At 41.7% G+C, this 112848-nt stretch overlaps 1 protein-coding gene across 2 annotated transcripts; it reads left to right on the top strand.

Moving 5' to 3' along the window:
• Positions 1–28396: 28396 nt before the first annotated feature.
• rassf5 (Ras association domain family member 5) lies at positions 28397–111122 on the top strand. Of its 2 annotated transcripts, none has more exons than XM_041196266.1 (5): positions 28397–28915; positions 89660–89767; positions 96041–96338; positions 102539–102654; positions 106950–111122. In XM_041196266.1, exons 1-5 carry the CDS (start codon positions 28766–28768, stop codon positions 107097–107099), a joined length of 822 nt encoding a protein of 273 aa, XP_041052200.1. In that variant the 5' UTR covers positions 28397–28765; the 3' UTR covers positions 107100–111122. The 2 variants fall into 2 exon arrangements, with proteins under 2 accessions (XP_041052200.1, XP_041052201.1); XM_041196267.1 differs by lacking the exon at positions 106950–111122 and adding an exon at positions 106404–106529.
• Positions 111123–112848: the final 1726 nt, after the last annotated feature.

Genomic DNA, 112848 nt, shown 5'->3' on the forward strand with positions numbered 1-112848 from the left:
ACCCCCCCCCTCTCTCTCCCTCTTCCCCCTCTCTCTCCCTCTTCCCCCTCTCTCTCCCTCTTCCCCCTCTCTCTCTCTCTCTCTTCCCCCCTCTCTCTCTCCCTCTTCCGCCCATCTCTCTCTCCCTCTTCCCCCCCCTCTCTCTCTCCCTCTTCCCCCCCTCTCTCTCTCCCTCTTCCCCCCCTCTCTCTCCCCCTCTTCCCCCCTCTCTCTCCCCCTCTTCCCCCCCCTCTCTCTCCTCCCCCTCTCTCTACCCCCTCTCTCTCTTCCCCCTCTCTCTCTCTCTCTCTCTTCCCCCTCTCTCTCTCTCCCTCTTCCCCCTCTCTCCCTACCCCCTCTCTCTCTTCCCCCCCTCCCTCTACCCCCTCTCTCTCTCTCTTCCCCCTCTCTCTCTCTCTCTCCCTCTTCCCCTCTCTCTCTCCCTCTTCCCCCTCTCTCTCTCCCTCTTTTCCCCTCACTCCCTCTCTCTCTCTCTCTCTCTCTTCTCTCTCTCTCTCTCTCTCTCTCTCTCTCTCTCCTCTTCTCTCTCTCTCTCTCTCTCCCTCTTCCCCCTCTCTCTCTCCCTCTTCCCCCTCTCTCTCTCCTCTCTCTCTCTCTTCCCCCCTCTCTCTCTCTCTTCCCCCCTCTCTCTCTCTCTTCCCCCCTCTCTCTCTCTCTTCCCCCCTCTCTCTCTCTCTTCCCCCCCTCTCTCTCTCTTCCCCCCTCTCTCTCTTACCACCCTCTCTCTCTTTTCCCCCTCTCTCTCCCTCTAGCCCCCCCCCCCCCCCCTTTCTATATCAGAGTGCTCACATGAGGTCTACACAATTTAATATAATGCTTCTCCTGGCCTCGCAAGAAACCTTGGGGGTCTCCTAGGCCTCACAAGGAAAGCTTGGGACTTCCCCACGCTGAATTGGGATTCCACCCAAGTCTTGCCTCTCCATGCTAACTGGTGTGACTTTAATGGCTAGGCACCAGGGTGCTGCCTACTCCCCAGATGATGTGATGTGAAAATCTGCAAGACTCCTGCAAATGAGGCCCAATCATTATAATCTCAGCTTTCCTGATGTAACTCCTGGATGTGCTGGCGCCCCACTTTTCTGCTCAGAAGTAAAAATCAATACCCTGGTGGAGGCTTGGAATTCAATGACTCTTTCACCCCAGCAGGACTACTACACATTCATAGACACAATTGAGTTTGAAATTTGACCTCATTTTACCTGTTTTCTTTTGAGGACGAACATTCTGTACCAAAGTTGGGATTGCCCTTTTTTTGGGCATTTGTGGTAACTGCCAAAACTGGTTAGCCTACTCATTAACATCTCCAACAGGAGATAATCCAACCATTGCCCCTTGATGTTCAATGGTATTGCCATTCAATCCCCCATTATCAATACCCTGGGAGTTACCATTGACCAGAAACTGAACTTGACTAGCTATATAAATACTGTGGCTACAAGTGCAGGTCAGAAGCTAGGAATCATGTGGTGAGTAACTCACCTCCTGACTCCCCAAAGCCTGTCCACCATCTACAAGGCACAAGTAAGGAGTGTGATGGAATACTCCCCATTTGCCTATATGAGTGCAGCACTCAAGAAGCATGACACCATCCAGGATAAAACAGCCCGCTTGATTGGCACCACATCCTCAAACATTCACTTCCTCCACCACCAGCGTACAGTGGCAGCAGTGTGTACCATCTACAAGATGCACTGCAGGAATTCACCAAGGCTCCTTCGACAGCACCTTCCAAACCCATGACCGCTACCACCTAGAAGGACAAGGGCAGCAGATAGATGGGAACACCACCGCCTAGAAGTTCCCCTCCAAGTCACTCACCACCCTGACATGAAATATATCACTGTTCCTTCACTGTTGTTGGGTCAAAATCCTGGAACTCCCTTCCTAACAGCAGTGTGGGTGTAGCTACACCACATGGACTGCAGCGGTTCAAGAAGGTAGCTCACCACCACCTTCTGGAGGGCAACTAGGGATGGGCAATAAATGCTGGACCAGCCAGCAAAGCCCATATCTTGTGAATGAACTTTTTTAAAAAAACAAACATGAATGAGGCCTAATATTGATTTTTTAAAAATTATATATGATTCCTTGTGGAAATTGTGCAGCCCAAATGGACCTTTTCTAGTGCTGGATGCATCCTAGCCTGTGACCACATAAAAAGGCAAGTTTAGTTCTGCAGCAATTCTGCAGCACCAATTCCGCATCTTCTGCTTTCCTTGCCCCTCTCTCCACTCCCCTCAGCACAAAGCTGAGAGCTGGCAAGTGAAGATGCCCAAAATTTGTTATGTCAGTCGAGTGAGCGACCTCTAGAGGCTTGCTTGGTAGATGTCAGCAACTCACTGTTTCTAATGTTGATGCTCAAGAACTTCCTATGCGCCCCTGAAACTTGACCTAAATAAATTTCTGAAACAACATTTTCAGTGCTGAGTTCTGTCTAAAATCCAGCGAGATCTTTAAAGCCTGAGATTCTTCAGGGCATCCAGACATTCAAATGACCCAAATGGGCTGAATGATTATAATTGCCATCCATAAGCTAGTAATGGCTCTATACATTTGACAGTTTAAACATGTCATGGTTTAAAATAAATCTTATAGAGCATGCATCTTATTTTAGATGGAATTTTAACCTAGAAGTTGATTTGTCTGGAAGACATAGAATGCTCTTGTACCTAATAAACAGGAATTATACTATGGAAACTTGGAATACAATGAAAAGGTTTCCCTCTGGGATTTTTGCCTTCTGTATTCTGGAAAATCAATTAAAATGTTTTATTCAAAAGACTTTAACAGATTTACATTCATCCCAACAGAATAGATGTATGTAAAATACAAAGGTTGTGTCCAGGATTATGGCGATTTTGAGCCCTGCGACTATAGCCATGTTTGCTATACCAGATCCACCAAACTTAGTATTATTAATTAGTATTTAGTATTCTAAATTTTCTTATTGCAGTATAATAACAAATGTAAGTAATTTAATGAAACACCAGGGAAGTATGGTGGTTTGAATATGGACAATAAAAAAAAAACAGGTTGAGGTCAATAATAGAATCAGTCTGTAGCAGAATGCAAACCACAAGGCCAGTTTCTTTCCCACCACCCCCTCAATATCTCTGGATTCTGTGGCCCAGAAATTTGATGCTGCACCCATTTTGCAGGCATGAAGCAAGTGCCCAAGCACCTATTCAATGTGATGAGTATGTTTTATTATTCGGGACTCTTTCTTCCTTAAATCGTGATGTCCTGAATGTAGCATTATCCTTAATACTCTAGACCAGGTTAACCAAGTCTGCATGTTATCTAACTAGCAGTGCCGATGAGCTGCGGGCTCAGATATCTGCAACTTTCTGGCTTAATTTAAATGAAGCCTATGGCCTAATTTCAATTCCATCTCTATCCAACCTGTTCTGTGCCGTAGGTCCATGCTATCTAATTTCAGCCTTTATGGATCAGAGGTGAATCGTGTTTGTAAGGGCATGGACAGACTCCATAATGACTTTCCCCTTCAAGCACTCGGACTGGGGAACTGTTAACTTGGACAAAGTTGCAAGTCGGCATGGTTTGCAGCTAGCTGGCATCAGGGCCTTGTGGCTGCTAAGGGGAGTGGCAGAAGGCTCAGAGCTCTGAAAATTGTTCTGGGGGATGAGTGAAGTTGAGCAAAAATATTGCATCTCATTTTTTTCTTCATGGTGCTCTCAGGACTTGTGCAGATCCTTCAGTCTTCAGCATGTCCAGCCATAAACTTCAGGGTATTGTATTGGTTCAAGAAATTGTTATTTTCATGCTTCATGGATTGAAGAGATTAGGGCCAGAAAATTTCTCAGGCTAACTAACTGGGTTGGGTTTTTTAGGTGTGATGAAGCTACTTGGGTTCAGAAACAAGTACTCAGGAGCAGCTTCCTTGCCTCATTATAATGTTATTTTGGGTAAGCCCCAAAATTTTTGAGGCAGTGGTGTGGTGTCAGTGAGCTGACGCAATGGGTTTACTTTCCCATTTCCTCTTAGCTGCTCTTAGCTGCGCATGGGAACTGGGTTGGGGGTTGGGGGAGGGGTGTGGGTGGTTGGTTTAGTTACAAGGTTAGGTTGGAAAGGCTGCGCTCCTTGGAGCAAAGGAAATTGAGGGGGAGATTTGATAGAGGTGTACAAGATTATGATAGACTTGAATAAGGTAGACAAGGAAAAACTCTTCTGGTTAGCTGATGGTACAAGGACTAGTGCCACAGTTTCAAGATTTTGGGCACGAGCTGCAGGGGGAATGTGTGGAAGAACTTTTTATGCAACAAGTCCCAACGATTTGGAACTTGCTGCCCATGAGAATGGTGGAAGCACTATCAATCATTTCCAAAGGAAATTGGATGGGCACTTGAAATTAAACTTGGATGGCTACATGGGATTGTGCAGCGAAGTGGGACTGACCGGATTGCTGCACAGGGAGCTGACATGGACTTGATGGACCGAATGGCCTCCTTTGGTGCTATAAATAACTCTGACTGATAAGGGAGGAGAATTGCCCTTTAATTTACAAATAAAATTCTAATTGAACAACTGCCCCTTTTCTCACCATAAAAAATGACATTTGAAACATTCCAACATATTTCCTATTTAGAAGAGAAGATTTTAAATCAGAAATTGATTTATATTTTGACAAAGCCAGGGATGGTTTATGAATTGTAGCTGTGTACACTACATTGCAGTTAAATTTAACTACGGGTAAACCCAAGTGTCATGTGACTTCACACCCAAAAAAACTCCTAATGAGTCATCAGTTAGTGAGCAAAAGAAATTTCCCAGCCCGACATACCAAACTGAATAAGGATGCTATTTATTGTGTGTTTTAAATACACTTGGCAATATTGCTAACAGTTTAACCCATAACAAAAGATTGATTTGGTGTAAGTGTTGATTTAGTATTCTGACCAGTTGTCTCCTTAAACTGAAAATGGTATATCTGAAGAATAAATAGCTCCATTTTGAACTGGTGAAGTTGCAGCAACATCAAAGCTGAAGGATCAAGTTGACTGATTTCAGCTCCTGAAAATATAATTCAATTTAAAATCTTTTCATGCAGTAATGTAGCAGCTGCTTCAATTGTATTTAAAGTTGTTTGGTTTTTCATCTGACAGAGTTGGCTGTGTTCCTAAGTTGAAGTGATTTATGTTTCAAATTTCTAAGAAAATGGAGCCTTTATCAACAGGAATCCAGGAAGAAAGGGGAAGGGAATATTGACAGACTTATAGAAGTCTCTCTCTCCCCCTCATGCTGCCCACCATCCCACCCCCATCTCAAATTTGACATTTAAACACTTATGTGAGGATTCCAAACAATGATTGACTTTTTAACTTAAAGGTTGATGTGATTCTGCCAGCGTTGAAGGTGATGTTTGGGAGGAAACCAAGAAACATGGCAAAAATAAAAATCTAGTGGGAGAGAGCAGTACCCAAGATAAATTTCTTGAGTCATGGAACATTTTCTCAAATACCACTACCGTCGTTTTTAACTTGTTTGCTGTTTTACATTACTATTACAATTGGAAATGGTAAATGCCTTTTCAATGCTTTTAAAACCTGTTTGTTTGCATAATAACAGTGCTGATACTGAAAACAGGAATCAATTAACTGTAATGCACTTGGTATTTCCTGAAGATATTAAAATTGCCACATAAATGCATAACGTTTGTTAAAATTAGAGTTTTGTTGAAGATTTTGGTAAATAAAGTTTTAACTAATTACATCCCCTCATACATGTTGCTGTAGTATGAGGAAGCTTCAGAGAAAGGAGTTCCTATGACTTTGGTATCTACAATGAGATTTGGAGTTCAAATAGTCCAAATAGATGGGGAGAGTAAGGAATTATTAGTGGCTTCCAAAATCTGATAGAGTTGGTGGTGATTTTTCTAAATTGTTTGCATATATTTTGCATATATACTTCACATTACACCATAACATCTAAACATCTTTTAACATACTGCACAGAGTGATTTTCCTTGATTTAAATGCTAGTTAAAACATCTGAGTAAATTGTTGAAGTCATTAACATAATAAAGGGCAATCTATAGAATTTTAATAGATCCATGTTGCTTTGTACTCCAAAAATAAATGGGGAATGTTAAAGCGCTCAATTCTCAATTGGGAGGAGTTCCAATTCCAATTTGCTGACCCCCCCATACAAGGGGCAAGTCTGTTTTCATTCCTCATCTGAGGAGGGAAGAGAATGGAATTCTTTCCTGCAGTACTTTAGCCACTGCTGCACCCTCTAGTGGGTAGATCATAGAAAAGCATGGTTGACAAGCCATGGCCTGGACTTTCCCTTTTCATTTGAGGAACACATTTGATGCTGTGTTTTATCTAGAGGAAGGGGAAGATGGAAGGGTAGGGGAAACACAGAGAATTCTGTGTTTATTCTTACAGTTGTTCAATTGCATTTACCTCACTCACTGTCCTCCCCCCCACTCACAACCCCACCACAGCCTTTGATTCCTTGCTAAGGTACAATTCCTCAGATGGTGGTACCCCACCAATTCTTTATCAGATGAAAGTACTTTTTCCTAAACCTAAACCCATACAGAACCTACAAAGGGATTTAGATAGGTTAAGCGGATGGGCAAAAGATTTGTTGGGTGGAGTATAACGTGGGAAAATGTAAACGTGTTGATTTTAGCAGGAAGAATAGAAAAGCAGATTGTTACTTGAGTGGACAGAGACTGCAGAACTCTATGGTACAGAGGGATCTAGTTGTCCTGGTACGTGAATCACAAAGTTAGATTGCAGGTACAGCAAATGATTAGGAAGGCATATGGTTTATTGCAAGGGGATTGGAATGTAAAAGTAAGAAAGTGTTGCTACAGCTGTACAGGGCCTTAGTTCCACCACATCTGTACACAGGAGCACTGTTTACAATATTGGTCTCCTTAAGAAAGGATATAATTGTATTGGAAGCAGTTCAGGGAAGGTTCACTTGGCTGATTCCTGGGATGAAGGGGTTATCTAATGAGCAGGTTGGGTCTATATCCATTGGAGCTTAGAAGAATGAGAGGTGATCTTGTTGAAATTTATAGCTCCTGAGGGGACTTGTAGAGTCCCCTTGCGGGGGAATCTTGAACCAGGGGACACCATTTAAAAGTTAGGATCTCCCACTTAAAACTGAGATGAGATTTTTTTTCTCTGAGGATTGTTAATCTGGCATTCTCTTCTCTAGAGAGTAGTGGAGGCTGGGCCATTGAATATATTCAAGGCTGAGTTCGATGTTTGATCGACAGGGAGTCGAGGGGAATCATACAAGAAAGTGGAGTTGAGGCCACAATTAGATTAGCCTTGATCATATCGAATGGCGGAGCAGATCAAAGGGCCTACACCTAATTCTTGTGTTCTTGCGTCACTCTTTTTCATCAAACTTTTTATCCACTTCAATTAATCATATTACAGTTAACCCTGAGTTCCTGCTGTTATGAATACATATCTCCAATAACTTTTTTTAATTGGAAGGGCATTGAATTATTTGGACACTTAACTTGAGAACTGATCTGGGCTTTTTAAAAAAGGGTTATAAGTTCACTTTGGACTGTGAGCAAACTGCCTTTTCCACAAAGTCACATGACTTCAGCTAAATGACCAGCAAGTCTTGGCGATAAGAACTTTTTTGTTTGTTTGTTTGAACTTCAGTTGCTGAAGAAAAAAACCTTCTGCTTTCAGAAGCTGTGATACCCTAATAATTTTCTGGAAACCACCTGACTGAGATGAGTTTTTGTTTTGAGTCTTTGGGACTCCTTTTGGGAATAAACCGAAAAGGCAAAGGTTGCCCAACTCATGCTCTCCCTGTCTCATCTGAAATTCAGTGTAGTTATCAGTATCCAGCTAGAAATCCTCATCTCAGTATAACTCATCTGTATTTGGAAACCTGCAAAGCTGAGACGAGAGATCCCAAGGACATTGATCCTGCTCTGTTCTCTTCTACACCAAAGCTCCTTTGGATAGAACTTCCAGACAGCTACAGTGACCAGCGATCCGTCGTCCCATGCAGGAACACCAGATTGATAGCGACAAAACCCTTCAAGCTTTATCCTTTTTCATACCTTTTGGCCAATGGGAAAACTGTTTCTTTCCTTTAATGCCAATCTCTGCAGAGACCCCACTTGGGTGGTAGGTGTGTGTGTGTGTGTCAATAGTGGGTGTGTGTGTGTCAATAGTGAATGTTACACTTATGGTGCAACCTGTGGAGTACTGGGGCTAGAGAATGAGTACAGACACAATCAGAATTACTCAATATACTTTCCATGGCGCTTACCGTTCCTGAATTCTTTATCAATAACTATGTTGCTGTAATTAATTTAAAGTCTGAAACTTTAATTCAAGAGCCCCGATGTCTGCTGTTCTGTGCTGAGTGAGTTGTACAAAATTGTCTTCATCCTGCCAAAAATACCAGATGATAGAAAATCTCTCATTTGGATTCAAAATTGGAACCATTTGATTTGCCTCTGCAGATTTACCCCATCATATCTCCACACATCTACTGCCCTGTCAAGCTATTTTATCCTGTCTTCAAGAATAGAACCAGAGGTCACAGCCTCACTTGAAGGAGAGGGTAAATTCAGATGGACCTTGACCTTTTTGGCTAGCAATTTCTATGTTTCTTAGCTATTGCAAAGTAATTTTTTATTAGCCCATTTTGCTATACTTCTTGCTGTTGTTTTAACATTGTATACAAAACCTGCATTGTAAAGCAGAATTCCATTTGGTTTTAATAATTTATTCCTCTACCTATTACAGATTGCAATTACACCACTCATCAAGAATGTAGGAACTTCATCAAACTTGACTGCCAGCAAGGGGAACAGCTTTCAGAGGAAAAAATCTGTCCTGAAGACACAATGGTCCAGCCTGGAAATGAGGTATTGATTCTTAACATTTTAACTTGCTCAGAATAATGAGAAAGAAGTCATTTTTAATTCTGTCCTGTAACATTGCAGTTTATGTTTTCGGTCAAGAATTTACGAGCGAGCCACTTGGTGGATGTCAGAAGATCAGTGACTTTTCTTTTATTCATTGAGCAATGCTTCCAAAGGGAACTCCTCGCAGTGATAAATATTCCTTTGCAGAGCATTACCCTTTCTTTTTTCTGTCTCCACTCCATTTAGTAATGACTAACCTGTATTTACATGGCATTTTTTTTTTGTTAATAATTTGGGTAAATCACAAGAATACAAATCCTACAACCTAATTAAGAAAGCTAGTCTCATGGGGAGGAGGGATGAACTTTGCTCTTCTAAAATCTGATTTATAGTTTCAATTTTGCTACCTTAACTAAGGTTTCGCATAATGATCTACCAAAAGTGGAAAAAAAAATGAAAATTTGTTAAGATAATTAGCCTGGAATTAGTCACTAAGAAATGTGGGTTTCAGTGACCCAGAGCATTCAGATTAGCCTGTCAAGAATTGTGAAATTAAATTCAATAAATGTGTTAATTTGTGGGCTGGCACCAGGAAAGTCGCCAGATTATTTTTAAAAACTCACTTGTTCACTATTGCCTTTCACGAAAGGGAGCCTGCCACTCATTCCCTGTCAGGCCTACATTTGACTCTGGCCCCGTGCTATGTAGATGACTTAATGCCATATAGGCAATAAAAATTGCCTTTTGTCGCTGTTACTCACATCCTAAGAAGAAATATAGAAAAAGCAACACCATCCACATATTCCCCAAAAGAGAACATGTTTATTTATGAAACAGAAGCAATATGTATATTGGTCACTGTATTAAAAGATATTGGAAATTATATGTAAATCTGCTGCTGTTGTTTGTATCTACTCCTACCAGAACATCTGCTGTCATGGTATATGAAATAGGAGCAGAAGTAGGCCATTCAGCCCTTAGAGCCTGCTCCATCATTCAGTAAGATCATAGCTGATCTCTGTGTGTTTTGAATTCCAAATTTCCATCTACCCCCGATAACCTTAGACTCTTTTCAGGCAAGGGAATAAATCTACCTCTGTCTTAAAAATATTCAAAGACCCTGCCTCCACCACCTTCTGAGACAAAGTTCCAAAGTTGCACAGCCTTCAGAAAAAAATTCTTCTCATCTCTGTTCTTGGAGGGCAATCCCTAAGTTTGAAACAGTGCACCCTAGTTCTGGATTCACCCACAAGAGGGACATTCTTTTCATGTCGACCTTGTCAGGATCTTATATACTTCAATCAAGTCACCCCTCACTCTTCTAAACTGCAGTGGAAACAAGCCCAGCCTGTCCAATCTCATAAGACAACCTGCTCATTCGCGATATCAATCTACTAAACTGCCTCTGAACCTCCCCCAATGCATTTACATCCTTCCTTAAATCAAGAGACCAAAACTGCATGCAGTATTCAAGACGTGGTCTCACCAATGCCCTGTATAACTGAAGGATGGCATCCTTTATGTTCAATTCCACTCGTGATAAAGGATAGCATTCCATTATCCATCCTAATTACATACTTAAGGGAAGGAAATCTGCTGTACTTACCTGGACTGACCTACACATGACTCCAGATCCACAGCGTTGTGGTTCACTCTTAATTGCCCTTTGAAATGGCCTAGCAAGCCACTCAGTTGTAATAAAACTGCTAGTAAGCCAATAAAAAGGAATGAAATTGGTCAGGCCATGCTGAACCGACTTAGGTACCGGAAACGATAACTACAAGTTCGACCCTGCAAAGTCCTCCCTACTAACATCTGGGAGCTGTCTCACAGACTAGTCAAGCAACAGCCTGACATAGTCATACTCATGGAATCATACCTTACAGATAATGTCCCAGACACCATCATCACCATCCCTGGTATGTCCCATTGTACCAGAAGGACAGACCCAGCAGAGCTGACAACAATGGTATACATTCAGGATGGTATTGCCCTTGGAGTCCCTCAACATCAACTCTGTACCCCATGAAGTCTCATGGCATCAAGTCAAACATGGGCAAGGAAACCTCCTGCTGATTATCACGTACTGCCCCCTCTCTGCTGATGATTCAGCCCCCCTCCATGTTGAACGCCACTTGGAGCACTGAGGGTGGTAAGGGTGCAGAATGTACTCTGGCACAGGACTACTTGTGTGCCAAACAGCATAAGCAGCAAGCGATAAACAGCTAAGTGATTCCACAACCAACAATCAGATCTAAGCTCTGCAGTCCTACCACGTTTAGTCATGAATGTTGGTGGACAATTAAACAACTCTCTAGAGGAGGAGACTCCACAAATATCCCCATCCTCAATGATGGGGGAAACCCAGCACATCAGTGTAAAAGATAAGGCTGAAGCATTTGCAGCAATCTTCAGCCAGTATGGCCGACTGGATGATCCACCTCGGCCTCCTCCTCCGGAGGCCTCCAGCATTACAGATGGCCACTCTTCAGCCAATTCAATTCACTCCACATGATGTCAAGAAATGGCTGAACACACTGGATATTGCAAATGGCTATGGGCCCTGACAATATCCCTAATTAGTACTGAAGACTTGTGCTCCAGAACTTGCTGTGCCTCTAACCAAGCTGTTCCAGCACAGCTGTAACACTGGCATCTAGCTCGCTATATGGAAAATTACCCAGGTACGTTCTGTACACAAAAAGCAGGATAAATCCAAGCCGGCCAATTACTCTCTCCACACACACACACACACACACACACACACACACACACACACACACACACACACACACACACACACACACACACACACACACACACACACACCACACACCCCCCCCCCCCCCCCCCCCCCCCCCCCCCCCCCCCCCACCCCAAATCCGTCTATTCTCGATCATCAGTAAAGTAATGGAAGGAATCATCAACAGTGCTATCAAGTGGCACTTGTTTAGCAATAAACTGCTCACTGATGCTCAGCTTGGGCACTGCCAAGGCCACAGGGCTCCTGACCTCATTACAGCCTTGGTTTGAACATGGATAAAAGAGCTGAACCCCAAGGGTGAGGTGTGAATGACTGCCTTTGACATCAAGGCTGTATTTGACCAAGTGTGACATCAAGGAACCCTAGCAAAACTGCAGTCGGTGAGAATCCGGAGAAAAACTCTCTGCTGGTTGGAGTCATACTGAACACAAAGGAAAATGGATGTAGTTGTTGGAGGTCAGTCATCTCAGTTCCAGGACATCATTGCAGTAGTTCCTCAGGGTAGTGTCCTAGTCCCAGCCTGCTTCAGTTGCTTCACCAATGACCTTCCTTCCATCAGGTCAGAATTGGGGATATTCGTTGTTGATTGCACAATATTCACCATTTGCAACTCCTCACATACAGAAGCAATTCATATCCAAATACAGCAAGACCTGGACAGTATCCAGGCTTGAGCTGACAAGTGGCAAGTAACATTCGCGCCACACAAGTGCCAGGCAATGACCATCGCTCCTTGATGTTCAATGGCATTACCATCACTGAATCCCCCATTGTCAACATCCTGGGGGTTACCATTGACCAGAGACTGAACTGGACTAGCCATACAAATGCTGTGGCTACAGAAGCAGGTCAGAGGCTAGGAATCCTGTGGCGAGTAGCTCACCTTCCTGACTCCCCAAAGCCTGTCCACCATCTACAAGGCACAAGTCAGGAGTGTGATGGAATACTCTGCACTTGCCTGTGTGATTGCAGCTCCAACAACACTTGAAGCTTGATACCATCCAGGACAAATCAGCCTACTTGATTGGCACCCTATCCACAAACATTCACTCCCTCCACCACCAAGACACAATAGTAGCACTGTGTACAATCTACAAGATGCACCGCAGAAATTCACCAAGGCTCCTTAGACAGCACCTTCCAAACCCACAACCGCTACCATCCAGAAGGACACGGGTAGCAAACACATGGGAATACCACCATCTGGATGATCCCCTCCAAACCACTCACCATCCTGACTTGAAATGTATTGCCATTCTTCACTGTTGCAGGGTCAAAATCCTGGAACTCCCTCCCTAATTACTGTGGGTATACCTACACCATATGGACCGCAGTGGTTCAAGAAGGCAGCTCACCACCTTTTCAAGGGCAATTAGGGATGGGCAATAAATGCTGGCCTATCCAGCGATGCCCACATCCCATGAATACATTTTTAAAAACTAGGAAGTTCTTCTCTTCTTTCCACCTTCTGATTTTATAACTATTACTGCAATGTTTCTATAGTGAAGATAGAAACAAAATATTTGTTCTTTTCGTCTGCCATCTCCTTATTATCTACTATTAACTCTCCATTGCCGCTCTTACTCATTTTACTTACTCTCTTCCTTTTTAAATACCTATAAGAAACTCTTGCTATCCGTTTTTGCATTTCAAGCTAGCTTCGTCTTATACTGTAATTTCTTGCTCCTAATTAACCTTTTAGTCATCCTCTGCCATTCTTTATATTCTGACCAATCATCGATGTCATGCTTATCTATCTTGCGCCATCCTCACACGTTTGTTGTAGTTCACTGCAACCACTCTGACATCTGTCATCCAACTCTTTTTCTGCTGCGCTTCACTTTGCCCTCTGGAAGAGATCTCTGTAGATTTTCAGCTCTGATCAAATGGCTGGAATACAGGCATTTTCTTTTCTGGATTTCATTTTTAAGGAGTTATTTTTCTTGCAATTTCAGGCACCTTTTCATTGATCCTGTGATCTGTATGTGGAACTTTAACCGTACCTCTTAGCATCCACATTTCAAAGGCCTCTATTTTCTTCTTATTTGTTTATTGTCCAGGTTTCCTTCTGTATTCCTTCTGACAACCATAGTTTTTGTATTTTTGGTGTTCACGTTCAGTCAATAGAACCATAGAAAAGTTATGGCACAGAAAGAGGCCACTCAGCCCTGTTTGCACTGGCTGAAGAGGAAAAAATAAACTAGCTTCCCATTCTAATCCCACCTTCCAGGTTACAGCACTTTAGGTGCAGATCCAGGTACTTTTTTAAAAATGAGTCGAGTGTTCCTGCCTCCACCAACAAACCAGACAGTGAATTCCAAACACCCACCACTCTCTGGGTAACGAAGTTTTTCACATCCTCTTTAATCCTTCTACCAATCACCTTAAATGTGTGCCCCCTGATAATTGATCTCTCTGCTAGGGGAAACATCCCTGTATACTCTATCTCGGCCCCTCATAATCTTGTACACTGCAATCAGGTCATCCCTCAGCCTCTTCGGTTCTAAGGAAAACAACTCTGGCCTATCCAATCTTTCCTCGTAGCTGCAATTTTCAAGCCCTGGCAAAATTCTTGTGAATCTCCTCTGTACTCTTTCCAGAGCAATTGTGTCTTTCCTGGTAACCAGAACTGTACACAAATTGCAGCTCTGGCCTAACCAGCATTTTATATCATATACATCCCTGCTTTTGTATTCAGTACCTCGTCCAATAAAGGAAGTATTTCATATGCTTTCTTTACCACCTAATCCACCTGTTCTGCCACCTTCAGGGACCTGTGGACATGCACTCCAAGGTCTCTCACTTCCTCTACCCCTCCCAATGTTCTCCCAATTATTGTGTATTTCCTAGCTTTGTTTGCCCTCCCCAAATGCATTACCTCACACCTCTCTGGATTGAATTCCATCTGCCACTTCGCTGCCCACTCAACCAAACCATTCATATCATTGTGGAGTCAACAGCTATCCTCTTCACCATCAACTACATGGCTTATTTTTGTGTCAACTGCAAATTTCCCAATCATGCCACCCACATTCAAGTCCAAATCATTGATAGTTACAACATACAGCGAGGGATCCAACATTGAGCCCTGTGGAATGTCACTGGAAGCTATTTTCCATTTGCAAAAACATCCATCAACCATTACCCTATGCTTCCTGTAGCTGAGCCAATTTGGATGCAACTCACCACATTCCCCTGTATCCCATGGGCTTTTACTTTTCTGACCAGTCTGCCATGTGGGACCTTGTCAATGCCTTTCTAAAATCCATGTAGACAATATCCACTGCACTACCCTCCATCATCAATCTTCCTTGTTACTTCCTCAAAAAATTTGATAAAATTAGTAAGACATGACCTTCCCCCTAACAAAACCATGATGCCTATCTCTGATTTAATCTGTTCCTTTCTAAGTAACGGTGTATCCTTTGTCTCAGAACTGATTCTAATAATTTGCCCACCGCTGAAGTCAGACTGACCAGCCTATAATTATTTGGCCTAACCCTCGCACCATTTTCAAGTAATGGTACAATGTTTGCAGATCTTCAATCCGGTGGTAGCTTGCCTGTGTCTAGTGAGGATTGGAAAATGATCCTCCCAGCATTTGCTATTCCCTCCCTGGCTTCCCCCATATTCTAAACTTCTAGATTTTACTTAATCTATGATTTTGTAGGGCCTCTAATGATTCTGCAAGTAGCATTGTCATCATGCCGCAAGTTTATATTCTTACCCCCGAAAGTACATCTAATTCTTTGAATATTTGTTCTGTATACTGATTGAATAATTTGACAACAGTGCGCAACCTTGTTGTACTCTTCTTTTCTCTTGAAACCTACCTGATTGTAACCTGATGCTCATTGTTTGGTCCCAATACAGGCTCTGGATAAACCTCATCTTTACTAATCAACATCACATTTTAACAGCATGTCCATTAGCTTTTGATTTAAATATTTATTGAAGATTTTTCTTAGGTTAAATATTCCCTCTCTTTCTATGCCAGGTCAAAATCCAAATTACGTTTCACCTATTTCTGTATCAACTATGTTGTTATTTCTTTCTATGATTTTTAAGATCAGTTTAATGAGATGATTTGTTAAGCTTGTAGTTCTAAATTGATTGCACTGCATATATAAATCTAAATGAAGAAAAATTGGGTGGATTGCTTTGCAGGCATATCCCTGATTGTCCTATGTTTTTTCCTGAGGAAGGCGAAGTGGCCTGGCAAATCTCATCTAATGTGTTTTTTATATTTTGTTCTGATGTTTAATGCCATTAACTTGGAGCAGAGTGCTAAAAATTGTAAATTTTTATGCCATGGCACCTGTTATGTTTTTGCAGAAAAATAATTAGTTGCGTTCTGTTCAGTTTTTTTTGCATTGGCACCAGTGGGTTTTCTCTTTGACATTGGATCATCGTGATGCCAATATAATTTTACACCATTTCTGGACTGGGTGTTTTCTTATTTTTAGAAAAATAAAGGACGATTCTCAGGTTTCAGATATTGTGCTGTCATGCAGTCTGGGACTTACCGCTCTTGGTACATTTCCTTCTGGAGTATTTTACATGCTGAAAATTTTTTTTCTACCAGCATTCTACTTAATTTCTATTGAGACATAATTAGACTGTGCTCACATGATGTTTTCATCTTGCACCATTCAAATATCCTCTCACTATTTGACCCAACTTGGAAACATGGAGTGGTCTCAAAGTGCTTTCCAGCCAATGAGGTATAAAAGGTTTTGTGGCTTCTGGTTCTCGACTAACCAGAATTTCTGAAGTTCCCAAATAGGAATCTTCACTTTACTACTGGAAGCAGTTACAAAGTAACCTGTATTATTTTATACTTCAATTAATATTTTAATGTAAAGTGAAAAGAATACTGTTTTTTACTTTGAATACTTGCATATTAGTTCAGGCTACAAGCATTGTGTTGTATTCCATTGGTAAATAAAACTCTCCATTAACTGGTATCTCCCATTCTCCATGCATGCCAGAAAAATTAAGATTTGACTGTACTTTGAAATTAGGAATGGCTGCTAAGGGGACAAGAACTATGCCTGAATGTATGATGTATGATGCCTTTATGTAACCTAAGCACCTGCTCACCAAGAAGGGATGCAATCCAAGCCATATTGAACACACAAACTGTTTGAGTAATGTTTTTAGTGCCTGGATCGTTCTGGCAGCTCTCTGCAGTACAGCCCAGAGAGAGTGTCCTGCAAGGATGTTTGCACAATCATTCTGTGTCATGTTAAATAGAGAAAGGACAGTGAGAGGACTTTCCACTTCTGACCTGGATAAAGTTGAGAAAGGAACAGAGGTGAAAGGGTAATCCAGAGATATTTGGGACCGGTTGATTGCTCAGTGTTTTGTCTGAATTTAATCATTCACCTCAAACCACCTATCTCCGTATTTCCCACCTTCAAGAGGCAGCTCTTTCACCTACAGAAAAGAACCTGCAACCTCTGGGCCAACTTCATTTATACAATACTTGATATTGCAGATTTGGTTCCTGCTATGAAAATACACTGCAGACAAAACTGATAAGTTTTCTTAAAAATAGCATTAATGGCTCTTGCAACGTTTGTCATTTATGTGTCAACTTGTAGCGTTTTTCATGAATGTTTTCTTAATTGCCCTACCCGTCCAAGCAGGTGCCGTCCAGGTTTTTTTCTTTATTCTTTCATGGGCATCACTGGCAAGGCCAATGTTTGTTGCCCTTGGATTGAGTGGATTGCTAGACCAGTGCAGAGGACAGTTGAGAATTAATCACATTGTTGTGGGTCTGGAGTCACATGCAGGCCAGACCACATAAGGATGGTAGATTTCCTTTCCGAAAGGACATAAGTGTACCAGATGGGGTTTTTACAACAATTGATGATAGTTGTCATGGTCACTTTTAAAGAAACAAGCTTTCAGAGTTATTAATTGAATTTCAATTCTACCAGCTGCCATGGTAGGATTTGAACCTGTGTCCCAGAGCATTAGCCTGGACCTCTGGATTATTAGTCCACTACACCACCATCTCTGCCTAACTAAAGGGTTAGTGAACTAGTGAACCTCAGTGGGTTCAACAAAACTAGTGGCAGGCTGCAAATGCTCCATTGAGGACCCTTGAGATTGTAGGAGATTACTTACGTGATTGAACCCTCCGTTGACATGGTTCACCAGCCTTTCCCTGGTGGTGCAGAACCTGCATGGTGCAAATTTGAGCTTGTTTCAAATGGCAGATTCTTGGGGCCAGGTTTTCAGAACAGAGGTGGGATGGCGAAAAAAGGGTGCTGGTCTGCCATCTCAATTCCCAACTCTTTGAGAATTGGTTGGTGGGGGGGGGGGAGGCTGCCATGTGCAGGCAAGTGGCCACCTCGTTAATTGGGCGGCTTAAAGTCATTAGGGAGCTTGTTAAGAGCTCACCTTCTGATGTCTTGAGATCTTCATGACGGTGCAAGTGTTTTAGAAGATCTCTGAAGTTGTCTAGCTGCAAACTGGCGTGGGGGTGGGTGGCTGTTAGAAGATCTCCAAATCTGTCCAGCACAAAAGTCAAGGCTGACACTCCATTGCTGCACTGTCAGAGATGCAGTCTTTTGGAAGAAACATTGAGCTGAGGCCTGTCTGCCCCCTCAAGTGGACATAATAGATCCCTTGGCACTATTTGAAAAAAGAAGAAGCGAATTATCCTGGCTAATATCATAGATGCAGATTATTTTGTCATTATCACATTGCACAGCAAGCTCTCACAAACAAAACAAACTGGCTGCTGCATTTCTTACATTTCAACAGTGACTATCCATCAAAAGTACATTGTTAGCTGCAAGACACTTTGAGATGTCCAGTGGTTGTGAAAGGTGCTATTTAAATGCAAGCCTTCTTCAAGGCCAGTATGTCTATTTTCTGCAGCAGGGCAGAAATCAAGTTAAGATGTTCTAAATGAACACAGTATTGATATGTTAATTGCTCTTTAAAAAAATATTTTTAGAGGTACTGGAAATGGCATTCAAAGATATTACATTTGTCTGAAATCTTTGTCGGTGTTGATGCCCTACATGTGGGCTTGAACTATTGCAGTAGCATAGCTTAGCCAGAGGAGGGAAGTGAGCTTTTGTGCATGTGCTGTACAGTATCAGGCGAAGTGAATTCCAGTAAGCCAAAAGCATGTGATTTTACTTGGTTAAGTAGATTAACAATATTTTCGTCCAAAATATTTAATTGAAATGAAGCAAATCATTCCGGCAGATGCCCCTCAAATGTTAGTTAAATCAAAGCTGTCATTTGGAATAATATCTGCAGTAGGCATTCAGCTATTCTGGCCAGCTATATTGCAAATGGCCTTGTAAGATAAAATGAAATGAAGCTCCAGTGCAAACAAGTCTACTTGTGTTCCTGGTTGTACTTTTTCAGTTCAGCAAGTGATATAATGGTTTGTAATTTTAAAACATTAAGCTGAACAAAGTGAGTGAGTTTTGCGCAATAGGAACACAAATTACAGCAACAGTTAACTGGGGCTTACTGTGCTGAAGTTAGATCTGTTCTTTTTCATCCTTTTTAGATGAGAATTTATGCAGCTTCCTATTTTTCCTTTCCATCTTCACCTTCCACCTATGCTTATTTTTTTAAGGTAGTTATAAATCTGTTCTGAAGTACTATTCAATATTGCCTGTTGTAAATTGATCTATAAAATGCAGCTGAACTAGAATTTCAATAAATATTCTACAACCACAGAACGGGAAGTAGCAAAAGCCTTTATCTGGAGGCAACCCAATCTTGTTTATGCCTTGTTTTACACATGTGAATGAAAATCTAGATAATCTTGTTCATGAGGTACATTATGTATAAAACTGGACATTTAAACTCTAGACTGTCTCTGCAAAAGCATGCAGTTAAAGTGAATACACACTGCCATAAGATGGAAACAATAATGCAGATGCAAAAGTATAGAAAGAAACTGAAAACCCACTTCCTCTCCAAGTTAACATTCTAGGTAGCCTTTTTGAGAATTCAAAAGGAGAATAATGTGTGGTATTTAGCAGTTTCCTTCCTGTATTCTTTTTACACAATTTTCAGTAATAATGTAAAGTCCATGGAATGGTAGATTCCTGATTTACTTGACATTCTTACTCTATTGAAACTTTATCTTGTAGTATTGTTTGATGTTGACATATTTTTGTTGCCATAAACTGTCAATTAACATATTCAGTGACATGTTCAGATTCCAGACTAACTGAGTAACACCATGGAATATCAGCTAGAAATATTTTTTAATGTATTGTTCTGACTGGTCTGTTATGAATCTAATTATAATTATTGCGCTGCAGCAGCTTGACTTTAGTTCAAACTCACAATATGAACATCAATCACCAGCAGACCTGAGTTATCTCTTGCCACCAGCAGCACCTTTTCTTTCCTCCCCCACCCCCCCAACTGCCCTTTTCTTCTGATAAGTCATCATTTGACTGCCTTTGAAGCCTATACTCTGTTCATGCAGATTTTGGCAGATAATAGATGAGGCAAAAAGTTTGCTAATATCACAGCTACAGATGTACATACATATTCTGACTGAGTGTAGGACCATTTAAGTAAAAGATGGAGATTTCATTTTATTTAAAATGCTTGCAGATCACAACTTGTATATTCACCGGATGTGAATTTTCTAATGGGAAACATTTATTAGCTTCCTTGATGGTTTAATGGGTACTATGGTGCACAAATTGGAGGATTCTGGGCTTGCTCAATATTGGGCCTCTGGCCTCATCAGAGTGAGAGTCGTGTAGACTTCAAATTTTTGGCTGTTACATCACTAGAAGTTGCCCCCTAAATGCTTAAATGCGAGAGGAGGACCAATCAGGTGGTGAATGGGACTGGGGACACTGAGACGGGTTGACCTGCCATTTGGTATGGGGCTGAGCAGTGGGTTTGGGAAGAGTACACTTGCTGCTGCCTTCACATTTGATAAACTTTTTCCTCCAGAGACAGCTTTTTGTGGATGGCCAACAACAATCACTTTAAGGGTTGTTGATTAGGGCACATAATAGTGTTGCACATAAAACCTGAAACAAATGTTGAGTCTCTTATTTGCATGCACTCTGCAGCACTGTGTTTTCGCAGTTGGCTTGTTTTCTGCCCGCTTCGCGCAGGCATTTATTGTCAAACTTTGTGTCATTACGGCTACATTACGGTAATGAAAAGGAATTAAAATCTCCACACAGGATAAATGTGAAAGGAATAATTTAGATATTAATTATATTGATTTACCCCAGAGCGTGGTTTGCTTAGCATCTTTTTTTCTCTGGTGGTAAATGTAGTTTCTGTGCCTCACAAAGAGTCAATGATCATGACCTTTCAGCATAATGCTACTTTAGTAGAAATAAGCTCTCTAATGGATGATGGCCATTAGTTGACCCCCGACTGTACTTAAAGACCTTGTTCATGAGTCTTTTGAGGTTATTACAGATGGAGGGGCTTTGTTGTTAAAACATTTTCCCAACTCCTTTTTAGCAACAAATGTCTTACAGCAAGAATGATCAGCACATTAACACTGTAATCCCCTGAAAACAATTTACAATGTCTGACCTTAAAAACATACTGTTGTTCCCATTGAATGTAGGAAACAGCCGAACGTTGTCTATAATGTGCGCTTAAGACTAAAATGAATTTAGTGGAGCTTATCGCATATTTTAATATATTGGAAAGACAAAGCATCAGCTTGGCTATTAACTCCAGAAATTCTATATAATCTTGAAAACAATAGGGTCTCAAGATCAACTAGAAGATTATTTATTGTGAGTTGTATGGCTATAGACAGTAAAGTAACTTTGTAAATCTATTCATATGCAGTCTATATAAAAAAAAACAGGATTTTCAATCATCTGTGGTCGTGAGTTCAGGTGCATATGTGCTCTGAAAATAGTGCGCTCAGGTGGTGTCACCCCTGATGTGCTGGAATTTTTAAAGGGAGGGTGGGAAGGGGAGCCAGTAACCCGTGCTTCTCCAATTATCTTGCTGTAAAGATCATTGCAGAGCTTGTTGGCAGACTGGAGGGACAGAATCAAATTTCAATTAACTGGCTAATTAGCAACCAGTTTCTACCCTGCTGGTATTTTGTCAGTGTGGGACAGGTCCCTGTCATGTAGGGAGGCAGCCAGGTAGATTGAGGTGTCTTCCCAGTGGGTTCTGTTATGGCTGCCCTGTGGCCCTTGAAGGGGGCCCCATGGCCACCACTATAGCTCAGCTGCTGCTGGAAGATTCACCCTTCCATTCGCTGGGGCCTGCTTGCCTGGTCCTGCCACCTTTTTAAAATAAAAACCTACCTGCCTTTTGAAGATTCCTCAACATGATGGTGCCCTTTTCCTCCTGCAGTCTCAGCAATAGCCACCTCTATCGGCAGTGCAACAAAGCTGTCAGCCCTCTGTTTGGGCCAGCAGCTCCAAAAGATATTGCCGTCCTTAATTGAGCAGCAGTCTAAGTAGCGACCTCTCAATTGACAGCTGCCAATATGATTCCCCCCAGGGTTCCACTGACTGCTTATGTTGCACTTGGATTTTGCAATCCTTTATGTTATGGCTCTTTAAAGCTTATTGTTTGTGGTTTTGTTTTTTTAGGGAGCTTTTAATCACTTTTATTGCACTTTTTAGTAATATAATTTCATTGATTCTGGCATCAAAACAAAAAGTAAAAATCCAGAACGAAAAGCTCTTAACTTTTTTAAGATTTTATTTACTCTCACAATGTGGACCTCACTAGCAAGGCCAGCATTTATAGCTGGGTGGTGAGCTGCCCTCTTGAACTGCTGCAGTTTGTGTGGGTATTTCCATAATATTCTTGGGTAGGGAGTTTTTACCCAGAAGTGCTGAAGGGACAGTGATATATTTCCAAGTTGGGATGGTATGTAATCCAAAGGTGGGCTTGGTGGTGGTGTCCCCATGCACCTGCTGCCCTCATTCTTGGTGAGGCAGTGTGCAAATTTGGGAGGCGAGGAAGCTGAATTCAACCAGGACAGCAGTGATTTGGCCTGATTGTCCCTATTTATTGAGGCCAAAGATTATATTTAGCTGTGATGCTCTGACCTCCAATATAACATCTAAGAATGGCCACTGGGGAAGTACTGAAGAATGGCTCACAACAATGGAACTGTACTCCAAAATGAGAGCAGCATCTTCAGCGGAGGAGAGGGAGAAGAGAAGATGGGGGAGGTTAAATATGAGCACAAGCTCCACTTTCTAACAAAAGATGAGCCTGTGGTTAATAGTGTTTGAACTTGTGTAAAATTAATATATTTGGAATAATATCCTTTTGTGATACATTGTCCTTGACCCATTTGAATTAGTTAGAGTAGGCAAGCTGCAGTCACTATATCTAAATTGGTTGTGTCAGCAGAATTATTTCTTTTTTTTGAAAGATTGTTCTATCTGCATTGGTTTTCATTTTCTTTGAAGTAATTCAGAGCAGCATACATACCAACCTAGGTAATTTTTGTCAAACAATTTTCTGGCACTGAAAGCTAATTTTTACAGTGAGGGGTCTCATTCTCTCACATTTTATTTATTGGAGATTTAAAACATTTTTTACTTGTACCTTTTTTCTTTCTCAATTCCATCATTCTTCCCCTTTTCTCTTGCTTTTTGTACCTGGTTTAACATTGAATTAAATAGTCCAACTGACACTTCCTGGTTCAGACTCACGAACAATTCTTAAATCTGGATAAGAAGACTCACACACACACACACACACACAGTTGTTTACCCTGTTCACACAGCTCCCAGATCCCCTGTAGAGGGCTCCACATCATTTTGGCTCTAATTACAGAAAGTTTCAGTGCAAAAAATCCTACAAAGTCTATGGGCAAGCTAGAGTCTCAGGATTGTCTAGTGCTGTTTGTTTGCCAGCCACTGAAAGCAAAATTCAGCCTATTGTATTATGCATGTTCCCAATATGTTCAGCACATTGCCATTTGTGGGGTGTTGTATGTCACAATGTATAATGCACTTGTTCCCACTCACCAAGGCTCCTTCAACAGCACTTTCCAAACCCGAGACCTCTATCACCTAGAAGGACCTAATGCAGATGCATGGAAACACCACCATCTGCAAGTTCCCCTCCATGCCACACATCATCCTGATTTGGAACTGTATCGCTGTTCCTTTACTGTCACTGGGTCAAAATCCTGTAACTCCCTTCCCAGCAGCATTGTAGGTGTAGCTACGCCACATGGACTGCAGCAGTTCAAGAAGGTAGCTCACCACCACCTTCAGGAGGGCAATTAGGGATGGGCAATAAATACTGAGATAAAAGCAAAACACTGCAGATGCTGGAAACCTGAAACAAAAATCAAAAATTGCTGGAAAAACTCAGCAAGTCTGACAGCATCTGTGGAGAGGAAGACAGAGTTAACGCTTCGAGTCTGTATGACTCTTCATCAGAGCTGAGTTTTTCCAGCAATTTTTGTTTTTGTGGCAATAAATACTGGCCTAGCCAGTGACATCCACGTCCAGTGAAAGAATGAAAAAAACCTTTTTTTAGCCAATTTCTCCAACTTTCTTGAAGCCTTTGGCTCCATACAGGGATACAGTTCCATATTCACCAAGTTCCATGTTTACCCAAGTAGCAATTAAATGATGTTGTGTCTCAATAGTGTGTGGCATCAGGCTACGTGATCTCGCAAATGAGCCTGATCCTATCCTTGCCCATTGTGGTGAATTCTTCTTTATTCCTCACTAACCCAAGGCTATGAAGTGAAAAAGAAGCATTAATACCAACGACAACTGAAATCTGATAACTTAACAGCGAATGAGGATAGCACCCATGATATTTTTGGCCTGAATAGATGAACTGCTCAGCTGCGAAACTTGAGCCATTGGGAGGCAGCAGTATTCCTATGCCTAATAATAGGTCCATAGTTATTGTAAAGATGTTGAAGTGTTTCCCCTTCTTTAATAGCAAGTTGTTTATATGTTTTAGCTTTAATTCGGAGATATTTAATTGTGGAGTTAAGATTAAAGACATTGCTGCAGCTTCTGTTATCTTGTTTTGTTGCTAAATAAGTTTTGGCTGTAAAGAACATTAAACATCATCCAAATCAATCCAGTTAAATGAAATTTTTTTTAAAAATTGATTAAAATTTCCTTTGAATACAATTACTCAACTTAGAATGAGTAGGGACAATGAATGTGGATATTATCAGTACTCCAGTTAATCATTTACGATTTTAAAAACAGTGATTTGTATACTTTCAAAAAATGTTTGCTTAGAATGTACTGAATTCTTGGTAAGGGGGTTGAGAGGGGAAGGAAAATAATTTTTAAAAATCTTTTATATTGAGTTTGCAAGATAACAGTGCAGAAACAAACAGTAAGTCATTCAGCCTGTTTAATTTGCATTGCAACAGTAGGACAATAAATTCTAAGTAAATTATTTACAACAAAATGCAGTGATGCATTGACATATCAATGAAATTTTTTTTTGTTAAACTGTATAACAAAATAAACGTGCAGCCAATTCCTCAATAGAGATACAGTATAATTAAGTAATAACTTAGAAAATTCTTGCAATATTCAATAAGTCAGGCAGCACCAGTGGAAAAAGAAGACTTAACACTTCAAGTTGAAGATATTATCAGAACAGTTTTTGTTTTTGATGCAGCCTAATTAGTTCCATTGAAATGGATATCTCATTTGTGAATATTTCTGATCAAGTACTTGGAACTTTTAAACCTAAACCATTTTTAACCACACCTAGTAAATATTTCTTAATCCTAGTTGGGAATTCCAAGTCAAAGCTATATTTCCCTACAACTAATTTAGTTAGAGGCAACAGTATTCACTAAAATAAATTGTTTCCAGGTATGAAATGCATTTTTATTTAAGATAAAAGAATAAAACATTTGTTAAATTGAATGTACAAAACCACTTCTTATTATGATGCAAACTTCAGTCCAATTTTTGAGTCAAGGTGCCTTTAGATATCCTAAAGGTTAGTCATACATAACACTGAATAATTTGTAAAGTCAGACTGGTGCTACCTTAAAATTGGTAAGCGTGGCCACTAATTGTATAGTAAGTTGTCTTGAAATATTAACAGTTTAGAAGAATTCCAGACTTTATTTAAATGCGATAATAGTCTTCAAAAATGTAAAATATATTCCTCCCCACACCCCCGCTTCCATTCATACCTGCATCCTACTTATACATCTACAAAAATAAAAGCAAAATACTGCAGATGCTGGAAATCTTAAACAAAAATAGCTGGAAAAACTCAGCAGGTCTGACAGCATCTGCGGAGAGGAATACAGTTAATGTTTCAAGTCCGTATGACTCTTCATCAGAACTAAGGAAAAATTGAAATGAAATGAAATATAAACTGGTTGAGGGGGGCCAGTGATAGGTGGAGGCAAAGGAGAGATTGCCAAAGATGTCATAGACAAAAGGACAAAGGGGTGTTGACGTTTGTGATATTAGCTATGGAATGTACTAATGGTGACATTAAGAGTAGAAAGCAGGACGAGCAAGTCAGATAGCCCGAGTGGGGAAGGGGGAAGGGCTATCTGTCACTTGCCCATCCTGCTTTCTACCCTTAATGTCACCATTAGTACATTCCATAGCTAATATCACCACCGTCAACACCCCTATGTCCTTTTGTCTATGATATCTTTGGCAATCTCTCCTTTGCCTCCACCTATCACTGGCCCTCTATCCAGCTCTACCTGTCCCCATCCCCCTCAACCAACTTATATTTCATCTCATTTCTATTTTTCCTTAGTTCTGATGAAGAGTCATACGGACTCAACGTTAACTGTATTCCTCTCCGCTGATGCTGTCAGACCTGCTGAGTATATCCAGCTATTTTTGTTTTTGTTTGTTACACATCTGCAAAGATTGATTTTAGCTCCCAGGTTGTTGCATTCTTTTTTTTCCTTGGGCATTTCCGACCCTCTGCTCTTCAAGTCATTGATTGCGTCCCTTGGTATGGTACTACAGTTGCCAGGCTTCCTTTGATAGCTCACCTAAGTGACATTCAATATGTATGAGCTAATCATCCATTAAATTGGTGACAACAAAGCTACATTCTCTATCATGAACTAAAATCCACATGTGCCCTGCCAGCAGAGGTAATTTTGCCCAGCTCCACCCTCCTTTGCCCAAGGATTTCAGGAATAATTATAGCATCTGTAACTCTGATGTCAGATAACTAGGAATGGACCTGGAGTCAAATATGGTTCAGATACCAGGTAGATAAACTCCTTGAGCCATTGGGTTATGTTGATTTGATTCAATATGTTTAATCTTCAGCTTACTGATTATCTGTTGATAGCTCTCACCTCTGACTTCTGTGGCATTCTTAAATAAATGTTATGGGTTCATGTCCCAGTAAGGATTTGATCATGTAATGTCTAGGCTGATATTTCAGTGCAGTAATAAGGGAGTGCTGTGCCATCAAAAGTGCTATCTTTTGGGTGAGGTGTTAAACTGAGTATGTCTTTGGTGAAAGTAAAAGGTCTTCTGATGTCCAAGCCAACATTTATCCCTCAAAGCGACTAAAATATTATCTAGTCACTTGTCCTTATTTGCTGTTTTATGAGCCCTTGCAGTACAATGGTGATTATCCTTGAAGCGCACTTCATTGGCTGTGAAGTACTTGGGACTTCCTGAGGACATGCAAGATGCTATATAAATGCATGCTTTTCTTGTTTCACTTAAAAACGCAATAAATTCGATGGTGGTCATTGCAGAAGTTCAAGAAGGCAGCTCACCACCATCTCAAGGGCAGTTAGGGTGGGCAGTAAATGCTGACCCAGCCAGTCATGACTCTATAATTAAGATATAACAAATAGGAGTGGGAGTAGGCCAAATAGCCACTTAAGCCTACTCTGCTGAAGGGTAGACTAGAGTTTTACTTTCACTACTGAATTAATTCTTAATTTATAAGAATTTAAGCTATTTAAGAAGGATTAACTATAACAAGATTTGCCAACAAAAGCATTTTCAGCAACTCCAAAAATAACTACTTTGAGGGTTTTTCATGTTCATACTTTCTGACTTTAAAATTGGAAGATACAAGGAAAGCACTATAACACTATGGAGATTTTGGAAAGTCAAGCTTCCTGGTATCATTTTATTACACTTCAAATACTACCCCGTGGGCTATATTTGCATAGCAATAGATGCAAAGTATATTTATACTTTTTAAAGATGTATCAAATATTCCTCTTGGTGTTGCAACATACATCATTGTGTCATATTTAGAAATTTTGCAAGGCATTTCATTCGAAGAGCCTATCTACCTACCCTTTAGTGTTTTGTTTTTATATGCCTGTGTAAGCTAGAATAAGCTTCTGCAATGAGGAAAATTCTGCAATTATGTGACAATCAAATTACATGTAAGATGTTGGGACATTAATGGGTGAGGTTTTTTGTGTTACTTAGGAAAGTATACATTGTTGGATTAATGAAATATTGCTGATAGTGTAATCTGGAACAACATTAAAACTAACAGAGTATGAGCATTTAACTGCTGTATGCATTCTTTAAGAATGTTATGGCTGCTTACAAATGCAATGCCATATGCATTCTTTGAGAATTTCAGAGCACAAAATGGCTGTAATAAATCAACATGTATGTGTGAACTTAGTATTTTAAATCTTGCAGCAGGAAGTGGCTTTGCTTTGTTGAAACACATCGAAGTAGAAGGCAGGAAGGAGCTGACCTCACTTAGCTCGTGTATGCATGCAGATAGCTGATTAGCCACAGATGGTGTGCAGCACAGCAGCCAACAGCTCGACGGCTAGGCTGTCAACTGCACCATGTTAGACCGGCTGCCAGCAGTGACTTTCTATATGGCAGTGAAAGATAGATACACAGCTCATGTGTAAATACAGTAATTTGGTGACAGAGGTGAAGACGTAAAAGCATAGAGGATTAAGTTGTTAAACATTAACAACAACCGAAGTAAAAGCAAACAGCTGCTGCTAATCCAGGAATAGTGAAGACTCTGCGTGTATGTGTTGTATGATGCCCTTTTCCTGCCTTATGCAAGGCAACTCCTGTCTGCATTGGGAAATCACAGTACAGTGGTCCTGTGTTTTAAGCTCTCAGGTTTATTAAATAGTGCACTAACTCCTCTAGGATATTCTAATGATTTTTGACCACCGAATTAAGTCATTGGATACGTGGAATACCAGTATGAGCAGTGGATATTGCAGCCTAGATGAAGACTTAGAGGACTGTTTCTTTACTGCTAAGACTTCATTCTTCAGGAAACCTCAGAACAAGCTTTTAGAAAAGGTAACTTTTTTGATAAACGATGGAATTTAGTGCTGTATTGACTATGAAGTCCACTCTTTGGTTGTTATAACTGAGAAAATCTTTTGAGGCAATTAAACTATTAAGTAAAATTGATAATATTGAAAGGTAGGAACCACCGCTGCTTGGCAGTAACTGGCTTCAGAAAGGGCACAGAAATTGGTCTGCTTTTACAAAATTGCATGGTGAAAATGCCAGATTTTTGAAATTCGAAGTGATGCTCTCTTCATTCAGCCAGAAAATCAACCTATTTATAACATAAGAATCTACAAGAGTGGCCAGTAGTGACAATTAAATTTCTAATAACAAGCATAGGTATGAATGTAAATTAACATACCTTTTTCAGGTGGAATTAATGTGTCAAATGAATATACTAAGAAATAGTTTGCATTGCAGTAGATGCAGTTATTTAAAAAAAACTTGCATTTATTTAATCCCTTTCACTGCCTCAGGATGTCCCACATGCATTAAAGCCAATGGAATACTTTTTGAAGTGCAGTGACTTATAATGTAGGAAACGCAGCAGCCAATTTACACTGAGCAAACTTCCACAAACAGCAGTCTGATAATGACCAACTAAATATTCTTTGTGATCTTGTGTGATAAATATTGACCAGGATATCAAGGGATAACTCCTCTGCTCTTCAAAATAATGCAATAGGATTTTTTATGTCAACCTGAAAAAGTAAACCAAGTCTTTATTTAATGTTTTATCCGAAAGTTGGCATCTCCAACTGTGCAACATGGTCTCTATATTGTACCGGAGTGTCATCCTAGACTTTTGCGCTCAAGTCTTTGAGTGGCACTTGAGCCTGCAACTTTCTGATTCGGGTGAGAATGCTACCATCTGAGCCATGATTGAATGTTTTTTTAAAAAAAATTGAGATTCATTAATAATTAAAACTTACAAAAACTATTTGAAGACTTAGCAATTTGATTAAAATACTGATTGCTTCCACTGCCTCCCATACCTGCACATTGAACTTGTATTTGTTTTTCACATGAATTATTTGGCTTTTAACAGGCCACTTTTTGCACATTTAGGAGTAAACGAATTTCAATATTGACTGTCAAATCTAATTTTACCCTTTTTTCTAAATAAGCAACGCAGAATATCAGGAAAATGTTATATGCAGCATCTTAGCTTTACTAATCCATTGATGTAACCATCTTAAAGTTAGATTTTTTAAAAATCCACTGCAAGGTGCTAAAACTTGAGGAAATTACCTTCAACTGTGAGAGAGGTTTGCTTAATTTTCCATAGTTCTTTCTCCAGACTATCAGTAAATTAAATTTGTTATACATCTTCAACCTAAAGAGAACGTAAAAGTAACAGTAGGACTGTCACTAGTTAATAAGGGATTACACAGTAATAATGTAAGATGAACAACACATTATGGATTGCGGCCCCCTGTGCCCAGTTTGATGTAAACTTGGACCTTGTACTACATATACTATTAACGTCTAGAAAAACACTTACCTTTATAGGTAACATATATTGTAAATTTTTGCCTTTTAAAAATCTGAGGTTTGTTTTGCTTTCTGCTCGCCGCCCCCCCCCCCCCCCCCCCCCCCCCCCCCCCCCCCCCCCCCCCCCCCCCCAACCCAATCCCCTTACTGAATCTCTAATGAGTTTAACAACATTTTTTTTGTGAGAAGAAACCCTACCTTGTGACTGGTCATTAGTGGATGTGAATATCCAGTGAATAAGGTTAACATATAAATGATGCTGAAAAGTCAAACCAGAATACAAATATTTGAGGCTTTTGAGTATAAGAATTTTTGAAAAATTCTTATATCTTTTGTAAAATAAATGATATTTGAACTCCCACAAACAGAGACACAAATAGCTCATACTCTTTAGGGGGAAGCAATGGCATAGTAGTATTGTCGCTGGAATAATAATCCAGAGACCCAGGGTAATGCCCTGGGAATTCAGGTTCAAATCCCACCAGATGGTGGAATTTGAAATCAATAAAAATCTGGAATTGAAGGTCTAATGATGACCATGAAACTATTGTCAATTGTTGTAAAAACACGTCTGGTTCACTAGGGAAGGAAATCTGCTGTCCTTACCTGGTCTGGCCTACATATGACTCCAGACCCACAGCAATGTGGTTGACTCAAAATGCCCTCTGAACTAGGGCAACTAGGGATGGATCATAACTGCTGGCCTGGCCAGTGGTGCCCACATCCCATGAACGAATGGAAAAAAAACTCTTCATGCTTTAATAGTGAGGTTAGTAGGTGGTATTTATGTAAATAGTCTATGTAAAATATGATTCGAGCATTACTACATATTTGGAAAGTTTAGTAGCCTTATCCTTCGTAGATATTTCAATTTTGGTAGACTCTTTTTGTTATACCATGAAGACATCTTCAATGTGGCCTGTGAAACCATGTGCTTTCCATGACAGATTAAATTTATTGAGTCCAAGTTGTATGTTCACTATCTGTCCAAGGAATGGGTTTAATGGACTGAGGAATCTTATTCATGATTTAAGAGTTGGTGGCACAAACATTTGGATTTTTTCAGATTTAGATTTTGACTGTTCTTCCTGCTTTTAAAATTTAGCTGGTTCTGATCAGACTTTGATGCTTTGTCGTCTTTGTTAGAACAGTGAACATAGAGTGGACTTCAGATTTGTGATATTGATTTTGTAGTTGGGCTTCAATGGGTGCTTGACACAACATCCTGCAATTGCTTTTGCCTAAAAGATGCCGTCAAAAATATCTAAATCATGCTTAATTCAGATTTAGAAATGATTTTAAAATACATCCCCAATAGTTACTCTAGTCTCTGGTATCTGGATCAAAAGTTTGTTAATCAAGTTAAATAGTACAAGCTGTTATGTCTGTGGTCTTGCTATATTGAGGTATTTTGGCAGACACTTTCCCAGGTTTATACAAACAGATGACTGAAGTGGGTCATCATAACAAAGTATTCAGCAATAAGAAAATTGCATTTTCTGTATTGAAACAGATATGGTTCAAACAGTACAACGCATCCACCATGCTAAAGCTAAGGTGCTGTTTTTGAATCAGAATGTTCTTGACAGGAACTGTGCCTGCCTGAAAACTCTGACCACACCCTTCTTTACAGTGTGCATCATGTTTGTGAGAAAAGAATTTTCTCTTTGTTTGAAGGTTTCTTCCTTCAATAGAAGTTTAAGAATGGAGCTGGCCTTTCTTATACCCACACACAAATGGCCACGTCTCTTCAGTGTACAATGGCCCAAATAGAATGAAAGAAATCAAAATAAATAAGATGCTATGGAACATGCACACATTTCTCAGCCATGGACTGATAATATGATAAAAGATCTTGCCTTTGTACAAATCTTGTTTGGTGGTTGAGCCAAATGAGACACATTTTGCTTGCAAATAATGCTTATGATTAGCATAAGATGAGCAAATTCGACTCTCAAAAGTATCATGCATTTAATAGTTGATGTTTGAGTGTTATAACTTCGATCATTTGGTGCAGAGAGGCTTTTATGTCTGAAATGCCACAATATTCTGTTCCATCAGAGCAGCATTCTATTTCTACATTCCAAATGTTTTTTGAAAGGTAGAACATTTTACTCTTATCTAATTAATGGAAAAAGAACAGCAGCCATAAAGGTCATGACAAGGTTTCATTTTAGTCACAAACATAGGCAAGGATAATTAACATTTTTATTGCATGTGGAGTTCTCTTTACACAGTGCAAAATATTCATAATCTGGGAAAAGGGTGCAAAGTAAAAGTCCATGATATCTTTGAAAATTGCAGCTCATATGAAAATTGACATTTTAAAAAATGAGAAAATGCATAGTTAGAAATTATAATAAGAGTTGTTAATGTTTTCAAGAAGTTAATGAGGATAGAATATTAATGAATACCTTTACTTATAAAAGTTATATGAATATTAGTCTATAATAAAGCTGTTCTTCAAACACCAGTAATAATTCAAGCTTGTATTCAATTGGAATAATTAATGTGCACAGGTTATTCGATGGCTTTATTGCTGCATTCATTTCATTTCACCTTGGTGTCAGCCTCTTCTAATTTTTGTAAACAATACAGGCTGCCATTGTATGATTGGCTGGCAGTAATCTTTTGAATTTGTTAGTGACAAACTATAAATCCTAAAGAATGTAAAAATTAATATTAAATAAACTGATTTCATTGTCCACTGTAACATTCATGTAAATCATTCATGAATTGTGATATCAGTGTTTAAAACAACCAAAGTAAATATCTCAATCATGAGTTTCACAGAATTCATTTTTATTAAAGGAAATAAAGTGAATAGTGCAGAGAGGGTAGTCATACCAAACATGCTGGTGTAAAATCAAAGAAAACGTTAGCACTTGGCCTCTGAAGCAAATCAGTCCAATTTTAATTGAGTACAGAATAGCTTTGTCTTTGAGCTTGAATGAAGATTATTTTCCTGCAAATACAGGGTACAAAGTATTGGGCGCTAAATCCATTCGTTCATGTGGTAGGCTGCACGTGCAATTTTGCAATGAGCTATAAGATGCGTATTTAATGATCTAACAATATTTCACACAATATTTGTGACTGTATTATCGCAGGAGAATATTCCTGATTTCCAGATAATTTGAATCATATGTTGGTACTGGTTGATGTACCCCAACAACCCATTCAATGACTGACGCTCGTATAACAGTTATTAAAACGCCAATTTTACAACAATGTGCAGTTAAGTAGGATAGGAAGTTAGTTTGTTCAAGATTCATATTTTCATTGTTTGACATAACTAGCGTGATTTGAGGTAATTAGTCCTGTCTAGTCTCCCTGATTTCTAGTAACAGTCATTTTTTGGGATAAATGTAGCACTTCTGTCTATCTCACTGTTTTTAAAGAACAAGTTAATTTTAACAGATAACAATTTCACCTCTTGGAGCAAAAAAATCTGCTATGTATTTTAAGCATTTATGATAATTGCACAGAATGCTGGTATCCATTGATTACAGACCATTGAATGATTTAACTATTTCAAATAAAAACCATGTACATTGGACAGAATTTTACATTTGGCATGCGGGTTGAGCCTGACACACCAGAACGTAAAATAACGCACAATGACATTGGGTGTGCATCCCGATACCATTGCGCTGTCTTGCGATATTTCGTTCGGTGGGCGCGTGCTGGAGGCGGCTGCGCACCCGCCAAGAATTGAATGGCCTATTAAGGCCATTAACGAACTAATTAATTTCACATTTACACTGCCCGTCCAACCTAATGGTCAATGGGCAGGCGAAAAGGCTAAGTGACCTTTACATTTTTTTAGGAAACCTCATCCACAAACAGGATGAGGTTTCCTAAAACTTTTACAACTTAAATAAAAAGTTTCTTTGAAAAATAAAACATGTCCCATCTCATGTGACAGTCACATGAGACATTTCATTAAATTTTTAATGTTTTCAGTTTTCTTAACAATTGCTTCAATTTCCCTTGAGCAGCTCAGGGACATGGAAGTGCTCTTTCGCGCATTAGACTCTCCCTCTGCCCTCCCCCCCTCCCCGCCCCAACAGGTAGCGCTCAGCACTATCACCTGCGTTCCACTCTGGGCGGGCCTTAATTTGCCCACCCGCATGAAATTGCGGTGCAGAGCCAACCACGGGTGGCAGCTGGCTCTGCAACCGCTGAGCCTGCCCAACCAATGAAAAATCCCAGCCATTAAGATATATTATGGGTCCTAATCTCCTCTTATCCTGATATAGTCTGAGATTATGCTTAATCACCAGGAAGCAAAATGGAAGTAAGGTTAATTGGAGTGGAATGACACTTCACTTTTATAACTGTAGCTTGGAATATGTCCAGAGAATGTTACTGTTCACACATGGGGCAACATTTTCCCCCCCCATTGGGGGGGATGTGCAGGAGTGGGCACGAGTGGATGAGTTCCTGATCGGCGCCCCCAGTTTGGGGCGTACCACCATTTTACATGGGCAGGCTAATTAAGGCCCGCCCAGCGTGACGTCTGCCAGGAAGCGCTATGCGCTCCCTGTATGGGCGGGGTGGGATTCTCTGAGCCAGGAGTGCACGCTCTCATGCATGTGCGCAAAAGAGCGCGCGGATCTCCTTGAGGCAAATTGCTGCCTCAGGGAGATCGGCTCAGATTTGAAACATTGAATAAAGATTAGAAAAAAAATATTGACATGTCCCCTCATGTGCCACTGTCACTTGAGCTGGGACATGTCAATTTCTTTTATTTAGACATCTAATACAAATTTTAATACCCTCATGAAACCTCATGAGATTGTTTGGCAATCTCCCCCAGAAACACCTCACAATAACTGTTATGAGTAATTGAAAAATAACACATTAATGCATTTGGAATTGCCCTCGAGTTTAGAGATAATAGAAATTGTTGGAACATAATTTGGCATTGACTAAAACTTCTGAATATTATGATGCACCTTACTTGGGAGTGCTTGAAGCTGACATTGATAGTAAAATGTTCAATTTTTCAGCACTAATGGTACATTCACACTCCAAATTTATCTTGGTTGAAAAGGAACTGGCTTTGCAAGAACATTAAACTTGCAGTGTAAATCAAATATGAAGATTCAAAACATTTCCAAAGTAAGTGAATCATGTATGGCTTAATCCTGACATCGGGTTGCCTTTACACAAGAAGTAAAAAGCAAAATGCTCCTAGATGATGGAAATCTGAAATAAAAGCAAAATGGCTGAAACATGCAGCAGATTAAGTCCATTTGTGGAGAGAACAGACAAGTTAACGTTTTCATGTATCTTAAGATTCTTTCACCATAATTAATACAATTCAGGAAAAAGAATTTTGAGTCTTGTGTCAAATCACCAAACACTAAGTGGTCAGTCATTTCCTTGGTGATGTTGACTAAGTGCACTGTAGTAATAAAATAAAAAAGGTTGGTGTGAAAACAACAGACTCAGGTTGGGGCATATTTCATTTGATCTCCTCGTAACTAATCTGCAATTAGTTTACTGAGATGTAGGTGTAATGTTGTATAAGTATTGGTTGCTTTATATATATTAGTTATTCATTGACAGCCTTTCACCTCAAAGTTGATCCACATTATTGATACCTCTGCTTATGAAGTACCACTGTTGAGCTCAGTTTTCAGAAATACCGAAAATTATAAATGTTATCAATCAGCCAATTGTTTGTTGCTAATGCTTTTGTTGCTCATCTGGACAAACCTAATTGTTATGGACTTGGTGTTACACTTAGATCTGTATTTTTGTTGTAGAAAGAATTGCTATTGTGAGAATTTTTTGTTTACAAAACCATTATGTCTTTCCTTAGAATTGAAGTGAGAATTATCAATAAAAGTTTTAATATAGTTCTGTTTTTGTTAATTTTAATTTTGTAAAGTCATTTGAAAATTTGAGCATCCTTTTGAGGTTCTCCCATATCTTTTTACCATTTTCAAGCAGATGGAAAGCAACATACTCCCAGCTCTGTCCATGCTGCTCATAAACCAACATTAGGAAATGCATGTTATTAGACACCTGTTCACCACCCGAACCCAATAATAGCCCTACTGAAAGTGGGAGGTACTTTATGAGAAACAGTAGCAGAAACCTATTGTATCACTGGACAGTGCCATGTTACACCGTTTTGTTTAGTCATTGAATTATGTTTTCCTTTAACCTAGTGCTTGGGTATTTGCTGTAATATTGTACTACATGGTATTGTGCAGTCATCTTGTATGAGTGCTTACATCAGCAATCCAAAATTGATATACACACATATTGCTATACACACATCACACTATTATTGTAAGAAATATTCATTACAATAATTATTAGCATGTCCATTATTGTAGCCTATGTACAAGATTTTTTTTATTTACTCATGAGAATCTGAAAAGCTTTTGCAGCTATACTTTCTTTCTACATCAATGAAAATTTGCAATAGAAACTTTCTGACCCATGTTTTGCTGTTAACCTGTATAGCATGGGGCAGTTTGATAGAGAACAAGTTTAAAAAGTCAGTGCAATGAAATACAAGGAAGTACTGTATATTCAGTCATTTACGTAGCAGATTGTAATGTATTGTTCATTTTGCTAATTCCGTATTTCTTTGCAACATAGCATGATTTGCATAGCATTACTTGGAATATACAGCACAGAAGCAGGCCATTCGGCCTAACCAGTCCATGCTGGTGTTTATGCTCCACTCGAGCCTCGTTCCATCTTTTCTCATCTAAATTTACCATTGTAACCATCTATTCCCTTCTCCTTCATATGTTTGTCTAGTTTCCCTTCAATGCATCTGTGCTATTTGCTTCAACCGTTCCCTGTGGCAGTGAGTTCCACATTCTCACCACTCTGCATGAAGAAGCTAGCTTTGATTTTAAGATTGTTCCCCTTTGTTCTGGATTCCCTCACCAGAGGAAACAGTTTGTATCTAGTTTATCAAATCTATTGATCATTTTAAACACCTCAAATTAGATCACTCCTTGATCTTCTAAACTCAAGAGAATACAAACCAAGCCTATTTGAAAGTATAAGCGTGTTCTCAGTTTCAATGAGATTTCAGAGTCTGGACTTGAGAGAGCTGTTCTCTGGAATTTGAGAGCCTTATAAACTTGGAGAACAGTTGCTGACTGCCCTAAGCAACTCTGTAGTTTCCAAAAATATAGATGTGCTATATGTAGTCCCTGCATCAACAGCAGTACTGTACAGTAATTCAGTTTAGGAATAAAAGTCATTTTGCTATCCTTCTAAAGATTAAAACTATTTTTTGGTGAAGAAAGCTATTGATAACAGTGGAGGAGAAGAACTTCTATTTTATAAATGTTTTTGCACTATTGAGTAGATTTCTCCATTTTTATTTTGTCAACTCATGGTGAATAGGAAATGACTGAAATGAGTATAGCTAGCACTTCCACAGTACATCTTTGCTAATTTGGCTTCCTCTTTAAACTGTTTTTGTGACATTTTGCGGTATTTTATTGCAGACATTAGAATCATAGAATCTTACAGCACTGAAGGAGGAAATTCAGCCGATCGTACCTGTGCTGGCTCTTTGAAAGTACTACTCAATTAATCCCACTCTCCTGGGCTTTCCCCATAGCACTGTGTTGTTCATAACTCTCTGCCTACTAATTAGGCAACTGCGGTCACAAAAGTAACAGAATTCATTGATTGCCAGTAATGCAATAATTAGTCAGTTGCAATTATACTGCCATTTTCAATCGCAGTAAAAGGTGCAGTTTAACCTTTTACCTTTGTGTATCAATCTGACTCCTGGAAGAGTCTACTTCAGCTTCACGCCACATAGAATATAACTGCAATGTAGTGTCAGTTTATTTTGAAGTTTGGTTAAATGGGATTTTTTAAAAATCCCAACCTAAACTTTACCAGCTACCAGGAGGGTTGCACTACATTTTTTGTATAGGTATGTAAGACAATTGATTGAGGTTTCGTACAGCAGCAACAACAGTATTATTCTAAACTGATTACTATTTATAAAATATTTTATTGTTGGAAATTTAAATCAATTAATTGCTTTGACAACATGTCACTGGTTATGAGCACAACAGATGTTTTGGCCCTTCAACCTGTACTGCAATTGTTGTGATGAGACACTAAATGTATTTTTGTCTGTTTACTAGCTTGATAACTAGATTTAATGGATTCAAAAATGAGAAGTATTCATATAGTACCTTTTTAATGTAGAAAAATATCCCAAGGCACTATGTAGAGGAAAAAGATAACAAGACAAGGCCACTGAGAGATTTGAACATCAATATAAGAGTTTTAAATTTAAGGTATTGTGGGGCTGGAAGTCAATGTAAGTCACTGAAGATTTGTATGATGGATGAACATGACTTTATGTAGGATAGGATATGAAGCATGATCTGACTGAGTTGGAGTTATTTAAGAAGGACACTAATATATCTCCTGATATGTGCTAACTAGACAATGCCTGAATTTTGCGCTCAGCGGGCCTGGGAGCACATGGGAAACTGTCCCTGATCTCAATTGGCCTCCGAATGTGATTTCATGCTGGCTGATCAATTAATGGCACGCCAGCATGAAACGTGCCTGGAGAAAGGCTCAACACTGTTGGTGGGGGCGGGAAGAGGGCAGGCGCCTACATCACTTTGGGTGCTGGTGAGCACTTCCACTGAGCTCCCTGAAGGCAGACGGATGCCCCGGGGAGCTGCAGACCTCCAAATAATAAAAGAGAACACAAAAATGTTGCAAAAAATATCCATGTAGCACAATCAAGCACCAGTAAGCATATCTGTTTTTTTTAAAAGTCCCCAGATATTTCTTTTTATTTTAAATCCTAACGGAGATTTCAACCCACCCTTGGATGAGGTTTCATCAAAAATGTAAAGCCCGCCTGGCCAGTTGGCCCGTCCGCCTACCATAAGGCTGGGCGGGCCACGAAAAATCGCTTACAATTGGGCCATTAATGACCTTAATTGTCAATAGGCACTCTTCCGACTTCATGCACCTGCCGAGTGAAATATCGCGCAAGTGCATGACGACGTTGGGATGCCTGCCGATGTCATCTCGTGCGATTTTACGCCTGTTTGGGTCAAGTGCACACCCACCCGCAGGATGTAATATTCTGGCCTTGGTGTATTTCCAGGACTTTGTTTTTTAATTTCCAATTTCCAGTATCTGCAGTACTTTGCTTTTGTTTCGTCAATGTATCTGCACAATGCAGAACACTGATTAACTGTGATTAATGTTTAATTTTTAAAAATAATTTATAGATTTAATACAAGATTCTATCAATATAATAAATGGTTGACAGTCTTGGAGTTGACAACTTTTGGTAGCTACTTTTAATTCTGATGTAAGCCTTTTCTGTGCTTTAGTTCCAATCTCATCAATTGTTTTTAATCATACACCTTGAAATCATCATTTAAAAGGCACCCTAAATTCTAAAAAAAAAAGTTTTAATTAAGTACCATTTTCAATGCGTTTGGAAAAAAATGGAAAGAGGAAGAATAGCCATGAATTTCTGTTTTCTGAGAGATTCAGCCACAAGAAAAAAAATGAAAATGACTCTTGCAGCTGATCAGATAATATTATTTATATTTAAGAATTAATGCTAACATTTTCCAGGTCAGACTGAAAAATGTAACAATTTTAAATGTGTATTTGCATGTATTTATCCTTTAGTGGCAAGGGATAATTAATGAAAAATTTTTCATTTGCGTTTAGCACAAATTCTACTGCATTGTTAGGCCATTACATTGAACTATATTTATATTAAATGCGTGCTGCAAGACAATGGCAAAATATGGATAACTGGTGCAAAGGCAATTGCCTTTTATTAGCCTTTAGTGGCTTGGAACATTTAGTTAAATTTTAGTTAAGATTGAGGTACAAAGAAATCTTTCTGACTTGTAGATATGCTAAGTTTTAACTGTGTTGTAACTGGAATGATGACTGCACAAAACTACCCAGACTAGACATTAAAATGGTGGTATTACTTAGCACGTGATTACAGCAAATAGGGAAATAGGAATGTAAAACTGGTGCAGCAAAGAATTATGCTGAACATGACATCTGACTTGGGAGAGTTGCTAGTTGCACAAAACTAAATCAGGTTCTCAGCATTAAAAAATACAGCTCAATTTTTAGATTAATATATTGCTTTGCAGGTTTTTTTCTTGCCACTTTTCTGTTTTGCATGTGGGTTTTGTGTTTTCCCCCGTACCCTTCTGTTACTTCAGTTGAGGCAACAGCGACTAGATCTACAAAGTAAATGTCTTTACAACAATGCTTGTGGGCCAGGATGAGCAGAAATGTTTCCTCCAGGCCCAGCAAGCTACATTTGCAAGCCTAAGTCCAAGGCACTCCCCCACGCCAACCCCCGAAATCATGATCTGATCTGTGCTGCCTCTCCTCTGCCCTGACTACCATATTGTCCCACACAACAGACTACAATGTACCCCATTTTCACCACCAGCACCTATCTGCTCCTCCAGTGCATCCTTCTACTCCACTTGATTGGCAGACAACCTGGAGGTAAAGACATCAAAATTGTGTCCTGAAGTTTTAAAAATGGGAAGTTGTTTAGGAAGCCCATACTTCCAGGTTTGCCGTTCATAATTCCTTACCACAAACCTCCCACCCCACTCCCCACCGGGCCACCCTGCTGTCCTGAAAGCACACCTTAGTAAATATTAGGGCCAACATTTTCAATCAACCAATAATCCAAACCAATGAGTTCAAACATGTGAATAAGTCAAATTCAGCTTTCATTGCAATGATTCAATAATACTTACTAGTAGAGAAATAAAAAAGACTTGAATTTATGTAGTGCTTTTGAAGACCACTGGCTGATTTGATGCTTTTGCAGACAATGAAGTACTTTTGAAGTGTAGTCACTACTGTAATGTAGAAAATGTCAGCTAATTTGCATACAGCAAATTCTAGCACGCAGCAATGTAATAATGACCAGATTGTATGTTTTTTTGTGATGGTGATTTGAGGGATAAATGTTGGCAATGACACTGGAGGTGCCACCCTAGTATTTTAGGGATCATTTTCCATGATGATCTGTTTAGTATTGGGGGAATTGATTTATAAATTTAACTAGCATTTATAGAGTACCTTGAATGTAGCAAACCATCCTAAGGCACTTAGTAAGAGCGACTGCAATAAAAACATTTTTTGACACTGAGCCATAGGAGGAGATTATCAGTACAAAAAGCTTGATCAGTGGTAGATTTTAAGGAATATCTTTAAAGGATAAGAAAGAAGTGGTGGCAGAGAGGTTTTGGGAGGCAATCCTAGAGCTTTGGGTCAAGATGGTTGAAAGCACAGCTGCCAGTGGTGACATGCAAGAGGCCAGAATTGGAGGAACACCAAGATCTTGCAGGACTGCAGAAGGTTGCAGAGATAGGGAGGGGTGAGAGCATGGAGGTATTTGAAAACCAGGATGAGAGCTTTGAAACCAAGGCATTAACAGACCAGGAGCCATTGTAGGCCAGCAAGCTCGGATGATAGATGAATAAGACTTGAATAAAAGAACAAGTTAAGATAGAGTTTTGGATGAGCGCAGGTTTATGAATGGTGGAAAATGGGAGGCTGGCCAGGAAAGCAGTGAAATAGTCCAGACTAGAGCTAACAAAGGCATGAATGAGAGTTTAACAGCAAATGAATTGAGCCAGGGCCAGAGTTGAGAGATATTATACAGGTAGCACCAGGCGGTCTCCATGATGGAACAGATGTGGTCAGAAGCTCATCTCTAGATCAAAAACAACATCAAGGCTGCAAAAGTTTGGCCAAGCTTTAGACAATTGCCAGAGATGAAAACATTGGCCAAGGAATGAGGTTTGTGTTGGGGATGAAAGATGATGGTTTCAGTCTTCCGAAGTTGGAGCTTCTCATCTAAAATTGGATGTTAGACTAAGTGTGATGATTAGAGACACTAGAAGGGTCCAGAGTGGTGTGATGAGATAGACCGGAGTGTCGGTGTACATGTGAAATCTGTTGTGTTCTTTGAATGGTATTGCCAAGTGGCAGCATGTAGATGAAAAATTGAGGAGGACCAAGGATAGACTCCATAGGATATGTAATCTATTACATAGGATGTAATAGGACTATGTAACGATTACATAGGATTACACAAACAGTGCTCTTCTCCACAAGAGGAAACATTCTGTATCTGCTCTTTGAAACCTTTCATCATTTTCAAGATCTCAATTAGGATCCTCGGGGCACTCCAGAAGTAAAGGTGTAGGAGTGGGAAGAGAAGCCAATGATTGTCTGGCTGTGATTCAATAGATGAGAGAACTGAACAGTTCCACCCAGCTGGATGATGGAGGTTAGGTGTTGGAAAAGGATTGTGTGGTCAACTATGTTGAAAGCTGCAGACAATTTGTCATTTTTGACTTTAATAAGGGACATTTCAGTATGGTGGCAGGTCTGGAAACCTAATTGGTGGAATTCCAACCTGGGATCGCAGGAAAGGTGTGCATTGATTTGGGAGGCAATAACACTTTCAAGGGTCTTGGTAGTTTGTAAGGACAGGTATCAAGTGTTTGTACTTTTGAGGAGAAGGGTGATGGTAGATTTTAAGTGGGGGAAGAGAATGTACCAGAGGAGGGGTGACTGTTAACAGTCACAGCTAATATGGGGCTTAGGAGGGGAAGATGGATGGTCAACAGTTTTGGTACAATAGGATTAGGAGAGCAGGAGGTGGGTCTTTATGAACAAGAGAAGCTGTGAGGGAGGGCAAGGCAGGAGATGGGGTAGAATCTAGAGGTAAACGTGAGTTCAGGACAAGAAGAATGGGAACATTAGGAGAAGTTTGGCCTGGTGAACCAGGAAGTGACAGTGACAGCTTAATGGATGGTCTCGATCTTTGTTACATTAAGAAAAAAGTTCAAGAGCACGTTGGACTTGTTGGAACAGAGGGTGGTTTAAGAAAACACTGGGTGGACTTGTTGGAGGGGAGGGTGGTTTAAGAAAACTTTATGGTGGAGAAGAGAAGCCAGGGATTATCTTTGCATTGCTAGATGATCTTTCAGTTGTGAAAGTGATGGATAGTAGGGCCCAATAATATTTTCTGGCTGAGTCAGATCTGGCAATGGAGGTTAAACTAGTTGTCTGCAAATTTCAAATCTGCATCCTGTGGACTTGAAGGAGCGGAGGTGAGAGATGATTTTCATAGGAACATGGGCATCAACAGTGGTGGAGAAGGTGTGTAATTGGAGAAATGTCATGATGAATTGTGGACCAATGGCTGGATAGTTGGGAAACGCAATGATAAGTAACTTGAGGGAGAGATTTTCTAGGGTTGGACAAAGAAGTAGAGTCAGGAGGAAGAAAGGGAATATGGGTAGAGGGCAAGAAAATGATCAGATTGTCTTATCGTGATATTTATGATAGAAATAGTGAGATTAGGTGAGATGGCAAGGTCAAAGGAGTGGCTTTGGAAATGAATAAGACAATTTATTGCGGGGGATGTTTTATAAAGTAAAAGACAGCAGTGAACTCGGGAGAGAGGTCAGAAGAGAGCTGGAGATTTGTGTGAACAAGAATCATAAATGAGAGTTGTGAGGAGTGGAACAAGGAGAGATGCTCAAAGGAGAAGTTGCCATGGAAGTTTGGGGACAGATCAAGGTGTGATTCTTAGATAAAGGTTGCTCCACCCCCATGGTGTTTTAAGCAGAGCAAGCAGTGGAAAATATAGCCAGATGGGGAAGCTTCCTTAAGGGGAAAGGTGTCATCACCTCCTGAGTCATGTCTTTTTTCAAGACCATGATATCAATATGATCATCCACAATATGCTTATGGATGGCAAAGGCCTTGTTCACATTCTGGAGGGAGACGTGGAAAAGTGTGTTGACAGCTAATCCACTGGCAGAGTCCACAAGTTTAGAGCTGGAATAGTGAGAGAGACTGGAAGGACGTTGGCAAGGTTAGCCCCTGTGATTATTGTGACTAAGTAAGTTAAATTCTGTTTTTGTATGAGATTCTGGAATAATCCAAAATTTTTGCTGGTATTTTGTGGATATTAATTTTTAATGAAAACTACAAGTCAGTAGTCTTGGCAGTGTTATACAACTATTTATGTCCATTTGAATAACAGAAGATTTGTCTGGGGCATTTAATGACTAGACTCCTAAACCAGGCTTTTCCAACCTTTTCACTCGGTGGGGGAGTGGGGTTTAAATTTCTTACGGAAGGGGCTGATGAGAAAATTTCCGAAAGATAAGGTTTGGCACAACAATAAACTGAATTTCAAAAATAAGTTGAGATTTTAAGGAAAGAAACAATTGCTGAGCAAAAGTACAGCAATGGCATAGCAATAAATTATTAATTTTAAAAGAGTAATTAATAAAAATGACCAGAATGTGAGAGGGTCAGAGCGTGTGTGTCCGGCTCACTCCCTGTCTCACAGTGAGTGAGGGCGTGTGTATGTGTTGGTGTATGGTGGTGAGAGTGAGGTGAGTGAGAAATCTGAAACTGGCCGCAAGGCAGACTTGCACACCTTCCCCACCCACACACCCAGTCTCACACTCTCACTCATACACACACTCTCTCACTCCCACATTCATACCACAACACTGTCTCCTCCACAAGCCCAATGTGACTTTGCCCTCCCTGGCTGCCAAAACTTTACCACCCCCATCCCCCACCCCCACCCCCAACAAGGTCCAATGTTCCCAAACAGAGAAACAAAAATACCTGGAAAAACTCAGCAGATCTGGCAGCATCTGCAGAGAGGAACACAGTTAACATTTCGAGTCCGAATGACCCTTCAACAGAACTAAGTAAAAATAGAAGAGAGGTGAAATATAAGCTGGTTTAAGGGGTGGGGGGTAAGTAGAGCTGGATAGAGGGCCAGTGATAGGTGGAGATAACCAAAAGATGTCACAGACAAAAGGACAAAGAGGTGTTGAAGGAGGTGATATTATCTGAGGAATGTGCTAATTAAGGGTAGAAAGCAGGACAAGCAAAGTACAGATAGCCCTAGTGGGGGTGGGGTGGGGTGAAGGAATGGAAAAAGGCTAAAAGGTAGAGATAAAACAATGGATGGAAATACATTTAAAAATAATGGAAATAGGTGGGAAAAGAAAAATCTGCATAAATTATTGGGGAAAAAAAGGGGGGGAATCGGAAAGCTGGTGGGGATGTTGGAGAGAGTTCATGATCTAAAATTGTTGAACTCAATATTCAGTCCGGAAGGCTGTAAAGTGCCTAGTCGGAAGATGAGGTGCTGTTCCTCCAGTTTGCGTTGAGCTTCACTGGAACAATGCAGCAGGCTAAGAACGGGCATGTGGGTATGAGAGCAGGGTGGACTGTTGAAATAGCAAGCGACAGGGAGGTCTGGGTAATGCTTGCGGACAGACCGAAGGTGCTTTGCAAAGCGGTCACCCAGTTTGAGTTTGGTGTCTCCAATGTAGAGGAAACCGCATTGGGAGCAACGAATGCAGTAGACTAAATTGAGGGAAGTGCAAGTGAAATGCTGCTTCACTTGAAAGGAGTGTTTGGGCCCTTGGACAGTGAGGAGAGGGGAAGTAAAGGGGCAGGTGTTGCACCTTCTGCGGTTGCATGAGAAGGTGCAGTGGGAGGGGGTTGAGGAGTCGGGGGTGATGTTGGAGTGGACCAGGGTATCCGGGAGGGAATGATCCCTGTGGAATGCCACTGGGGGGGTAAATGTTCCCAGCTCCCTGGGTTCCAGCCCCGACGTACCTTTGCTTCCCTCGGCTCAGCAGCCCTCATCACACACCATTTGCTGCTGTCAGCATCAACCACAGGAGAGAAACAGCCTCTGATTGGAGAAGCAGCTCCCTGCAGAATCTACATCAACCATAAGAAAGAAGGTTGCTAATGTGCTTGCAAAAGTTGAGCAAATGATTCCTGCCATGAAAATAGGCATATTTTGGTTTAAAGAATATTCCTAGATAAGCCCCTAAGTTGACATATTACTGTTAAGATGTATCAAAAATTGATTAATTACAAATTAAGTTCTTGTTGAAAAGTTATCATAAAATGACTGGTCTCTTTATCACTGTCAGGATTTTTGCTGTGCTTATGTTACTGGATCATAGAAAGTTGTCTGCCTAATCATGCACAGAATTTTTAGGTCTGCGTGCAGGTGCTCACCTGACACGTCCGACCGAGAAATGAAGCGCATTGATGTCAGCCCAGTACGCTGATGTCAATGTGCACCCTCGTGATATTTCACTAGGCGGGCGCACAATGAACACAAGAGGCGCACTGCCATTAATTAACTGGCCAGCTAAGGCCCTTGAGGCACCAATTTCTCGGAGTTTACATGGCCTGTGTGATTTTCAGGCCATCACATGGGCTAAACGGGCAGGCCATATTTTCAAAAACCTCATCCACGGGTGGGATAAGAGGGGTGAGTGTGTATGTTAATACAACCAGTTTCTACTTTAGCTTATAACTTGCTGCTGTTTGCTTGTGTGAACAATGCATATTCATTTCGCTTCAGAGCTGCTTTGGCAGAAATAAGAGGCTTCAGTCCCATACTCAGTGTTGTTCTCCAGACCCCCAGAGGACTCATACCACCCGGGGCCTTCCAGGTATCAGACAGCCTTACCTTACCCTGGGAATGGGGATTGGAGTCTCTGTAGGAAGCACCTCCTCTGAGGAGGAAAAGAGGGCCAGAAGGGGGAGAAGGCCAGGTGTCCCTGTTCAGCCTCTAGTGGCGCGACCTGTGGGAGGAGAGGTGCAGGCACAAGGGGCCAGCAGGTAGTCCAAGGCAGAAGGGGCCGCAGAAGACACCGTTATCCTGCTGTCAGGGTTTACAGGTGGTGATGTAGCTACCTCATATCTCTGAGGTGCAATGCCGAAGGAGGCTCTGCCTTTCAAGGGGGACAGTGACTTCCATCTGTCAGAGGATAGGCCCTGGGATCAGCTCCAACTGCTTGGGTGGACACCCAATGGCACTGAAGGTCACAGTGGCCCTCAACCTCTATGCCTCTGACTCTTTCCAGGGGTCAGTGGGTGATCTTTGTGGAGTCTCCCAATCAGCTGTCCACAGGTTGTGTCAAACTGGTGACAGACACTCTGTTCAGGCATGCATTGACTTTTATTCACTATCGTACAGACAAGGCCAGTCACGCAGAGCCAGCCAGAGGCTTTGCAGCGATTGCTGGGTTCCCTTGTGTCCAGGGTGCAATCGACTGCACACATGTAGCCATCAAGGCACCAGCAGGTGAGCCCAGTGCCTTCGTCAACAGGAAGGGCTTCCACTCCATGAACGTTCAGATAGTGTGTGACCACAGGATGCAGATTCTGCAAGTCTGTGCAAGGTACCCTGGCACTCCCATGACGCTTGCATACTGAGATACTCCCAGGTGCCGAGGCTCTTCAGTTTTCCAGCCCGACTGGATGGATGGCTGGACTTGGTGACATGGGCTAACCCCTCAGAATGTGGCCTGTCCGCCACCCAAGAACAGAGGCCGAGCAAAGGTACAACAGGAGCCATGGGTCCACAAGAGTGGTGATTGGGAAAGCCATAAGTCTTCTCAAGATGCGCTTCCAATGCCTGGACCGTCGAGGGGGCGCACTCCAATACCCTCCCAAATCGCGTGTCAGTGATGGTGGTTGCATGTTGCGCTCTCCACAATCTGGCATGAGACGCAGTGAAGGAAGAAGATCTTGACGCAGCTGCTCGGGCAACAGACGATGAGTCTAGTAGTGAGTCCAAGGAATAATACAGTCAGGATAACGCTGAGGATGTAGAAGCTGACCTGGGCAACCTCCAGGGAGACAGGGACACCCAGAACGCTTTGATCCAATGCTCCTTCAGCTGGCCTATCAAATAAGAACAATCACCACCACATGTCAGGGCTGCAGGTTCCATACCTGATCCCTGACAGGAACATTTGCTTGGTCAATATCATGCACTATGTGCCATTTTAATAAAGTTTAATGAGAAACGAGTCACTCATAACATCATGGGTTCCCTGCGCCTGCAGAACAAGTGAAGCACCCAGAGGCTTGTTGTACAAAAACACATTTAATGATATGGTGGCTGCCATAAAGTTAACAAATGAAATTCAGAGGCGTTCTCCATTACACCAATTAAGAATTAAATTAAAAGTGGGGAAAACAAATAGCATCCGTGCTCAGGCCATGTTGTGATTAAGGCGCTTTAAGTTTGTGCTTGCGGATGCTACATCTAGGTGCTTCTCCCTCGCTGGCACTGGCATTGGAGATGACCTGCTCACTGCTTTACTTTTGGCCTTGTTGACTTTGGCGGGCATCCTCTGGCTCGTGGAGCCTGTGCTGGCCCTGCCTGCGAAGGAGCAGCCTGTGCCACGGCTGGCTTCTCCCCAGTCTCTGCAGCTCATCGGATGCCACGGTCACTGGCAGAGGGGCGGAGGAGCGGCTGCCCTCATCTGGAGCACCCTGAGAGGAGCCCACAGAGAGAACAGGCAACTCGTGTGCCAACATGAGGTCGCTCTTGGACCTCCCTGCTCACCATTGATGGATGGGCACCTAGCTGGGATCTGGGCGTCCAATCCATTTCCCACACTGATGGTGACAACAGGTATGAGGACTTGTAGGTCCAAGCGCATCCCCAGGAACTCCTGATTCAGCTCCTGGAGGAGCCCCTTCATGAGATTCGCCACTCTCTACATGGAGGAGGCATTGTGCTCAGCCATGAAGGTCATTGCATTGCTCACGCTCCACAGGGACTCCTCCACAATGGAGAACATGCCATGCATTCCCTCATGTATCCCTGCCAGATCCTCCTGCACACCCTGCTGGATGTCCAGCACCTGCTGCCTCAGGGACTACTCCAGAGACTCATCATCAGCCACCGACTGAGCATTGTCCTGGTCCCCAGCACTCCAACTGCCGGTGCCCTGGCTGCATTGTACCTCCGCCTGCACCTCAAGCAAGTGTGAAGTACCCTCACCAATGTGCTCCGAGATACTAGCCGCTGATCTAATGTCTACCGAGGTGCTGGTATCTGCACTGGTGCCTGCTTGGCAGAGAGGGTGGATGCAGGTTCATTGTGTTGGGTGCTGTCCTCTGGGGTTAGTGGTGGGCCTTCAGGCTTCCCACCCCGATAAGCCTGAAAGGAAGCACAAGGACATGTCATTACACTGTTACTGTGCATGCCTGGCACCCGGATGAGACAGAGATATGCATCAAGGTGCCCTTGTCTTTCCATTATCAATGGGGATTACAGGTTCAAGGCTCACATCAATATAGAGGCTACAGTGGAATGGTTGCAATAACAGACATTCTGACCTCAGTGCATTGCACTGTTACCTCCCTCTAGCACCCCAACCTCACTGCAGCACATGGTGCCTCTCCAGCTCCATGGTCGCCGCTTCATATCAGGTCAAGGTGAGTAGGTGGGATGGTCCCTGCCAGTCCACAACCTCTCAGCATTGCTATTGGATGCTTTCTCCTGAAAGGATAGAGAAACATTGATTTGCCCACCCTGTACCTGCATTGCCATTGCAGCCTGGCCAACTCCACCTGAGGAATACCTTGCAGGGCTCAGCCGATTTGTGACCCTGGAGCCACAAGACACTCATTCCAAGCAGCCAGGGCTCAGCCCCTTGCCCAGATACTTACTCTTCCACATTTGCCACCCGCACCGTAAGACCTGTGAGGCCCAAGACGGGGGAGGTAAGAACCTTCCAGGGGCTGCCTGGGCCGCTTTTGAATCGGCAGCCGGGTTGCCATTGGACCCGGCGGGCGTTGAGCTCCCGCCCCTTCTTGCTGTTGCCGCTGCCATGTCTTACACTGGACGGGCTTTAATTGGCCCGCTCATGTAAAATCATGGTGCAGAGCTGATCACAGGCGGCGGTCGGGTTCCTGCCCACCTTCGCCAAGCCTGCCAGATGAATGAAAAATTCTGGCCCGTGAGTCCATTAATCCCTGATAGCTGCTATTTGCTTTCAGTTGATTTTCAGTATAAAACTAACCATATTGATGAGATGAAAGCACATTTCTTTTCACACATCCAGATGCCTTAGTAGAAATGGGTATGGAGTAATATCACCCCAGTTCCTACTGAGCCTATTTTGTAGCACAAAACTGCTGTTGATTGAGCAGTAATGGCATAAAATTAACATGTGTTTATAATGTGATTTTTACATCAGTAAAAGTCATTAAAATGAGATAAAAGTATTAATGTGAAGGAGTTAAACTATTTTTGATAGCTCAGTGAAACCCACTCCTAGGTGCCTTGATGCAGCACAGAGCTCCAGGCAAAGCCTGTTATGATGTTTTCATGTGTAGGGTTGTGTATGCACAGTGCCACTCCAAATTTTGAAACACAAATGATCAGAGAGTATAATAAGATTGTCAAAAAGATTGAAACATTGGTATTTGCTGAGCTAACTTTAAATTATAAGCTTTGTCACTGTCTCAGTTTTCACAAAAGAATGTTTTCAAAATGGTGGCTAAATTTAAGCATTCTGCCATTTTCGATCTGCATTTAAATTGCCTGAGTTGTAGTTGTTTAAATTGCCACATGAAAATTAACTATATGGACTTTAAAAGTCTGTGGTGTATCAGTGGGGTGCTTAAGTTATTAATGCTGGAATCTACAATGCAAGGAGACTGTACCATATCAAAAATTTACAAATCTGAGCACTCATTGATAAGAACCTTTGTCTAGATGTATTGTGTGAGTGAGGGGTCAAAGGGAGAGAATAATGGATACTTGGGAATGAGGTCATAATCTGATTCAGAGAACACTGCATACCACAAAACTAAAATTTAGCCAGGTTATAACTTGCCTAACCTGTAGGGTGAGATTATAGCCTGTGGCTTATAATGGGAATGAGTGTTGTGATTGCATTTGAATAAGTGTATCTTTGGTTTTGACAGTGGCAGCTACCTTTTATATACAGCTTATATTTCACAATTTAGATCTGCATTGTCTTACACTGCTGTTCTTAACCTTTGCAATCCATTGCTTAGTTGTTGCCTCTTTCTGTGCCAAGTCATTGAAAACGAACATCCCATCTTTTTATTGGAAATAATCTTTATTACCCTCAAAATAAACATTAACCTACTGGAATGTTTTTATAACAAATCTAAACAGCCTAGGAGCATGGCATGAGTAATTGGATGTGAGACATTGAAAGATTTGCAGCATTGAAGGAAACTCTTTGGCCCATCATGCCCATGCCAGCCTAAAGAATATCCAGCCTAATCCTGCCTGCCAGCTTTTTGTCCATGGCTTCTTAGGTCACAGCACCTCAGGTGCATATCCAAGTATTTTATTCTGCAAAAGCAAATTAGTGGGCCCTGGAAATATGAAATAAAAAAATAAAGTGCTGGAAAAACACAGCAGGCCTGGCGGAGAGAGGAATAAAGTACATGTTTCAGGTCTGTGATCTTCATCACAGTTGTGACAATGAAGAAAAATAAATGAAAGGGGGATAGATATGAAGAAGAGCCACAGGGAAGATCTCTGAGGAGGTGGAGGGCAGGAGAGATTAAATGATGGAAGATTGCTTTAGGACAACAGCTCTTCAGGGCCCTGCCATTTGCACCTCCTCTGGACATACCGTTTTGTTCCTTTAGTTGTCACTCTGCAACTCTGGCCTTGCACCATGAAACCTTTTGTCACCCTTCAAAAAAAAACTCTTTCCAAATATATTGGGTTTTTTTTTAAATCTAAAGTGGAAGGTAAGTTAATTTTTAAAAAACTACACTCTTTGACATTTGGTGATTGATTTTTTTTAGACAAATTCAAATTAGTCAGGTCAGGAAACTAGTCATCATTCTAGTCAGGGTTATTGGAAATTCTGAATTTTTGCATTAATAGTGTTGCATTCTGGTTCATTTTAAATAGTTTTAGACTTCATAAATAAATCTAAGAAAATCAGGAATAACAAGTGGCCTTTTATATTTTTAAAAGACCAACCAGACCATCACTTCCCTAAAAGTTACTTTCAGATTCACTCTTCCCCACCCCCATCCCCCACCGCTCACACAGTTCAGACACACTGGGTTCAATTCTAACTCTGCAAATCCAGCCCACCATCTCCTCCTATTCTATTCTGCTTTTAGACCATAAGGCGTTCGGCCTATCGAGTCTTCTCCGCCATTCAGTGAGATCATGGCTGATCTGATAATCCTCAATTCCACTTTCCTGGCTTTTTCCCCTTGGCCTTGATTCCCTTATTGATTAAAAAAATGTCTGTCTCAGCCTTGAATATACTTAATGACCCAGCCTCTACAGCCCTCTGTGGTAAAGAATTCCACAGATTCACTACCCTTTTCTACATGGAAGCTTTCCAACCCCTCCATATTAAGTTAACATAGACACTTTATCCTCTTCTAGATCCTAATGCAATCCTTCCAATTTTTGTTACCACTCTGCCCCCTTCCTTTCCCCCTCCTCAGTCAATGGCAGGACACATTCAGCCCTTCTACAGTTCATGCCAGCATTCTTCTCCCCCATCTCTGATACCGACAGTGATTCCTGGCTTTAAGTTCATGTGGTTATTCTCCTACAGTTTTGCTTCAGTTCCTGCTACTATTCTCCTCCCCTACCTTCATGTTGGGACTCTCCACTTTTCCCCTCTTAATAGGACTCCTCTTCCCCCAATGCCCTTACCCCTGTGCTGCTCCCAGTCCCTCTCATCGGTTGGTGTTACTGTTACCAAAGTGGTCAAAACCAACTGAATATTATAGGCAAGAATTTATGATTTTGTTATAATTCCTGTAGTATAAGGGCCTGGCGTACATTAGGACAATGTGGGACTGAGTATAGTACTGCCCACATAGTGATGTAAGAGATCACATGACCTGCACCTAGGGGTCAGTGTGTTGCTAGATAGAGCCACGTGCAGACCTAAGCATGGAGACAGCTCCTAGCTTGGACTCTTTACTGTATATTTGTAAATAGTGCTACTGGTTAAAGACTTGCAGTTAACCTGCTAAAGACTCCGAAGACTTCATCAAATCTACTGAGATGTAACCAACACGCCACAACAATCCCACCCACACAATGCAGTTATATGCAGTTGCTATGACGTGCAGCAACAGGACTTGGATACGAACTACACAGAGTGATGTGGGGAGGGAGGGGCAAAGTCTAAACAGATTTTTCTTTGCAAATGTAGAAACCCAGACTGGGTTTCCAAAATGCTAATCGTTTGTGTCATATGCGAATGAATGGGCCTTGTGAATTGGTGCCTTTGTAGGTTTGATTCAACCTTTGCCATCAACACAAAATCCTTACAGTGACATGGGTTGGAAAATTTTTAAAGTTTAACGGAAACTTTAGGTTACCCACCATACCCCATTTCAATTGTTATTGAATCAAATAACTGATTATCCTAATATGATTGGCAGAAACTTGGTCTGCTGGATTTATTTGCTTGTTATTGGCAGGCTGTTATTGGCAGCCAGATCACCTATCCTGTTCATGGTGGGAGTGGAAGGGATTGTTGGGATAAACACTAAGATTAGGTTGGCTTTAGCACCAACTAAAGCTATTAGGAAGAAAAACAAAATGTGGGAAAAACTCAGCAGGGCTGGCAGCATCTATGGAGAGAGAAACAGTCAAGTCCATATGACTCATCTTCAGAGCTTCCTCAGGGCTATTAGGAAACTGGCAATTGAGAGGTGACTGAGAAACACTCCTGCTGCTACTGGCTCCACAATAACGTGAGTTTAAAATAAAAATTGAATCCGAGGAGGGTGGGGTTGGTTAGAGTTTTCCAAAATTGGTTTTATTTGGTTTGAATTTGTGTGACAATGCTGAGCTTTATAGAATACAATTGCCGGAGCCTCTGTTCAAATGAGCAGCACAAGATGTGAAGCATGTTATTTGATCTAGATGAACAACTGTTGCCAGACTGAAAGCTAATGCTGCATGTTCACCAAGTTCCAGGCATGGCTCATTTTAGGAACATAACCATATTGTCTCATTTGATGCCTGATTTCATTGACAAAATCAGTTTTAGTTTGCACTTTAGAAAAGGGTGAAATTTTATTTGATACGTTTTTACAGTTTTTAGATCCTGTGGTGTCAAATGCAGTATATCAGAGAAAAGTGTACATTTTTATTGGATAAAACCAAATACGCATTAACAAACAATATTTCTTATGAAGCTGGAACAAATTATGTTAGATTTTAATAAGATTTAACCAATATTTACTAAACCATTTACAATTAATATTTTACATAAGATTGCACTGTTGGGCCTAATTGTATAGTTTTTACAGTCCAGTAGGATGAATTATTTTATTTTGTAATTGGATTATATTTAGCAATTTAAAATCCATGTGAAATTTTAGAGGATGTTGGTTCTAAATAATTCCATATGCAACTATTGAACTAAAAAAGTGTATTTACTATCAAAGATTTGGCATTGAATCATAATTAAGATAAAAGGGGAACTAGCAGTGTAAACAGCGATGTGGTACATTTGTCCTCCTGCGAATGTAGATTTTTCCCACAATTCCCTTACGATGATTTCCTGGTTTTGTCTAGTATGTAAGAGTAGGCACAAAACAAATTTGCATTTCCCTCAAAGGGAGGGAGGCCTGAAAGAAAATTTCAGAACTTGGCAAACAAGTTTTACAGTGGCAATAACAGGAACATATGAGCATTTCACCTTAACTAGTTTCTACACTTCAATTATATTTACAGATATTACAACAGACTTTACATGGTAGAAGAAAGAGGAAGTTGTGTCCACCAAATGACATGCAAGAAGTTTTGACCATATGCTAAGAACTTGACTGATGAGCTTGTTCTGAAGAATCAGATACTTGCTCTATTATTTTAAAAAGAATAGTATAGCTAGCTATTAAATAAAAATACCACATGAAATTAATCTAAATAGGATTCTGTATTTAATTTTTATATGACAATTTCTAAAAGACTTTTGGAAGCTAAACGGTGACAATCATCTTGGGTAGTAGCACAAAATGGGCTGTCGACTACAGATTCCCTATTTTTCATTCCATTATTTTCTTTTTCATTACATATACCTGTTTTATACTAACGGCCAAGACAAGTTTAACCCATAAATTTTGATTATTCTGATAAACATCTAGTAACAGCCTCAATATGCTCAACACTAAATTTTAATGGTTGATCATGAAAGAAATACATTGGATACTGTGAATGTCTTAAACCTAAGGAAGGTAACAAGCAATGTATAGATGTCAGCAGATTCTCGAGATTGAATTACAACATCTGTGGTATAATGTATAGAAACTCAAGACCCCATTTTAATCCTACCTGCTGAATGAGAATAGGGTGGGTAGTTAAAATGGCAGTAATGCACTTCCTGCTGGTTCATAAAGCACTCCTGCCCTTTTTCCATTGTAACCATGCAAGTTTTGGTTCTGGAAATGCACCCACAGTGGATGGGAGCTTTATCACTATGTAAAAGCTGTAGTACAGTTTGGACCCTAAGGCCTTTTCACCTCTAAATCATGAAAGTTCACACATTGTTGGAAACTCCAAAGAAGCAGGAGCAGAGCTCAGACATCCAGGGAAGTTTTTGTTAAAATATTTTTTAAAGTTTCTTTATGAACAGGAGTGTTCCTCCAAGCTCCACAAGGAAAACTGAGGCCTTCCTTGCGCAAGCTTCCCTGCACCTTCCCTGACCACAATCCTCTCTGGACTGAACTCCTGACCAATTAACATTTCCTCAGGTCTCGAGGAGCAGCCTTCTGTTGCCACAAATTTTCACCCACCAACCAGTTACTGATTGACACCTTGGTTCAGTAGGGAGATGAAATGAGGTCGAGAGTTAAAATCACTTGGTCCTCCTGCTGACTAAGTCATGAGTGCTTTCTGGCCACTTAATTCACTCTTAAGTTAAAATTCAGGATTAGGGCTTGACCCTGAAGAGTTAAATCTTTGCTTGATCTAGATGAACGAACTGAGGGCATCCTGGCTAAGCTTGCAGATGATACAAAGATAGGTGGAGGGACAGGTAGTATTGAGGAGGCGGGGAGGCTGCAGAAGGACTTGGACTGGTTAGGAGAATGGACAAAGAAGTGGCAGATGGAATACAACGTGGGGAAGTGTGAGGTCATGCACTTTGGTAGGAAGAATAGAGGCATAGACTATTTTCTAAATGGGGAGAGAATTCAGAAATCTGGAGTGCAAAGGGACTTGGGAGTCCTAGTCCAGGATTCTCTTAAGGTTAACTTGCAGGTTGAGTCGGTAGTTAAGAAGGCAAATGCAATGTTGGCATTTATTTCGAGGGGACTGGAATATAAAAGCAGGGATGTGCTGCTGAGGCTTTATAAGGCTCTGGTCAGACCACATTTAGAATATTGTGAGCAATTTTGGGCCCCATATCTCAGGAAGGATGTGCTGGCCCTGGAGAGAGTCCAGAGGAGGTTCATGAGAATGATCCCAGGAATGAAAGGCTTAACATATGAGGAACGTTTGAGGACTCTGTGTCTATACTCGATGGAGTTTAGAAGGATGAGGAGGATCTGATTGAAACTTACAGGATACTGAAATGTCTGGATAGAGTGGACGTGGGGAAGATGTTTCCATTAGTAAGAGAGGCTAGGACCCGAGGTCACAGCCTCAGAGTAAAGGGAAGACCTTTTTAGAACAGAGATGAGGAGAAACTTCTTTAGCCAGAGAGTGGTGAATCTATGGAATTCATTGCCACAGAAGGCTGTGGAGGCCAGGTCATTGAGTGTACTTAAGACCAAGATAGATAGGTTCTTGATTGGTAAGGGGATCAAAGGTTACAGGGAGAAGGCGGGAGAATGGGGTTGAGAAACTTATCAGCCGTGATTGAATGGCGAAGCAGACTCGATGGGCCGAATTGTCTAATTTCTGCTCCTATGTCTTATGGTCTCGTGAAATGGTCACAGTAGGATCCGTTTTCTAGGTGCGATTTCTATAGTGTATCTTCCTATCTAATAGGCTAATGTGTATTACATATTAAATAATGAATACTTAGTAGATTTCAGGCAGTAATCTAATGAAAGTGTTCAGGTCAGTGCTATTGCAGTTATGTTATTGATGTTTCAATTTAAGAGGTTAATTCAGTCTTTGTTGAAATTCTGGTAACAGCTGGCAGTGTAGGCAGCAACTCTTAGTGTACTTCATATGGAAAAATTCTGCATAGAGTATGGAACATAAGGGTTAACCAGCTAAAGAAAGGAAACTTTCACAGTATAATTTAAGGTTTCACAAGAATTTTAGTGTGCAACTATTAATTTTAGCTCTGTTCAGATTTATAATTTTTATGAAAATTGAGGCAGGCAATATTGCAATCTTTTAAGAGTTTGTGGGTTATTATTTAAATTGATATTCATACACTTATTCACATACACCAAAACAAGACTTAAACCACTTTATGCACTTCAGGGACCAGTCCCCTGGACTCGGGAAAACACAACTCGCACACTTTTGCGACTTACAAACTACACACCTGACCCATGTATGACTTCATATACCGTTGTCAGGTTCACAGTGCAGTTTGCAGGCTACAAACCATTGCAGGAGGAGTACAGGTGTGGAGACTGGCTAAATAAAAGCCCTTGGTTCTCCAACACGTATCCCAGCTCCCCAGTGTTTAAAAGCACCCTACCTACCCCACCCCCCCAAACCTTACCCCTCACTTCCCTTATATCACTCTATGCTCCCATGTAACTTACATGCACTCTTGGATCGCCCATGCCACCTCTGTTCCTCCCATGTATCCTCCATAGCCACTCATCCAGTATGCAGTATGTACAGTCCTCAGATTCCATGCAAAATCAGTGGAAAATATCTTGCATTCCTTGAGGAGGAAAATAAACCTCACACCATCTAATAAATGCCTCCATGTCATATTGAGGATAAATGCAATCTGCAATGTAAAAGAAACCTTGTTAAACTTGTAATCTTATAACCCTGTGTCAACAAACTAAAAAACATATGAAAGGGACAATCTGTTATTACATATTCTTGAAACCGTCATTTAATTTAGATGAATGGAACGCCTACTCTGCTGAAATGCAGTAGCATTTGAAACTCAGTCAGGCATTGCTCTCTTGGAAGTAGGGTGGTAGATAATTTTTGGGTTTTTTTCCCCCTAGTGGCAAAATCACATTTCATCAGTCTGAGCCATTTAAATCACAGTAGAAAAGATGACAGCACAGGCTGACAGGACATCTTATAACATTTTTCACTGCATTATGGTACTTTAATATTTGTGAACAAATGCACAGGCTGATCAATGTAAGGGTCAACCTACCTTTTAGAAGACAGATCCCTATGAGAATCATTGCATTAAAAATACATATACATTACAGTACAGCACCTAATAGTGCATTTGGAAGGTGTGGAAATACTTGCACTTGCCTCTTTAGAATATTCCAGACTCCTCAGCAGGCTTTCCATTTTCTTGACAAACTCTCAAACCTGCCCTGTTTTTAATGGGCTTCCAGAACCCCATACTACAAGGGAAAAGTGGTGTGCAGGAGGAAATCCAATTTTTGTCTCCCATTTAAAATGGAGAACTGACCTCGGCAGGTGGTGGGTGAGTGTGTGTTTTGTACACTAGGCACTCTCGGCCCGTCATATAGCTATAAGAAAATGGCGTGGGGTCAAAAATGCAGAGAAAGATCAGATTTCCTCCAAAAGCGTGGCCATCCTTGCACCGAAATGTGCCTTCGCACCCAGATAAAAATTTGGCCCCATATTTTCAAAATTATGTTAGGTCATTTATATCCATTTCTGAAATTCTTTTGTATTAACACACTTGAGGTCTAAAGATGAATTGAGAATAAAGTGCCCCAAAGTGCTGCATGAAGTGGAGGCACTTTCTGCCATGCTTGAAAAAACTCCAGTTCATATAGAAACTGAACTACATAGGCACAGCCAGACCAGGAGTCAAAATTTTAAAAATGTTATTTATGTTTTCAATTCCTTCCATGACCTCTCCCTCCGATTGCAGTAACCTTATCCAATAGAAAAATACACTGACCTTGGGCAGGATCTTCTGGTTGGCGAGCGGGGGGCAGGCCCCCCGCTGACGCATAAAATGACGCGGGGTGACGTCGGGCAAAACTCCTGATGTCATCCCGCATCATTTCCATTTTCAGGTCGGCAGGGGCTCAGCCAAATCAGCTGCGTGCCCGCCGACTTATCAACAACCTATTGAGGCCATTGAAAAACTAATTAAGGTCATTAATGGACCTTCCCATCTAACCTTAAGGTTGGCAGGCCGGCTGGGAGCCCTGACGGGCTTCGGAAAAGGCGGGATGAGGTTTCATGTGGGTATTCAAATTTTTAGTTAAGGTTTCAATAAAACTTATGGACACGTCCCAACTCGTGACATGGCAGGGAAATTTTTTTAACATATTTATTAAAAGTTTTAAATCGGAACTGATCTCCCTGAGGCAGTACTTAGTCTCAGGGAGATCTGTACGCTCTTTCGTGTGCATGCACGAAAGAACGCATTCCTGGCTGAGGGAATCTACCCCCCACCACCCCCCACCTGCCTGCACAGGGAGCGCATAGCGCTTTCAGGCGGATGTCACACTGGGCGGGCCTTAATTGTCCCACCCGCTTAAAATGGCGTGCCCCCGATTGGGGGGTTCCGATCGGAGGCGCGCCTACTCCTGCACTCTTTCTCTCCCCCCCCCCCACCCACTTGTGTCCCTCCATTTCAGACCCCTTGCACATCCTTAATTTTCATTGCCCTATCATTGGTGGCCACGTGTTTAGCTGTCTAAGCCCCTGCTGTAGGATTCCCTCCCTAAACTCCTCTACCTCTCTCCTCTTTTAAGATGCTCCTTCAAACCCCAAGTCTTTGTCCAAGCTTGTGGTGATCTCTTTGTGTAGTTTGGTGTCAAATTTTGTTTGATAAAGCTGTGAAGCACCTTGGGGCATTTTGCTATGTTAAAGATGCCATGTAAATGGAAGTTGCTGTTGTAAAAAGAGAACCACTTTGGCTTTTCTAGCCTCCTAACCTTAATCAGGTGTATTTTTATATTTCTTTTCAGTATTCCACCAATAATCCACTCCAGTATTCAATTTTGTGATTGTTATGCAGCTCTATGCGCTTCAAGGAGATGCAACTAACTCTTTTATAATAAACATTGCAGAGAAGATTAGGAATTCCTTTTGCATCGTGAATTATAAAGAACCTAACAGTCAGTGAAGTCTTGTCACCAGTCCACTATTTTGTAGGATCTTAGATGATTTTGAATCCTCATCTAATGGCAGCTTCATGCAAGGACTTGGAAAATCTCTTTTTTAAAGTTGAAATTTGAACTTTTCCTTGGACCTTCCATTTCAGATGTGTATCATTTAGTAAACTGCTACAATATTACAGCACCTGTGGTGAGGGTTACTCTCTGGTTACATTCTATAAAGGTTAAGAGGGGCAAGATGTAATTGTTTTAACAACCAAGCCCGTTATTGCAAATTCAATATTTTGGACTACTTTGACTCTATTTTCAAAAGAAGATAAATACATGGAAATATTTTTGCTGCATCGGATAGTGTGTGCAACAGTGCATATTTTTCCAGAAAATTTCTAAATAGATAATGCTTGTTCTGGTATTTAAGCTTGATTGAAATGTCCTCAGTATGACGGTTTTTTTTAAAAGAGGCATTAATTTTATCACCTGGCAGAAGAAAGGAAACCGCTTCTAGTCAGTTGTCATAATGCCATCTCTTCACTGCAAAATGGTGCAATGAGAAATTTCAATTCTACTTGTGCAATTATTTTTCCAAACAAACTGAAAAAGACTTTGGGTAAAAACACAGCTCCTGCACTCATCACTGCATGATTTTCCCTTCAATTAACTGAATCAGTGAAAAAATCCTCAATGGGGAGCACAAACAATTTCTACCCCTTTTTTTTAATGTCGTACATGGTAGATATGTTGGTCTAAAATAAAATGTAGACAGCCGTTCTAACCTTGCCAGTGTGGCTGTTAAGCATATGGTCAGTGTGATGTTGGACTTCCTTGCTTCTATCATCAAGCCTCTCAACAGCTGACTGAAAATCTGTCTTTGAGTGAGTTAACAACTGTCTTTTTTCAGTAATTCAAGCCACTGGAGCTCCACTGGCGTAAGATGGGAGACATTTACAAGTGAAACGTAACCAAAGATATTGAGGCTCTGCTTGGGTCATATGAACCTTCAGCTTATTACAGAGCAAAGGCAAATATGGAAATGCTGCTCACATTCCCTGACAGCAGATCTGACTGGCATAACCATATCACTAAGAAGGAAAGAATACACTTGGGGCAGAATTTTCAGCTTGGCAAGCGGGGTTGGGGTCTGCTCGCCGAGGCGTAAAATGACATGGGGTGACATCAGGGTGTGTCCTGACGTCATCACGTGTTATTTAGATTTTCAGTTTAGCGGGTGCGCAGCCGAGTCGGCTGCATACCCGTCGAACTGTCAAAGGCTTATTTAGGCTATTTAAATAGCAATTAAGGCAATCAGCTGAGCTGTCCGTCCAACCTTGAGGTTGGCGGGCAGGCAAAGAGCCCAGGCAGTCTTTGTATTTTTCATGGAACGTCATCCACAGGTGGGATGAGGTTTCATGACTGATTTAAAATGTTCAGAAAATTTTTTATTAAAATTAATTCATATGTCCCAGCTCATGTGACAGTTTCACATGAGGGGACATGTCATAAAAATTTTTACATTTTATTAGACTGTTTGGTGCCTCAAGGAGATTTCTGCGCTCTTTCGTATGCGTGAAAGAGCGTACTCCCGACCCAGGCAACCTCCCCCCCTGCCACCCGCACAGGGAGTGCTCAGTGATTCCCGTGCACACATCACGCTGGGTGGGCCTTAATTGGCCCGCCCATGTAAAATGGCAGCACCCAGCTGATTGGGGGCACCTATCAGCTCCACCTCTCTCCCCGCCCCCCACAACTGCCCCGACAGGGAGAAAATTCGCTCTTTGAAATTTCACATCCTTGGGACGTTGGAAGACACTTTACGACCAGCGAATTATTTTTAAGTTACTGTTATACAGGCAAATGTAGTGCCAATTTGAACGCAGTTCCTAAAACAGCATTGAGATAAATGATTAAATCTGCTTATGATGGTGAGCGCAGCTTAGTAAAACAAAAGCAGTTTCTTGAGATACAACAGACCACCAGTCATTATCAAGCCATGATTATGTTGCACTGGTGTTCTCAAATCGGCTACACTTCTGATCAATGTGAAGAATAATCTTCCTGGTGGAAGCAAAAAATCTGAATAATGAAGCAAATAATTGAAGGCTAGAGTGTTGGTTTTTTTTAAAAAAGACATGCTTTATGAATTTTGGCAAACCCGTATTTATTGCCTATCCCTAATTGCTCTGAGGATGATTACAGTCCTTGTTCCAATAGTGATGTTGAATACCTTGAGTGCAATTATTGCTACACCCTTCCAGGTGAGTGGTGAATATTCCATCACATTCCTGATAAGAACGTTGTAGATGCTAGAGAGGCTTTGAATCTCGGTGGTAAGCCATTATCAGAGTAGCCTGCTTTTGTATCCACAATGTTGATAAGGCTAGTCTACTTTAACCTCTGGTCATTGTTAGCCCCAAGGCTGATGATGCTGGGAGACTTGGTGATAGTGATACCACTGAAAGACAAGGTTAGGCAGCAGGCTTTCTCTTGTTTGAGATTGTCATCATGTGGCACTTGTGTATTGTGCATGTTACCTGTCACTTGTCTGCCTGATTTTGGATGTTATTTGGGTCCTGTATTTGATTGGCATTTTCAGATCGGGGGATTTGCAAAACGAGCTGAATGCTGTGGAGTTTCCAATGAACACCCTCGCTGTCTACTGTCTGATATAGATGGAGAAAGGTGATGGGATAATATTCCCTTTTTCTCACCTCCCAGCTGACTACAACAAAAGTTTTTTTTCTGAGAAGGTGTGCTTTAACCCTTTTGAGTGCTGTGATGTTGAAGAACAGACACAAACAGGTTCTTTTGATCTAAACTTCCAAGAAAAAGGATAAATGCTTATTTTTACAACACCTGAAGTGCAAATGCAACAGACACCCATTCTCCAAACGCATAGACACACATATATACACACACACAAGAAAAGATGTAACATGCACTTAGATTGCTAACAAAGTAATAAAAAACAAGTCACTTATTTTTAACCGGTCCTTTTAAGATGGAGGTTGGAAAGTACTGTAGGCCTGAATGATTCTCTCTTGATTCTTTGAAGACAAATGGAGGTTGGAAGCTTCTGGCCTTTACAGACGAAATTGTGGCTGAGCTCCTGTAAAGAAATATAATCCTGCTGTTAGAACAAATTATTCCCTTTTTCACTGTCTGAGATGAGCCTTTTTGAGGCAGGATCATTGTCTTTAGATGGGTGTGGTCTCTCCCACTTGGGTGTTGGTGCCAGACTGCTTTGCTGTTTCCCTTGTGGATAATATTGACCCGTCTCTAGTCAGTTATGGTCATGTGATGGCAATATCCATATGATGGATTGGAGTTGATGTGATTGATATCCCACTAATCTTCCAGGCATGATTAACTCACTGAAAGACTTTATTTGATATCCCATCTTCATTGGGCTGACATATCTGGTAGCCATTGTCTTTTAAATCTCTCCCATTGAAATGGTGAGGAGTGATCAGTTTGCACCCTGGGAGCCCATTTGCATTTTTAAATAACTTCCCAGACACATTGGACAGAATTTTCCATTTTGGAGTCTGAGTCCAGTGGCAGGCAGGAAAGTGATTCCCACTGAGCAGCAGAGCAGGTGCAACCTTTCACTTTTCAGCTCATTATGCATCCATGAGAAGCTCAGTGAATCTTGGGGTGGGCAGGAAGTCGCCTGCCCCACCGTTACCTCATGGGGTCCAAGGCCCTGGTGCCATCCTAAGGGGCACCTAGACATTCATACATTACAGGCCAGGAGCTCCTCCCTACACCTATGGCTGCAGCTCATACTGGGAAGCTGGCAGATGTGAGCAACCAGGACATACGAGAGCGCCCCTGGCATTGCCTTTCACCCATCCCTAGATAAGAGCACCATCAGCGATACACCCATGGTCGGGCAAATGCTCGCCAATGCAGCGTTCCGTGTTTGCCAGTCTCCTGACCTTGGAGGTCCTGCTGCCTTTTGTTTCTCATGCCCTTGCTCCTCCTGGCCCTCCTCATCTGGATGAGAGCTATTACCGAAGTAGGGTTGCCTGCAACCTGCATCATCAACATCTCATTGGATGTGTGAATGAATTGAAATGTTTTTTTTGCAAAAATATACTTTATTCATAAAATATCTTCAACCACATTCCAAACTATTCAAAATCACCATTACAAAGGTACAATCAGGTTCAACTTTTACAACGTGTATCACAAGGTGCATCAATACAAACAATGACTATTACAATCATTTGCAGACATTCATTTTGGGTTGTACAGCCCAAGGGGCTCTACACAGTTCCCAGTCCCTCGGTGCACTGTGGCAGAAAGGTCTTAGGCAGCGACCCTTCCTCATTGCGCCTTTGCGGCAGCTGCCCCAAGCTTTAGTGCGTCCCTCAGGACGTAGTCCTGGACTTTGGAATGTGCCAATCTGCAACACTCGGTCGGGGACAACTCTTTGTGCTGGAAGATCAACAGGTTTCGGGCAGACGAAAGAGCGTCTTTCACCGAGTTGATGATCCTACAGCTGCAGTTGATGTTTGTCTCGGTGTGTGTCCCTGGGAACAGCCTGTAGAGCACAAAGTCCTGTGTCACAGAACTGCTCGGGATGAACCTCGACAGAAACCACTGCATCTCTCTCCAGACCTTCTTTGCAAAGGTACAATCTACAAGGAGGTGCACAACGGTCTCTTCCCCACCACAGCCACCTCGAGGGTAGCGTGCTGAGGAGATGAGACTCCTGGCGTGTAGGAAGGGCCTTTCTCACCACCAGCCAAGCTACGTCTTGGTGCTTGTTGGAAAGCTCTGGCGATGAGGCATTCTGCCAAATGACCTTGACGGTCTGCTCGGGGAACCATCCCACAGGATCCATCCTCTCCTTTTCCCTTAGGGCCTCTAAGACGTTATGTGCCGACCACTGCTTGATGGACTTGTGGTCAAAGGTGTTTCTCTGCATAAATTTTTCCACGAGGGACAGGTGGTACGGCACAGTCCAACTACTTGGAGCGTTCCACGGCAGTGTGGCCAGACCCATCCTTCGCAACACTGGGGACAGGTAGAACCTCAGCACGTGGTGACATTTGGTGTTTGCGTACTGAGGGTATACGCACCGCTTGATGCAGCCCCACACAAAGGTGGCCATCAGTATGAGAGCGATGTTGGGCACGTTCTTCTCCCTTTATCTAGAGGTTTGTACATCACGTCCCTGCGGACACGATCCATTTTCGACCTCCAGATAAAGCGGAAGATGGCTCGGGTGATCGCTACCACGCAGGAGTGTGGAATGGGCTAGACCTGCGCCATGTACAGCAACAGCGAGAGTGCCTCACACCTGATGACCAGGTTCTTACCTGCAATGGAGAGGGAGCATCATTCCCACATGCCCAGTTTCCTTTTCACCATAGACACTTGCTCCTTCCAGTTTCTAACGTATGCCCTGGTCCCTCCGAACCATATCCCCAGCACCTTCGGGCCGTCAACCCTGACAGTGAAGGGGCCAAAGGATCGGTCAGCCCAGTTCCCAAAAAACATGGCCTCGCTCTTCCCACAATTTACCTTGGCTCCCAAGGCCAGTTCGAACTGGTCGCAGATGTGGATCCGTCTGCGCACCGACAGCGGATCTGAGCAGAAGACGGCGACATCGTCCATGTACTGGGAGGCTTTGATCTGAGTGCCTCAACTGCCTGGGATCGTCACTCCTCTTATGCCCGGATCCTTCCTGATGGACTCAGCAAAGGGTTCTGTGCAACACATGAAAAGAACAGTTGAGAGAGGACAGCCCTGCCTGACTCCAGATTTAATTGGAAAGCTATCTGATTCCTACCCATTGATTGAGACTGCACTGCTGATGTTAGTGTAGAGCAGTTGGATCCAATTGCGAATTCCCTCCCCAAACCCCATTTTGGAGAGCACATCCGTCATGTAGATGTGCGATATTCTGTCAAAGGCCTTCTCCTGATCCAGGCTGATGAGGCAGGTATCCACACCCCTGTCCTGTACATAGGCAATCGTATCCCTGAGCAGTACCCGGCACAGTGCAGATCTGGTCAGAATGGATCACCAATTCCAGAGCGGATTTGACCCGATTGGTGATGACCTTGGACAGAATCTTATAGTCCACATTCAACAGTGAAATGGGTCGCCAATTTCTAATTTTCTCCCTTCCCCCCTTGTGCTTATAGATGAGAGTGATAATGCCTTTCCTCATGGATTCTGACATACTGCCGGCCAGGAGCATACTCTCGTACACTTCTAGCAGGTCTGGGTCAATCCAGTCCCACAGAGCCGAATACAACTCCGCCGGCAAGCCATTGCTTCCGGGAGTTTTACTCTTCTCGAAGGAGTCAAGGGCCTTAGTCAGTTCATCCGGAGTTAGCGGTTTGTCCAGGCTCTCCCGTGTACTGTCGTCTAAGACCTCCATGATAGAGGACAGGAAGGACTGGGAGGCCATGCTATCTGTGGGCTTCACGTCATACAATCCGGCATAAAAGGATTTGCTGATCCTCAAAATGTCGGACTGTGATGACTTTACTGAGCTGTCTTCTTCCTTCAGGCTGCTGATCACAGAGCTCTCTCTGTGTACCTTTTGGAAGTAGAAACGTGAGCACGTCTCATCCTGCTCCACGGAGCGGACTCTGGAATGGAAGATGATCTTGGAGGCCTCCGAGACAAAGAACGAGGCTTGCTGGCTCTTCACCTCTTGGAGTTCCTCCTTGACATCGACCCCCATCGACTGCAGCCGGAGCAGATTCTGCATGTTTTTCTGGAGTCGGGATATTTTCCCTCTGTTCCTTTCTAGCTTTCTGGGTACCTTTGAGAATGAAAAACCTCTTGATGTTTCCCTTGATCGCTTCCCACCAGTGTGTCAGGGACTCAAAGAGGGGTTTCACGGTTCTCCAACCTTTGTGATCCCTCTTGAGCTCCTCAATGTTCTCTGGGGTCAGCAGTTGCACGTTTAGCTTCCATGCCCCCCTGCCCACCCTCTGGTCTTTCTCTAAGTGGCAGTCAGCCAGTAGGAGGCAGTGGTCAGAGAAAAACACCGGCTTGAAGTCGGTGGATCTGACTGCGAATTCACGGGACACAAACAGGAAGTCTATCCTGGAACGGGTGGACCCGTCTGGCCGCGACCAGGTGTATCTATGTTGTGCTCTGTCTTCAGGGTTGCTGAAGACGTTGTGCAGCTTGGCATCCTTAACTATTTTCATCAGGGATCTGGATGTAGCGTCCAATCTGCTGTCGGCCCTGCTGGATCGTCCAGCCGCATCGATGATGCAGTTGAAGTCACCACCCACAATGACTGCCTGGAGGTCGCTAGCAGCACTGGGAGCTGCTGAAAAACCTCCAGCTGCTCGGCCCCTTTTGACGGGGCGTACACGTTAATTAACCAGAACGGAGCGTTCTTGTACATTATGTCTGCTACGAGGAGGCGCCCGCCCACCACCTCCTTAACCTCGGAGACAGTGAAGCTGCCTCCCCGCAGCAAAATACCCAGGCCGGAGGAATGAGAGTCGTTTCCGCCCGACCAGATCGATGGCCTGTGGGACCACCATCGTGACCATTGCCTGTAGGAGCTGAGGTGCGGTATTGCACACTCCTGCAGAAACAACAGGTCAGCTTTGACCTTGGCAAGGTAGTCCAAGGTCACAACACATCGCATAATAGATTTAATACTACGCACATTTATGGATTCAATCTTTAAACCCATTTTAAAGCATTTATTCTCTTAACAAACCTGTTGTCTCTGAGAGTTCCAGATCTTTAGTCTGCTCCTTCATACCCTTAGTGTGCTCAAATTGCCTCACTTTGGATGGGCTGAGGAAACTGTCCTGAAACTCCCCATTGGCAGTGTTCTGCTCGGGTGGTATCTGGGAGTCCATGCAGAGAGCGGGGGTTGAAATGACCTTTGTTGGAGAAGCTTCTCCAATCCTCTTCCCCTCTGGGGCGTTGCTGCTCCCAGCTTCCCAGAGCTGGGGTGTGCTGAGCGTCTCACTGCTCCCAGATTCCTGGGGCTGTGGTGCACTGGCTCTTCGGGTTGTGGGCAAAGTTGGGGTGCGCTGGTTTCCTCATTGTCTCCAATGTTCTGGAGCTCGGGTGTCTCGTCCTCCAACTCCCTAGAGCTTTGCCGCTTCTTTTGTCGGTGCTGCCCTGGCACTTTTTCATCCAAAGAGCTGCTGCACTTGTCATCCGTGTCGGATGGGAGACGCCTCTTGCCACTTGTCTGGGAAGTGGCTTGGTTCCTTCTTAGCCCCTTCCTTTTGGCTCTCTTCACCATCTGCCACTCCCCCTGCTGCTTTTCCACTGCTGCCTCCTCCTCCTCCATTGATTTGCTCTCCTGAGGAGTGAGAGGTTCAGGGGGCAGTGCTGTTGATTGGCTGTCTGTTGCCTCAATCTTTTCCTCCACCTTGTCTCTCTCTGTGTCCTCCTTTGTCCCATTGTTCTCCCTGAGGGCCTTGGTGGTTGGAGTGACACGAAAAATTTCTTCTGCTTCCCCCTTATTGGCTTTGGCTGCCTGTGCATAAGTACGGCAACGTTTGGGGCATGTCCTGTAGATGTGACCTGCCTCGCCACACAGGTTGCAGCACTTAGCCTGTTTGCAGTCTTTTGTCTGGTGCCCTTCCTGTTTGCAGTTCTTGCAGAGGACAGCGCTGCAGTTGGCCCCCACATGACCAGCCTTGCCACATGAGCGACAAAGTTTGGACTGCCCAGCGAAGACAAGGTAGCCACAGCTGCCCCGATAGCAAATCTGGAAGGAGGGTGGAAGGTGGCTTCCTTACCGTCGGTCTTGAGCGTGACCTTAACCTGGCGTTTGCATGTCCAGATCCCCAAATCGCCTCTAACCTCGGTGCAGCTCCCAACCTTGTCGAAGTACCTGGTGAGGAAGGTGAGCATGTTGGCAACAGGGATGTAGGGGTTGTAAAGATGCACCGTCACCACCCGGTCCCGTTGCAACGGCAGAGCAAAGAGCGGCTCCACCATCAGGATCTTCATCTCCGGCAGGTCTCTCTTCTCCTCGAACACCTTCAGGAACTTGACACAGGCTGCCACTTGCTTGAACGTCACATCAGAATATCCAGCGCTGGGGAAGTCTTGTAGGCAGTAGATCTCCGCAGCTTCAAATCCACACGCCTTTAACAGGATCCTCTTGGTGAAGAAGGTGTTCCTCCTTCGCTGTCCTTCACCGTGACTCGGACGGTATTAGGTACCCCATGGTATGGGGTTTGATTGGTTATAGCATTTGCTTCACGACCTTGCCCTGGCAGAACCATGATCATGGTCGCTCCCCTGCCAGGTAAATATCTGATACATTAAGTCAGCATGTCCTTTACAGGCTTCCCTTCATCTCAAAGGCAGAAGGCAAGTGCTCAGCTCTTCACCTGGCCTCCGTCTAGTCATGGCATCCCCATTCCAGGTAAAGGACTCACTGGAGAACCAGATATAGATGTTCCTTCTGTTCATATATGCATACGTAAGGAGACATTGCTCTTTGACCAGGGTAATGAGAGCCATTTGCAAGAAGGACACTTTTCCACTTGTCTGCACTATCCTCCAAACTATAGAGAGACCTTGCCTTGGCAGCGTAGACTAACCGCATTATCCCTTATCAGCCACGACCATTTACATAGGAGGATGGAGACATGAATTGTCTGCCCTGTATCAGCTGAGCTCCTTGGAGGCAATCCACCTCCCTCCTTCCCTTCAACCCTGCCTCTGACTGCAGCTAATGGCAGGTAGTGTAGAATGAATGGACAACTCCAAATCTTGCTGAGATCACGATGTTACAAGACACATGAATTGGCACCAAACATGCTGCAGTGCAGGCTTAACCATAGAGCATCTAAGGTTAAAAATGAGCATCTTTTTGACATCCAGTTGCCTCCTAATTAGGGTGTCTCTTTTTAATCAGCCACATGTGCTGACCTTGAACTTCACCCACCTGAAAAGACCCTCCTCCCACCTCGAGGGATCTTGCTGCCTAACTGTGTCGCCAAGGTCAGTCTGGAAAAATGGTGCACAACACTTTCCAAACTTTCTCTACCATCTTGTACCCTCCCCTGTCAAACTTGCACACCCCTTCCCCACACCCCCCCTCCCCCCAGCTAATCCATCACCATTCCTCTCCCATTGGTCACCCTTGAACCCCACCCATTACACTGGACTCTGCCTTTCCTCCCCTCAGAGGTAGCATCTGCTTCTGTCCATATGCCCACCCTGTCCCTCCCATTTTCTGAGGCACGTGTCCTGTACCCCTCCATGATCTGCCGCACCCCCCGCCCCCCTGAGATCTACACCTAAAAGACTCAACCTGGACATGCTACCTTACCACAACCCATTCCCCCCCTCTGACTGACTGTTCCTCCTATCATCAGTACTCTGAACTCCCAGGGCCCCACCATCGACATCACTGACCCAGCCCTCTTAAGACACTCCCCTTCCTGGGCAGACTCCCCACCCTTCCCCCATAAGCCTTTTTTTTAAAACTCATTTGACGGGATGTGGGTGTCACTGGCTAGGCCAGTATTTATTGCCCATCCCTAATTGCCTTTGAGAAGGTGGTAGTGAGCTGCCTTTTTGAACCTCTGTAGTTCCTGTGTTGTAGGTACAACAACAATGCTGTTAGGGAAGAAGTTCCAGGATTTTGACCTGCCTCCTCTGTACAGCCTTCACTCCACCCTTTCACTCTAAACCATACACCCCCCACACCCTGCCCACCACCTCCAGCCTTCGCCTGCCTCCCTTATCCAACCTTGGCACAGCGCTTGCTAACGGCACTCAATATAAGAGTTCCTCAAGAAGGTGAAAGCAACACTTCTGGACCTCAGAGCTGTGGAAGAGGTGAAGCTCGCCAGATGCATGCCACTTGTATACAGTCATAAAATTAAACATTCTAAACTCTCACTGGCAGGGAACCTAATTTGGAGGGGGAGCTAAACTCTGGTGAGGTGGCCTTTTAATGAACATGCATGAGATGCTAATGCATGCAAATAGGATTCCCGATATTGTTTGTCAGGAATCTTGACCTGCCTTGAAAGATGGGAGACCAAAATTCCGAAAGTTTATCCCACCATCGGGGTACAGATTTTTGCCTGCTACCAAATTAAGTGCCCCCACCCAACACGATTCCCACTGCTGGTGGGAGTGAAAAATTCTGCCCATTATCTCTGTCTGTCCTGTCCAGAAACTGCAAACTAAAGTCGCCTGACTTTCCTGAATCCATTTTGTGAGGGTACATTGTCCATTATTTCACAACAAAAATAAAAATATCTGGAAAAACTCAGCAGGTCCTTTTGTCCATTATTTCATGTTGCTTTCTTTTTAAAAGTACAGTGTCCATTCCCAATTTTCTTTACGGGCATGATGTGAACATCACACTTATGATGCAAGGAATTGATGAAGCAGCTGATGATGGTTGGGCTGAGAACACGTTGATTTCCTGTTGCTGTGTTCACTAACCTTTGATAGCCACAACTGTCTTTGTTTGTGTCATGTATGACTCTAGCTATTGGAGGAATTTGCCTTTGACCCACCCCCCACAACCCAGCACCGCAGTTGACTTTTGCTTTCCTAGGTAAGATGCTACGCTCAATCAAATGCTGCCTTGATGTCTGGGCATCTCTCTGGCTTTTAGCTCTTACATCCATGTCTGCATCAAAACTGTGATGAGATGTGTTGCTGAGGGGTTTTGTGAGAACTGGAACTTTGCATCAGCAGGCAGGTAAATAGGTACTGCATGATGACTTGACAGATAACTCCTATCACTTTACTGATGATAGGACAGTAATAGGCTGGACTAGGTGCATCTTTTATGATGGGATTTAATCTGGACAATCTTCTACTTCCCTCTATACTCACTCCTTATGGAGGGGTGGTGCAGACAGGAAATTGGAGTTGAGACCATGATCTTATCCAATGGCAGAGCTGGCTAAAGGGCCTGATGGCCTGCTCCTGCTTCTAAGCCCTACGTTCCTCTGTTCCTCTGTTAGGATGAATATAGCATTGTGCTGTCCATCCCTTGTGCAATCCTCCTCTGGCACAATTGGGTTTAATTTCTTATGATCCCACACTGCTTTACATACTGATGTAAATGTTTTTCATGCTATTTTAATACAATTGTTAACTGGCTTGTTTGAACCTGCATTTAAAAAGCACAGAGGAATTTAACACGCTTACAGTAGGTACTGTGCTGCCAGAGGAAATTAAACCACAGATGTTAACGAACAGAAGAGCTAGACTACAAGATGACTGAAGATAAAAGCAAAAAACTGCGGATGCTGGAAATCCAAAACAAAAACAGAAACAGAAATACCTGGAAAAACTCAGCAGGTCTGGCAGCTTCGGCGGAGGAGAGCACAATTGACGTTTTGAGTCCTCATGACCCTTCAACGGAACTAAGTAAAAATAGGAAAGGGGTGAAATATAAGCTGGTTTTGGGGGGTGGGGGGTGGTGGTGGTGTTGGGACAAGTATTGGTGGACATAACCAAAAGATGTCACAGGCAAAAGAACAAAGAGATGTTGAAGGTGGTGATATTATCTAAAGGAATGTGCTAATTAAGAGTAGAAGGCAAGACAGATAAGGTACAGATAACTCTAGTGGGGGTGGGGGAATACTGAAAGCTAGAGATAAACAATGGGTGGAAATACATTTAAAAATAATGGAAACAGGTGGGAAAAGAAAAATCTATATAAATTATTGGAAAAAACAAAAAGGAGGGGGAAGAAACGGAAAGGGGGTGGGGATGGAGGAGAGGGTTCCAGATCTAAAATTGTTGAACTCAATATTCAGTCCGGAAGGCTGTAAAGTGCCTAGTCGGAAGATGAGGTGCTGTTCCTCCAGTTTGCGTTGAGCTTCACCGGAACAATGCAGCAAGCCAAGGATAGACATGTGGGCAAGAGAACAGGGTGGAGTGTTGAAATGGCAAGCAACAGGGAGGTCTGGATAATGCTTGCAGACAGACCGAAGGTGCTCTGCAAAGCGGTCACCCAGTCTGCGTTTGGCCTCTCCAATGTAGAGGAAACCGCATTGGGAGCAACAAATGCAGTAGACTAAATTGAGGGAAGTGCAAGTGAAATGCTGCTTCACTTGAACAGAGTGTTTGGGCCCTTTGACGGTGAGGAGAGGGGAAGTAAAGGGGCAGGTGTTGCGCCTTCTGCAGTTGCATGGGAAGGTGCTTGGGAGGGGGTTGAGGAGTTGGGGGTGCTGGAGGAGTGGACCAGGTGTCACAGAGGAAATGATCCCTACGGAATGCTGACAGGGTGAAGGGAAGATGTATTTGGTGGTGGCATCATGCTGGAGTTGGTGGAAATGGCGGAGGATGCTCCTTTGAATGCGGAGGCTGGTGAGGTGATAAGTGACTCTATCATTTTTCTGGGAGGGAGGAGAAGGCATGAGGGCGGATGCGCAGGAGATGGGCCGGACATGGTTGAGGGCTCTGTCAACCACCGTGGGCGGAAAACCTCGGTTAAGGAAGAAGGAGGACATGTCAGAGGAACTGTTTTTGAAAGTGGCATCATCAGAACAGAACAGACTGCCTACCGACTCCCACAGCTACCTCGACTACCGCTGCTCACACCCCGCTTCCTGTAAGGATTCCATCCCATTCTCTCAGTTCCTTCACCTCCGTCGCATCTGTTCTGATGATGCCACTTTCAAAAACAGTTCCTCTGACATGTCCTCCTCCTTCCTTAACCGAGGTTTTCCACCCACGGTGTTTGACAGGGCCCTCAACCGTGTCCGGCCCATCTCCCGTGCATCCGCCCTCACGCCTTCTTCTCCCTCCCAGAAACATGATAGGGTCCCCCTTGTCCTCACTTATCACCCCTAGAGCCTCCGCATTCAAAGGATCATCCTCCGCCATTTCTGCCAACTCCAGCATGATGCCACCACCAAACGCATCTTCCCTTCACCCCTCCGGCAGCATTCTGTAGGGATCGTTCCCTCTGTGACACCCTGGTCCACTCCTCCATTACCCCCGATTCCTCAACCCCTCCCACGGCACCTTCCCATGCGACTGCAGAAGATGCAACACCTGCCCCTTCACTTCCTCTGTCCTCAATGTCCAAGGGCCCAAACACTCCTTTCAAGTGAAGCAGCATTTCACTTGCACTTTCCTCAACTTAGTCTACAGCATTCGTTGCTCCCAATGCGGTTTCCTCTACATTGGAGAGAACAAACGCAGACTGGGTGACCGCTTTGCAGAACACCTTCGGTTTGTCCGCAAGCATTACCCAGACCTCCCAGTCGCTTGCCATTTCAACACTCCACCCTGTTCTCTTGCCCACATGTCTGTCCTTGGCATGCTGCATTGTTCCAGTGAAGCTCAACACAAACTGGAGGAACAGGACCTCATCTTCCGACTAGGCACTTTACAGCCTTCCAGACTGAATATTGAGTTCAACAATTTTAGATCTTGAACTCCCTCCTCCATCCCCCCCACTTTCCATTTCTTCCCCCTCCTTTTTGATTTTTCCAATAATTTATATAGATTTTTCTTTTCCCACCTATTTCCATTATTTTTAAATGTATTTCCATCCATTGTTTATCCCTAGCTTTTAGTATTCCCCCACCCCCACTAGAGCTATCTGTACCTTATCTATCTTGCCTTCTACTCTTAATTGGCACATTCCTTTAGATAATATCACTACCTTCAACACCTCTTTGTTCTTTTGTCTGTGACATCTTTTGGTTATCTCCACCGATTACTGGCTGCTTGTCCCAACACCACCACCCCCCCCCCCCCCCCACCCCCCCTCCAAACCAGTTTATATTTCACCCCTTTCCTATTTTTACTTAGTTCTGTTGAAGGGTCATGAGGACTCGAAACGTCAACTGTGCTCTCCTCCGCCGATGCTGCCAGACCTGCTGAGTTTTTTCAGGTATTTCTGTTTCTGAAGATAACTGAAGACTTGTAGTATACATCAAGATATATAGCTTGCCTATTAAATTGGAAACAAAATAGCACAGAAAATGCAAGCAACATTTCAGGAAAAATGAGTAACATTCAAATAAAGGTTACTGCAATAGATACTTCTTGAAAACAAGAAGTCGCCAGAATGTGTTAACTAAAAGAAGTACAAACTTTTCACGTGATTGGGCTTGCAACAAACTGTCAGGATCATCTGAAAATTACTTTCAATATAAAATACTGGCACTTTGCTGAATCTCTAAATTTGCTGAATGGTACTTCAAAACAAAAGGAATGGAAAGATTACTATTGTGTCACAGGGAAGTGCTGCACATATTTGACACAGCCTTTGTAATTCAATTATAGCTAATCATTGACAGGATTACACTCAGCGTCAAATCCAGTAAAAACTCGTTCTGGTGATAAAAGATAAGTTGCCAAATGTAGTCTGCTATAAAATGAACACTGCTCATTGTCTGGGAGATATTTGATTTAGGAAACTGGAGGGAGACGATTTTTAAAAAAAAGTTAAGCTATTAAATTGTACATATTTGTCTCATTTACATACCAGATTAGATCCTACTAAGTTTTATATTTTCTTCTGAAATACTTTTAATGTTAGACTATAGGGTACTTAGCTCAAAGGCAAAGCAAAAGGAAACAAATTGAGACAAGACTGGCAGTGATCTATTCCAAAAATAGACTTCTAGCAACACCCTGGGGATTCGGTGGTTTAGTTTGGATTGCAGGATCAGCGAATGAATGGAGCCATTTAGAATTGGTGTAAGCCTAGTATATAGGAAATAATTTTTACTCAGATCTTCCATAACAGATCATGTCTTTTTTTTCTGTGTTTAAAAGCAATTGACAATGTGTTAAATGAACTTTACTGTGACACAAGACTTCTAATTCTTAAGGAATTAATGTATTAGTTGTAAAACTGCCAATAGATGCTCCTGCACAAGCACAGTGGATTTTAAATACAAACACAAAGGGCAGGATTTTCCCATCGGCAAGCAGGGGTGGGGGGGCCGCTTGCCGACATGTAAAATGAGACGCAGTGATGTCGAGCGGAACTCCCGACGTCACCGCGCCCCATTTGAATTTCCCGGTAGGCGGGGGCAGAGCAAAATCAGCTGCACACCGCCGATCTGTCAATGGCCAATTGAGGCCATTGACAGAGTAATTAAACTAATTAGTGGACCTGCCCATCCAACCTTAAGGTTGGCGGACAGGCTTGGAGCCCCAGTGGGAATTAGAAAAAGCATGAAACCTCATCCATGGGTGGGATGAGGTTTCATGTAGGTTTTTAAAAATTTTAATAAAGCTTTTGTAAAAATTATGGACATGTCCCAACTTGTGTGACAGTGTCATATGAGGAGACATGTTAAGGAAATGTTATTTTTCTATTTTTAGGTCTTTTACATTTAGAGCTGATCTCCCTGAGACAGCACTTTGCCTCAGGGAGATGAATGTGCTCTTTTGTGCACATGCGTGAAAGAGCGCACTCTCGATTTTGGGATTCCCCCCCCCCCCCCCCCAGCGCAGAGAGCACATAGCGCTTTGGTGCGGACGTCACCCTGAGCGGGCCTTAATTGGCCTGCCCACATAAAACGGCACTGCACCCCCAATTGCTGGCACTAATCGGAGGTGTGCCTGTGCGCATGCACCGTTGAACTTCACCCCTGACGGGGGGAGGGGGAATCCTGCCCAAAAAAACTGTGGATGCTGGAAATCTGAAGTAAAAACATAATGTGCTGGAAATATACAGCAGATGAGACCGTCTCTGTAGAGAGAGAAACAAAGTTAGCATTTCAAGTCAATGAGCTTTCATAAAACCATTCATGTGCATTTTAAATATAGTGATTTATATTTACAATTTAAAATATTGTACATGTCTCATAGAGAAATATTGATGGTGCCGCTGGATTTTAGTCACATGTTCGGGTGGATTACTTGTGGGAATGGTAGTAATCCTATCCTTCTGCACTCTGACCATGTTTCTAGGACAATGTGCTATATGCCAACCAAAACAAAGGAATCATAAAACTTGTAACTCTCTATGCCTGCCCCTTGAGGAATAGTATAATATGGCAAAATGGCATTTTAAAAGATAATTCTGTACAGAAAGAAGTAACAGGTCCCAGTTGCTCAGGAGGTGAATTCACAGCCCACTCTGAAACTAAGCCATACAGATAAGGAAAACCTGAGATTTAATTGCTGATTTATCCTGAATTAGCAGATCTCACCAGTGAGACCACATTGGCTTATCATTGGCTTCAGAACATCTAGACAAGAGAAGAGAGGAAAAACTAGGACTGTCTTCGCTGCTAATTGCTATCCACTGATTCCTGCCTGTTATAAATTATGTAAACTATGGGTGAGAGTTTGTTTTGGGTTAATGGTGATGTCCCACCATTGAATATCATGCTGACATTCACAACCTTCATCTGGGCGAAGTGGCTGGAAAATGTCTGATGCTCTTTGGAACTGTGCTTCAGCAGGGGTAGGCACCTTTCCGGTCAAGGTCAAAAGAAAAAAAAGTGAAGGGAGAATTATTTTAAACCTTGTCAAATGCAACCATACCTTGTAATGAAATTCTAAAAAAAAACTTTTCCACAATTTGTTACATGTTGCATAGTCTCTTTAAAAATTATATTTATTACAGTAAACTTAGGTTGTAACATTGTTTGCCAACTATGTATATTTGAGAGTCAGCCAAAATCAGAGCTGTACAGTAAGCAGGTGACATTCTGGTGCACAAACACATCATGCTTTTATATATATTTATTATCAGTGTATCATTTAATACTCTGCCCTGGAATATCCACCAGCTGATTATGGCAGCTATAGTAAAAGTTTTGCCGTTTGAGTAACTTATGCAAGGTCCAGGAGGGATACATACTTTTGTGCAAAACCTCTTAGATTTCATTATGCATTGAACATTACAAATAACAAACCAGTACTGTGAGACTGAAGTCTGGTCTCAGACTATATTCTCCGGTCTCCAGCTATAGTACAATGTAGTTACCATTGTAAAGAAAAAGCAAAAAGCTACAAATGCTTAAAATCAAACACAGCAAACTACTTAGCTTTTGTGTAGAGTGTTGTTAAAGGATAGTGAAAATAGTGTTACGATGTGGCAGGTGATATGTGCCAGGCAGACCAAATCCACAAGGGAAACTTGGTCACGCTATCACTACAGTTTTGTAATTTGTATTTATTCTGAGAATATTTATGCACTGAATTCAGAAGTAATGAGCACACTAACACCTTTAGAAACTTAAAAAATTAAATTAAAACATTTATTAAATATAAAAATCACTTAAACACATACATAAGATTACAGTTAGTTGATATAACATCCTAAAATTCCTAATTAACCTGACTCCCAAGTATACATCTCCTTTAAGGCAACATTCCAAAATAGATTTTAAATTTAAATAAGCAATCCAACAAGATTACCACAGCACCCACTTGACATTCCAAAGTTTTCTAGCACAACTTTAGTTACTGGACACGGAAGACTTCTGCAGAGGTGGCTAGAGGCATTTCCCCAAGGCTGCTTTACACCTTTCAAGATGTTACACGACCACCTCACATGGCCTACCATCCCTCTTTTATATACATTTCTCTCTCTTTAATGTGTAAAATCCCATTGTTCTACATGTCTTCAGAAATTTACTTTTTCCATAATATAACGATCTTTCATGTTGTCAATATGGTCAGTACCTTTGGGGAAAAATAAACATACTTCTTGGCCTTGCTTACCTTGTTAGTTGTAAACATCTTACCATCCCTTTGAAAATCAAACAACTCCCCACTTATCTAAAAATGCAAATTTCATTCACACCTTCTCTGTGGAACCCTCATCCCTGCTTATCCACTTCCATTTCAAAAGTCTGTTTTACACCTACTGTTTTGATAATTTCAACCTTGCATTCTAAAAGACTCCAATTCAACTACAATAGTCACACAAAACCATCCATACTCACCCCCATAAGCCTACAATAATATTGTGAAAAATATTATAGTTTTGTGACAACAGCAATGGGTAAAATTGGGTTAGAACAAGAGGGACAGGAAATTGGTTGACATTCAAGAGTCTTTAAAGCTTACAATCCTTGTTACCTGAAATGAAGAAGAAATGTATTGTTTAAAGCACAACTAGTTAGAATTGGAATCAGAGATGCAACACATTTATTTGCACTCTTCTGCCACTTTTATATTCATGCTGGAGTACCAGGAGAATGACATTCATATGGATACATGATCTCTTACTGCTACTCACCAAATTTTTACCTGCACTGTTAAAGGTGTTGGGAAGATTTATAGGAAGCTGACCCATTGTTTTATGCTTTCGCCAACCACTCTTACAGCTCTTGGAAAAATCTGTTCTGGAAAGCATTGGTAGTGGATTTTCACCTTTAGTGCCAGGGCATAACGCATTGCCAGGAACAGTCCATAAGATCATAAGAAGTAGGAGCAGGAGTTGGCCTTTCAGCCCCTCAAGCCTGTTCAGCCATTCAATAAGATCATGGCTGATCTGATTGTGGCCTTAATCCACTTTCCTGCCTGCCCCACATAACCTGGGGGTCAACCCTTGTCGATCAAAAATTCGTCTAATTGCACTTTGAATATATTTAGTGACCCAGCCTCCACTGCTCTGTGGAAGAGAATTCCAAACACACACACCCCACCCTCCCCCCAACCCCACCAACTCCCCAGAAGAAATTCCTCCTCATGTCTATCTTAGATGGAAAGCCTCTTATTTTGAAATTGTGGTCCCTAGTTCTAGATAGTACCCCCCCCCCCCCTTCCACTGCCAAAGGGAAAAACATTCCTCAGTATCTACCTTGTTGAGCTCCCTCAGAATGTTATATGGTTCATTAAGATTACTGCTCATTCTTCTAAGCTCCAATGAGATATAGGTTCAACATTTTCTCATCAGATAATCCCTTCATTCCAGGAATTGGCCTAGTGAACCTTCTCTGAACTGCTTCCAATGACATCCTTCCTTAAGTCAGGAAATTAAAACTGTACATAGAAATATAGGTGTGATCTCACTAATGCCCTGAACAGTTGTAGTAAAACTTCCCTAATTTTATACTCCAAACCCCTTGCAATAAATACCAACATTCCATTTGCTTTCCTAATTACTTGCTGTATCTGCATGCTAAATTTTTGTGATTCTGGTAGGATACCCATATCCTTCTTTTCTGCAGCATGATGCAGTGTCTCTCCATTTAAATAATATTGTGCTTTTCTATTCTTCCTGCCAAAGTGGATTAACTCATATTTTACCACATTATACTCCATCTGCCAAATTTTTGCCCACTCAACTTATCTATCTATATCCCTTTACAAGACTCTGTCCCCTCCTCAAATCTTGCTTTCCTAACTATGTATCTTCAGCATATGTGGCTAAAATACAGACATTCCCTTTAACCAGATCATTAATATAGATTATAAATAGTTGAGGCCCCAGCACTGATCTCTATGGCACTCCACTTGTTACAGTTTACCAGCCTGAAAATAATCTGTTTATCAAGACTCTGTTTCCTGATAGTTAGCTAATCCATGCTAACATTACCCCCAATACCATGAGTTCTTATCTTGTTTGGTGACCTTTTATTTGACACCTAATCAATTGTCTTTTGGAAATCCAAATACATCTACTGGTTCCCCTTTTAAGAATCCTGCTGGTTACATCCTCAAAGAACTCCAATAAATTTGACAAAATCAATTTCCCTTTCACAAAACAATTGTTGACTCTGCCTGATCATATTATGATTTTCTAAAATGTCCTACTATCTCCTCAATAATGGATCTAGCATTTTCCAAATGACAGATGTTAGACCAACTGGCCTATAGTTTCCTGATTTCTGTCTCCCCTATTTCTTGAACAGTAGTGTTATATTTGCAGTTTTCCAATTGATTCCAGAATTGATGGAATTTTAGAAAACTACAATCAATGCATCCACTATCTCTGCAGCCACTTTTTGTAAGAACCTATGATGCAGGCCATCAGGTCCAGGGAACTTGTCAGCCTTTAGTCCTAATTGTTCTCATAGTACATTTTCTCTAGTGATCGTGATTGTTTTAAGTCCCTCCCTTTGCCCCCTGTTTTTCTACTATTCTTGGAATGCTTTTTCTTTTCCCTACTATGAAGAGAGGTACAAAATCCATGCCTTTTATTGTCTCTAGATTCAACTATGCTAATGTTCTCCTGGCTGGCCTTGAACCTTGCACCCTCCATAAACTTGAGCTTATCCAAAACCAGGCTGTCCATCTCCTAATTCACAAGTCCTGTTCACCCATCACCCAGGTGCTTGCCAACATACACAGCTCCTGATCTGGCAACATTTTAAATTTTAAAATTCTCATCCTTGTTTCAAAATTCTCGGTAGCCTTACCTATCTTTTTAATCTCAACTGGCCCTTCAACCCTCCAAGATTGTAAAAGAACAATACCATGGATGCTGGAAATCTGAAATAAAAACAGCAAATGATGGAAATACTCAGCAGGCTAAGCAGAATCTGTGAACCGAGAAAGAGTTAACATTTCAGGTTGATGACATTTCATCAAAACTGGAAGATGTTAGAAATTTAAGGTTTTAAGCAATTGCAAAGGCAGGGAAGAAGGGAAGGATGAAAGACCAAAAGGGAAACAAAGCACATGGGATAATAAAAGAAACAAAAGATGGGTCTAGAACTCTCAGATCTCTGCATTCCTCCAATTGTGACCTCTTGCATGTTCTTGATTTCTTTCACTGCACCAGTGGAGGCTGTGCCTTCAGCTGTTTTGGCCCTAATGCTACAATTCCCACCCTAAACCTCTCTGGCCTTTCTACCACACTTGTCCTTCAAGGCACACCTTAAAATCTACCTCTTTGACCAAGCTTTCAGTCATTTGTCCTAATATTGCCCTATCATGTTTTGTTTGATAATGTTCTTGTTATAAGCATCTTGTAACATTTCACTATGGCTGGGACTTTCTGGCCCCATCGTGGCAGGACCTGCCATGGTGGATGTGGCAAGCCAGCCAAAAGTCCGCTGACTTTTGGTGGGACTGAAAGATCCCGGTGGCCGCTGGGGGTGGAAAATCACGGCCTATGTTGAAGGTGCTGTATAAATACAAGCTGCTGCTGCATAGAGGAATATTGGATAGGGGGTGCTGTAAAACATTTACAAAGTCCGTCCAGTATTCTGTTCATTATGGAATAAAAATTGGGTGTGCATGCAGTCCTTTCTGTACAATTTTTCTGTTTTGTGTCCATATAGTGCCTCACACCCAGAAAAAGTCTACCCCATGGAGTTGGCCTTTTGTGTTACAGTATGCCAGCTGGAGTAGATAATAGACATGTGGTACAGTCAATACATTGTCATCAGTTTATCTGTGCTGAAACAATTGTTCTGTAAAACATCAAGGATATAAATGGAATACTAAATAAGAAATTATGGTTAGGAGGGTGAAAAGACAGCTACTAGGTTTCATTTAAAACATTTTACAATGAATGAATATAAAGTAGAAATTATTTGGAGTAAGTCATCAGTTCTTACTTTCCATGTTCTATTTTGGGGAACTCACTAGTTAGTGATCTGCATTGCCTTAAGTGCAGATAAACAGATGATGTGCATTGATTGCACCAGCTCACAGCTAAGTACTAACATTCTGCTTCCTGTATGCCATTGTGGTCTATTTCTAATCATTTTGTAAGAGAAATTTGCAAACATACCAAACTGTTTGCCCTGGTGCTAACATTTTTTTTGTTGGAAGTCCAAACCTTGTCTAGAAATGCTGCAGTGTTAAGTAAATAAACACTTTTCTTTTAAAAATCAAATTCTATTTTATCTCCCACAATGCATATTGGCAAGAATTGCCATGTTACCTTTGCCATAACTCAGCACATAATCAGGGTAAGCAACATTTTGTGACAGGAAAATGGGCAAGAGCTCTTTACATCAGCTTTCCATCACAATTGGTCCCCAGTTCCCCTTGCATGTTTTCCTTCACACAGTTCTGAGTGGACGTATTTTCATATATTATAGTGAGGGCCAGTGATGCTGTAGTTCTGAGTTTCCTATTTTTACACATGCAAAGTACTTGGTAACTTAGACTAAGAATTATATGGCATTGCAATTGTCAGCATTAGCTGAGATGAGCAGAAATGAGGAGTTTGAGCCTGAAGACTTGAGAGTTTCACTAGTGATTTCTGCAATTGTAGCCCACTTTTTGCAGCAATTATTTGCGGTTGTGTCTATACAGACTTGGGTCACTGATCACATAATACAAGCTTAAAAAAAAATCCGTATACTACTGATGCAAGAATTTTTATTTCTGTTACCAAGTTGATTTTATGGTAACCGGTTGCTCTAGTGAGGGACCTGCTTTCTGTAGAGGCACTATGATGCTTAAAATTTATCAATTTAGCTCTGAGGAATGTAGATACAGTTTGGGACGTCAGTTGAATAATTCATAAATTGTATAAACATTAATGGTATGAATAAAGATTTCTTCAGGATCATATTTCCTTGTTTAAAAATACAAATTGAGGTAAAAATTACACGTTTTGGTACATTTTCTGAAATAATTTGAATGTTTTGTTTTATAATAAAATCTACCTTCCAGTAGGTCATTTTAAATTGGCGGAAAATAATTAAGCAGACCTTCCTCTCAATGTTCCGATTACTGAAGAAATGTTAATTTAGTTCCTCTGTTCTGATTTGATAGCAAGTAATTTAACAGTACTGTTGATAAACATAAGAAGATGAAATTTCATCTTCTTGATTGTAATCAAGTGCTATCTTTCAAATGTCCATTTCTGCTTTCAGGTCATGAATGTGCAAATTGACCATAAGACGTAGGAGCAGAAGTAAACCATTTGGCCCATCGAGGCTACGCCACCATTCAATGAGATCATGGCTGATCTGATAATTCTCAACTCCACTTTCCTGTCTTTTCCCCATAATCCTTACTGATTAAAAATCTGTCTATCTCAGCTTTGAATATACTTAACGACCCAACCTCTACAGACCTCTGCTGTAAAGAATTCCCAGATTCACTACCCTATTGGAATTCTGAGAAAGATTAAATGTCAGAAACCTACTCTCTATGGTCTGTGGCACTGAAGTCTGATGTAGGTCAAAATAAATCCTCACAGATTACCCACATGCAGCTGTCTTTATTGTACAGTCAGCAGACTAGAGGATAAAAATGCCTTTGAGATGCTTTGATATATAATCTAGTTTCAGCTAACCAAATGAGGTACGCTGAGTAGAGAAAAAGTTGGGGGTAGGGAAAAGAAAGGAGGATTGGATAGAAATATGAGAACTGATATCTATTGCACAGTATTTTTCTACTTTCTTACATGGTGAGACTTCTGTTAAATACCTTACAATATGACAGTAAATTTAAAAAAACTAATCCACGTAGGAAGCCATTCAGAAGTGCACTAAGTGAAACAAAGATGGGAGACATTTCTCTGGGAAGCTCTATCAGTGCTTATTCAACTGTGGGTTTAAATGAATTAGGGAGTGTCTGTGAGTGCACTTGACCAAATAACAAATATGTGACTGGGTGAAACTTACAAGTTGGCATTCGCAGTACTGAATCTCACTTAACTACCAGGCGTATCAAACAACGGGGTGTGGTGTTCAGCAAGTCTTATTATCCACAGTCCTTCCTGTTTCTAGATATTGATTCTTAATGGGTCAAAACTTTAAGCATTAATAAATAAAATGGGAAGCTGTTGGACATTACCAGCAGTGCAGTTAGCACCTGAAAGTTAACATTTTGAGTGAAATGCTTTATCAGAGCCCATAAGAAACTGTTACTGTTCTAATAAGGGCATCAAAAACTGAAGGAGCCTTTATTTGGTTAGTACAGTTACAAATGTAGGAGGGAGGTCTGTAAATTGTTAGGTTAAGAAATTAAAAGAAAAAGATGAAGTCATCTAAGAAATAATTCCATATAATAAACTTTGTTTCCCATTAATGAGAACCAAAAACCTGCTATATGGGGCTATAAAGTTTGAGTTGATCTATAATTTGTCTTTTTTGAGAAAAGCTTAATAATTGCCCAGGACTGAGACAAATCAATCAGTAAAGGTTAATATGAACAAATTAAACAGCAGGCAAATCTTGCAGTTTTTAGGGTCAATACATCACTTGGTAAAGGTCTTTAATGCCTAATACACTTGCTATATTTGGATATTAATCTATTTTGGATGGTGCATAGCTTTAGAGCATTGTTAATAGGAAACAGCTGTTGTCTTGCTAAACATTACCAGATGATACCTTGGGTGAAAAAGAAATATGTAATTAATTTATTGCATGCTGTTTCAAATTAAAGGTGCAAGATGAAGGTTTATTAGCATAAATCATCCTGCTTAATATTTTTCTTTGAATCTCCAACTATTTTTTCTACCCCACCTGATAGTGAAAACCACTACTGGGACATGGTTCCTTGGGCTGTGCTTGCCATGTGGTTACTCTTCACAAGTGAGCTTAGATAGTGCCAATAAGCCATTTGACTGCACAGCCTTAACGAAACCAGTGCTGTTACTAGACAGATGCACATTTCTACTGAACGTAATGAGAAGTGGGATTTTCTTTTTGCCACCTTAAGAGCAGTGGAGGGCAATGATACACCATTGTAACCCTGGCTAACCTGGCACAAAAGAGAGACTGAACCTGAGACACACTCCTGTCTGTATAGTTAAACAATTCAGTGACTGTCATTCATATTATATAATCTTCCTAAAATGATTCGATCAAAGCCAGAGCAAGGCCTACTGAAGGTAATGTTTGCTGGTTATCAGCCTCCATGATTAATTTCTAATCTCACTTTTAATCTCACTTCTGATCTCAGCTGGGCTCATAATGGGGAGGAGGGGAAATATCTGAATTTGTCAACTTATGTTGCTACAGTTAGTTTCCTAGCATACAGTTACAAAGTGACGGTGCAAATTTAGATCAGATTAGATCTTCTAAAACTTAAAAAACACTATTTGGATGCCAAGACTAATTTTATTTTAAACTGGTTAATGCTTCTGCTAAAGGCAGAGAGGAAAGGAAGCAAATCCTGTACTGAGGGTCCCACTAAAATGTTGGATGCACTGCCGAATGTGTTCAAAGCTCTGCAGGTCAAGAATCAACCTGGTCAGTCACTTGAAGACCCAGTGCAGAAACTCACAACCCTGAGTAGACATCATCCTTGAATTGTGGGTCAGCTAACACAGATGATTCCGCTAACGGAGCAAAAAGAAAAGTTCTGGAAAATGTATTAGCATTTGTCTTCTGCTAGCCCATGACACAATTTCAGGACTGATAATAGAATATTTATCATTTCAAATGGACATTTATCCCATAATACTGGAATAAATAAATCAGGTGCAGCTTAAATACAAATGATTGGAATGGAGCCAGTGTGCTTGCAGTTATTTAATTGGGATTTTTGTCTGTTGACACAAAAGAAATTTTTAAAATTAGATCTTCATCCTGTGTCTGTACAAATTTACCGAATGCAGCAGTGTTATTCTGCTTTGAATTATTTATTAGGTGTATTTCCACACACTGCCTTGCTGAACCCAAATTAAATTGTCACCATCTGTGGTGTATCATAGGTAAAAACTCATCATTTTATTGATTAGTATGCAGCAAATTTAAGTTAAATTACCTGAATAAAATGTTTTGTGCTTTTTTTAAATATTTGCAGCAACAAAAACAGCAAAAATTTCAGATATTATGTCATTCATATTTTTGAAGGTATTTCTGTTTTTAAGAAACAAATATACTTGCAATTAAACAAAGGAATTATCTGCTGCAATTATGCATTGACAGACAGGAAAGCCTGAACCGTTTACTGTATTCATTTCAGCAGCAATAGAGATAAATCCAACAAGGACGAGCTTAATTACCAATCTAATGAAGAATCCCTCAGCATCATAGGAAGATTGATTCAGTGTGTAATTACTTAATCTTAAAGTCTTGCATTATTGATGAAAACAATTCCCTATTAGGTTTGCCATTTCAATGTATGAAAGCATTGACTGGAGAGCATTCATGCAAGACTGGGCAAGTGCTCCGTTATAATTAAAAGCAAAATACCGCGGATGCTGGAAATCTGAACTAAAACCAGAAAATGCTGGAAAAACTCAGCAGGTCTGGCAGCGTCTGTGGAGAGAGGAGCAAAATTAACATTTCGAGTCACATGGACTCACAACATTAATTTTGTTTCTCTCTCCAGAGATGTTGCCAGACCTGCTGAGCTTTTACAGCATTCTCTGTTTTTATTGCTCCATCATAATTACCAGAGATAAAAACAAGAATTGGATAGATCAGCTAGTAAAGTAGGCATACAACCGACTTAGAGTAACTAGAAGCTTCCAGGTTCACTGTTTGATCTGTGGTGGATTAGCTCAACTCAGCCAGGTAACATCAGCAATGCTTGAAAAAAGATGAAAATTAGCTAATGTTCCAGCTCCCTCCTCTGCAGTTGTATGAACATTGAGTGAGATCAGAACTGAACTCTGCCATGATTTAAGTAGTCTGTTCTCATATGAAGAACATATGAAGGTCTGTGAGTGCTTTTGGTGCTCTGTGCTTCAGAAGTCAATACTTTGAGGACCAAACAGGAGAGAAATAGGAAAAGAAAAATGCAAATAATGTACTCCAAAATAGAAGCAGAAAGTGCTGGAAATGCACACGCAGGCTGGTCAGCGTTTGCAAGACACTAGTTAAGAGGCAGGTTAAATTTAAGGGCTGCAAAGTTGGTTAAAACAGGCATGGGGATTGTGATACATGATTAACCCACAAGCACACAAATTTTGTACTGCCTGCTCATTTAAGTGGTTGCTGCATGCAGCCAGCATTACGCGTGCTGTTGAGTAGCCACATGCCTGAGCAGAAGGCTCAAAATTTGACAGATGAGCACCAGTTAAAGCCAGCCTGGGAATCTTAAAAAAAAAAGTGGGTACATTCTGGCTGGAGATAGAACTGGTTGTGGAACAAAGTGAGTCAATGGACTCCCAAGATGTTTTGAAGTTGCATTGGAGGTCTTGGTCAAAGGAGTGCAACGGAGAGATGTCATACATTTATAGGCGGCCCTTCAGACAAAAATTAAGAAGCAAGTTGGCGCAGACAATTGCAGCATCAATGTCAGGGTTGTAGCCCTGAGAACCTGGATGTAGTGTAGCAGGAAGTTCCTCCAGAGCAATGTAGCAGCAGAATCGTGGCTTAAGAACTCCAATGCTCTGACATTTTGTGTTGCAGCATGGCTTTCATTATATGCAGGCTGGCTGCTTGTGGTGAGTTGGGCATCAAGAATAATGAGCCAGATGGCCAGTGAATAGTCCTTATCACCCAGTAGCCAACTTTCTGGTTTGTCTACACTTCTGAAAACACTTTGAAGAGATTGGATCATAACCGCATCTTCCTTATGAACTCTGATCTAGAAATTCGTATGCATTACACCCATTTTCAGAATTAAAATGGCCACAAAGCATTCCATTTTAGCAGTGAGATAGCCCATACCCAATCTGCAAGCATCGGTCCCACTGCTAAGTTTGTCAGGTCCAATTTTTAGATGTTTTGAGCAGACGCCTAAAGTATCCATTAGGCCCTTGTATATGTTAGGAAGGGGTCAAACACCTATTTTGAGATCCTGTACCAAAATTGGGCTGCCCACAACACAGGCGTCAGCCTGGCTGCGTTCAGCCTACCCAGGTCCACATGCAGCCTAATTGACGATTCTTAAAGGAACTACTGGAGGCTGCAAACAAAAAATGTAGCTTTGTTTAAAAAAAATTCTTATTTAAAGATGGAGCCAGGAGAACCAGCATATGCAGTTATTACTTTTTGTACATGGGTACAACATCAGCAAAATTGTACCTAAGTTCGACTCTTGTGACTGTAATTCAAATTAGGATAAATTTGAGAATATTCAGCATGTTGGCTGCAATAAATCTTATTCTAGATTATTTCAAAGGTGCTCTCCAGATTGACATAACTGCCTTAACACTGCTGTGGCTTTGGATGTGGGAGGAATTGTAACTGCACTTTGTTTGATTTGTCATGTGACAATATTGGATATATTTGATTCTGGCAGATGTAAACTTTACACTGATGTTAGTATAAACATGGTTTTAAAATTTAAACTTCAAGTCATTTTAATTTTATGCAATCTTCTTTAGGATTTAAATAAGGATATACCTTGATAATTTAAGAAATAGCAAGTCCTTTCTAATTATGATTTTGTTTTGCGTTTTAGAATGTGGCAACAAAAGAAGAAAAGCCCAAGGTTCTCTCAGAAAAAGAGATTAAACAAAAAATTGACAAATACAATGGAAAGGCAAAAAATTGCTTGGGAATGCGTTTGGTGAGTATTCAATTTACTAGGTTTAAAATGAAATGTTATAGAAATCATAAATAATCCCCTTATACTATGATTTTCAAACCACAATGTTTAATTTCACATGAAAATTCTGATGTGAAGAAAAATTGCATTCCTAATTCAACTGCTTTCCCTGCAGTAACCATTACTTAAGGTGAGTCAGCACAACTAATACAGCACTGGCAATGGGGGCAAAGCAGCAACTATCACATACCTTAATGTCAAATGAACATTATCCTATCTATTTAACAACATGACGTTGAATTGCCATTCAAATTGGTAAATCTGTGTTATTGAGTAGGTATAACTGCAACAGAATTAAATAATACATACTGACTGGATCCTTTTAAAAAAATTCTTTCATGTGGACATCGCTGCAAGGCCTTTGTTGCCCATCCCTAATTTCCCTTGAGAAGGTGATGATGAGCCATTTTCTAGAACTTTTGGCACAACAAGAGCCAACCACATTGTGAGTCTGGAGTCACATTTAGGCCAGATTAGGCAGATCTCCTTCCCTAAAGGACATTAGTGAACCAGATGGGTTTTTATGACAATCAATTATAAGTTTTGTGGCACCATTACTGCGACTAGCTTGCAATTCTAGATTTTTCTTTTAGCCAGATTGTCTCCTTTGAGGGAAGGAAATCTGCCATGCTTACCTGGTCCTGGTCAGCACATGACTGCAGATCCACAGCAATGTGGTTGACTCTTAAATGGCCTAGCAAACCACTCATTTGTAACAAACTGTTACAGAAAATTGGATAAGGAATGAAACAGTCAGACCACCTGGCATCGATCTAGGCACCAGAAATGACATTGGCAAACTCAGCCATGTCGACCCTTCAAAGCCCTCCCTACTAACATCTGGGGGCTAGTGCCAAAATTTGGAGAGCTGTCTCACAGACTAATCAAGCAACAGCCTGACATAGTCATACTCACAGAATCATATCTTACAGACAATGTCCCAGACACTACCATCACTATCCCTGGCTATGTCCTGTCCCACCAGCAGGACAAAGCCAGCAGAGGTGGTGGTGGCACAGTGGTATACAGTCAGGAAGGAGTTGCCCTGGGAGCCCTCAGCATCAATTCCAGACTACATGGCATCAGGTCAAACAGGGCAAGAACACCTCCTGCTGACTACACGTATCACGTCCCCCACCCCCTTCTCAGGTAATGAATTAGTACCCCTCTGTTGAAGGAAACACTGAGGGTGGCAAGGGTGCAGAATGTATTCTGGGTGGGGACTTCAATGTCCATCACCAAGAATGGCTTGGTAGCACCACTACAGACCAGGCTGGCTGAGTTCTATAGGACATAGCTGGTCTGGATCTGCAGCAGTTGGTGACGGAACCAACAACAGGGAAAATCATACTTGACCTCATCCTCACCAACCTGCCTGTGCAGATGCATCTGTCCGTGATTAATATTGGTCAGAGTGACTACTGCACAGGAGACGAATTCCGATCTTCACAGTGAGGATACTCTCCATCGTATTGTGTGGCACTGCCACCGTGCTAAACGGGATAGATTTCAAACAGATCTAGCAACTCAAGACTGGGCATCCAGAGGCACAGTGAGCCATCAGCATCAGCAGAATTGTACTCCACTGTAACCTCATAGCCTGGCATATCCCCCACTCTACCATTGCCAACAAGCCAAGGGATTAAGTCTGGTTCAATGAAGAATGCAGGAGGGCATGCCAGAAGCAGCGTCAGGCAGGTGTCAACCTGGTTAAGCTACATCACAGGACTTCTTGCGTGCCAAACAACATAAGCAGCAAACGATAGACAGAGCTAAGTGATTCCACAACCAATGGATCAGATCTAAGCTCTGCAGTCCTGCCACATCCAGTCGTGAATGGTTTTGGACAATTAAACAACTCGCTGGAGGAGGAGGAGGCACCACAAATATCCCGATCCTCAATGATGGGGGAGCCCAGCCCATCAGTACAAAAGGTAAGGCTCAAGTATTTGTAACAATCTTCGGCCAGGAGTGCCAAGTGGATGATCCATTTCAGCCTTCTCCTTGGACCCCAGCACCACAGATGCCAGACTGCAGCCAATCTGATTTACTCCACGCAATATCAGGAAATGACTGAAGACACTGGATGCTGCAAAGGCTTTGGGCCCTGATAATATTCCAGCAATAGTACTGAAGACTTGTGCTCCAGACCTAGCCGTGTCCCTAGCCAAGCAATTCCAGTGCGGCTATAACATGGGCATCTACCTGGCAATGTGGAAAATTGCCCAGGTTTCTCCTGTCCAAACAAAGCAGGACAAATCCAACCCAGCAAATTACCGCCCCATCAGTCTACTCTCGATCATCAGTAAAGTGATGGAAGGTATCATCAATAGTGTTATCAAGTGGCATTTGCTTAGCAATAACCTGCTCACTGACACTCCGTTTGGGTTCCACCATGCTCACTCAGTTCCTGACCTCATTACATTTCAAACATGCCCAAAAGAGCTGAACTCCAGAAGTGAGGTGAAAGTGAATGCCCTTGACATCAAGGCAGCATTTGACTGAGTGTGGCATCAAGGAACCCTAGCAAAACCGGAGTTGATGGGAAAAAACTCTGCTGGCTGGACTCATACTTTTTTTTATTCGTTCCTGGGATGTGGTTGTTGCTAGCCAGGCCAGCATTTATTGCCCATCCCTTGCTCAGAGGGCATTTTAAGAGTCAATCACATTGCTGTGGGTCTGGAGTTACCTGTAGGCCAGACCATGCAAGGACAGCAGATTTCCTTCCCTAAAGGGCTTTGGTGAGGGCATTCGTACTCTGAGGAAAAGTCATATGGACTCAAATCATTAACTGTGTTTCGTTCTACACAGACGCTGCCAGACCTGCTAAGTTTTTTCCAGCATTTTATGTTTTTATCCCGGTCCACCATTTTTAAGGCACAGGTCAGGAGTGTGATGGAATTCTCGCCACTTGCATGGATAAGTGCAGCTCCAAAAACTCTCAAGAAGCTTGACACCATCCAGCCCGCTTGATTAGTACCCCATCCACAAATATTCACTCCCTCCACCACTGAGGCTCAGTGGCAGCAGTGTGTACCATCTACAAGATGCACTGCAGGAACTCACCTTGGCTCCTCAGACAGCACCTTCCAAACCCATGAACGCTATCATCTAGAAGGACAAGGGCAGCAGACACATGGGAACACCACCACCTGGAAGTTCCCCTCCAAGCCACTAACAATCCTGATTTGGGAATATATTGCTGTTCCTTCACTGTCACTGGTTCAAAATCCTGGAACTCCCTCCCTAACAGCACTGTGGGTGTACCTACACCATATGGACTACAGCAGTTCAAGAAGGCAGCTCATCACCACCACCTCAAGGGCAATTAGGGATGGGCAATAAATGCTGGCCTAGCTAGCAACACCCACATGCCCATGAATTAGTTTTAAAAATTCATTCAAAGCTCAAACATTTGTAGAGTTACACTTGGCAATCATGACTTACAAATATACACCTGTGCAATAGCATTTTATTAGGAACTGAAGCCCTACCATTTTGTGGAAAATTTAGCCAAGCTGGTGTATTAGTGTATTTCACACTCTTCTTTTAGTTCATTATGTAACAATGAATGATGTCTCACCACTGTTAGTACTCCAGCAAACCACATTGTTTCTCATTTCTACTTCTATCTTGTATCTACATAACATAATAAGTATGCTGGTAATACACAGTGAAAAAATGAGCTGCTCCCATTATGTGAAGCTGTTCCATTGAGGTAACCACACCAGAATAAGTGTCAAAGTGTAGTAAATTACAGCACAATTTATATAGTCCACAACTTCTACCTTAGTAATTTTTCTAAGCCTATATCATTTTTTCTTTTGCTCTTGTGTTTACAATTTGTTAAATAATTCTCCAGTTAATGCTGCATTATACAAAACTGCATTACAAATTAAACTCCCTTCATAATTAGGAAGGAACTGACGACATCTAACCCCAGAAGAATCAGAGGATAACATTTTAAAATGGCTTTTTACTGCTTGCCATACTGGAATTATAAAAATGTAACATTTTTCATGACCCATATAGTTTTTAACATTTGCATGAATTTTGAATATTAAAATATCTTAGATGATCACAAGCCTACCAATTTTTTGAATGTTGCCAATGTAGGTGTCCTTTATGCTATCTGCTGAAAAACATATTCTAGATGTAAGCTACTAGAAAATTGATTGAAGGTTAGGAGTTTGGCTGTGTGATTGGCAGGAACCCAGGGAAGTGAGTGTACTAAGGTTAACCCCAGAAAGTATTTATCATATTACGAAATTTCTGACATGTAGGACACAGGTAATTTCAAAGATCATTTTAGGTCCTATTGATGTCTCATTGAAGTCTGACACTTGTGCATTTTTGGCAGCTGGAGCTATACATGTTCATCTTAAAGCATTAATTTATTCCTATTGTATATGCTTTTTTGTGTTTTATACCATATGTGATTGACTAGTTTAACAAATGAGAATGATCCACCATTATAGCCATTGAAAAGCTTGCATAGTTTTGTTATATTTGTTAGTTGCTATAGTAACACATTTATGATACTTCGTTTAATAAAACAAGTTGTAAAGTTGCTAATTAATTTAATCTCAGATTAGAAACCCCGTATGCGTGCAAAGGTTATATCAATTCAGTTGTAAATAAGACCATGTCATTTAAGATGGAAAATATTATTAGCATTAACTACAAAATCTAACAGTATTGTTGTGATTTTACCTAAGATGTTAAATGCTGGTATTATTATGGTAGGTACGGTTTTACTGCTCTAATAGTAACAATGGTGCCAGTAGGATCATGGTATTTATTGTAATGATGTGAGTGACTAGATATTTTGTCATTTTTTTTAATGTTATTGTCTGAGATGTCCCCACTCAGTCTGTCCATCTATACGCTCCTTGCATCCCCAGTGTGTTGAAATCTAAATTTACTTCCCTGTAATGAAACTAACATTTTTTAATAATATTTTTCTGGTTTATTGTGAAGTAGGTTTATGGGGGTAAGTAGAGTTGGATCTTTGTGTGATTTAATTACATTTTGTAGTCAAGCAGACTGCAAGCTTCAAATCATCAAAAGAAGCTAGATGCTTGACATGCTAATGAGTAATCATGGATACTGGCTTAGCATGTAAGGTATGAAGGTAATTTGCATTTTTAGATAAATGAAGGGATATTTGGATTTCAAAGGGATCTTAGTCTGTTTACAACTAGCCAGATAAGCAAGGTTAAGGGATGTGTTTATTTTTCCCAAAGGTTACTGGCAATATTGGTACCATGAAAGTTTTTGTTATGAGGAAGATACAGTTTCAAAGACATATGGAACAATAGAATTTACATGTTATAAAGACAGAAACATATATAAAGGGGAATGAAAGGTTATCTGATAGAAGGACATTTTAGATCTAACAGGAATGTGGGAAGTCACCTTAATGAAGCCTGCAGCATTTGTGCATAAACTGAAGCTGGAGAAAAACCATTTGGAATTCCACTATCCAGGGTATTGTGTTAACCTGCTGAGTTTGTTTTGAATCTAAAATCTATTCCGGACCATTGCCTTAAGGGAGTGTAACTAGGAGTCAGGTTAATTAGGAATTTTAGGAGTTATTAAAGTAGTAATTGTAGTCTTATGTACGTGCTTGATATCTTTTATTTTGTTAATAAATATTTCAATTTAATTTTTAAAAATCTCTCGATGTCAGTGGACTTCAGTGCACGCATTTCGTAATTACTTAAATTGCAAAATCGTTGTGATAGCGTGACCAAGTTTCCCTTGTGGATTTGGTCCGCCTGGCACACATCATCTGCCACTTCATAACATTTCCACCCTTAACGTATTCTTTCTGAGGACTTGAAGCTTGTGGAATACCTTATTTAGCTCAGTCATTGGTTCCTCCGACAGTCTATGGGCTTTTAGTACCCAACCTAACCACTTCATTGCCTCTTTCCTTCCGACTTTTCAAATCTTCTTTGGGGGAGAAGATTTTGTCTGTTTCGCTACATACAGTGTTCCAGTGAAATCTTCCTGGTGTACCACATGATGGGATAAACAAAAGATTAAACCTTTTAATTTTGTCTTAAAAATATTAATTAGCTATAAAGGTTCTGTTGACTTACACGTAACATCACATGAACTAAGAGTTTAGAGAGCTCATGAAACACTTGCTGCACACTCTGAATATAATGTAGCAGTTTATGAAACAGCATATTCTTCAAAATTCTTAAAGTTAATGCTATTTTTCAGAATCCGGATGGCACATACACTGGATTCATCAAAGTTCATCTCAAACTACGTCGCCCTGTCACTGTCCCAGCAGGCATCCGCCCACAGTCAATCTACGATGTGCTGAAGGAAGTGAATCCAGCAGAAATCACCAACAAAAGAACATCATTTTACCTACCACAGGATGCAATTAAACAGCTTCACATCAGTAGTGTAACCACTGTTAATGAAGTGATCACAGGCCTGCTAAAAAAGTTCATGGTGATTGATAATCCTCAAAAATTTGCTCTCTTCTACCAGACAAAAAAAGGCAATGATGGTAATCTATGCTTCTTGATTTATTTTACATACTTTAAATTCTGTGCACTTTTGTGTAGGTGTGCGGGGGAAAGGGAGAATGTAGCTGAGAATTTCTCAACCTTATAAAAACGTGGCAGCTGCTCAATACTAAAGAAATATGGATCAAAGCATAACAGCCAAAAAAGTAGCCCTTATGTATGGAATCTTCTGGGTGCCACCAGCAGTGGGAAGCTAGCTGGGTAGGGGAACTTAAATTTGGTGTGAAGCCAAGAATTAGTTTCCGGATGGCAAGATGAACTTTTGAAATAATGTTCTCAGGACTTTGAAGCAAGACATGTTAGAATGGTAAGCATGTCACACATGTCTTAGTCTGTTCTAGTGCAGTAGAAGGCTACTCTGGGTAGTGAGTGTTGTAGAGAGATGTGTCTAAAGGATGTGGTCCATGAGTTCTTGAATTTGGTCCTAGGAGTTGAGGGAGGGTACTGGAACTCAAGAGCATACTGTCACAGTCAGAGGTGGGAGTTGGATCAGGTAGGGTGGAAGTGCTCATGATGGGGTAGAATAATGGATGGTCTCATAGGGTGAGTGGGAGGTCATGAAAAGCCAGGGTACAGCTGGCCTCGAATGGGAGGGTTCAGGGTCAGGATGGTGATGGGCACATCTACAGTGACGGGAACAGTGGGGAAAGCAGCAATGTCAACCTAAATGATAATTGGATACAGGGTACTGGGGGGAGGCTGAATGGTTACCGGAGGGAGAGGAATGACAAGGTGATGATTCTGGAGGAGAGGGGGAACTTGTTGGGTAACAGGGGGAGGGTCGAAGCACCATGTTGAAGCTCTCTAGATTCCACACATAACAGCTACTTTTGTGCAGCTTGAAAATCTCTCAAGCACTCGATGGGAAGTTTCTTGGAACAGATGGGAGGAGTTAATGCCTCGTCTTTTGGGCCGAGTGAAGTGGAACCGCATTAATTATTAGTTCTGCTCTCAAGGTTCCCATGCCCAATAAACCAGCATTGCTCCATGACAAATGAGTCGCATTCCATCAAGAACCTATCACTGTCTGGAACTGCTATTCATTCTGTGCAATTTGGAAGCTGATGCTGTCAGAGGCATGCTTGAAAAGAGGGACGGAGGTGGACAGCAGCAAACTCCTGACTCTAAACTTCCAGCCTCCCTGGTAAATGTTCACGGCCTGCTATAGATCGTCCTATGCTAACAAAGCAATGGTCCCTCTCCAGAGTCTCGAGGGTAATGGAGGCAAGCTGAATAGTATCTTGAGAAAGGGTTTTTGCCGATGACTATCATCACCCTGGTCAAAAAGCAATGCCTCCATGTGTAGTCATGTATGAATAAGAGGAACACTCATCTCTGGTCCCCCAGTTTGTCCTTCCCCTAAAAGGGTGGGGTGGGGATGCCAAGCACAGGGCTTAGCGCTTGCTTGGTGGCTCAAAAATGGAGGCTAATCTACAAAGAATAGGCTCACTAGATATCCTAGCTGATGCAGGCCCCAGGCAACCCAGCCTTTCTACTGGCTCCAATACAAATGAGGAGGAGGCAGCAACACAGGTTGGTACAGGGCCAGGAGGAGCCATGACATGAGCAGCAAGAGGTAGCGGGTCCTTGAAGATCAGGGTGCTGATGATCAGGGGTCAGTGTGATGGGGAGTATTGGCCCGACCATGGGTATATCGCAGGCGGAGCACCTAACTACAGATGAGCAAAAGGCAATGTCAGAGGTGCCTTAGGATGTCCCAGGATGTGGTTACTCACATGTGCCAGTTTTTCCCACAAGGATTTGCATCTGTAAAGACTTGGAGGCAATCCAATGCCTGTGGCATTAAAAATCACTACCACACTAAACATCTTTGCCAGTGGCTCCTTTGTTCAATTCTGCCTGGATCCTGAAAGCCAGGCTGCAAGAGTGCTGGGCTTTGTAACAATCGCAGGTTTCTGCAAGTGCAAGAGGCTATTGACTGCACACAGGTGGCCTTGAGAGCTCCCTGGCATCAGCCAGTCACATTCACCAATTGGAAGGATTTCCACTTTTTGAACATGCAGCTGATATGCGATCACAGAAGGCATATCATGCATGATTGTGTTCGGTTCCCTGGAAGCTCTCTCAATGCCTATGTTCAGTACTACTCCCAGGTGCCACAAGTATTTGTAGGGCCATTGCAATTGCAGGGCTGGCTCCTTGGGGACAAGGGATACCCCCAGAAGACCTTGCTGATGATGCCAGTTTGCTGTCCACAGAGTGATGCTGAGGGGAGCTACTAGGCCACGCATGCCTCCACAAGGTCTACAAGTAAATAGACGATAGGCCTCCCAAAGATGAGGTTCAGATGTTTGGACTGCTCAGGCGGGGCACTGCAGTAATTCCCGGAGCATGTCCCGGATCATCGTTGTCTGCTGCGCGCTGAACAACCTCAAAGGTGGGGAGGATGTCTTGGCTGAGGAGACATGGAGGACTGCGGTGTCTTCTCTGATGATGAGGACATTGAAGGGAATGGTGATGGCGAGGATCAGGGTGTCACAGAGATACATTTCAAGGGAACAATGTGGCAGAGAACCCCATGACAACCTGATAGCTAACGGATTCCATGGAGAGCAAAATGCTGAGACATTTCCTTCACTTTGGTTTTCTATCCTCTGCTTGTTGGCAGGCCGCAGCTCCTTTTTGTTCATAGACATTATGCTCTAATGTACCTTGGTTTATGATAGCTGAATTAAATTGCACTACTTAAAAACCGCCCTGCTGGTGTTTTGATCCTTTAGCATGCACCAACTATGCTGACATACACGGCCCTTGTGCTAAACATGTGTATTAGAACCTGCCAAGTACTCCATTTTCCTGCAACCACAGGTACCTGTAAATAGAAAAGGTATTTTTCCCATACCCTCACAAAAGCCTGTATGCATGGCAACTTGGAAGCAATATCAAATCTAACCTCAGCAGGGCTGCACTCCAGTCACACACACACCTGTTCCCAAGGGGAGGGCAGACCTTGCATAACGTTCTTTCAGTTGGAACCAGAGATATAGGTGCACAGGGAGGAGTAGCATGAGAAGACCATTTGGGACCTCGAGATTGCTGCTCCGTGCAAATTGATTGGGGAAGATGATGTCCATTCCGCCGCCAACACCCCCCCCCCCCCCTGCCCTGCCACTGTTTGCCACTCATCCACAGTAAACCCATATACCTTGACATCTTTGTCATGTCAAAGCTTCGAGGTTACTTTGGAGTCCACTCACAGAGTGCCTTCTTGCACTATGGGTTGTTGCTTAGCAGCCACTCCAGACCCTCCTATTGCAGAGACTCCTACAAGTCTCAGTCATAGATAGTATTAGCCTGACACTGTGGTCCATCATTGTGGAGACACTGCAGAGCCCTGTTAGAGCTGCTGATCCTTCATGTGGATAGCCTCTCGGCCTTCACTAGGTCCAGAACACAGGCCCATTCTACTCTCTCTCATCGTAAAGACTAATATCATACTCCTTCAATGAGGTCTGTTGCACAATAGTTGCAAACCCTTTGTGTGTCTACTGCAAGCCAAACAATTCTCAGCGTGAGGTCTTACATCTCCTTAATCCTACACTCAATCCCTCTGACAGTCAAGGCTAACTTGCCTATTGCTTCCTTACCTGCAGCTTTCACCTACATTAGCTCAAAATGACAAATCACCAAGGATGGCCAGGAACAATTGGATGTGCCCAACATGCTTTCTAGAGAAGCCTCTGGTTTGCTATTGTTAAGAAGACTGTGTAGAGCTTCACTATTTCAACCCTGAAGGTGCATCTACAGTGTTCCTTGTCAATCATAGCGTGTTTAACTCTCCTTGAGCACTCCTTGCATCTCCCCACATCTCACATCAAGGCTGTAGCAGCAGGAGATGCAAAGACTTCGCTGAACATATTTTCAGAGCTCAGAACCTGGTAAGCTGCAGTTTGCATGATGATGTGTGCCCAGGCTGCGCACAATCAAATGATAGCCAGTGCTTAATCACATGTGGGATTATTGAGCAATTACCATATTGCTAATGTTCAGGAAGTGAATCTGTAAGAGTTCATTATTGGGCTCTGATGGGGGTCAAATTCCACACCCTTAAATGCCTGTGACAGTTGAAGCAATTAGCAACAAAATGGAATGCAGGACACTCCAAAACGGTGTCAGTGAACATGTCAAAAATAACTTATTTATCTTTCTTTTCCTCTAGCTGTGTTGAGGTGCAGCCCCGACATTCACATCCAAGTTGAAGGCAGCCTGCTGACTGCTATGTCCTGTTGACTGTGATGATTTTGGCGGGCATCATCTGGTGGCCCAAAGCCTAGCAGGTTCTGGTCTGCCTAAGGGTCTCCTGCTCAGGTGCACCCTCCTTGGTCTGATCTACTGAATGTGGTCACTGACAGAGAAGAGATGGAATGGCAGGGCACCCTAGGATTATCTTGGGATGAAGCACCCCCACCCGGCCCCAAAGGGTGTCTGCTGGCGTTCCCCCTCCCTGTGGACACTCGATGACACCTCCCTGACTGAGGAGAAGGGTCACCTAGAGGAAGGTTAAGGTTGCCCTCGTACCTAGCCACTGCTGGAATGTACTCATGGCTAGTGTGACGGAGTGGAAGTCCATGCGCGTATCCAGCAGCCACTGTGTGTTCTGCTAGAACTAGGTCTCCAAGGTGGTCGCCACCTTTTCCATGGAGGCAGCCAAGGGCTCACATGCCAGACCCACGACAGCAGACAGAATGTGGATGGAATCCTCCAGGCTTTGGTCCAGTTCGCACATTATCTCTGGCATCTCTGCCCGATGTTCCCCTGTCTGTATCTGCATCTCCACAGTTCTCTTATGGGTGAGCCCAGAGAATTGCCATCTGCATGGGGCTGAGGAAGTTTCTGATGTCCAGCAGTTCCCCGCGTGTCAGAGACCCCGGCTATCACTACTTGCACCAGCTGTGGGCCTGCATCTGTGATCCCAAGCCTATTATAGAATGTGCACCCACCAAGATGAATGTCTCTGCATTGCTGGAGAGTGCAGATGAATGCCGTGATGGTGCACCTTCTGAGGCATCATCCTCAGAGGTGGGGTTGGGGCTGGTCCTGTGGCTGATCTCCCTTGTGGGCCTCCCCTTTTTCTTGCTGATACCTGGAATAAAGAAAAGAAAGATTTAGTGGATGCCTAAGCAGGCTCCCTTATTAAAGCAATGTCTTACTCAGTCGGTGACTCTTGACAACTGGAGGCATCCTCACTGGCTTCCTGGGGGTGTCCTATCTTGCCTACAGCGCAGGCACGATCCTGCTTTTCCCTGGCTAGCTCGGCGGCCTCCTCAAAAGAAGTGAGGATTCTGATATCTGGCAGGTTGCCTCCAGTCTTGACTTGCTCCCTCCTGTTGTCCTGCAGAAAGACAGAAGTATTGATTGTCATCCAATGGGTGCATGCCTGTGCCAGCTCCTGAGCCCTCTCCAGTAAGTGATTAACAAGCAGAATGTCCTGCAACTGACAACATTGAGAGCATGAAGTGGTTGCCACATATTCAGTGTATATGTCCCATTTGTTGCGGAGTCCTGCAACCCAAACTCCTGTTTGGTATTCCTATGCACTCGCACATTGCCTCATGTCCTGACGAGTGTCACTTTGGAGATGGTGCCACTTACCTTGGCAGAGCACAGCAGATCATTCATCATTTTTCTGCACTGCTAGGCTGTTCTCCTGTGGGCCCCACAGGTGCTAACCTCTGCTGCCACCTTCACCCAGGCTGCTGTGGTCAGATGAGAGGGCTTCCCGCTCTCATCCCTGTGAAATAGCACTTCCCGCCTTTCCTGGACGGCCTGGAAAAGAAACTGCAGGGAGACTTCACTGAACCATGGGGCCACACATTGTCTGCTCTAGGATGTGATGTGGAGAATCTGGAACCCCTGGCCTACAGTGAGCGAATGGCTGTCTGGATGCCCTTTAAATATGGTGTATTTTGGGTGTAATTTCCCTATTGCACCCAAAGTAGAAACTCTACACCCTGATGATTTATACATACGAACATATGAATCGGGAGCAGGCCACTTGACCCCTCGAGCCTTTACATCTGATGCTTAGACTGCTTTATAAGCAGGCAGCAAGTGCTTTAAGGGTTAGCAATTATCTTAATATCTGTGTCTGATTTTTTGGTGTAACAGAAAGAACTTGATCATTATAATCAGTACACACATTTTTTATTTCCTTTGTTAGTGCACCTGCAGAAACTTAAAGAAAATGAGCATCCTCTTTTAATTCGTCTTATGGCTGGCCCAGATACAAATGTCTCAAATTTTGCATTGAAGGAGAATGAAACTGGGGAAGTTGAGGTATGATTTTTGAATATTGATAAGTTTGCAGAAATAAGTAAAAACACTGTTGTACAGTTTATTATTTAAGCACCAAAGAAGCTATTGATTGTTTCATGTTATTATAAACTTCTGTAGGACTGCGAAGTAATTTTATTGGATTGTCCTTCCAGCATTACAAGCTGGTTTCTGCAGAAGAAATCTGAATGCATAGAAGCATCCTATGCAGGATTACATTAGCAAGCAAACTGTGTTGGAAGTTGCAGTTTGAAAGAGGGTTGTATTTACCTGGACAGGCCACATGACCACTGACTAACAACTGCTTCTTAGAACCCAAATCAACAAAGAACAACATGTGTTACAATCCACATAGTCAAATAATTTTTTAGAGATATGAATTTTCTGGTGACCTATGGAAAGGATCAAACGGCAAGATTTTGTATTTTAAGGCTTTTACTGTACAGCAAAATCAATAGACTATACATAGTAGGCAACTAATACACTAAACTACAGAAGAAGTATTCCCCAATAACTTCTTAACATAACCAAAAACCACATGCCACATTTATATGTTACAGCACATTCTCAACAGATATATAGCCTTGTATTTAAAGTCCAGAATGCCTCCTGGTGACTCAAAAGGTTCTCTTCTCCCTGCCCTGCCAAGATGAATCTTCTCGTAACAAAAGTAAAAATACCTGTAGAAACTCAGCAGGTCAGGCAGCATCTGTGGAGAGGAACGTAGTTAACGTTTCGAGTCCGTATGACTCTTCAACAGAACTAAGGAAAAATTCCTATTATAGGAATTTTTACTTAGTTCTGTTGAAGAGTCATACAGACTTGAAACGTTAACTGTGTTCCTCTCCACAGATGCTACCAGACCTGCTGAGTTTTTCTAGGTATTTTTATTTTTGTTTTGGATTTCTAGCATGCGCAGTTTTTTGAATGAATTCCTCTAGAATGAATCTTCTGGTGTCCTTTTTAAACAAAGTGCCCCTCACTCAATTTTCTGAGCATACTTGAATGGACTTCTAATAGCAAGACACCCACTGATGACTCCTTCGTCTTCAACTCTCTACAATAAGCTTTGTTCCTTCAAACAAGGCTTCTGTACACACCAGCACTCCACTTGGTGATTAACCCAAAAGCCTGGCCCGTCAGCACCTTTGAGTCTTCTTCCTTGAATCTTGGTCTGACTGCCTCTGAGAGTCTGTTTGTCTCCATGTAGCAAGGTCAACTGCTTCCCCCTTTGTGTCCAGGCGTTAAAACTCATACCTGACTTTCAGTAGGCTTGACCTGATCCCCCGTGCCTCCATGGCAACCAGATTGGATGAACCCATAAGATAAAAACAAAAAACTGCGGATGCTGGAAATCCAAAACAAAAACAGAATTACCTGGAAAAACTCAGCAGGTCTGGCAGCATCGTCGGAGAAGAAAAGAGTTGACGTTTCGAGTCCTCATGACCCTTTCACAGAACTGTGCGAATATAAGGAGGGGTGAAATATAAGCTGGTTTAAGGTGCGGGTAGGGGGGGAGAAGTTGGGTGGGGGTGGTGTGGTTGTAGGGACAAGCAAGCGGTGATAGGAGCAGATAATCAAAAGATGTCACAGACAAAAGAACACCGAGGTGTTGAAAGTAGTGATATCACTACCTTCAACACCCTCTGTGTTCTTTTGTCTGCGACATCTTTTGATTATCTGCTCCTATCACTGCTTGCTTGTCCCTACAACCACACCACCACCACCCCACCCCCCACAACTTCTCTCTCTCTCTCTCTCTCTCTTCTCTCCCCCCCCCCCCCCCCCCCCCCCCACACCACCTTAAACCAGCTTATATTTCACTCCTCTCCTTATATTCGCTCAGTTCTGTGGAAGGGTCATGAGGACTCGAAACATCAACTCTTTTCTTCTCCGCCGATGCTGCCAGACCTGCTGAGTTTTTCCAGATAATTCTGTTGTTGGATGAACCCATTGCTGAGCAGAGATCAGTACAGCTTCACACCATCCCCAATTTCAGGGCATTCTGTTTTATCTTAAATTCAAAGACAGTTTAAAATTATCTTAATTATAAAATCCCAGCAGTTGTAACATGTAACAAACATTCATTTCTTTCTTGAGACCATAAAGCTAATAGAGTCACTTTAGGGTCATTCGTTTTTAATTACTGCTAACTAGTTAGTTGCATGGTTAACCACTTTACACCAAATTACATAGAATTTACAGCACAGAAACAGTCCATTTGGCCCAGCCAGTTGACACTGGTAGTTATGTTTTCCATTCACCTTACTTAATGTCACCCTATTGACACTCCTATTCCTTTCTCTCTTATGTGTTTATCTGATCCCCTTAAATGCATCTATACTATTTGTGTCAACCACTCCCATGTGGTAGAAATTTCCACATTCGTACCAGTCTGAGTAAAGAAGTTTCTCCTGAATTCCTTGGTGGATTTTTTATAACAATCTTGCAGTTATGGCTGCTAGTATTGGATTCTCCTACATCATCTGTACACCTACCCTATCAAACACTCTCATAATTTTAAAGACCTCTATCAAATCACCTTTTAGTGGTTTCTTTTCTAGAACAAAGTGCCCCAGCTTGTTCACACACTTTCCTGCTAATTGTACTCTTTCAGTCACAGTATCAGCCTTTTAATTTTTTTTGTACTGGAGAGTGCTTCAATATCCTTTTTCTATGCAAACATATGAATTAGGAGCAGGAATAGGCCACTCGTCCCCTTGAGCCTGCTGTGTCATTCAATAGGATCATGGCTGATCAAATTTTAACCTCAACTCCACTTTCCTGCATACCCCTGATAACCTTTCAACCATTTTTTATAATATGGAGATAAGAACTATACAGTATTCCAAATATGGTCTAACCATATATATGTTTAACATAGCTTCTCTGCATTTTAATGCTATTCCTCTAGAAATGAAGCCTGGCCTTATTAATCTGCATTATTACTTTCAAGAATTTGTGTCTCTGTACCTTATTTAGACTCTCTTATTTCCAAATAGTAGGTGGCTTTCTTTATTCCTCATGTCAAAATGCACCACCTCACTTATTAATGCTGAAAATCATTTGCCATTTACATGCCCATTCTAAAAGGTTTTTTTTTTAAATGTCTGTTGTTATATTTTGTCATGGACATCCTGTTTCAATTTGATGTTGGTGCAAGTTTTGATATTGTACTTCCGATTCCTGAGTCCAAATCATTTTATGTAGATGCTGAACAACAGTGGTCCTAAATCCAATTCCTGTGAAACACCAAATCCCAATTTGTAGATATAATGGCCATTGGAATTACGATAATTTCGCAAACAACCTGGAACATCTTTAGGCTTGTTCATGAGAGCAGACTTTGAATTTGAAATCTAAATTGTTTTAGGCAGAGTTCTTTATTTTAAAATACTTCCACATTCTTTGCTGAATTAAGTGGTCAGAAAAATATAACTTTCTGAGCAAGTAAATTGTTAAATGACATTTGATTACAGCTGCATGTATAGTAAATATAAATAGCAAGCTGGAAATTTTTGAAAGGACCCAAAAAATGTCAGCAGCTGATTTCTGCCCTGTCAGTTATGTTTATCAACAAATGTTTTGCAGTGTATGAGTGTTATATTGTTTGTAGAAAATTGAATATAGACTGTATTGTAACAATGTTGTGCTATATAAATAACATTTTTACTACCTCTATTAATTAAAATAGTGCATGTAGAAATTTGACATGGATTCATTAACCAGTATGCTTAAAATAATGTAAACAGGAATTTGAACTCCCTAGTGAAAACAATTGAGCACAGTTGTGGTTGCCACTCACAATCTAGGCAATGAAGGAATTGGGTGGAGTACCAGAAGGATGGCAGTACCTTGGCAACCATACCCCATGAAAAATCAGCTCCTTCAGCAGAAAAGGGAAGAAACATTAGATAAAATTTCTTGTAAAAAAAAATCTTCATTTGTAGCTGTTTGGGATTGCTAACACTTCCGCACCTCCATCAACAATAATGGATCCCTGTATGTTAATTACATTATCAGAAAATGGAGGTCATTTTAACTTAGTCCGATGGCGAAAACTCAGCAATATCAAATTAGCCAACCATTAAACACAATGCCCAAATTTCCTTTCCATTGATGTCAATGGAAGAAAATTTGGTGGGACATTTAAGTGGCAAATTCAATACCGCCTCTTACACACTTGCCCATGTTAAAATGATCACCAATGGTTGAAAATGTTCTGATTTGTAATTTATATTCAAACTAATATTTTAGAGCAAAATACTAACTTTCTAGGATTTTTTTCATTCCTACAGTGGGATGCTTTTAGTGTGCCAGAATTGCAAAATTTCCTCATTATATTGGAGAAAGAGGAAAAGGAACGGATCCAACAGGTGAAGCAGAAATACATCACATTTCGTCAAAAACTGGAGCAGACCTTGAAGGCAATTGGGAAGCCTGGATAACTGGATTGCAGACAAACCAAAAAATAAACAAAAGACTATCGTTAAATGTTGCTCAGGACATGTGGGCAGGATTATCTCAAGGGACAAGTGCAACAACAAAGCAACAACAAATGTTGCTTTTAAAACTGTAAAGGTGCAGAGCTGGTTCCAGGAGTTTGAAACATTACTGCTGATATGGAGCTACCACCCTGGATTGATCAAAAACAGCTGATTTTCATAATTTAGCCCTTTGAGTACTGAAAACAAAATCATAATTACAACATTTCTAGATCAATTTTAAAGTACTGTGAATTAAAAACCTTGTTTCTTTGCTTCTTAATACTCAGCATAGCAAATTTACAGAAAATGTAGGTATTATAGAAATGGACATGCTGTTCAGAAGCTGCAGAGAGCATTCAGTGCTCAAAGGGTTATGCTGGTTATTCTGCAATTCACCAAATTACTATTTGGGCTTGAGCAGAAGTGTCTATTAAAAGCAGGTAGTTGCTTTGTGCATGTAAGAAAAAAATCTTTAATTTTTGTCTTTTTATTTTTAAAAAAAATCTCTTAACTGTTGCATGTCTGGATGCTGAATGTAATTGCATAGAATGCCATCATGTTAATTGTCTGAGAACATATACAGCTTTCTTAATTGGATACTTTTAAAGAGAACTGTATCAAACATAATTATTTGAAGTGATGATCTATATTATTGAAGCACCTATGTACACACACACTATATATATATATATATATATATATATATACATATATATAGTTTAAAATTCTATTATGAATGGTAGAAATTGTCCTTTTTGAGTACATTCAGTATTTTAATCTATTAATATTGCTGTTTCTAACTGGCTGGAAATGGCTTTGCATATTTTATTCTTGTGGCCTCATGATATCCTTCAAGGGGTAGTATGCCTTTCTGCTTCCTCTACCATAATTTCTGCACTATCTCCTCTTTGAATACATTCTGGATAATGCAGTGACTTAGCACATTGGATGGAATCTTGTGCCCTCTCCCTATAGCAGATTTGGTGGCGGGGGCATTTAAACAGGTGGGAAGTTGGTAGATGGAGAGCCTGCCTTCACCCCGAGTCTATGGTGGGAAAGCCCCTAGACAAGCTTCTCATTCCATCACCAATTGAAGCCCTTAAGTGGGCAATTAATTCCTGCTTAAGGGCCTCATCCCACACTGCTGTATTAACCTAAGAGTAGGTGCTCACCATTGGAAAGCACGGTATGTAAACCTGCGTTGGGTTGCTTGCAGGCTCCCAGTGGGAGTCCCTCGTTCAAAGGTACTCTCAGTGCCTGATCAAGGGACATGGCATTGGCAAGGCAGAGCCTGCTGGGAGCCAACCCCTGCTGGCTGCCGACCCGCACCTAATTTCCACCCCCCACCCCATTACTTATCTCTGGCCTGGGATCCAGCGATGATCCGAGGCCTTAAGTGGGTGTCATAGTGGCAGCAGCCACCGCCTCCTTGGTGGCGCTGCTGCTCAATAGAGTTTTTGGCCTCTGGCCAACAGCTCTTGGAGGGCTGGACTTCTGCCCCCCACCAAGCGTCCTTGCTGATCCCAGGGTAAGGCCCATCTTAGACCTGTCAAGTGCCTGAGTGCAACAGATGCGGCAGGCCTTCCCTAAAAGAAATGGTGGAGGGCTCTTGCCAGCAGCCAAGACCCCCCCTTGCCTCTATAAGATTCCACCCATCATCTTATATCAATTTTAGAACCTGGATTTGAAGTCAGCCCAGACCCCTGGGTTAATCTAGTCCACTCTCTCAGATTTTGTGTGAAGTGAGTTTAGGTATTTGCTTGGGTGTGGTACTAATTCTGCAATCTGTCTCAAAGGCCAAATGGATTACTGGCATAGAAAACGCAATTATCATACAACAGAAGTAAGTGAGATTAAAGTTAAGTAGACTAAAGCACTTTGTGGGGCAGAGTGGAGGCATATAATTCTAATCTGGGAGTTTTGCTGCCTAAGTATTTCAACAGCAACACTTTACTATGTTAAAGGCACTATATAAATGCAAAATCTCCCAAGGCACTTGACAGAAGCATAAGTCAAAATAGAGACTGAGCCAAAAAGGGAAAGATTGGGAGGGGTGACCTAAAGCTTGGTTTTAAGGAGGAGAGACAGAAAGGTTTAGGGAGGAAATTTTCAGTGCCTGTGGCCTGGACAGCTAAAATCTGAAACCCCAATGGTAAGGAGATGGGTAAGAGAGGGAGGCCTGAGTTGTTTTATGACTGGAGATCAGTAGCACAGAATAGGGTAAACCCATGAGATTGAACACCAGGATAAGAATAATATATTTGAGAATTTTCAGTGAGTTTGATATATGCCCTATCATTACAATTGGATAACTTGATTCAGAATTCATTGATGAGGTTAGATAACCAAAACATTTAGTTCCTCACATCTGCCCCATGCATGGCTCTGATCACACAATAAAAATTGAAACTTGATACCTTTGGGGATCTTTGCTTAGGTGCTTCTTACGAAACTTCATCACACCTAAGTGACTTAAAGTATTTTTTTTCTTTTTGCATACTACTTGGTATGATGTGTTTTCAGAATTTGCTAAAAGTATTCATAAAATTGAGTTGTTATTTCAGTGTTATGCACTATGACACTTCATTTTATAGCTGTGCTTTCAAGGATGAAATTCACCTTGCGTGGCAGTGCAAAACAGGTGATAGAAGCCCATTTCGCACTCCATCTGATTTTTTTATTGTTCTCAATAGAAAATTGGGTGGAGTGTAAAATGAGTTGCCAACGTGCTATCACCCATTTTACAATCCTGCCCAAGAATTTCATCCCCCAAATAAACATTTAGCAGAGCAGAAAAGAGTCCTATTTACTCTATTCACGTTACTTTGACATAGTGATAGGTCAAAGACAGATATAGTGCCATGAATAGAAGACTACTGACTTCAAATCATTGCACTGAAGTACATCCTGAAGCCAAGCAGAATTCCCCAATTAATTTGCTGAGCCAATTTAGCAAAAAACCTTTTGCACCACTTTGTTTGCTTTAAGTTATCCCTATTGCTTTAATTTTTAAAGGAGAGAGTGCTAATATGAGTGGAAAATTTATGCAATACTCTTCCTGGAGCTGTGACTCATTTTACATTTGAAAGTGCATAATCTTGCGTCAGAATTTTGAGTTTGCGATTTTAAGAAAGTCCCACATTTACTTTTAGTGAGAAAAAGATTATTATCCTGGTCAGAATAAAATTTTCTTCCCAACATTTTTTCAAAAATGCCAATATCATTCTCAGAAAGGTAAATGCAGATGAAACTGAATTTCTGGTGCCTTTGAATGGTGGTTTCATTAATGAGAGAGTTTCCCATTTTGGTGGCCTACATAAAGATTTTCCACTAAGATTGTGCTTTTTGAAACTACCCAAAAATCTTTTTGGCAGGCTCATATTGTAAATAGGGGTTTCTGAACATTTATTTTTAACATCTTCCTGTATAGTTTCTTCCACAACCCATTTTGCAGTTTAAATATCTAATTTATTTCCTCTTTGTAAAAACTTGCTGTATAAAAGGAGTAAGAAGATCCAGTCTGCAGGCCAATAGTTGAAAACTAATGACCAAACATTCAAAAATAATTTGGTTGTATGATGGATGCAAAAGACTCCAGGGGCAGGATTTTCTAAGCGGGGGGCAGGGCCCACTCGCCGACGCATAAAATGACGTGCAGTGACATCACGCGGAACTCCTGACGTCACCACGCCCCATTTAAATTTTCCAGTAGGTGGAGGCGCAGCAAAATCGTCTGTGCACCCGCCAACCTGCCAATGGCCAATTGAGGCCATTGACAGAGTCATTAGAGTAACTAATGGACCTGCCCGTCCAACCTTAAGGTTAGCGGGCAGGCCAGGAACCCTGGTGGGAATTAGACAAAGCATGAAACTGCATCCATGGGTGGGATGAGGTTTCATGTAGGGTTTAAAAATTTAATTAAAGTTTTTTTAAATTATGAACATGTCCCAACTCATGTGACAGTGTCACATGAGGGGACATGTCAGGGAATTTTTTTTCCTATTAATATTTTTGACAGTAGAGGCAATCTCCCTGAGGCAGCACTTAGCCTCAGGGAGATGAGTGTGCTCTTTTGTGCGCATGCGTGAAGGAGCGCACTCTCAGGTTTAGGGATTCCTCCCCCCCACCCCCCACCCGCACAGGGAGTGCATAGCGCTTCTGTGCAGACGTCACGCTGGGCGGGCCTTAATTGGCCTGCCCACGTAAAATGGTGCCACACCCCCAATCGGAGGCGTCGATTGGAGGTGCGCCTGTGCGTGCCCGCACTTCAACTTCACCCCCTATAGGGTGGGGAAATCCTGCCCCAGATTACTATTTGAAGCTTAACAGGGAGTTCTCCCACTATTCTGGCCAATGTTTATCTCCCAATCAACACCACCAAAATAGATTAACCGGTCATCTTACTGCTCTGGGGATCTTGCTTTGCACTAATTAGCTATTGCAAATGCTTACAAAACAATAGTTACTACCCTTCAAAAATAATTAATTAGGTGTAAAGCATTTTGAGATATCTTGAGGACATAAAGCATACACATGAATTTAACTGATTCAGAAATAAAGAAACGTTCAAGGAATAATTAGATATTGTAGAGAGGTTGTTAATAGACTACTGTTATAGATGCTGAGTCAGTATGCCTGCATATTTATGAAAAGGACAAATGTCCTTTGACAGGCAGTAATTATGACATTGGAATACTTCTGCAGTAAAGCCTCAAGATGAAGGGCAGTAATGTTCAGTATTTAGTGAAATATCCTATCTAACTGCAGACAGTGTCTACTTTACTTGACAGTTCCACATTAGTACAGTTAGTATATATTAAAAATGACAGCAACAAACCATTAGCCTTAAGTGGCAGAGGAGAAACAGATGTGTATATTGTGCTTTTTAATTTATTTTATTTTATAAACTTACCTTCCAAAACAGAACAAATCTCTTAATGTGTAATCCTGCAGAATATTGCACCAGACCATTATTACTGATGATGAAATATCTGGTTTATCAATGAACAGAAACATTTCTGATACTCTCTAGTTTAAGACCCATGAATGAAATTGGCAGAAATTGCATGTTATAAACCCAAAATTTGATTAGTAGATCTTTAATTACAGAGAAAAATTTACATTTCATTTAAAAAAAAAACTTCAGGATGCATTCTTACTGGGGTCTTGATCATATGTTGTGGGATTCAAGGGACTTGCCCTAGAGTTTTGCAATAAATAATATAACTCTTCTGATGAAACTGTTTAATTAAACAATCATATTTTCTTTCTTAATTTGGTTCTCTGACATAAAACACAGGATGGTACTAGTTAAATAAGGAACCAAATTAGCACAAAACCTGTCCATTGAATTTTCTACAATCTGATTGAATCAAATTGGGATTTAATTTATCTGATGGCGTTGGGTAGGATTTGATTTGAAATATTTTTGTATGCAATGAAGTAAACCAAAACAGTATTGTTTCAAAGAGTTTGGACCTGATTCTATATTATTACTTGGCAAGTAAAATCTTTTCTGTGAATGAATCTTGTCTCCATTGCTGAAGACTTGCAGTTGAACAAGTATGGAAGAGTTACACTCATATAATTTGGCATCCGTGGGCATTATTTGCGTCACATCATTTTTTTGTTACTACTTTATATATTATGCAGACTATAATTTTGATTCCATGAACTATCACCTAAACCAAGAAGATCTTTTTCCACATTA

This window comes from Carcharodon carcharias, chromosome 9 (assembly GCF_017639515.1).
Source record: "Carcharodon carcharias isolate sCarCar2 chromosome 9, sCarCar2.pri, whole genome shotgun sequence".
In the NCBI taxonomy this organism is placed as follows: domain Eukaryota; kingdom Metazoa; phylum Chordata; class Chondrichthyes; order Lamniformes; family Lamnidae; genus Carcharodon; species Carcharodon carcharias.

Excerpts from the sequence above, each read along its gene's own strand:
- rassf5 (XM_041196266.1), top strand. The coding sequence starts at position 28,766 with ATGATTTTTGACCACCGAATTAAGTCATTGGATACGTGGAATACCAGT. Across the intron at positions 28,916-89,659 it reads AGAACAAGCTTTTAGAAAAG|AATGTGGCAACAAAAGAAGA; the intron begins GTAACTTTTTTG and ends TTTGCGTTTTAG. Across the intron at positions 89,768-96,040 it reads ATTGCTTGGGAATGCGTTTG|AATCCGGATGGCACATACAC; the intron begins GTGAGTATTCAA and ends GCTATTTTTCAG.